The sequence below is a fragment of the Halichoerus grypus genome, chromosome 3 (assembly GCF_964656455.1).
Source record: "Halichoerus grypus chromosome 3, mHalGry1.hap1.1, whole genome shotgun sequence".
Classification (NCBI taxonomy): domain Eukaryota; kingdom Metazoa; phylum Chordata; class Mammalia; order Carnivora; family Phocidae; genus Halichoerus; species Halichoerus grypus.
The window spans coordinates 31,642,274-31,786,452 of record NC_135714.1 but is presented as its reverse complement, the minus strand read 5'-3'; the positions used below and the strand labels follow the sequence as shown (position 1 = coordinate 31,786,452).

The 144,179-nt window shown below is 42.3% G+C and overlaps 1 protein-coding gene, 1 long non-coding RNA gene and 1 pseudogene across 3 annotated transcripts; 2 read left to right on the top strand and 1 right to left on the bottom strand.

Annotated features, from left to right (window-relative positions):
- Nucleotides 1–23,147: 23,147 nt before the first annotated feature.
- Nucleotides 23,148–67,057, bottom strand: KLF3 (KLF transcription factor 3). Of its 2 annotated transcripts, none has more exons than XM_078068505.1 (6): nt 66,905–67,057; nt 42,738–42,833; nt 34,829–35,315; nt 34,393–34,543; nt 29,335–29,495; nt 23,148–27,191 (listed from the first exon to the last, which is right to left on the bottom strand). In XM_078068505.1, the coding sequence occupies exons 2-6, from the start codon at nt 42,792–42,794 to the stop codon at nt 27,010–27,012; spliced, it is 1,038 nt and encodes a 345-aa protein (XP_077924631.1). In that variant the 5' UTR covers nt 42,795–42,833; nt 66,905–67,057; the 3' UTR covers nt 23,148–27,009. The 2 variants fall into 2 exon arrangements, with proteins under 2 accessions (XP_077924631.1, XP_035968456.1); XM_036112563.2 differs by lacking the exon at nt 66,905–67,057 and adding an exon at nt 58,085–58,535.
- On the top strand, nt 58,269–142,159 carry LOC118548646 (uncharacterized). Its single transcript, XR_013446312.1, has 3 exons — nt 58,269–58,382; nt 131,263–131,418; nt 141,757–142,159. It is a non-coding gene; the product is annotated as an uncharacterized LOC118548646 (long non-coding RNA).
- On the top strand, nt 75,642–76,084 carry LOC118548642 (cytochrome c oxidase subunit 8A, mitochondrial pseudogene; annotated as a pseudogene).
- Nucleotides 142,160–144,179: the final 2,020 nt, after the last annotated feature.

Below are 144,179 nucleotides of genomic sequence, written 5' to 3'. Positions count from 1 at the left end.
CAGAGGGAGAGAATTTTCAAGCAGACTCCCCGCTGAGTGTGGAGCTGACATGGGACTCGATCTCATGACCCTGAAATCATGACCTGAACCAGAACCAAGAGTCAGATGCTCAACCACCTGAGCCACCCAGGCACCCCTAGTATATATATATTTTTTAACTGCCACAGGGTGACTTCATCCCAAATGACTTCCCACCTAGTTCTGGCTGCGTTAGGTACTATCTTGTCAGTAAGGAGATTCCTCAGTCTCAGAAAAAAGCCTTCTGACTTAGAAAACTAAATTATGTCCTTGGGCTATGGTAAACTGCTGTTGCCACTAATCCTCTTCCTACCAGGAGGCAGACTCCAGCACATATTAAATCCCAGGCTCTTGTCCTACGTCTCTGAAATGTGTCAGATAGGAATACTTCTCAGTTCCAGGCTCGCAGGCCTCGGCTTCTCTTATTCATTCATTCATTCATTCATTTGTCCACTCATACATGTGTCCATCTGTCTGCTCCAGGCTCACAGCCCTCGGCTTCTCTTATTCATTCATTCATTCATTCATTTGTCCACTCATACATGTGTCCATCTGTCTGCTTATTCATTCAAACCCGCAACAAATATTTATTGCATGCCAACTCTGTGCTGGAGATCCAGAAGTGAAAAGGAAAGGCATATCTTCACCCCCATGAAGCTCCCATTCGAATGAGAAGTCAGAGAAGAGAGTGGTAAGTGCCTCGGCTGGAATAGGGTGCTGTAGAGGCCCGGAGGAGGCCCATGGTCCAGGCGCTGGGGTCAGGGAAGTCAGGAAAATCCACAAGCAGCGATGCCTAGCACAAGCTTTTCCAAGCAAAAGGATGGCAAAGCTCTTTCTACTACAATTACTAGCTACCCCTGAAATCAAGCTACTGGGGGATCTTCCACTTGTCAGCTGTATCATTTAGATATACCATTGCCATCACTCACCACCACCGCCCTTTCCAAGCCCTGCCCTGCCCAACTTCCAAACTTTTTAAGAATACAGTGCCCTGGGGACGCCTGGGTGGCTCAGTTGGTTGAACATCCGACTCTTGGTTTTGGCTCAGGTCATGATCTCAGGGTCCTAAGACTGAGCGCCGCATCAGCTCCGCTGTCAGCACAGAGTCTGCTTGGGATTCTCTCTCCCTCTCCCTCTACCCCTCCCGCTCATGCTCTCTCTCTAAAATAAATAAATTAATCTTAAGAAAAAAAAAAGAATACAGTGCCCTGTGTAGTCCTATAGCTATCAAAAATTCTTTTATGCCTCATTCCCTCCCCATAACCACCAACATTCCACTCAAAGGGGCATAAACATCTTTAAGGCATTCTGTTTATATTGTATGTATGTATATGTACATATGTACAGTCTTCAAAATGTTGGTTACATATGCAAAAGCTTTAAAATGTAAAATATAAGTATACATGTTTGCATACATATACGTACACACAATGCATATATACGTGTCTCTATGCACCAATATACATATGTATAATCTCCAAATTTCTAAGAACACTAATTGTTCAGTTGGGGTTACTGTTGCTACTTCAGACACCAAACTTTATTAAACAAATTTAATAAAGTTGCTTTAATAAAGCAATAATAGGTGGCCTACAGCTTATTTTTCTAGCAATAAAAGCCAACAAACCCAACAAACTTGGCTGGCTGGCTGGAAGTGCTTGGCTGATACAAATTATTTTACCTTTCTCCTTTGAGAAAGCTTTATTGTTGGAATGGTGTTAATGATTTCTTCCCTTCCTTTGGTGTCTAGAATAATGCGTGCTATGATGCATGCCAGGGTCTGGATGACTACCAGCTGCCGGGAATTGCATGTTTACTGAGGGGTGGGACTGGAGATGTATTTTTTATATATATCATTATTATCTCTGCCATATTCCCTCTCTGAGCTGTCTCCCCATTATGGGACTCCCAGATTGTTGGAATTTTTGGTGGCCATGACAGTGACCCTTAGGGTGCAGAGAGGGAAGAAGCTTTCTATTAGGTTTTATTAATAATACTAATGAGAATAATGATGATGGCATTTATAATAGCAATAATCAATACATATATAATTAAAAATTATGCTCATTTACACATATTACCTCATTTATGTCTCAATTTCAACACATATGACTCCATTCATGTCTCATAACTGCTCTGTGAGGTGAGTTGTAGTATTAGAATCCTGATTATACAGATGAGGAAGGTAAGGCACAGAGAGGTTTAGTGATCTGCCCAAAGTCACACAGCGTGGCAGAGATAGGATTGGAACCCAGGCAGTCTAGCTCTAGGGTCCACCCTCCTTACCCCTAAGCCATGTGGCCTTTTCACTACTTGTATGCAATTTAGTCCTGGAAGGACAAGAAGGAGAAGAGCCAGGTATCCGAGGGGAGCAGGAGGTACTTCAAATACCTCATAAGACCGCTGGCTCTGAACTCAGGGCCCCGAACTTCTGGGTTGCCCCCCGTCCAGCAGGGGGCGCCCACAGTCCACATTTTCTGGGGTGCCCCTTAAGGACAGAAGCCTCAGCTGTTGAGAACCAGAACTCCTGACCCTTATCAGGAAGAGCCCCCATTTTAAAACGTTGTCTATCATTCTTGAAGTATTTGTAGTCTACTAATCAAAGGAATGCTCCAGTGTGTGGAAAGAATCAAGGAAATAATACCCTACATTTCTCGGAGGACCTGCAATGGGCATGGATAACCACAAGCCCAATAAACCTGCATAATCTCCAAGCTTACAGCAGCACTTCCTGGCTCCAGATAAACCACAGAGACATGAGAGGCAGGGATTTTTCTTGCCACACTCAGAAAGCATGTGATTCACACGAACCCCTGCTCTCGGGGTGGCAACGGACATAATAGTCCTCCCACCTGCTCTGTAAGGTCGGGGAGCCCACGCTGGACGCGCTGCGCTGCCCTTTGGAACTTATGTTGAGGTGTCCTCTCTAGCGACCTTTGTTATATGCTTTGTAGAAACTAGATCAGAGGAGCAGCGGAGAAGGCCCGACTTAACCTGGTCATGAGAGACAGGACGTGGACACAATTTGTAGTTTTCATAGTGGTGGGAGGAGGGTGGCTCGGGGAGGTGTCTGTACCCTTCTCAGTCTCCGCCCCCACCCTGGTAATACTCTGCAATGAAGAGTGGGTGGAGGGGGGCTAACTTTTAAGGGGGCCTCTCCGACTAGGAACAGGAACCGAATGGATTGCCCTGAGGATCCCTAGCAGCCTGCAGGGCACCCTCCCCAGACCCTCCCAGTGACCCTTTCTCTGAATATCTTCCGGTGTAAGAAATCTGATTCAAATTAAATGAGGAAAAACAGAGAGAGAAATAAACTGATGCCGGCCTCCAGGGAGGGGCTAGAGATCTCCGGGGTTCAGATTCCGGTCCGGCCTCCTGTGGGCTGGGCAGCCCCCCGAAAGTTGATTTACCCTTTCCGCACCACGGCTTTGTCCCTTGAACAAGGAAGATGACAAAATGCATCTCATAGGAGCATGTCCAGCGAATTAAGGCAGGTTAAGAGGAAGCCCTGTGTTTGGCCTGTAGGAAGCGCCCGGTCAATCTTAGCTGTTGTGAGCAAACCTACTTGTGCAGGCCAGCACTCCCCAGAGAAGGAATCTTGCTTTCTGCCACCACCGCGATCCACCAGGGTAGGTCTCTCTGTTCCGGGCCCCACTAACACACTTCCTTTCTCCCCCCGCCCAGGAACATACCGCCCTCCTCACCACCTCTGATCTGCGACCTCACTCCTTCAAGGTCGTTGACTAGATGCCATGCCGGAAGTTTTCTCTCCTGGAATCAGGTCCCGGGCATTTACCCTCCTGACTAACTGGCCCGGGGATGGGGTCAGTTGAAGTTCAAGAGGGCCAACATTCTGACTTTTACTGTTATTGATTTGTGTCGTTTCTAAGCCAAAGTGCATGGCCTCCAGGGCCAAGACTGCCGGCCCAACAATGCGTCCCTTCTCCCGTGGCCCTGTTTACCTTCTGGGAGCGGGCAGGGTGTGGCCAGAACTCTGGGTGGGGCTGCCCAGGACAGGCCTTGGAGAAGGGAGCCCAGCCACCAGCCACAGGGGCCTGGGTCTAAAGGCTGAGGAGCCTCGGGCTCTCTGCTCCTCACACAACAACAACAACAGCAACACGAATAGCATTGCCTTTCCTGAGTCCTTATGAACCATGTGTGGCGCTCCAAGCGCTCCCTTCATCGTTAGGACCAGGGGCTACGTGTGGGTCCCGGAACCACCACTCATGAGCTGCATGACTTTGGGGACTTGTCTTAGCCTCTCAATTCCTCGACATCCTCCTCTGTAAGAAGTGGGGTGGTTAAAGCACCTTGGCGGACGGCAGGGCTGGAGGCGCCCACCGGACCCCACGGCCACCATGCTGGAGCCCAGGAAGGGAAAGGCAGAATTAGACCAGGGGATGTCGGGGTGGGGGAATTTATCTTGGTGACTTTTGGATGCCGGGTGCATGTAGGTGTAAGTAGGCAAAGCTAAGAATCCAGGAAAGAATTGCTGGAGAAGGAATTAACAATCAGATTTTATATGAAAATGCCCACCTTGATCCTGAGAGAAAATAGACCACCTGGCAAGAGCAGCAACTGAGTGGAGTCTTGAGCACAGAAAACCAAAACAGAACTCACTGAAGTCTGCGTGAACAAAGCTGAGGTCAATTACTTAAAACATTTTATGTACCATAAGAAGGCTTTCAATCAAGGAAATAAAGTGTGTGTAAGTTGTAAAAGAAGAAGAAGAAGGGGAAGAGGAAGAAGAAAAAGCACTTTCTTCCTTGGGCTGTCGGAGGATGAAGTGAGAAAGTCCCAGGATAGTTTCTGGCCCAAGGCCCAACGTTGGGTAAGTATTAGCAGTTGCTAATGTAAATTTCACCTGCATGACTTCATGCCCGCCTCACAACAATCCTGAAACAAGTCCTCTACAGAGCAGAAGCTTAGGGCACACTGAAAGAAGCAAGCAAAGCTGGGAATTGCTCCCAGGATTATCTGATTCTGCATCTCAAACTCTGGAACCAGAATCACGGTGTCTTACTGCCTTTCATTGACCAACCTCACCCCAAGAACCCTTGATTGAGTGCCTTGCTATGAGCCAAGCTATTGTGACTTTAATCAGTTGAAACATTCCAATGTGCTCAGTTTTCATAGACACTTACAGAGCTCTTCTCATCGGGCACTGAGCTGGGTCCTGGATCCACCTCCACGAGGGAGATGTTGGTCTTGCCCACAAGGAGCCCACTGGCCAATCTGCGAACAGAAAAACCCCTGTGTTGTGATCAAACAGCTTGACAGGTCTAAAGATTGTCTCCCCTTGCAATTCCATTTGGACAGCTACTTGAACTTCCTTACCTCTTTTGAGGGCCTTAACTAAAAACACCTATCCTTGGGTGCCTGGGTGGCTCAGTTGGTTAAACGACTGCCTTCGGCTCAGGTCATGATCCTGGAGTCCCTGGATCAAGTCCCGCATCGGGCTCCCTGCTCGGCAGGGAGTCTGCTTCTCCCTCTGACCCTCCTCCCTCTCATGCTCTCTGTCTCTCATTCTCTCTCTCTCAAATAAATAAATAAAATCTTTAAAAAAATAAAAATAAAAAAAAAATAAAACACCTATCCTGTTTTGCTTGAAATTCCCACTTCTAGATGGAGGTTTAAAGTAGACTGTTACATGGGGCACCTGGGTGGCTCAGTTGGTTTTAAGCGTCCAACTCTTGATTTCAGCTCTGGGCATGATCTCAGGGTCATGGGATCAAGCCCCACGTTGGGTTCTGTGCTGGGCATGGAGCCTGCTTAAGATTCTCCCTCTCCCTCTGCACCCCGCCCCCCTCCCCCGCACCCCCGTGCTTTCTCTCTCTCAAATAAATGAATAAATCTTTCAATGAAAAAAACTTTCTCTAAAAAAAAAAGTACACTGTTACATAAGATGAAAGAAAGGAATAAACTGGGGGAGACATTGACCATCCATTTATCAGTTATTGATTAATCCTTGAAAGGCTAGAAAGATTTGGTAAGGGTTGGAGGAAAGGAAAGACACCCCCTCTGGTCACAGGCCTCTTCTAAGTAGAGGCTTTGGAAAATTGCAACCAGATTCTGGAAGAGAGGTTGGGTAAACATTACCACTGAGAAACTAGGGAGAAAGTAGTAGATGAGATTTGCTATCTGCAGGTGTAATTCACCCTCAAGGTGTGTTGTAGATGGCTGCCTAGAGAGACTCGAAAACACCAAAATGAAATCCATGCATTTATGAAACAGACATGGGCGGAATACTCTAGGACACTATGCAAAACCGTGGGGATTTCACATGAAACTCAGCCCAGTCCCTGCCGCCAGGTGCCTTAGAGTATAATCTGCGACTAAATGTCAACAAAGAAAAGTAATCCAATCAATCGAATTAATCTGAGTGTTTACAGCCTTAAGTGTGTGGCCAGCATTGAGTGCTAGAAAGGGGGCCTTGGAGCCCACTCTTTTCGTGTTTATCCAGCCGCCGGGAGGGCCCAAGTTACCATCAGGAGAGGTGTGAGCTAGTTCCGAGGCCGGAGAAAGCCTTCTCGGGCCCTCCATCGTGGGTAAATTTGTCACGTTAGTACTTATGGAGGCTTCCTCTGGGCCCAGGGCTGTTCCAAGCACTTGACACCTGATGGTCCATTTAATCCTCACAATAAACCTATGGGGTACATGTACTGCGCCCCTCCAAAATGTGAGGCCTGGATCCAGAGGTGGAGTGATTTACTCCAGGTGTCTCATGCAGCTAGGTAGAGAGCCGGGAACGACAATGGGGCGCCGGGGCAGGAATTCTAGCAGTTCCTCTACAGGTACCAAATAGCCTCATCAGGTGGGGCTTGGGGTCCTTGGTCACTTGATTGCGCGTGGCTAGGACACAATACAGACATGCCTCTCATGGCAATTTCATTATAGGGCATCCGGCTTGTACCCCAGTCTCTTCTGTAAATGTGCGCCCCGTGCCTTAGTTTCCCTGAGCCTGACTGCTTCAGGGTGCTCAGAAGAAAATCAGCCCCCCCACTAGGAATGTGAAAGGATCGAACCCCAAAGCGAATTTATCAGACCTCCACCAGAACACAGTAGGTACAAGATCTAACAGCAGGAGCATCGGGACCAGAAGCCCGGGTTTGTTGGTTTTTTTTTTTTTTCTTTTTTTTTTTTGCTTCCGTCATGGTACTTTGTACTTGGAAAGAGAAAGGAAGGATTGAATACAGGAATGAAGTTCTGAGGACGTGGAGCCACACTTACAAACACACATGTAAGAAGTTACCCCACAGTTGAGGAGCTCAATGGGTACCATGGAGTGTGCTTTCTATCAACCGTCTTCACTCATAGAGCAGGGGCTCCCTCAAGGTGGGAACTTGGGGGAACCCCTGGAGGAGGTGAGAATAAGGGAGGTGGGGCCCAGAACTGGAGAGGGGGCAAGCCCAGTTTCAGAATCTCGAGGTAAGCGTTTGAGAGCAGGTAGACTTGAGGAACCCACAGGGTTTGGCAGAGGTTGTGAAATGCGCTGAGTTAAACCGAAACTGGAGGCTCGCGAGGCTCTGAGAGTGGAAGTTCTGAAACTTGTTCTGTTAGAGCCTCAGGACTTTCGGTGGTTAGGAGAAGGCGGGCCCAGGGGTGTGGCTTGGGTGTGGCCTGGGAGGATGGTGGGGGGATGGTAAGGCTCCCAACCCCACCCACTTCCAAGCCCTAGACGCATCAGAGCAGGACCCAGGGGATGCGGCGCTGGTCAGAGAGGGCTTGGGTTTGACCCCACTGACAAAGTTTGCTCAGAGGAGGGCCTCCAGTGGAAATAGGTGCCTCTGGAACCCAGGAAATCCGCACTTGATCTTAGCCGAGAGGTCGAGAAGTGATGGAACTCAGGAAATCCAAAAGAGCCATAAAACTGGGGCGCCTGGGTGGCTTCTGCCTCCGGCTCAGATCATGATCCCAGGGTCCTGGGATCGAGCCCCACATCAGGCTCCCTGCCCAGCGGGAAGCCTGCTTCTCTGCTTGTGTTCCCTCTCTCGCTGTCTCTGTCAAATAAATAAATAAAGGAGCCGTAAAACTTTTACTGTTTCGGTTCAGTCCAACTCAACTGAATTCAACGAATTCAGCTAACTATTTACCGTGTAGTGGCTGGAAGCTAGGAATACAGCAGTGAACAAGATAGACAAACTCTTCCACCTGCAAGAAGTTTAGAGTCTAAAGGTTGACACAGATCAAAGCACAATGAAATCAACACTGAATTACAAATTGCAGTGCGAGCCACCAGACCTAGCCGCCCAGCTGCTTTAGATAGAGGGTCCTCCAAGGAAGCGACTTTTCCTTCGCAGCTAGCAGGGTGAGGAGCCCCCCAGGGGAAGAGTGGCTGCCAGTCAGCAGCTTGCCTGCCTCCCCCCACTTCTCCCTCCTCCAGAATCAGCACTGCCTAATCCCCATGGCTTCAGCCAGCCCTCTGATGCTTTTGAAAGATTTTCTTCCTGCTGCATCTAGATTTTCCAGTTTTTTCTGGCAGAAGCTTTGGTGTGCTGTAGGCTACTTTATCCCACATAGAAGTGGAATTCACAGCACTTACTTTCACACATTTCTTTCTTTTTTAACTACACACGTGGTACACAAATGCAATATCCTTATACACATTAATTTAAAATAACGGACAATACGACAGTAAATCATTGACGGTCCTCTTTGCCCCTCTCCGAGGCTTTCTGCCCATAGGTAATGGAGAAGGATGAACACTTCTTACCCTCCTTGGTGTCTCCCCTCTGTGTGAAGTTGTGACACTCCTGTCCACTCTTCCTCTCGCTTTCTGGCATGCCTAGGGGAGGAAGAAGGTGGCGGCACTTAGTTGGTGAGTTTGGGAACCGTACCGGAGGGGCTTAGCTCCGGTTTTGCCTCTCTTCCTCCTATTAGTGAGCTGTCTGTAAGAAAGGCAAATTCTCCTCTGTCCTGAGGGTTACTGGTCATCACCGCCACGTCCCCTCCCCTGGGGCGGGAAGACCACCAGCCCAGTCCTACACAGGCAGGTACGTTGGCCCTGTCCTAGGCTTTGATTAACAGACCATCTGGATCTCACATAAGGCATGCCCTCCAGCTTAGCCGTTTTCTGTAAAAAAAAAAAAAGGGAGTATTTTGAACCACATCTGACATGCCTTTGGTGGGACCTAATTTTCATCCCCAATCTCAGCTGCAAGGCAGTTCAGGAAATGGCATGTTTAGTTTTCCAGGCTCTGCAGTCCCAGAAGGCGTGTTAGGAAAAGGTTGCATGAATGCAGAGGGCCAATTCACCCCATCCGTCCTGAGTGTGAGCGGTGTGCGTCACAGTGTATCTGCACTAGGGTGGCTAGTTAGTCCTGGAAAGCGCCCTAATCCGACGCCCGAGGGTCAGGTATGTGGTTCAGTATTAAGGTTGTATCATCTGCCTCTACTCACTGGAGTCAACTGATTTTACCAAGAGCACCTGACAGATGTTCCCTAGTCAAATTAGTATAGATTAGTTTGCAATGCATTCCTAGAAAATACTAAATTTTGATAAACACTATCAAGTTACTTTCTAAAGAAATCTCTAATCAATCCTCCCGTTACCAGCGGTTAAGAATGTCCTTTTCCTGTCATCTTAGAAGCTCTGGGGTCTCTTTCCCCTTTTTCTTGGCATGGCCTCCTTATTCATTCTGAGAGCACTAAATAGTAATGTAGTCAGGACAATAACTATGGTTTATGGAGCAAAACTCTACATTGCATGAAGTAAGGACTTTACAAACACAGTTTCATTCCATTCTGACAACCCCATTATATCGATATGAGCTGCCCCTGTGTTACAGACCACGCAAGTGAAGTCCTGAGAGGTTAAAGAGATTGCTGGGCCTTCAGAATGACCAGGGACACCACAGACACGTGAACAAGGGTGATTCCCTCTGAAGCCTGTGTGCTTAGGAGCAGAAGCATCAAAAAAAAAAAAAAAAGAAAAAGAGAGAGAGAGAGAGAGAGACAGACTTAATGGCAAGGGTTCTTACCGTTTTCATAATAGTATTTGGTTGGTATTTGATTATTCAAATGCTCTCTCAAGGTCAGAGTTGTGTCTACCTCCAGCAGTGCAGAAATAAAATCTTTTTTTGAAGAAGGAAGATCATCCTTAGGATGTAAGCAGCTTTCTATGAACTCTGGGGGGGATCGTGTTGATTCCATTGCTCACCTGGGCTGTCTGTGCGGGAGATGAGCACAGGTACGATGGCCTCCATTTTAGAACACAGAAAGGAGACCAAAGCTTTCCGGTTTGCAAGTGGCCAGTCCAGGATTCCAATCGATAGATTCAGCCCCTGACTTCATGTTTGCCCTGTGTGTGTGTGCGTGCATGCCTTATTTAAAAAGGGTCAGAATGGAAGTGCACGGGGAGAAGGAGGATGTGTGTGTTTGTGGTGGAAGGGCAGTGCTAGCAATTTGGAGAAGCTGACCTTGGCCATCATCCCTTGGAATACCCGGAGACTTAAAAAGCTGACGCGTAGGTCATAGGTTGGCAGGATGAGCCCTGGAGATAAAGATTTCTTCATTTATTTAAGATAAGATAAGAAGGTCTCCATAGGTCCCCTCTGTCCTCTACACCGTCCCACCTCCACACCCACCTTGCCCCACCCCACTCAGCTCCAAAGCACCGATTTACTGAGTCCGAGTCTCCAGAGGGGGAGACCTTAGAGTGTGCCTTCTCTGACAGGGTCGGCAGATGAGTTTATCTGCTGGGTTTGCAGCCCGATAGTGTCAGACGTGGATTGACTCTGAAGCTAATAAAGCTTCAAGGGATTCACGTGCATAAGTCCTTCTAAATTCTGGGATGGCACCAGTGTCATGCTCTCTTGCCATTTGTTTTTATGAAATTTGCAAGAGTACAATATTTTAACTGCATCTGGCCAAGATTCCTGTCTGACTTCTGTTCATGTCAATGGGACTGAAGCAGCTCCAGGAAAAGGATATTATCTAAGGAATTTCATTTTGTTTGGGGTTCTTAGAAGGTATGCATGTGTTCACATTACTTCCATGCTGAGTTACTGTCAGCTCATTCCAGGGTGGGAATAATATCCAGGAATACTTTTATCACTCACGGGGCTAGCATGGACACCTGAAGCCACAGGGTTCGAGGTCATATCGAAATAGGAATGTGTCCTGTGGCATCCGGCCCAGATGTGCCAGTGGAAGAATAGGGTCAGAAGCGAATCCATAGAAAATTCTTCCAGTCATCAAGGTGTGTAAAATCAAAAGCAGGGGACTCATTCTCATCAATACCTGCTCCAAACAGAAGTTCTTTCCTATCAAGAATCTACTCTCTTTTTCTTTGTTTATTCATTCGTTTTGTTTCTTAAATTCCACATATAAGGGGCCCCTGGGTGGCTGTCAGTTAAGCGTCTGCCTTAGGCTCAGGTCATGATCCCAGGGTCCTGGGATCGAGTCCTGTGTCGGGCTCCTGGCTCAGCATGGAGTCTGTTCCTCCCTCCCCTCTCTGTTGCTCCCCCTGTTCATGCTCGCTGTCTCTCTCTCTCTCTCTCTCAAAGATACATAAAATATTTTTAAAATTTTCACATATAAGAGAAATCATATGGTATAGACAAACAAAACCAGACTGTTTAATACAGAGAACTAGGGGTTGCCAGAGGGGAGGTGGGTGGGTGGGAATGGATGAAACAGGTGAAGGGGATCAAGAGCACACTTATGATGAGCACTGAGTCATGTATAGAATTGTTGGATCATTATATTGTACCTGAAACTAATAGAGTACTGTATGTTAATTATACTTCAATTAAAAAAAGGCATCTACTCAATAATGCTGCGAATTATAAATGAAGCATATATATATGTCTTTCCCTTTTGAAGGAATCACATGAAATAGATTTTTTTTTCAGAATTTCTATATTTATAGGACACAAGCCTATAGCAATTCTACAAAGGTGAGTCCATTGGTATGCGAAATCACATGTTTTATGCATCCAGTTATTAAAAGACAAATTTTAATCACAGGAGAGGAAAGATTGGCTTGTCTTTTTATTCTCTCAATAAAAAAAAATTATGAAATTGTTGCCATAGAAAGAAGCTATTAAAGACTATGCATCTAAAAAGTGCAGAAAACAAGTATTGTAAAGATGGTCAGGCAGTTTGCTAAGAGATACTATGATATTTTTATAGATTTTATAATGTTTAACATATCTACGGCTTTTAAATTTTATAGTTTATTTGGATTTCTTTTCTCATTTGAAATAAATATTCACATATTCACATAATCATAGTTGATTTTGTATTTGTATTTGTTATATTCTTTTTTTAAGAGTCCTTCCCCTTCCCAAATAGGTAAGCTTTGGGTCTCATAAAACCTGGCTTTACTCTTGACTGAATTGTACTGCAATTTTTTTTTTTTTTTTATATATATAGAGAGAGAGAGAGGGAGCACCAGCAGGTGCCTGGGGGGAGGGGGGATTGGGCAGAGGGAGTAGGGAGAGAGAGAATCTTGAGCAGGTTTCATACCCAGCGTGGAGCCCACCGCAGGGTTCGATCTCACAACCCTGAGATCATGACCAGAGCCGAAATCAAGAGTCAAAGGCTTAACCAACGGAGCCACCCAAGAGCCCCTACACTGCATTTCTGAGACTCACGTCCCACATGGCTGCCTGCCCATCCCTGCTAGCCCATCCTTCTTGTCCTGCCTCCCCTTCCAATAAGATTGTATTTCTCCTTGATTTCTTTTGTCATTCTCACTTACCAAGATAATCTCCGATTTAATTGCAGCCAACTTGCCAGCCCATGTATTAAATTCTTGTAAAATCAGCAGCAGAGATTTTTGCAATGTCTGGCAGGCAAAATACTTGTAGGCATATTAAATTTGGTCTAATTAAAAGCTCAAATGAAACCAACTGTTTCACTCCATTCTTTATGAGGGAAGAGAGGCCTTTAAATGAAATTAGCCAGATGACTCTTTTCATTTCAAACATTCAGGTCAGCCATTTTCTCACATTCTACTTTTAGTAAAAAGAATGTTCTGATTAGTAAGGTTGAAAGCTTCTGCTTATTAAAAAAAAAAATAAGGTTGGGTTGCACCGTCTTACATGAGTTTTTAAGGTAGTCGTGGACTGACAAGTATACAGCTAGTATACAAGGGACTAGACTAGTCTTCTTGGTTTCTGCATACAATCGAGTTACTCATGTATAGACTCCTGATGCCCTTAGGCTCTGAGCTGACAGCTTTCTTTCTTCCTCTCTTTCTTTGCCCTTCTTCCTTAGTTCCTTCCTTATTTTCCTACCTCCATTGAAACACACATTAAGTTGTGACTTTAAATATGCAGGTATTCTTTTAAAAAAAAAAAGATTTTATTTATTTATATGTTTAGAGAGGGGAGGGGCATAGGGAGAGGGAGAGAGAATCTCAAGCAGACTCCACGCTGAGTGCAGAGCCCCAGGTGGGCTCGATCTCAGACCCTGAGATCCTGACCTGAGCCGAAATCAAGAGCGGATGCTTAACTGACTGAGCCACCCAGGCACCCCAAACGTGCATGTACTCTTGTAAAACATGTAGTTTATTTTGTATGTATATGTGTACCTACTTTATATGAATGGGTGTATGATATTGTTTCCTACTTTTCTCACTCCACACTATTTTTTTTTTTTGAAAGATTTTATTTATTTATTTGACAGAGAGAGACACAGCGAGAGAGGGAGAAGCAGGCTTCCTGCCGAGCAGAGAGCCCGATGCGGGGCTCGATTCCAGGGCCCCGGGATCATGACCCGAGCCGAAGGCAGACACTCAATGACTGAGCCACCCAGGCGCCCCACTCCACACTATTTTTGAGAGATAGCAATATTGATTTACATGTGTTCTTTGTATGGTCCTTGTAAAGATATTGAAAGTATCTTCTTCCATTCTGTCAACTACTGCTAACTTCACTGAAAAAAAATTTTTTTTGGTACAATCCAATCCATCAAAACCTTGCCAGGGAGTTTTCAGTCTTGTTGAAGAAATCTCTCCCTACCGGGAGCTTACAGTGATGGTCTCCTGCATTTCCTTCAGTTAGCTTTTAGTTTTTTTCTTTACACCAGGTATCTGTCTTTGTATATGATATAACGTAGTGATTCAGTTCTTCTCAAGCCATTTCCTAAGTGACTTTTCATCCATTAATGTGTGGTACCACTGTTCTTACATGACACAAGCCCATATGTGCCAGGATGCGTTTCCGGCTTGTCTCTTCAGTTTTATTGGTCTGTTTTCTCCTTCCTTCTCAGGCGTATTGCTAAAACGAAATCACAGATACCTAGAAACTGAATAAAACACTACTACATAACTTTTCAGTTAAAACAAATAACAATGATATGAATTTCCAGGGCATGCAGGTGTGTGGGCCCAATGGCAAACTTTCACAGGAACCCAAAACAGCCTTCATTACAAGAGGACTCCAGGAATCCTTCAGTAGTATTCGCTCTGTCTTCTCTTTAAAGGAGACTTTCCACCATGGAAAACATAAGCCCGTGCCAAGAATGGTAAGCGCAGATCTCCCGATTCTTTGTGTTTACACCTACTAGTCCCCAATTGACCTTCCAGATTTTCTACAGGTTTCAAAGGAAGATATAATCATCAGTAACACTTCTTCCACTTTTGAAAATTAAAATTACTTGAGTGGCAGAATGTAGCAAAAAAGGTAGGACTTTGGAACACGTGTGGATTTATTTATATATATAAAACAAAGATTGAGTTTTTAGGGACTTATAATCCTATATGTTTAGTTCTTCCTTAGTTCATTCATATGATATTCATTGAGCCCTTCCCAAAAAGATCACTAGTGAATTTCAACTAATTCTCTTGGAAGCATTTTTGGGATCCTCCACTTTTTCCATAAAAAATTGTAAATCCTTGCCTTTTTCAACTCTTCCCCATAAATAATTTATTAATAAATGAAAAAGTGACATTTGGAAAAAAAAAAGAAGACAAATAGCAAAACACTTGGGGATGAGCAAGCAACAGCCCCATCTCAGGATTCCCACCACCCTATGTGGCATCTCTGTTTGAATCAGAAAGAGGCATGTGTTTTGGGTGATTCCAACCCTGAGGGGGCTATGAGAAGTGAGCTAAAGGTCCCTTTGGGCAAAGAAACAACATTCCTTCCTTTCTGCAGGGCCTCCACTCACCCCTCCCAGGCCTGATGGTGCACTGAGTAGAAGACATTACATACACTATGGGGCAACTCCGCCTGGATGCCAAAATTCAGGGGACCCAATTAAAGCAGAACTTAGAAAGAAATTTGTAACTTTAAACACAAGCAAACAAGGGAGATTGAAAAGAAATGAGTTAGGCAATTTTCTCAAGCAGTTAAAAAATAGCAACAATGCAAACCCAGCACCAAGGGAGGAAATAATAAAGATAAAAGAATTAACGGAATCAGATACTAACAAAACTAACACAATGCACTCCAGAAGATTAATTAGCAAAACATACTTAGCAGTTTGAAAAAATTGGGATGATAGACTTCTGGCAAGACTGATCAAGAAAAGGAAAGAGAAGACAGAAATATGTAAAAGGTAGAATAAAAAGGAAAATAGCTCTTAGACACAGAGATTAAAAGAATTTTGAAATGCCATTATGACTAACAGTTTTCAAATATTGACTTAGAAAAACCAAATACATTTCTGGAAAAATGTGGAAGGTAAAAACTGGTGGAAGAAAGAATAGAAAATTTAAATAGAGTAATGATTATTTTAAAACCTGATTATTTAATAGTTATTAAAAACAAAGACCTCCACTGTCCAAGAGTTGGCCCAAGCTGTTATTCAGAGGAATTTTACCAAACTTTCAAGAATTTCTATCTTTTATAAGTTATTCCAGAAAATTGAAAAAGAAGGAAAGGGTGTTCAACTCCACTGAGAGACTGAATATACAAACAGATAATGGCCAGATCATTGGTAAAAATAGTACTCTGGCCCATAATACGCAATGAGCTGCCCAGGAAACTAATCCATTATTTATTGTAACCAGCTCATGAAGCCCAGGTGCTAGCTGCAAGTCAGATTTGTAGGAAGTCAGACCACTATCTCTAGTAAACAGTCAGGAAGCCAAACAATAATTCCTATAATGATTGGCCCCAAATAGCCAGGATTTGATTAATAATTGACAGCTTCCCCGATTTTTGCCCCCATGTTCAACTTAGGGCCAACCAGAAAAAGCCAACTGGGTAGCCCTAACCAATCACACAGATACCCTGCTTATACTTGGCCCTCCTATAGCTTCCCTGTGTCAACAATCTCCAATCAAGGCATACTTGAAGCCATTTTTCTTTTTTAATCCACCATAAAGCTTTCCCACTTTTCTGCCTGCTTTTGAGTCTGCCAAAACCCAAGTGATGTGGCTGACTCTCTTGCTATATCAAGCTCTAAATAGTAGCCTTTGCTTGTTCTCATCTAGTTGGTCTTCCTTTGTTTCCACATGGTTTAGGAAGCTAGTGAAACTATGATCAGGCAACTGTAAATTTGTTTCACTTATTGTCGTAGATACAAAATCCTAAATAAAACATGAGCTACACAAGTTTTAAATTTTATTAAAATATGCATATTTATATATACAAGCAGGCTTTATATAAGAAATGCAAGATTGGTTTCACAATCTATCACTATAACTTACCATATTAATGATCTAAGGAGAAAAACCACAGAGTATAAATAGATGAAGAACACTTGTTAAACTTTGTGCCCAGATAAAAAATCCTATAACAGAAATCATGCTTATTGGAGACATTTTTGGTTGCATTTCCATAAAGATTACAATAAGACAAGGATACTACTAATGCTTAACACAATGTTGCAGAAATAATCCAACACCATAAGACAGGAGGTATGAGGATTGAAGGGGAAAAGTAAATAGTTACTATTGCAGGTATTTTAATTATCCTCATAAAAAAAATGACTCAATAGCATCAGCAGGCTAAGTAATAGAGCTAATAAGATAGTTCAGCCTGTTTGCCAGATACAAGATCATCTTCTAAAACCAGTAGTGTTCCTTTATAACAAAACCAATAGTGTTCCTTTATAACAGAAACTAGAAAATATAACAGAAATAAAGAGGGATGAGCAGGCTCACTCCAAACATTTGTGGTCCCTGCGGCAGGAATACAAATGAAGACCACAACATGTATCTAATATAAAAAATTTAAAATCAAAGCTATTTAAATTAAGCTATAATATGGGAGTACATTTAACAATATCTATCAGCAAACTCACCGTTTGCTTATCTCACCACACTACCATGTGAAAGAGGAGACAGAAGGCCAATATTTCTTTCTGCCACTAGGCCAGTTGGCACATGGCCAGGCCAGAATCCCTGGAAATACACTCCCAGACAGAGATTTGCATGCAGGTGGTTTAATGAGGAACGACGCCTATGATATAGAGTGTGCCCTGCATGAGACTGAGGGAAACAGGATGAGGCAGAAGAAGCTGAGAAATTTTATTTTATTTTTGGAAAAGTTCATGAAATATTATAAATGTCTTTATAAAAATAAGACCATTATAATTATTTCATTATTTCAGTATTTCATATCCATCTAGTTGCCACTGTGAAAATTCAATATCAGGCTTCATGCATGTTACGTCTACCGCTACACTGTTTTGCTTTGTCTTTCATTTTCAGCAGTTTGATTATGATGGGCCTGAGGGGGATTTCTTTGTGTTTATCCCAAGATGTTGTTTTGGAATTGAGTCAGCTACTTGAATCTGATGGGTTTTTGCTGTGGTGGTTATTGTTTGTTTGTTTGTTTTGTCTTTCAAAAAACTGGGGGGGGGGGTTCAGACATTATTTTTTCAAATATTTCTTCAGCCCCGCACTTTCTTCTCTCCAGTGGCACTCCAGGGATATGAATGTTAAATCTTTTGTAATTCTTGCGGGTCCCCAAGGTTTTGCTCTTTTTTTTTTTCAATTTATTTTCTCTATGTTGTTCAGATAACTAGTATTGATAGATCTTGAAGTCTACTGACTCTCTCTTCTGTGTTCTCTGCTATTGAGCTCATCTAATGAAAAATAATTTTTTTTAAGTAAGCTCCATGCACAGCATGGAGCCCAACGCGGGAGTCGAACTCACAACCCCAAGATCAACACCAGGGCTGAGATTAAGAGTCAGACGTTTAACTGACTTAGCCACCCAGGTACCACGCCCAGTGAATATTTTTATTTTGGATGTTGTATTTTTCATTTTTAAATTTTCATTTGATTCTCTTTTTTAAATATCTTCTGTTTCTTTGCTGAGATTTTCTAGTGTTCCATTTGTTTCAAGAGTACTCATAATTGCTTTTGGAGAATTTTTATGATCGTTCGTTTAAAATCTTTGTGAGATAATCCCAACACTCTTTGGGCTTAAGTATCTGTTGATTTTTTTTTTTTCTCATGAAAGATGAGATTTTTCCTGATTCTTGCTATGCCAAGTAATTTTGGATTGTATCTTAGAAATTCTGTGTGTTATGTTTTGAGACTCTGATTCCTCTTTAAGTCCTCTATTTTAGCAGGCAGTCAACACATTTAGATTTAGGACACACATCCTGGCCCACTTTTGTGGGCTGTGGTTTAAATGTGAATTTGCCTTTTGAACCTTTGCAATGCTATTCTGGTCTGCCCCACTGTGTACTGCCGAGAGGCCAGTCTGCAGGCTCGGGGGTATTCCACGTGGTAGTTAATTCTCAAAGCTTTTGCTGCGTTGATTATGGTCAGTGTAAGGCTAGGCTCACTCAGAGATGAGTCTCTTTTTTCTGCTCCCTTCTCTCCATAATCGTCTCCCAACTCTCTGGTTGGAAAGGGGCGGGGATGCTGCCTGTTCGCTGCTTAGTGCTGGGTGAGCACTGTGGACAGGGCTCCTCCCCACTGTCTCCGCTGCCACTACACCAGTACCTGGGGAAAGGGGAGCCACTCGGTGCAGAGTAAAGGGTGGTGATTGGGCTCCATCCCATAGACTCTGCAGCATGGGGGCAGCGGGGCAGTGTTGTGTCTTTTATGGTATTTACCTGCACTGGGACAGTTATGGTCATAAAGGCTCCATCCTGTAGAGCCATCCTCTTTCTGGTTCTTTGTTGAAACAGAGTAGGTTTTCCTTGGATCTTTCTTTTTTCTTTTTTTTTCCTGTCTCTACCTGGTAGTGGTTCCAGGTTGTGGGTGTTCTAGCTCCCAGACCAGTCTCTATGGCAGGAGAACAAACAGAAAACTACCTCGAGGAATTTGCTGCTGGGTTGTCCCTCAAGTCCTAAGTTCTCTAGCTAGTCTACCATCTTCTCTTCATCCTTCAGAGTCTACCAAGAGTTGCTTTATAATAGTCTTGTTTTAGAGTCTTTTGTTGTAATTAGCAGGAGGAATAGAGTGGAATGCACTTAATCATCCCTTAACTGGAACCAGAGATTCTTTTCTTAGGGCTTTGATTAATTCTATTATGTCTTTAAATGTACTTATTTTATAGTTTGTTTCTGACAATTCTACCACATGGACCTCTTGTGTTGTCCCATTTGTAGGGACAGCTGCCTCCTGCATCTGGTATATGTTTCCTCGTGTGTTTCGTTAGTTTGGTTTTTGAATCAAAGTAAGGCTTTCTCTGTGTCATGGGTTAAGAGTATGTGCTTCCAAAAGTGTTTGGTATTTGCTCATATCCAGGGATTTATATAGGAAGTCTCAGTTTCAGCTACTGTAATCAAAATCATGTGGTTTTGGTGAAAGGATGGACACATAGAATAGTGAAACACCAAGTCCAGAAACTGACCTATATGTATATGGTTAGATGATTTTTTGACAAAACTACAAAGTCAATTTGAAGAAAGAGTAATCTTTTCAAAAGTGGTGCTGGATGGGGCACCTGGGTAAGCTCAGTCTGTTAAATGTCTGACTCTTGATTTAGGCTCAGGTCATGATCTTGGGATCTTGAGATCAAGCCCTGAGATGGGCTCCTTGCTCAATGGGGAGTCTGCTTAAGATTCTTTCTCTTTCCCTCTCCCTCTACCCCTCCCCCTGCTCATGCATCCACACTCTCTCTCTCTCTCAAACAAATAAATAAATCTTTAAAAATAAAGTGGTGCTGGAGGGGCGCCTGGGTGGCTCAGTCGGTTAAGCCTCTGACTCTTGATTTTGGCTCAGGTTGTGATCTCAGGGTTGTGAGATTGAGCCCTAAGTTGGGCTCTGCGCTCAGTGGGGAGTCTGCTTCTCTCCCTCTCTCTCTCCTTCTGCCCCTCCCGCTGCTTGTGCTCTCTCTCTAAAAGAAATAAATCTTTTTTTTTTTAAAGAGCTAAACATTAGCTACCACCCAATTTAGCAATCCCACTCTTAAGCATTTGCCCAAGAGAAGTGAAAACTTATGTTAACACAAAAATCTTTACGTGAATATTTGTAGCAGTTTTATTTATAATTGCCTCAAACTGGAAATAATCCAAATATCCTTCAACTGGAGAATGTATAAGCATATTGTGGTACATCCATATTAAATAATGAAAAGGAGCAAACTACTGATACATGTAACAACACGGACGAATCTCAGATACATACTGCCAAGCAATAGAAGTCAAACTCAAAAGGCTGCAATCTATTATGAAAAAGGCAAAAGTACAGGAAAGCAAAATAGGCCTGGAGGTAAGGATTGACTTCAAAAGGGTATGGGAGACTATCAGGGAGGATGGAATTGTTATTATTATTATTATTTAAATTAATTTAAGGGGTTCCTGGGTGGCTCAGTCTGTTGAGTGTCCAGCTCTTGATCTCAGCTCAGGTCTAGATCCCAGGGTTGTGGGATCAAGCCCTGTGTTGGGTTCCATGCTGGGCGTGGAGCCTTCTTAAAAAAATTAATTTCAGTATAGTTGGCCTGCAATGTTACATAAGTTTCATGAAGGAGAGGCTCGAGGATGATGTGGGAGAAGCTGGTTTGAATGTGTGGTGGGACTTTAGTTTGTTGAGGGATTGCATGAGCACAGCTGTAGAGGCATGTAACTGACAGGGAAGCAGCTGGACTTTGCTGCAGGTGATGCGATCTGGAGTAGATGGGCAAGCCTCAAAGGCCTTCTCTTTGAGTTTTTAGAGGCTGAGTTCTGAGCCTGATGGATTTCCTGAGAGTAATGGTTCCTTGTATGTCAACTTGACTGGGCTGCAGAGTGCCCAGACTAAACATGATTTCTGGGTGTGTCTGGGAGGGTGTTTCTGGATGAGATTAACATTTTTGAACCTATGGACTCAGTCAAGTAGACTGACTCCCCCATGTGGGTGGGCATCATCCAATCCATTGAGGGCCTGAATAGAACAAAAAGGTGGAGGAAGAATTTGCTCCTTTTGCTTTCTGCCTGTGTGCTTAAGCTGGGACACTGATCTTCTGCCCTTGGACTGGGGTTTATACCATTGGCTCCCCTGGTTTTCAAGCCTTTGGATTAGAATTACACCACTGGTTTTTCCACATCTCTGGCTTGCAAATGGCAGATTATGGGACTTCCCAGCCTCCATAGTCATGTGAGCCATTTCCTCATAATAAATCTCTTCCTGTGTATATAATATTCTACTGGTTCTCTTTCTCTCTGGGGAACCCTGACTGATACACTGGGTCAAGAAGTGTGAGAGATATGGTCTAGGAACCTAAAGATCCAGCTTCTGTCTTCTATCCTTAACCCAGACCACTCAGGATGCCCATAGGGAATGCAAAACGAGGGACATAATGAGAAAAGCACTCAAAGCAATAAACATGTCTAGATTTAGTGAGAATTGCCACCTGCCAAAGTCATACATTGAATAAGAATTCTAATTTGTAGCATGTATCACTCTAATTTAGGGGTCACTATGTATACAGAACCATTACCAACCACCATGATTATGATTGGGTCAAATAGGAAAAGGTAACAGGTTCAGTTTGCACATCTTAAAATGAATGTACCCTTGAAGAACAATTCCTTGTTTTGTGCACACACAGGTCACTCTGGTCTCTAACAGTTTAACTTCTACATCTCTATGTATGTGTTTTTACTACCATCTCAACTTGTCCTTCCCTGAACAGAGCCACTTCTTTCCTTTTAGGCACACTGGAATTGGTAACTTGCCCCCAGTAAGGCTCCTAATCTCTTCTTCACCCTGACAGCACTTAAAATATTGGACAATGATTATGGATTTGTGCATGCATGCATGTGTGTGCTGAAGATCCTTCCTTCCCATTCCTCTAAGAATTTGGTTTCTCATAAAATTTGCATTTGTCACCATTCTGATCACCCAGGCAGAATCCAGCTCTCATATACAAAATATAGCTGGAAGATTATAGCCAATCACCTAGACTAATCCAAGCCAGCATCCCACTGGGATGTAACAGTCATCTGTATCTTTTGAGTTTACAGTCAACTACCTCAGTGTAAAAGCAGGGAAGTTTCTTGGAGAAACCTGGAGAGTGCTTCAGAATTTGAGTTCAGCCTTCTCCCCAACCTCCTTCCCCTCTCCAAGCTGTGGAGGTATCATGTAGTAAGGGCCAGCCAGCATTTCATGTTATGCTAAGATGAAATCCAGGTTCAAGGTAGCTGCTGTGAGATCTAACAAGTTAGTATCTTAGTTTCAATTACATTTAGGGGGAGGGTAGAGAGATGTTACATTTTGCTTTAAACAAGAACTCTTAAGTCCCCATCAGAAACTATTTGTGGTTCCTAGGATACTGAGGACATAGCAATGTCCATGGACATGGTTTACTGCAGGCTTCAAAGTTTATCCAGAATTATTTAATGCAGTTGCTGTCCTGTTTCTGATTCCCCACTCCCCAAGCTATGAATCCTAATCTCTTATTTAAAAACTTAAAAATATATATATATTAGACATTGTATCTTTTAATACAAGGCACTGGAAATCCTTTTTGGACAGAAGGTCTGTGTCCTAAAAAATATCCCAAGAACTCACTTAGGTTAAGTGTGTGGATTCAGGATGGGTTGTCTACAAGTCTATGGTTTGTGGCTTAGAAGACTTCTGGCTGCTGTTATCCAAAACCCAGGGACATAACTTCAAGGCTAAGTTAACTCATTTCGTGCATCTGCCAGTTTATTTTTCTTTCCCTCCATCAACAATTGCCTATCAGTGATTCACTTTGCAATTTCTAAGTACTGTCTCTTACATGTTACATTGCTAAGTTTTGCTCCTAGTGATCACTGCATATATAGTAATCACATGATCACACTTAATATTCTGATGGTTTTATTAACAAGTATATAATACATATATTGCATACTGTATATAGTATATGAGGACTGTACAGTACAAATTTATGTTCACAGTTTGACATGACAAAATGTCATTACTGAATTCCCATTGGACTACAGAGTAGAAACAGAGAAGGTACATTAAACATTCACATCTTTAGTAAGAAAGATTACCAAAATGTTTCAGTATTTGCAAGTATACTAATGCATGCTAAAAACCTTTACCCATTCAGTCTTATTAGCTTATAAAATATATTACACTTTATTAAAAATTTCTGCATAGTTTATACAAGTATTAAAGTACTGTAAATGTAATAATCCTGCTATACTTGCAGGTATGGTTTAAGAGATGCTAAGCAGAAAGATTATTTTGACCCTCTAACACTAAGTACATAACAGCAAAAAAAAAAAAAAAAAAAAAAGTGCTAGTATTTGTAAAACGTAATATTGTTGTAGCCCTCGTTTAATGCATGTAAAATGGCTTTGTAAATGTATTAAGTGAATTTGCGATCATTTAGAAATTGTTAACTTCGACCGAGAAGAGAATAAAGACAACTCTGAGCAACTTCATGTATAACAGCAATTCCTTCAAGATGACTGTATATTTTCAAACCAAATTATTTTCAAACCTTAGATCTTTGAGATTGTCTTTAAAACAATCTAATCAGGAATGACGTGCAGATAGATATACAGTATCAGCAATAAAGTCTTTCAAATTCCACATTAGTGCAACACTGATAGTGCAGATGGGTGTTTAATAAAATATACATCTATAGTTCCCCTAGAAATCTGTTCCAAGGCTCTTCAAACTTCCGTGTAGTTAGCATTTCCTTGGTTGAACATAGCTATGCTGCTAACACATTCTCCATACCAGATGATTTAGAATGTTAATGCCCATTTATGATGTAAATTCACATTTTAGAACTCTAAAATATGATGCATTCAGCCTTAATTTTTCTGACTTCCCCAAGATGACACTTGGACAATAATCAGAAGAAACTCTGTAACAGAATTTATACAACACTAACTTCATGTTTACAAATCATTCTCATCAATGTAAAATATGGCAATTTAAAGCCACCATTGATAGTAACATGGCACATCATTAAAACCACATGTTCAAGGGCATCTATCTTGTATTTGAGGTCTTCCACAATAACAGCTAAAAATGCCTAAGAGACTAAATTTCTCAACTATCATAGTAAAATACAAATATATATAAAAAAGGAAAATTTGGTCAAGAGCCAATCAGTCAACTAAAGTATATAGGCCAGCAATGGGAACAGAGAAAGGCCTCTCTGGGTTGCCTTTCTTTCTGAGTTAAAATGGATCTTTGTTAATGAATGGTTAACATAACCTAGGCAAGCTGAATAGTAATGGAATACTCTTTGCAGGGTCTTGCTTGCTCTTTTGAACAAAATTTAAATATGCCGTGACAAACACCTCAAATTTCATGAGAACCTACCAAGCTTTCTATCAACTGGACTCACACTCAAAGCTAATTATTCAAAGATGATCAGTCTACCCTTTCTTGCCTTTTTCCCCTACCTTCTCTATGGGTTGGAACACACACATACTGGTCATCTCCATTAAAACAAAAAAGTTCTTTGCATCCCAACTTGATTCTTCAGTGTGTTGCAAAAGAACCACTTCTAGAAATAAACACTTTGGCATGAATGTGACTAAGCATTTACAGTACAGACAATACCTACTTTCCCAAGAGCCATTTTTATCCCTCAATTCATGTCATAGTTGCAAAAACACAGACAAAAAAAGCCCAATTAGGAGGTTTTAATATTCTAAACAAATTTTGCAGTGCTTACACAAAAAAAAAAAAAAGAAAGAAAATCAAAACCAAGTGCCAAGAAGGTAACAAATGACTTTGCATTTCTCAACTACATTTCCTTTCAGCTGGTTCAGAGGGCTGATGAGTGGGATCTCTTAGGTGCACAGTCCCTACAACTAACTTTTATTAACATAGCGCCATCAAAGTAAGCTCCCCACACGATTTGCAGGCCTCCACAATCACTCATTCACTGATGTTTTAAAAACAATTGAACAATGTATTCCTCCCAGTTAAGGTTGTGTTGGATCCTGAGTTGCGGCTGGGATGAATCTTCAGGATTCCATTCTTCTCTCTTCTCTTCCATCCTTTATCGAGGGATGAAGGCGCATTTCGTTATATGCACCCACATTTGACCACTGTCACCCACTTTCTTCAAATTTAGAACCAATGACATTTCTATGCATGAATTATTTTTATTGGCATTTAGACTATGGTGCTCAAAAGCCAGCTTTTGAAAAACAAAAACTAAACACAAAATTTCCCCCGAATAATGGCGCTATTTATCTTTAACATAAACACGAGTCATTTTCAGCTTCTTCTGAGGGGATACTTGATAGTGATCGATTTCCAGCTCTTTAAAACAGTAAATGTTGGGTAATTCTGGAACTCTAAAGATATGAATCCCTGAACTGTGGTTTTCTGTTTTTTTGTTTTTGTTTTGTTTTGTTTTTTTCAGAAATCTGTCCCCCGAATGAAGGTATCTGCTTCACAACTAGTTATATTTACAAATCTTGTCACTCAGGTCTGACATTGAATGCATCCACTAAAGCATTAGCAGATACTTACGGTATGCATCACAAACACAAATGACAGCCCACTTGGCACCCTATGGTTCACACAGAAGAATTTCTGTATAAAAGCTGTATGAGTAATTTGATATGGGAATACAATTACCCCTCAACATTTCTCTGTTTGCAAAGAAAAAAAGCTGTTAAGTAGGTTGGGTAAAAGGCCACCCATATTCTTACCCAAAAGATTTTTTTTTTTTTTTACCATTACTGGGCAAAATATTGTTGTGATGTCCCGACAATCAATGCTCGATGACCCACATTAAGGACATCGGAGGAATGGTGACAGGGGCAGGGATAACTCCATCCATTTTCGGCTTTGCTGTATGCTTCTGCACAGTTGAGCATAGAGACTGAAGCTCTGGGGATGCCTTGCGCAGCAAACCCTATGATGAAACCTCACCGGAGAGCCCTCGCCTAGGAGGAAGGGCCGGCTTCTTCCCTCCCCCCCCCACACTTCTCCCCTGCGCCATGCCCCTTTGTTCTGACTCCGTGCTGGGCAAGGAGAGCATTCAGCCCTTCACTGACAGACATCACCCGCCTAAATCAGCAGCTCTGGCTCAGCTCCAGGGGTGGCAAAGACCTCCTTGTTAGCTGCAGGCCCAAAGGAGTATCGAGGACTTAATTTAGAGGACGTGATAAATCCAAGTTGACAAGCAGGATTTGTGAAGGGCAATGGAAGGGAAGAAGAGTGGATGGACGGTCCTACCTGAAATCTCGCTCCATGTCTCTACCTAGCCTGGGAGAGGGTCCACCCTTCTTGCTGGCGAGCACAAAATACGATCCCAGGGCACAGAGGTATGAACGTCCCTGGCAAGGACTTGCAGGCTGGATACTGTATTTCTAATACATTTACTTTGACATTCTTTTGAGAAATACATGGAGAAACCGACAATTGGTTATTTTAAGTTTACATGTTCCCTTGTTCTCATTACATTAAATGTATCTGTAAGAAGGGTTTGCTTAGCATCCCCGGAAAAAAAAAAAGTGTTCACATTCTTTAGGTCTGACCCGTGGTAAGGAGAGGAGGATTAGAGAACATCTACTACTGACCATATGGAAGTTTGAATGATATAAATTCAGAGATTCAGACCAGCTGAATCCAAATTAAAATGTACATGTAAAAAATGAGTTAGATCATGGGAAGGAGGACAGAGAGAGAGCCGGGAGAGTGGGGAACCACGCTGAGGCGGGGGATGGAGCCATTCAAACTAGCATGTGGCGTTTCCTATGGAGGGCAAGGTGGTCAGAGCGGGAGAAGCTGCGGTCACAGTCTGGACACTGGAAAGGTTTGATTCCAGTATGTTTTCGGAAATGTCTTGTCAGTTCATCAGACCGAGCAAACTTCCATGTGCATCCTTCCCATGTACATTTGTAGGGTTTTTCTCCTGCAAAAAGGAAAAACAGAAGAGCTTATATTTTTCCTGAGGGCGAAAGGCTATTCATTAGTAAAAATTTTGCAGTTAAGATTTTTGAGCTACAGCTCTGGGCAAATATTATTTCTAAGGTATGTCCGTTCGTTTGTTCCCCCCAAAAACCAAGAGTGCCATAGAAACCACAGAAGGACAAAAAAGAAAACAAGTGGCTTAATTCTCTTAATATTTAACTGGAACTCTGCTGCTCCGGCCGCTCCGGCCACTCCGGCCGCCCCCCCCACCCCCCCACCCCCCCGCCAAAAGAAGATTTTAAGAGTTCTTAAAGCATAAAGCCACTAAAATCCATCCTGAGGAGCTAGCAAATAATTTTGGTTTCACCCTCAATAGTAGGGATGAATCACTTAAGAAACAACTTGTGATCTGTATTTATCTCCAAGTCTTCAAGCTACTGAGGTGAGTTATACGCAGTGCTTTCCACTTAAAGAGGAGTCCAAATTGAAAGTTTGCGGGATTTCCTTATTATTTTAACAGTTTCCTAAAAATAAGAAGTGTGACAGACACTGGCAGGGATTTCAGCATCTTATCTTTTCTTTTAGTCAACAGCAATTATGCCTAAGTATAATGCTCTAATTGAGACATACTAAAAATACAGTAATTCCTCCCCAGCCTGTCAGAAGCCAGGTCTCTCCAACCCCCTGCTGTGGGATAATGGTAGCTGGCAGGTGAGGAACAGGAGACCCTTGGGGGGAAATCATAGGGAGGAGCCAGCATGAAGGCCCTTACAAATAAAAAGGCTGTTAGTGGTAATCTTACATGTTTTTATGAGTCATCGTGGGCAAATGGGTCTCACAAATCAATTCCCACTTACTATCCCTTGTTCTCTAGAAATTTTAAGGATTGACATTTCGAGGAGCTCTTCAGAACTGTCTTATCTGCTCTGCTTCAGAGAATATAAATGCTGAGGTATTTTTCCTACATCCAAATTGTTATTCAAATAGTCAATGTCCTTGTAATCTTGGGCTGGAAGTTGGTAACATCCACCTCTCAGGTCGCACTAATGCCCTGGGGATGCTTTTACTGGTTTCCTTGGCATCTCAGACTGGACATTCCTCTAAACACAAGGCCCCCCTCCTCAGTTCCCTCTGTAAGAACACTGTGACCAAGCCCAAGAACTCAGTTGTCCGCAAGCTGACTTTTCCTCTCCCCGAGTCACTGAGAAACTTGACACTCCACACCACCACTTTCCTTCCCTTTTCTCTTCCAAATCCCAGATTTTCCTTGTTGTAAACATTCCTAATACGAATGACTCATAAGGCTCAAAAACAAACAAACAAACAAATGACATTCTGCCTGAAGGAAGATGGGCCCAGGGAACAACTGCTGTTGTACTAGAATTTCACATCGAAGGGTTTGAGGTTAGGTCAGATCAGGCCTGCTCTCAATCACCCATACTGGCTGATGAATCAGGCTGTGGACGACATTTCTGTACGGGTTCCCGAAGCTATCTTGCTCATGAAATGTTCAAGGGCAAATGGAACAGTTTTATGTTTTCTTCACCTGTATCATCATTTTTGGAAGATCTGGCTGCATGCTCTGTATTCAGTCCTGGGCAGAATAAATAATACCCCAGAACAAACCGGACAGGCAAGAGCACAGAAGTTCCCTCCGTTTTAGAAGACACGAATCACCCAAATATCTTTACTTTTCCGTATTTGTTCTGCGTAAAGAACTGTGGGGTTTTTTCTTTTTTTTTGCCACTGTGAATTTGATAATGTACCACATTTACTAAATGATGGTCCACACGAAGGCCGCCTCCTTGATGAAGTGGGCCCATGGCTAAGAGCACTTTTCCTCCATTCCAGCAGCCTTTCCAACCCTCCCTCTCTCCTCCCGCAACACAGAGGACAGAACTCCACATGACTGGATGGGGGGGGGGGGGGCCTTGAATCCATTCTAACTCATTACAAAAATAAATCTTGACCCAAAAAAGTGCGTTTTTCACGACCGGCAGACAGATCTGTAGACAGCTCTGCTCCCTTTCAAGGTGCCTGGACCGTGTCCTCATAATCACCTTTGAAAGTTCGACTGTTTGTCCCTAACATTCCATCTCCCTGTTTCTTATGAGAAGAGTGCGCGCGCCTTGTAGTTCTGATACCTGTGTGTGTTCTTCTGTGCGCTTTCAAGTGAGAGCTCTTAGTGTACACCTTGTTGCATCCGTCATAGTCGCATCTGTGGATCCTGCGCTTCCTTTGGGTGTCCGGAGATTCCACAGGTAAAGGTCTCTTTCCTGGTTGCACTATGACCGACGGGTGATTCCTAGGAAAACCAACGCGAAATGTAAAATATCGGGGGAGAGGCTCTTTCCTTTCCTTCAGTCTACCAAAGGCATTAACAACACTAGGCAAAACCAAACAAAACCAAAAAACCCAACAAAATAAACAAAAAGAAATTAGCTGATCAACCCAAGAAGCACTGCTATATTCATTCAACAAACATGGAGCGAGCACCTACCATGAGCCAGGCACTGTGCTTGGCACCGGGACACAAAGATGAATAAAAACAGGGTTCCTGCCCTCGAGGAGCTCACACTCTAGGGGGAGACAGACATGTAGATAAGTAATGACAGTAAGAAGGATTAGGTGCTATGCTAGAGGGAGATGCAGGTGCTAGGAGAGGCTCTTGCCCTCGGTTAAAATTTGCCTATGTATAGAATCTCGTGGTACGAGAGCAATGCTCAGTACGGTTCCAATGTCTTCCCACAGCTTGCCCTGATGGTCATTTATTGCTCTGTAGGGAAGAATGCAAAAGGTCAAATTCCTAAAGCTCAGGCAACCCCACTCGTTATCTACATTTTATCCTTTACATAATTGGCAATGAGCTTCTCTTAAAGATCACCAATTCACATTTGAGCTTCAAATTCTGGCTCTTCCAAAGTAAATACATAAATAAACAAATAATGGCACTGCTGTTTTCAAACCTCAAACCTTTACGGTTGCTGTTATTCCTGCGTGAGGGAGAACTCTGGCGCAGTGCCGGCTCTCGGGGGCACCTGGCGTCTCCCTGCCTTCCTGCCCGCTCACCCAGACCCGTTCCTGCGTCGGCACACCTTTCCAGGGTGGCTTTGAAATCCAATCATGTCAAACACCGTTGCTCTAAACTTTCTCTTTTTCAGAAGGAGAGAAGAGGCAGATGGGGGAAGAGCTGGGGAAAGTCTGTAAAGCTTTCTCGGGCTTCCTCCGCTGATTAATGTCAGTAATTAAAAAATTCTAATCTGTTCATTTGCTTTCCTAACGACTAATTACATGATACATCACAAGCTTATGGAACTGGCCTCTGACGGTAATGAAAGACTTCTTTGTCTTTTAAATTGGAATCTAAAGTTCTTACAATGTTCCAAATAATATACGAATTTTTCTGTACAAGTATGGATGAGGAGAAAGGGAATCTGATGAAGGCAAACACTCAAGCTTAGGAGATAAAAAAGGATAGTAAAATTTCACCATAAAAATCAAAAGGGGGCCCCTGAAATGAAACTTGTTTTGATCTTGGTAAAAATCTCAATACATGTCCCCCATCAGGAACTCTTCCAGGCACGCTAACTAACTAGGAAAAGAATAAAAGGTGCATTGATTTTAAGTGACTGTACTTATTTCTCACTTCTATTAGCAGCAAAGGAAAATGGCAGTTCTGAGTCTCACTTTACCTTCCTACCTTAATGTTGAGTGGGGCAATACAGAAGAATAAAGTAGCCAAGTTTAGATGGAAAAGTGAACATGGAAGGGTGGGAACAAGAACTTCACTTATATGTATGTACAAACAGAGAGAAAATAGAAAAGTGACAATCTGTGGACACATACAGTTTTTAGAGAGCTGAATTATTAATCTAAAAATCCTTCCACAGAAAGAAAAGAGTTCTCAGTTTATTTTTAACTTTCAACCTTAATGCCATTGATTGAAATGTTTCATCTTTATTAAGAGAACTTCAGGAAATAAAATGCTGAGGGGAAAAAAACTGAATGGTTAAATACATCTCCTCTGCCTCTGGGATACTGGGGGAGTATCCCAGGTGATTTTAGAAATTTCTCCCAGTTATTAGACTTCATGGGTTGGGAATCTAATAGTTTCCGTGCGGTAGTTATGATTGCTTTTCCCAGCTCCTTTTGCATATAAAGGTACGTTAAAAGGCTGTGTGCTCCAACGTCAAATCCCAGCTCTGTCACTCGCAGTCCGTGGGACCCTGGGCAAGGGATTTATCCTCTCTGCGCCTCCATTTCCTCTGTACAATGGGGATGGTGGTAATAGTATGACCTCAGGAGGTTGTGAGTAATGTACACAGAGCACTGCAGTAAAACATCTGTTCCAGATGTCAATCTACTAAATGGTAGCTGTCAATATTTTGAGGTTCAGAAGCCCATTTGCAAACTTCGCCCCTACAGCTGTTTAATTTCATGAGGAGCTTTTTGGGGGATGTCCCAACACCAGGAAAGGAAATCACTATTCAAGCCAATGTCTACCTTGACAGGTAGCATCATTCTGAGAGTGGTTGGCGGTCCCATCTCTAAAGAGCCAGATGCTGGCACAGGCAGCAGCTGGATGGCGGGGTCCCAAGATCTCCCCCTTTCTGGACTCTCCACTGCTCATTTTCAGAGAGGCTGTTTGGGATCATTACAACCAAGAAGTTAGAACAGCTATTAAATATCAGATACCTGGTCATTGTTTTGAGTTAAGCCGGCCCCTCATTAAGTTTACTATAATTCACAGACACAATTAAATGGGGAGAGCTGATCCTCAAGCTCTTTGTTCTAAATACATTTCACATGTGTAAATATAAAAACAAAAAAGGAGGAGGAATCTGATAGACATTTGAGTGCCTTCAAAAATAATCCTAAAGCTGTAACTCTTATGTTCAAGCAAATGGATTTCAAAGCTGTATTTTAAAGTCCGCCTTTGGAAAGGAAGGGTTTCCGGAAGGCGAATGATTATCAGGACTGCCTCACCGCAATGGTACTAGGTGCTTGGTTTCAATCGATTCTCTCCTGGCTAGCTGGTTTCCTATGTGGGCTGCTACTGGGCACATTCCAAGACATTACTTAATCACATCTGGGAGAGAATTACTTAAAAGAGTACATGTTCCAGTTGTGGCTAATCTGTTGCATTTTTTGAGGAGCAAAATGCATTCTTAGGTCAGCATTAAAATAAGCCTATTACTCATTAATCATTAAAAGCCACTGAGCTTGAGATCACCAAAAGAACATCACTTAAGGTAAGCAAAAAGCATTTTCTTTTCAGCAGCATTTAGGACACAGAATATTGCTTTCAAATATTCTTCTATCGTGGTTTACATTGTAATTCATAATAACCTCGACTTTGGAATAACCCTTTTTTGGTCCAGGGATCATCCCTCTCTCTGCGGGCACTTTGCTTTATTTAGCTGCACAGCATCTCATCCATCAGCTGAGCAGGAACAATGACAAGTGCAAGTCATGTTGCCAGTCACCTTGCCAGAGACACCCGGCATCATAAAAGAGGGAACTCAGCCTACAAGGTGTGTCTATTTTGGCTGGTCTTTCTGCGTCTCCTTTCACTCGAGAGAGGAGTGGGAAGCACTTGTCAGACAGGGACGTGGCAGGAAGAGCCCTCATCGGGTGGCAGGGGATCAAGCCCGGGCCCCACTGCTAGGCGAGTTATCTAATGTCTTGGCTCACCCGTCTCCATTTGCTCCGACTCCCACATGCTTGTTGTGGGGGAATGAAATAAATCCTTTGAAAACATCTGAGAAAGTCTCATTGGGGGTTAGAGGGGGGGCACATTATGCAACCGTGAAAGGTAATAATGTATGAGTTCATCCGACACTCTCTCCCTGCTGATGTGGCTGCTCGTAGGATTCTTTCTCTTCTTCATCTCTCAGGGAGTGAAGACAACCCCTCCCCCCAAACACCTGACTAGGACTTGGTGCAATGGGCACTTAACATGACCTACTATGAAGGCACCCACTTGGGTTGAATGTGGATAGAACTAGAATGTATTTTAAGTTCCAGAAAATAGTGGTTCGAAAGCCAGAGAATGCACACTCCGTTGCAGAATGACTTCGGTAAGGGAGGAGGGAAAAGATGAAGCAGAAAGGTGGGCAGAACTCTGTTTCAAGTTGGAACAAAGTGCTATGGGAGAAAGATGATGGAAGAGACCTGGAGGGGACGGTAACTATTACCTTATACCAGGAAGTTGGCCATTGCAGCCAACCTTGAAAGTGCCACAACACAAGACCATTACAAGAAAAATAATGACAACCAATAATGAAAATAAAGAGGACACAGAGGCAGCAAGATTGACTAGGCCAAGGTCATACTTAGGGTGGAGGGCAGAGCTGGGATCCAAGATGTCCGACCCAAAGGTCACCTTCTGAGCTCCTCCAAACACAGTCTCCAGTAGAAAGCAAGGCTTTCTATTGTAGCAAATCCCATCAGTGATGCTATTTAACTTGTATATGACACCTGTCACATTATGGCAAGTCAGACCTAAAACAAACCACTGTCCGGTGTTTGGATGTAGGTCAATACAGAAACCTTCCTCCTGGTTGGCAGTTCTAAAGCGAACTGAATATTCTAAGGGCAGATGTGAGGAAAGAGACCAGAGAATAATGGGTTATTCCAACACTGAACTTCTCTGAGCTACATGGACTACTTTCTGTTGCCACCACTATTTACAGGTCTTTCTTGGACTGACTTCCTTGGGCTCATGGTTGGCCTGAAAATTCTGATTCAAGACATTCCCCATCACAGAAACAGTATTAGAGGTGACAACTGGAAGGATGAGGTGTGTCTTATGAAGTTTTAAATGATCCAACCTTACGCAGAATATCTACAATACCAAATTCAATCCATATTGGGATTAAGATTATGGGAAAACTATGTATACTCTGGGAGGATAAAACAAAAACACCCCAAAAACACTGAGATAAAAATGATTTATGTGACAAGTGGCAAATCCTGAGTGATCAATTTGCTGCCAACTTGACATAGATGTCATAATGCAGTTGATATAGCAGAACACATTGCCCTTGGAGAGATTTCCCCATCTTTCCCAGGGGCTGCCACCTACTGCAAGGTGTTCCTGGCAATCCACACCACACCATGAGTTGGAAGTGTGTGCTTCCAATCCAGGTCCCAAGATCCGCGCTGCTACGCAAATGTCCGATAGATCTGAACATACTTACTCTTGCAACAGTGCTTGCGGGGGGGACACTGAGTTCATTAAAGGGGGTGACATTTCTTCAGGATAATAATCTGTCCTCTGTGGTTCAATCCCAGGTTCTATTTTAATTTTTTTCTGTAATATAGGCTTCTCATATGATTCAATTACAGGTACTAAAAAATAAAAATAGAAAAGTCACTCCATGTACAATTTACCAACTTCAGCTTTTAAAAAGTTTATTGTACAGCTTCTATCTACAACACTGATGTGTGGAGTATCTGTTTGCTTTGGCAAAATTATAGCAGAAAGGAAATCGGGTGGGGGGGCGCTCTCGTTTCCCCCTACCACTACTCTGCCAGCAAGCAGCATGCATATGAAGCTGGCCCCGAGCGCCGCGCGCCACGCGCTGGTGCAGACCGCGAGCGCCGCCGCGCCACAACAGCGGCCTTGGCATTTACCTTGCATGCTGCTATTTGAGTTCTCCATCTCCTCCGACAAGGAGACCATGAGTGGCTGCTGGAGGTGGCTGGTGTACATGAAGGGGACCGGCTGCACCACGACGGGCTGGATAACGGGCAGTATCCCGGGGCTGCGGATGCCGTGGCGGGACAGGGCGGCGGCCATCACCGGGGGCATGGACAGCGGCACGCCGAAGGGCTGCACGCCCGGGGGAGGCGGCGAGTACTTCTTCATGGGCGGGCTGGAAGAGGGCATGCTCAGGCCGGGCGAGGCTCTCCGGTGCGAGGGCTGGAACTTCAGCGAGGAAGGAGAATTGCCCGCAGAGGGCGGGGAACTGCGCTTGTTCACGGTCAGGTCCACCGGCTCCATCTGCATCCCGTGCGACAGGCCCTCCGGGGTCTGGAAGAACTTATCCGGTAACGGTGTGGAGTAGATGACGCCGTACTTGTTGGGCTTCATCGACTCCATGTAATTGGATGGGTAGGACTATCGGGAAGGAAAAACAGAAACGTCCAAGCCGTGACACAGGTGCATTCCCTTGGGAAACGTGAATGAAAATGAAAATGTACTACAAGGCCCTCTCAATTAGGTGGGCTCAATAAGCGGCTTACATTTAGATGTCTAGTGACCCTAAAAGAAATGCTACGAGGGGGCTGGTCTAATAAACGTTAAGGTTAATGGGATAACTGTGTCCCACGAAAAATCTCAAATTGAATTCTAAGATGATTCCCACGTCAAACGTTAAGGTTGAGGTTGATACTGGGCAAAAATTCTAAATAAAACAGGTCATAAACAGAAGACTTATTATGGGCCTTGACTGGTAGGAGTCAGTGTCGGGGTTCACCAACAGCCAGCCAAGCCAACGTACCCCGATGCTTTGCTGATGGGGCTTCTCAGTCGGCAGGAAATCTTTCCCCTCAGCAGCAGGACGTGTGCAGTTCTCACCATACGCTTGTGTAGAATATGGAGAAATGGAGCTGTGCAGCAGTACATTTGGGGGGAGGGGGGGCTTCAGCTGCTGACCAATCCATGCCTAGGGTGACCTGACCACCAGCCCTGGTTTGCCCCAGACGGTCTGGTTTTAGCACTAAAAGCCTTACATCCCAGGACGCCTCAGTCTTAGACAACCAGGACGGTCAGTCATCCTGCTCACCTATACGCTGAAGGCCACCCACTATAGCACAATTATGTCCCTGACCCCAGCTTGTTCAATGGTCCTGGTCACAGTCTGAATGAAACTGTAGAAGGTGACTTGATGTCCAAATTTGCACATGACACAGAACTGTAAGAGACAGCTAAGAGGACTCAAATAAGGACACACGGTGCTTGAAGCGACTTGCACACAAACTGGGGCCCGGTGTTTCCTCCAAACCTAAGATCTGACAATTGACCTAATTTCTTTAAATACGTTCCTCTTTTGTAGTATCAACATAATGGACTGCTACCAGCTTTAAATACAAAAGTCATAATCACTGCACACTATGGGTGCAGTCCTTGGCCATGGAATTCACTAGAATGACTTCTATCCTTAACTAAAATTGGAAAGAAAAACTTTGTTGTAGGATGCTTTTCAAAAAAATAAACCCAACATAAGCTATTTTCTTTACTCGTAGGTATTTTAGGGAAACTGAAACTTTTAGTGGTAACATGTCAAGTCCATCTGCAGAATACTACTTGTATTTGAATACTTTATACTGAAAGTGATAAGCAACATACTGTGCCTCTCTTCCAGCACTCAAATCCGATGCAGTTCTCATTCTGAGGCAATACTAGCTCATGATACAACCAAGAAAACCCACCAATGGGGCCTTATCATTAAAGAGCTTAAATACATGATAAATTTCTGAGCCGCCCCAGTCCCCCAAGTGGCCACTATTGTGAGTTATAAATGACTGTGGGACAACAGTGGTTTTTACTGGGGCCTTATCATTAAAGAGCTTAAATACATGATAAATTTCTGAGCCGCCCCAGTCCCCCAAGTGGCCACTATTGTGAGTTATAAATGACTGTGGGACAACAGTGGTTTTTACTGGGATTACTACGGAGATCATACCCTTCCTTCTCTGGGCCTCCACTAGGTGAAATCTCCACCTGGCTATGCATCTCCTGTGTTGTTTTTGAAAACTCCCTTCTCTGGGCATACCAGGCATAAGTAAGTATCAGGGAATATGGGGGGTATGGGACCAGGCAGTATCTTTCTTTATCTGCTTTTGAAGTCAGTTTCTCATCGTTAAGATTGTGTGTTTTGTTCTTTTCTCCTTTCTTTATCCCTGTCAACGCAATCTCTATGATCTCCTAGCATAGTGACTCCTGCAGTAGGGGGCTCCAAAGATACTTCTAGATAGTACACAAAGAACACACAGTGCTTTAAAATAGTTATGTGTTTATTTAAATGCATAAGAAACACTTTTTTTTTTTAAACAGTAGTGATACAAATATCCTTTTCAAAATAAATTTATTATGTTAATAAAAGCAATTCTACAAAAGAGGGCAGGAAAAATTATTCACTAAATATTAGAAGTGCAGGTGCCATGAAGATAGGGCAAAATTTGTCAAGGTGATATTGAAAACCCACATTCTAGGAGGCCGTGAAGTTAAAATTAAAATTGAATTCAATGAGATAAGCTATGTATTGAGCTTAACATACACTGTGGTGCTAGAAGTCCCTTCTTTTTCTAGACAAGTAGCAGCACTGTAATGGGTTTGATCCAATCAGGGCTTCTCAAACTTCACTGTGCATGAATGCACCTGACCCATCTTGCCAAAATGCAGATTCTGAGTTTCTGGGGAGCGGCCCTATGTGCACAGACCCCTTTTGAACAGCATGGCTCTAAATGACAAAGAGATATAGAATAGAATAAAAATACTAATTTTTAGTATTAAAATTTGGTAAACCATTCAAAAACAATTTAAAGGTGGGGAAGAATTTTTCACTAATAATACTGCTTAAAAAACAAGGACGTGAAGGATATAAAATCAGGAAATGCAAAATTATATAAATTATGGTTTATAAAAGATTTAATTTATTTAAAGAGAGAGAGCCCAAGTGTGCACATGAGCGGGGCTGGGGTGGGAGAAGGGGAGGGAGAAAGAGACAATTCCTAGGAAAATCCATGCTGAGCGTGGAGCCTGACGTGGGGCTCCATCCCATGACCCTGAGATCATGACCTGGGCCAAAACCAAGAGTCGGATGCTTAACCGACTAAGCCACTCAGGCGGCCCTATAAATTGTTTCTGAAAACAGCTTTGAGTTTTGCATCAAGAATCAAAGGAGGAAAAGACTAATACTACCTTTCTTTGGAACCAGGAACATATAAGTATACCACAGGGTGAGAGGCCCAAAACATACAGCCATATTAGTATTAAATATATTTACATTTAAAAATTAAAATAGGTAATGTTAAGAGGCAGCGATTTGCTAACCAAAAAAAAAAAAAAAAAAAAATTCTAATATATACAACAAAGGTTTAAAGAAGTCATTAAATACAGGGGAGAAAGATTTCTCCTAGTTCTAAAGGTTAACTCACTTTATACGATTCTCAAAAGGGCAAAAGTTCTGGTACTAGAAACAAAAAGTTAGGAAATGGGAGGCAGCACTAATTGTTTCTACTCATCAAAATGTAGCTTCTCCCTTATTTTCAGCCCTATTCTTCAAAGACCTCCCTATGACCTAGATTTTAATGCCAAGTTATTGGCAGCTAAATAGAAAGCAAAACGAGGACACAATTTTATTGCTTTCATTGCTGGATTTTTCTAACTGTGGGGTGAGTTTAAGGAAAGCAGGAATTTAGAACCTGGGAGATTTGCAAGTTTAATAATATTCTTAGGTTTCTCAAGCCATCAAGGAAGAGAAAGCCACACATCAGGCCAAGTTTTATAAACATTATGCACGCTCCTGCTGACTCTGCTCCCCAGTGGATGCCCCCCATCCCCCCTGCACTGATATGCAGTGTTTGCAAGGCTACGGGGCTAAAAGTCGGGAGACGCATTTGGATACACAACAGAGTACACAATTAACTATTTCCAGTCTGACCGCCTTGTGTAAAAACGGTGAAGAAATGTGGTTCCTCACACCATCTCACTAGACAATTCCATAGCAATGTTTACCAGAACCTTCTGTAAGATGTGTTTGCTTTCATTATTTGGGTGGAGCACCCAAGCTACCACAATCAGCTTCCAACAATCCGGTTCTCCACAGCCTAAGGACAGATACGGGATTCCTCTGGGTGTGTGCCTTAGCTGAGCACACCCTGGCAAGAGCTGCCTGCTCCCTGTTCCAGACCTTTCCTATCTTCTAGCAAAGCAGTGCAAAAAAGCGCTGTAGTAGCCCCAAATCCAAATCAGAGGCAAGTATTGAGGAGGCAGCCAAAGGTCCTCTAGCCACGGAGAGCTATCCACTCCCTCTATGCACATCGCTTACCCAGGGAGGCCTTATATCCTGGAACAGAGCAGCCTGAAGACAGGACTCCAGCAAGGGTCTCTCCGATCTTCCGGCCCTCAGTAGGGATGGTAAAGGGCTCTAACTTTTCAAGAAGTTCTCTCCTGTTGTGCCACACATTCATGTGTTCACCCTGTGTAATTTATTTGCTGACTGCCTCCTCTTACTAGAATGGGAGATGTGGGTCTGGCATTCATCGACAAACACGTGATGAATGAATGAAGTGAATCAAGGTACACTCTGTGCAGGTTTTTACTACTGTCAAGACGAAGGATAGTACCCATTCTTTTGATTCTCGAAAACAAGGATTTCAGTTGTGACAGGGAAGAAGGAACGGGGGTTTGGTTGATTTTCCAAAGCTACCACTTTGTACTTAAGTGAGCATTTCAATCATTTCTTGTTTTATTGGGAATAGTTTGGGTGAGTTTTCCATCACAGGACAGTTGAAGCGGACGGAGTGACTGCACGAAACATGGGTAGTAGAGTCTCTGTCTCACTGCTCTTGAATATGAAAACACAGTGAACATCCATGACAGGGCAAAGGCAAGTCAAAGGGATCTTCATACCAAGGGTGGGGTTCCCAGCGCAGGAAGGCGTGGTGCGTTTATAAACACACACTCTGGAAACAGCAAATGTCATACCCTTCTGTGCAAACAAAAGTAGAAAGCTCTCCTTCTACCAGGCTCAGAAAAGTCATGAAAGTTTCTGTGAGAACAGAAGTACTACTGATTTTAAGTACTTTTCAACCTGTTAAGGAGTCTGTTAGAAGATAATTTTCATTACAAGAAAGGAAGGGGGAAAAACACACTTTTTTCAAAAGTAATCTTCCTCTAGGAATAAAATAAGAAAGAATACTTTTCAAAACTTTGTTTTCTTTCTCACTTCCTGAATTAAATTCTTTAATTTCCAACCGTCTTTGACAATATATTAGTAAAAGCAACTCTGTTACTTGTGCATTTTGTATTCACATGCTGCCTCACATTGTACATATTGTCTCTAATTTTACAGAAAGAAAAAAGAGGCTCAGGGAGCCACTGGGGGTTTGCCAGCATCACGCTGATAGGAAGTAGGAGAGACCTACAGTGCGGGGAGGGGGTGGTCTCTGCTCCACATTCTTGCAAATGTTCATAGGACAATCCAAAGCCTTCCTGTTTGCCTCAAAGCACAAGGTTTAGCAGAGGACGGTACTGAGGCTTACATTTCACTAAGAAAGAAATGACAATTCCTTATTTTCTCTAAACTATAGCAAAATACCAAATAGGTAATCAACCTTCAGGTCAAGGGTGGAATTAAAAAAAAAAAAAAAAAAGTTGGAATAAAGGAATAATAAATTAGACTTAGCACACTCCACCTACAGAGGCAGGAAAGAAAATCTGAAGGTTCAAGAGTGGAAACAAAACTTTTTGAGTTTTGTTAAGTAAAATAATCACAACACCCCACACTCCCCAAATGTTTCAGTTAACTGAGGTTTTGCTGAATTAAGAAAAAGAAATTTCATTGTAAGGACTGATACTAACTTTTGGTGAAATGATCTAATTAAATTCTCTAAGTGTTAGCTGGAAGTTGAAAACTAGAGTGGGAAGGAGAAAAAGACCATTAATTGCAAAAATACTTCTATGTATTTTAACTTCATGCATTTATATAAGTTACAGCATTATAAGTATGTTACTTCGAATTCCTTTTACTTCCTTTTTTTTTTCAGTCAAGTGCATTTGCTTGCACTTAATTATATCATACCAACTTAGCAATGAGGATCTTCATTTGAGCTTTAAATTGGCTCTTCAGCCATATTTTCATGCTTGATTAAAAGCATTGGAAGTATACTGAATATTAAAATGCATCAAAGATGGTTCTGCATCATTTATAAAATTAATCATATTCCCCAGTACTAAAAACCTATTCATATTTCAAGGATATAATTAATAGGGAAATTTTATACCTCAATTTTCCTCAGTGATCATGCAATAGTTTGGGGTAAGGGGCTGATGAATACGGTGACAGCACCGAATAACATTAGAAGTCGATTTAGTTTTTTGATTAATGAAGTTCTTATTGCTCAGTTATTACCGTATTCAGACACTTGGTTATCCAGTTATCACGCTGGAATGTAAATGTTATTTCCTTAAAGCCACCTGGACCTCACTTTTCATTGTACACAGCGGTCAACACGTCACTGGCTCAGTCATACCCATGGCCGCTCAGCTCCAAGGGCCTCCGAGTGACCCCTGTGTCTTGTATAAACATTTTTGGCAGGAGCCTCAGTGGCCGATGCATAAGGATGATCTAATTTTGCAAGCATGTCATTACCAACCTTCAGATACACAACTCCCGGCCAAGTTTTTCCCCTTGTGACTATTTTCCAAGCCCGTGGAAGAAAAGAGCAAGACAGAGTGGGAGCCTTGCCTTGTTATTTCCTATTGGCCCAACCAGATGGCCATGAGTCCAAACCACTCCCTGCCTGGAAGTCCCTGGACACTTTCTGTTACCACCCCATCCCATTTCCACAGCACCAGTGCTGGACCTCGAGAAGCCCCTGGACTCACTCCTAGCCGCCTGGGGCCCAGAAGCATCCCAAGGGGCCGGGCTCACAGAGGGGCTGACTTCGCACGAAGGTTTTGAAGAAGACAAGGTTCCCTTCCAGCCACAGACTCCTCCAAGTGGAAAGGAATCCCAACCTCACGGCCACGTTCTCTGTCGCTAGCTTCTCCTCAACCATCTCACCCAGGCATAGCTCAATGTAGCTGCTGTCAGCGGGTTTTAAGCAAATCATTTTATTCTGAATACGTTTTTAGATGCAGGACTGAGGGTTTTTTTTTTTTTTTAATCAGCTCCATGAAGGACATGCTGAACACTACAGGAGACAAAACGAGATATTTTTTCTTCCAGTATTAAAAAGAAAAAGACATTCACAAACATTTTTAAGGAACTCTTCTATATGATCGTGGTGGTGATCTTGAGTAAAAAAACACATCACAGGATCACATTCCTGATGCAGATTTCTTGTAAAAGTACATCTGAAAATTGCTTCCTAACCATGATAAACATTGAGTACAGGACTTTTTTTTTTTTTTAAATGTCCCCAGATGCACACATTAATTTTTAAGTCAGTCTGGCCAGACTTTTTTTTGGCCAAAACCAATAATCCTGAGAGCCCAAACTAAAATGCTGGTCACTGAGGAGTTTTTGCAAAGCCTCCTTTCTGTCATGACTAGATTCACCTGTGACCCAAGTTCTGTGCTGATCACATCTTGGAGGGCATGGGGCATGGGGCTTGAGGAAACGTGGACCCCATTTATTAAAGGATGCAGTTGCTAGAAGGGTGTTTACCCCACTTACTGACCGAGGCTTTGAGAAAAGTCTGTTTGCCAAATGCCTGTCAAGTGATGAGTAACTTTAAGGAGCAACACAACACACAGTCATGTTACTGGCACTGGGAATAAAGAAGAGGTGCTCCATTTTGGAAAACTTACCACTGACACGGGGTCCATGGCCTCTTGCTTGACAGGGACTGGGTCAAACATGAGCATTCTTTTAGTTCGGCTTTCTAGGGTGCTCTGGTGTTTGGCCTAGAAAACAAAACAAGGGGTCCAAATGAATCCCAAGGTTACTTTAAATATAAACTAGTAAAAAATAAAACATAATATTCCTCAAATCCCTCCTCTGCTCCTTCTTCTCCCCTGGCCCCAGAATGGCTGGAATTTATTTTCCTTACCTATGAAACATGCCATTTGATAGAATTAAAACCAGATGCCATGGTCCTAAGTCGATGAGAGCCAACTGGCATTTCTAACTCAAATACATAAACCCTGACATTTCTGGAACAATATGTATGGCCCCTTCTGAGCAGCCAAGCTTGCTTAAGAGTGCTGTGCAATTCACCAGAAGTTCACATGATATATGAGTGTTAAACATTTTTCCTTATGTTCATTACAGAAAAAAATCAAGAAAAAACAAGACAGGCAAAAAGAAAAACTAGAACCAACCACCATTCATACCTTTGTTTTTATCCTTCCAAACTCTGTTTTAAAATGGATTATAGCACACATACTATTTAGTACCCATAATTTCACTTGACAATTGATTGTGAAAATGTTTCTTTTTCAGCAAGTATGGTTCCATACCATCGAATTCAGTGTGCCACTGTGCGGAACGGATCAGTTTATTTATTTATTTATTATTATTATTTTTTAAAGATTTTATTTATTTGAGAGAGAGAGAATGAGAGAGAAAGAACACATGAGAGGGGATAGGGTCAGAGGGCGAAGCAGACTCCCTGCCAAGCAGGGAGCCCGATGCGGGACTCGATCCAGGGACTCCAGGATCATGACCTGAGCCGAAGGCAGTCGCTTAACAAACTGAGCCACCCAGGCGCCCCCGGATCAGTTTATTTAAAGTACCCCTTTTTACTGGGCACTGAGGTTGCTTCTAAATTTTCACCATTATGGATGGCAGTGAGCATCTTTGGACTTAGGTCCTCCTGCACATCCTTAATTCATTTTTAGGGTCCATCTTACGTAGGGGAATCCTTGGGTGAGAAGCATGCACGTTTTCCAAAGCAGCTGATACATCATCCAGCAAAAATGCTCTATTTTTAGAGCATTCTATTATTTCCGTGAATAAAATAAGAACCCATTTCTCAACACATCCACCTGCAACGTGTATTACCACTTAAAAAAAAAAAACTGTTTGCTAGTTTCAAAATGGCAAACTATTTTTATTCTAAATTGATTTAATTATTAAAGTCAATTTTTTCCCATCTTTATTTACCATTTGCATGTCTCCTCTAGAGAAATGCCTATATTAGGGCCTTGCACCCCTCCCCAGAGGCTGCCCATTGTTTTCTAAGCACTTTTTATATATGAAGACTATTAGTTTGTATTCACTCCAAGTCTTCATTAGGAAATAAGCGAATCTTCAGCCTAATGTAAAGGAAATGTCCATCTTAATCCTGTTTGGCCTCTCTCTTCTCCTGTTGCTACGCTAGTGTTATCCTTCCCTTTCCTTCAGTGTTCTGGACTAGTTCACTTCCGGCATTTATCTACATCAAGCCAACTGCTTCCCCACAAGACAAAATATTCAGTCTGCTCAACATTCAGCTGCATTTCATAGGCTTTGGAATCACTGCTCAGCTAGTACCCAGATCTTCAACAACCTGCTTCAGGCACCTACTACCCAAATTCGTCTTAAGGGTTCACAGAGCTTTGGTTCGAGGCAAGGTCTTTCCTGGACCACTCTGTTTTCGGTGGGAAAGTGAACAAGTTCCAGACTGCATTCTACCCGAAAAAGCTGCAGAAGTCTCTGGTTCCAGGTTCCCTCCTGTATTTCAGTGTGACAACTCCCCAGCCCCAGCCCCACCTCCACGACCGCAGTCCTGCAGTTTGCTGTATCCATGCTCTGTGGGCTATACTAGGAAAGCTTCCCGTACAATTATAAAAACAATACTGTGTCATTCTCGTGCTCCCTTGCTCCGTTGAAGGAAGACTGTTCTGGGTCTCATGACAACACGTGAGTATCGTCATTAACTCAACATAAGGCTCTGACTTCGAATTTTATTTTCCTACATCACAGTATGTATTATAATCTGTGAACACAATTTAATACCAGGCTGCTCAAATCAATGGTGCTAATACCCTCTTATGCATGCCAGCAAAAACAAACCCCAACAGCCAGTGAAAAATGGATGATTTCATAATGAAGGATGAAAACCCCTTTTGTGTCTTAGGATCTATTATTAACCAGTTCCCAGCCTAGCAGCTGCAGAGATGGATATGGTTCTAAGAACTGCTGCCCGGTGCCTCCTAGCAGACTGTAAACAAGATGTGAGGCCTCCGGCTTACATCAATGAGGTCAGGTAATTCAGTAGCCCTCACCCTTGGCTGGCCACCCCTCCCCCAAGCCTTTTAAATTGAATTTAATGGCCACCCCTCCCCCAAGCCTTTTAAATTGAATTTACTCTTACAGATTCATTCACTCTACTGGAGTGTATCTTGATGCAAATCCTTCTAAATGAAAGCAGTCCTATGATCAGGTGCATAATGAAAGGGTCCAGGTCTGGAGACTCAAGCAGGAGATCTGCATCCTCGCTATGAAATTGAAAGCAAAGCAAAACTCTTTGCCACAAATACGTATACAATTTTTAGACATACATACTGTATTCACGTAAATTTGTCAGGTCCAACTTCTGGAGCAACGTCAAGTATCTGCCTCTTTGCTAACATACCTAGCCTTAGAGGTCAGCCCCCTCTGCTGTTTTAAAAAACTCAGACCTGGGGCGTCTGGGTGGCTCAGCCGGTTAAGCGTCTGCCTTCTGCCTTCGGCTCAGGTCATGATCCCAGAGTCCTGGGATCGAGCTCCCGCATCGGGCTCCCTGCTCAGCAGGAAGCTTGCTTCTCCCTCTGCCTGCTGCTCCCCCTGCTTGTGCTCTCTCTCTCTGACAAATAAATAAAATCTAAAAAAAAAACAACAACAACAACAAAACCCTCAGACCGAATTGTTTAGAAGTGACTAGCAGCCTACATCCTGCCTGAGACCTCACCTAGAGCCTCGTCACTTCCCAACTGCACCAGGGCACTAGCTTCCCAGCATGTGTATGCCTCACGGTAGGTACCTCACCCCCCTCACCACCAGTAAGAGTGCACAGTGGAATTAGCATGGGCTCTGGTTCAAACTCTAACTCCACCATTTAGCTCATAAAGCCTTTAATGACTTTTCCTAATACCCACAGCAGTGACTACTAAATGCATTTAGAAATGAATGACACGTTAACCTACTACATCTCTTCTCATTTTAAGACATTATTTAAATCCCTTGCATTCTTTCATGTTTATGTTTTATCTAAATTTAAGGAACTTCATGCTTCACAAGACTTGAAATAAGAGAAAAAAGTAAAGTCTAATATGGAGCGTCTGCCCTAATAAAACTTGATTTATTTGTATTAAAAAATTAATTGTAAAGGTATGTTTATGTGTTCAGAATGGTACCTCAAGAGTAACCCAATCACTGGTGAAGGGGTATTTCTCATCATAGAAGGATTTCAGCTAGTGAGTGAAAAAGGAGTGGTAGAATTAGACTATCTCATTTCAAAACTCCTAAACAAGGCATCACCGGACAATCAAAGACTGTGCAAAAGTCGAATATCACTATGAACAGAACCAAACTCACTCACTGTCCATTCGCATGTCGAACAGTACTCTGTTCCCAATTTGGTCGCTTCTAAAATGACTGATCATACTTTGTGTCGTCACGGGATATGGAACAAGAGAAGGTGAAGGACATGCAAAGAAAACTGTACACTCTCAGCTGTTAATAAGACGAGGTGGGACAGCTTTACACACATCTGTGTGCCAATTTTTAAATGTATTAACTATATTTTAACGTTCAATGACAAGGGAGAGAAGCTAAGCTAGAAAGAAACCAAATTTAGGAAGAGAATAGAACACATTAACACAAATCGGGCATTTGTTTGTTTATTTGCAGAAAAAATCTATACTCTGTAACTACTGTGCCTATCTCTGAAGAGACCACTTTCGCTACTGGTATTGACCTTGGCTTTGGGTTTTGGTCTAGAGTCGGAAGAGTGACTGCAATGTCTCCCAGGTGCCTTCCATAAAACTCATGTACTGAAAGAATGAGAACTTAGTGGCTTTTGTTACACATGGGCCACTCATGCTCTGGGGATACTGCCATCCTTTGAAAAGAATGCTCAATAAAATACAAAGGCTGAGGAAATCTAGTATACAACACTGACCGCAGTCTTAAGTAGAACCAGTAGGTGGCGCACTAGAACAGGTATTAGAGGCTAGGGACACAGGCAGTAAATTGAGTTTGCCAACCTCAGGGTCTTTAAACCTAGTGGGTTTTAAGCAGGCCCAGGAATTCTGTTAACCATTTTGTGTGGGTATCACAGAGATGAGGAGACCCCAAATGTGGTTGTTTTTCCAAACAACTATTTTCCAATCATTAATACATTTACATCTTAGTTGTACTGAACTTGCCAGAATTATTTTCCATAACCGGAACAAATGTCATCTTCTCTGTGTTATTTTGCTGGGAAGGGTGAGACGACTGAATTTTTCCTCCAAAAGAAGAAACACATTTCCCTTCACTCTCTCTACTTACACTTCTGACTTTTCAGAAGTCAAAATACAGGTCAGATTTTTTTTTTTTTTTTGCCAAAATGCAAAAAAACGTGACTTATGTATTTAAAGCTTTGGTGAATCATTTACATAGTTTCAGAAGCAATATAGTTCCATCTCACAATCATATCCAGTCCACCCTGAGGCCTACTCAACAGTCACTTTATGAGGGTACAAATGAGCCGCAGAGCTCAGAAATAAACACAGCCCTTAATGTAAGAGGCTATGATGTCACCAAACCTCCTTTGAAAGTAGCTTGACTTGAAGTGAGAGCAAGTTTTATTATAGAAACAATCTTATAAATGATTGTCCCTTCCTTAGAAGCGTGACAGACACACACACACACAGAATGTGTGTGTCTGAAGCGAAGTTTCTTGTGATACGGCAGGATTTGCTTCTGAGGTTCTCCCTTCTTGGGCACTTTCCATCTCTTTCTCTCCTCAGATCCTCAAAGGGTCCCTGCGTTATCCTCCCCCAACCCAGCCTGAGCCTGAGCCTCCAAATTACCTGCCGCCCTCCGAGCGGTCTTTGTCTCCCAGCTGACCTCTGCAAGGTGTAAGGAGAAAAACAGTATGACCAAAGCAAGACACCATCTGCGAGTGCCCTTCATTTTCCCAAGGGTTTGGATGTTAAAAGAGGAAGTGCACTGCCTTCCCCCACCCTTTACTCCCCAAAGGAACTGCAGGGGAAAAAGAAAAAAAGAAAAAAAATTTTTTTTAATTGTGTGTGTGTGTTATGTGTGTTAATTCTTGTGTCAGGAGAAGGACCAGGGCAGGCAAGCAGGCCACATCCCTGCAGCTAAACTTTCTTTCAAAAGAAACACTTCTTCACGTCTGTACCCAAACTCTTTAAGAGCTCCCGAGTCGTCAAATATTTCATGGCAGCTGGCCCGGCCAGAAATACAGGGGTGCCAGGCAACAGATGTGGGAAAAGGCATGTTTAGGTTGGGGGCTCCTTTCAGAACAGCCAGATGCTGGCCCCTACCTGGAAATGTGCCCCAGTTTTCCCATCACAGGATGATTTTCACCTACCTTTGTCTCCTAGTGTTGGTTTGAGAGGAAAAAATTCCACGGAGTAGTTCTAAATCTTTGTCCCTCACAAATTAGATTAGCCATTTTGCATCAAAATGTTTTGTAAATGGGAAAGAAGTTAATTATTTAGTTTTAGATTAAATATAATGATCCGACGAGCAAACAATCCGCCCTCTCTCCTCTCTCTGCTAACAAGCCACCCAATTTTACTTTCTGCCTCCACCCATCTGCTCCACCCTGTGGAGAGTTGCCAAGGCGAGTCCAACTTGTCCAAACAGGACATGGCTTCAGATAAGATTCTGCCCACACCCTGTACTTCGGAAAAGACCAAGTGAAGCAATTGATTTTGCATGTAAATAGGGACAGGTGCAAAGGTAACAACCAAGCAAAATCCCTACACAGTTGCAGACTGAGAGGGGCCCCGCTCAGCAGGGGGGTGGGGGTGGGGAAACCCGAACCCATATCCTTCAGGTAAACTCTCAAGTTCAATGCCACCTGGCTAGTAGCATTCCACACCTCTCTTAAAGAAATTTTTCGCAAATGCAAATCATTTCGCCTCCTAAGGTTACACACTTGTTTTCCTTCTTTATGCTCTCTGACAATTTGTGGTGTTTTAGTTTTAAGGGCCAGCAACCCAAGATCAACTGAAAAAAACAAAAAACAAACAAACAAACCCCACCGCCCATACTGTGTAATAATCCTGCTGTGTACATGTCCTACAAGGCCGGTCACAGACCTCACGCTTCTCTTCTGCGAAGCGTTATATAATCCAATCCAGCAGGGCTGTGTGAGGCCGCAGTGCCGTGCCTCGCCTCTGCCTCGGTGCTGGGGCCCTATCACTGGAGACCCACCCCGCTCTACCCCAAGGGGCCTCCACCCATGGGGCCCCACCCTGGAGGGAGTGGGAGGCAGGGAGGGACCGACCAACTGGCTCCGGTCAGCAGCCAGTTCCTGGAAATTCCGGCCTGAGCAGGGATGGCTGGAACCTTAAAAATAACCAGAAAGAGGGGCGCCTGGGTGGCTCAGATGGTTAAGCGTCTGCCTTGGGCTCAGGTCATGATCCCAGGGTCCTGGGATCGGGGACCCACATAGGGCTCCTGGCTCAGCGGGGAGTCTGCTTCTCCCTCTCCCTCTGTCTCTCCCCCTGCTCATGCTCTCTCTGTATCTCTGTCTCAAATGAATAAATAAAAATCTTAAAAAAAAAAAAAAAAAAAACCAGAAAGAATCGTTAGGGTGGTAGTAATGCCCTTGGCTCCCGAGGGTTCTCCATGAAAAGTTTACCTCACAGAGCCACTGGACCTCTGGATATGAAACCGTGAGCTAATACTGCCCCCTCCCTTCAAAAGTACACAAAAGGGAAAGACAAGAGCATTTTGAGCCCCTGCTATGTGAGAGAATTAATTCAACATGTCCCCAACCCAACTCCTCCTTCTCCTTGCTCCTGCCTCAAAAAGCCTGCCTGCCTGCCGGCCCCCACCTCCCCATTTGCCTTATGATCTGGTCATTCACCATGGAAACCTAGAGGTCATCTTGCAAGTCTTCCTCAGCGACTTTTCTCTCCATTCCCGCTCTGTGACTGGGTATCTCCCTCCGCTCGTCTCCCACCATGTCCCTTGGTCCCTCCAATTCATCCTGACCCCCTGGCCACCGACATTTCTCAAAGCCCTCTCCTCCTTAGTCTTGCCCAAGCTCACAAGCCTTCCTCCGAAGGGATCCCCAGGGCTTGCAGAGTGGGTTCAAGCGCCCACGCTCCGCACCCCATTTCTAACCGGCTGCCCCCTGCTCCAAGCGCCCTTCACGCTGGCTGCCCTGTTCCCTCCACCCCCATGCCTTTGTTCATTTTTGGCCCTGATGCTGGGCAACCAGCGTGGAATGCCCCATCCCCTTCCGGCTTATCTAAATCCTCCTAATTCTTCAAAGACCAGCTCAAGGCCCTCTCCACCCTGTGCAGCCAGCTGATTGCGCCCCAGTTGATCTGAGGCCACCCCTTCTTACCTAGATGGGCGGGGCCTTTTAGATGGTTGTCTCAGACCACCACCTGGGTTGGGAGCACCTGAAGGACAGGGGCGCCTTATATTTCCTTAGGGGAGCAGAGAGGGCCCCCTCCCAACTCCCCAAAGGAGGTCAGCCTTGCTCACTAGATGCCGTTTTCCAGCAGGCAGAAGGAGGGGCTCGAAGAGCACTCAGCCCATCCTAGGACTTCCACAGCCTCTCCTTTTCCTTTGGCCTTGAAGACACTTGAAATCTCCCCTAAATAAGTAATAGGGGTGAGGGGCCTAACCTTAAAGGAAACTTTTTAAACCAAACTTCCTTAAAAAAAGTTATTGCTCCTAACCTTAACCTTGCCTGTTATGGGTCCTCCAGAGACCTTATTAGTATCATCCTCCAAGAATTTCTTTTAGCTACCCAGAGAGATCTTCTAAACATATCTAGTGTTAAAGCAGTACCCTCTGCTTTAAAACCTACAATAGAAGGGGGGAAAAAAGGAGGAAAAAAAAGCAAAAGAAGAGGCAATTTTGCATGAGGAGAGACAGAAATGAGTGTGTGTGTATGTGTGTGTGTGTGTGTGTGTGCAGGTATTCTTTTTTAAAGGATACTTTTATGGACCAAGGAAAGCAAGGGGCTAGGTGATGTCACAGGTTTCCTGCTAATCACGACACCTTCACGACCAAGGTGCTGTTCTTCACATGGAGTGCGTCACTGAATCGGGTGGGTGGGTACTACTTTCCTATTACTTTGACAACGATGGCACAGAGAGGTAAAGCAATCTGCCCAAGATCACACAGCTGCTAAGTTGTAAAGCCAGGTTTTTGAACCCAAAGTAGTTGGACTTCAAAACTGGTGGACCTGGCACCCTCCTCTGCTCCCTTCCCAGGCAGAGAACAACATGACACCACCAACCGAGACAGGGGGCTAGCGCTTCTGCAGATGCAATCTGTCCACAGGGGATGTGGAAGGCAGGCACAGAGTATTTACAATTTCACCTCCTCCCAACTGGCCCCTGCCGCCTGCCCCGTCTCAGAGTGTGCATGCTGGACGCAGGATCAGAAAGACACACTCTGAAGGCCCCAAATTAGGCTATTATTCTTCCTAGCCAATGCACCTGCAATTGGTCCATAAAACTACTCAGAAAAAAAAACAAAAAAAACAAAAAAAAAACCTGGCAGCTTTACCCGAGTAAATACGGAAATCCTCATAATACTGTACAAAGGTGGAAGGGTCAGGTCCTCATCCCCATTTTAGAAGTGAGGAAATGGAGGACCAGAGGTGAAATGACTTGCCCAAATTCACAGAGCAGGCTGGAGCTGCAGTCAAGAACAGAAGTAAGTCTGCCGGCAGACCCAGGGCTCTTTCTGTTCTGCTTCGGAGTCCGTGCCGTGGCCAAGTCCTCTCAAACTGGGACCACTCCCCGGGTACAGAGGGGATGGGACGTGCTCGGTGCCGGCCAGCCCGTGTGAGGCAGTGCCCTGGGGAGGTTCCAGAGGGTAATTAAGATTTCAGATGATATCACTCGGGACCTACTCCATCCTGTGGCATAACTAATAATAAGGACTGCACATAATTTGAGATTAGCTCTAATGAGTAGGTGCTCAATAAGTACTTGGGAGATGAATAAATGAATGGATGTCAAACTACCCTTCTTACACATGAGGATACAAAGAAGGGCAAGGGCCTCACAATGATTGTGTGGCAGGTGTCACTCAAGGAAACCTTGCCCAGGGGCCAGTGAAGCTAGCCTGAAAATCATCTAAGTCTCAAACCCAAAGTAAACGCAAACACTTTGGGAGGCTTGGGAGAGAAAAACTCCTTTGTTTGGAGAATAGAGCGGCACAGGAACTTGAACTTGCTAAGGAAAGTAGTTTTGGGGTGCAAAGCTTTGGAAGGTATCAGAGTATAAAAGCACAAGATAGAGGAGTGGATTTCAGTGATTAGACTCAAGCACAGTAGTTAGTAGACAGAAGGTGTACATGCCAGAGGAGAAAAAACCCCACAGTTCATTCACAGGTCGCTCTCCAGGGTAGAATGCGCTGACCTCAATGTCCACTTGGTCTCTTATGTCTAGATTTGGCGAAACTCCACTGATCCGGATTGAGACTAGCCCCAGGTCATCCCTGGAGATCCCCAGGCCTGCCAGAGATTGGTAACCACCTTAAGCAGGTCCCAGGCTAAGCTGGGCTCTCTTCAGTGTCCTCTGGTCAGGGGGTTGCCTCAGGAAGCACCCCCTTCCTAAAAGTCAGGGTAGGGGCTAGACCCAGGTTTGTTCAGAATGCACGGGATGAAGGGCCACTTAACGTGCTACATTTTGTCTCCAGCTCCCCTTAATAATTGGATGGAGGAAATGATAATGTATTCAGCCTGCCAACACAATAGAGTGAGTTTCAAAAAGCTCCAGGAACCTGTTTTGCTAGAAAATGAACTTGACTACTAAAAACCCTGACAAGGGATACAAAATATACTGATTTTAATTTTTTTTAAAAATGTTTCATTGAACTATGGTGACATTCCATAAAAAGCACAGATCCAATTAAAAGGATATTTTTGCTTTGGGAGGAAACAGTCCTAGTTCTGGTGCAGAACTGTGTCTACAGCACTGTGTCTCTTTTTCATTACGACCAAATTTCAAGGAAGGAGAGTTGAGGGGGAGAAAAAGCAGGGCTACCTCCTTTAGACAATGCTCTCCCTTATCGAGGCAGACTGCTGTCTGGTTTCCTGTCTCAAGCTCTGGCATTACTGCTTCAGATGAGAACCGGGGTCTAAGAAAGGGACAGATCAGGCTTGAAAATGAGAATACTAAAAACCACCACAATCCTCTTGCAACTCACTCCAAGATGAATTTTGACTAGAACATTACACATTAGCAAACCAGGTATCAATTGCTTTATGAATCTAGAGATTTTTTTTTTTTAAAGCTAGAACCAATGAATATGAAGCATTTCAGAAAGAAACCCAATTTCCAGAATAATGTAATTCCTAGTCTTTAAAGGATGAGGTTACTTGTATTTTTTTTTTTTCTTAAAACACAACTGGTGTGAAAAAACAGAGTAAGAAATACCACCTAAGAAAGCTGTTCATTATAGCAAGAATGTCGACTTGGAAATATTAAGACAAGTATGTAAAGGGGGGGGTAGAAATAAAATGGGATTAAATTAGGAATAATGACTTGCATGGTCAAGAGATGAAACTATTATTCCCATTTTTTTCCCTTTTGTAATTTAGTAACTATCAGACTGGTGTAATTTTCCCAAATTGTTCAGCTTAGCTTTTAAAGGTTTGAAAAGCTTTTTTCTTCTGATAAAATATATCAGACCCTAATCATGTCTGTTAGCCAACCACGTCCCTCTCCCCCAAAATGGGGAAGAAAGAATAACTTGGAGTAAGCTAAACAAAGATTTTATCTACAAAATCTAGTTGGATTGTTAACAGCTTTGGACTAAAATTGAAAAAGTTGCTTGATTTGGGTTACTTACGAATTTTAGTTTAAAGGTCCCTTGCGCTCTAAATCAGTTTAATATTTCAAGTTTTCTTCTCCCAAAGTTTTCTTATTGAAAGCTTCCAAAGCATCCATCTTTTTTCAAGGAAGGTTATCAGTAACCTTCTATTTGATTCTAGTAGTTTTCTTAATATCATACCATATATTTCCCTTTATCCATAAAGAATGAATGTGGTAGAATGTGAAGTTAAAAACCAAAGTACGAGTATCATCAATTTTGAGGAGGATAGGATCTGATTTGCTGCCTCGGCAACTCTGAATTAATTCCATTAGAGAACACTGTAGATAATTCCTTCGGATTTTAAGGAAAATCCAAAAGTAAGTTTAAAAAGAAACTTGCCAGGAGTTTTCTTATCCCACTTATTTCTTTAAAACTTAGTTTCTGAAGAACCAAGAGAAAAAGTTAGTAGGTTTTAAATAGTTAACCTAGAAATGTGTTAGCCCACAACTGACAGAATATACCAAAAAAAAAAAAAAAGGGGGGGGATTATGAAAAAGTTGGTGTTGTAAGACAATAAAAACAAGAGAAGTCTCCTTCTGTTTTCAAAATATAAGATTAAAATTTTCCAGACTGTCAGGAATATGAATTTCTCATTTCCAGTTCTCCTTTTCTCGGAGCTTTTTATTCTTAAAACAGGTCGGAAATCAGATGTAGAATACATCTTGGTCCTTGGGAAAATTATCCTAGCACTTACAGCTTTGTCTTTTTTAAAAGAGATGACCCTGGGATTGATTTCCTCAATGTATCTTATGTTTTGGCTTCAATACTTTTCCTAAAGATTTCATCCTTAAAACCTAAGTGAGATTCTTCCCATCAGCCCAGTCCGCCAGGGGGGCCTCCTGCCTGGAGGGCCAGCGCCACCCGGGAACAAGGGTGGGCCACAGCCTGCAGCTAATGCCAGGTCTTCTAAACTGCAAGGTGGCAATCCCCCTCCAACACTGACAGCTTCAGGGCCAAAGGCCTATCTCTAAGCAAACACCCTGCCCGCCTCAAAACAAGCCTGGAGAACAGACGAATGCAACTCCTTTAGACGTCTAGCCAACCTGCACACACGTTTCTCAGAGTCACCCTTTGGCAATGGTGAATTTAAAAAGACACAGTATTTATTCCCTCACAGAAAACACACCGGAGCAAAGGGTATATGTAAAAAAGGTTAACCGACTCCTCATTATGACCTAACACTGGCCTCTTAGGCAATCGCCAAGTGTGTAGAGACATGATAACTCCCTGGGTGGGGATCGGGAGTTTAGGGGCAGGGACCGCGGCCTGGTCTGGGCTACTGATCTACCAGAAAACAGCCCGAAACAGGAAAGAGCACACATATGCCACTTGGAATGTATGACGCAAACCCCAGCCTTGAAACAAAGAACAGGAAACAGCTCTGCTGGCCGTGGAGAGCGAGCTCAGAGAAACATTTAGCCGGCCCTCCCTGACCCTATATTCATGAGCAGCTGGAGTTTTTTCAGACAACAACAGGGGGGTGGAGGTGTTTGTTCTATGGGTGTGAATAATAACACCGGCTTTATACAGGGGACCTGCCCTATTTACAAATAGGAGCTTCCACATACAGTAAACATCGTAAGGGAATATGTGATTTTATCATATGCGGGCAGCAGAGACCTTCCTAATTAACACCAGCCTCCTTTCCAATTTCTTTTGTCTCTTTCTCCCCCATCCCAGTGGCTGGTCTCTAGCCATAATCAAATTCGGGGTTAGGGCAATGATTATTGTTCAGCCTCAGCATCATGAGGAAAATGCAAAGAAAGCACTGGTAAGAATTCAGAGGACAACTGGGTTATCCCACATGAACTGACAACTGGACCAGTTCTAAGGGCCCCTCAGCTATGCAGAACTACATTCCTAGACACTGAGTGCGGGCTACCTAGAGTCACCCCCTCCCCAAATTTCACCGTCTTTCTCAACTGCATAGTCAGAAACCTATCCGCACGCAGCTGCACATCTGTTCTCCATGTACACACATCTAAAGAAATTCACCTTTTGAGAATGTGATTCTGTTCCTGACATTTCATTTAACCCAAAAGTGTTATACAGTCTAGAGACCAGAGTATCAATTTTTATAAGATATCTGAAAATGTCTATTTTCCCTTAGGTATATTTAAGGTAGTAAAACCCATTCATAGTCTTTCCCCCCGTTATGTCTCTTTATTTTGTTAGCCAGGACTGTTCAACTCAGGTTTCCATGATCAGAGATTGAATAATCTGTGTGTAGACAAAACTACAGGTAAAAAAAAAAAAAAGGCATCACTGTGCCCATAGCAACCAGAAGATTGGGTTTTAATTTAGAAACTTTGCAGTGAAAAAACAATAGCATGTTTTATATCTGACAAGATTTTGTGGTCTTAGCAGCTACTTTTCTTTGTTATTCTCACACTAAGATTTTTAGACTTGCATTCTCCTTCATGAAAGCCAAATGTTCCTTAAAGTGTATCTTTACTGCACTTACAATAGTACATTAGGCTTTTTTCTTCTAATACTTCTGCTGCAAACCCCACTGACTGTGGAACTGGGGACAGTTTCTCTAGAGTTGAAATTCATCAAACATCTCATCTCAGGTTTCTGGTAACGCGCTAAGGTCAACATACTCCATGCTTTGAGCTGCAAGAAACTCATTTGTCCATTCTTTGTTAAAAAAAAAAAAACAACACTAACTCGTGAAATTTTGGAGATGTTAATGTTATCAGGTTGCCTTTTCCCTAAAACCAAGTCTTTCCTCCAGTTAGGCAGATTATCATCCAGATGGATTTCTTATAAAAATGCTGCTCAAATTCATACAGAAAGCACTTAAAAAAAAAAAAGTACAAAACTGCTCAGTGGACAAATCTATAATGAACAACTGCCCTAGTCTCCTACTCGATTTTGCTAATAATTATATCCTAAATGTAAATGAAGTCAGAATACCACTACATACTTCTCCCCAAATACCAGACTCTTGTGAGAATACAACCAAAATATTTAAAGTATCTTGGGTGATATTAGCGGAAAAATACATTCTGAGCTAGTAAAAAATTCAGTGCAAAATGTTTATTTTAGTGCAATACAAGAAGGTGAGCAATTTCCAGTTTCCGTTTAACCTGACTTATTAAAAATAAGTCCAGTTCACACAGGTTCTCCATCTATTATTATTGTATATTGCTGTAAAATGTAAAGCAGAAGATTCTCCCTGATATCTGCCAAAGAAGTGGATATGAAAATTCCAAGTATTATCTGCCATCTCCAAGAAAGGCACTCTGAAATGTTAGGTAAGTCCCAAGGGTCCAGGTCCAGGGGATCAGTCCCTCAGTCCCCACACGGCTCGAGTCCCTAACGCTGCAGGCAGTTGCCTAAGGCGCTCTCCGCCTCCAGCCTCGCTGCAATCCTTGCTCCAGGCACTGCGGCAGGTTCTCTGTGCCCCCGAGGAGGACTCTCCAAACCCGGCCAGCTCTTTTCTCCTGCCCCCGAGGATCCAGACGCCCTGGCAGCTCCTGGGCTCCAGGACCGAGAATGGGATGCTGCCTTCAGTCCCAACGGCCCCAAGTTTCTTCCCAGAGGGCCCGGGAGGTTGCTCCAAGTTTGCTCCGGCGGGCGAGCGGTGGCGCGCCCGGTCCGAAGAGGGGGGCGGCGGGGGGCGGGGAGGGCGCGGGAGCGGGGGGTGGGGGACCCGGAGGGGGAGGAGCAGGAGCAGGAGTGCGCGGCCTCCTCACTACCTTTCTCCAAACAACGTTGCCACACGCGGAGAGCACTGAGATTTCTGGGGCTTTGGAGGGAATCGCGAGCGAGGGAGCGGGCGAGCGGGCGGGCGGGCGGCAGCCGGGGGACCACACAGGTGAGCCCCCGCCCGCGCCCTCGCCGGGACCGCGGCGGGCGCCGCCGGTCTCGGTCCCCCACATCGCGGGATCCGCACGGTGGCTCCCCCGAATCCCACACTTTCAACCGATGAACCCGGGGTTCCCCCCTCCCCCTCGCCTCCCCTTCCGCCCCCACCCCCGGCTTCCAGGAGCTGTTGCACTTTCCCAAGCCCACAGGCGCCCCCACCCCCGCGTTGCACCCCCCCAGCCCATTCACTGCGCGCCCCCCAAGGGAAAAAAAAATGAGACCGGACGAGCCAGAAAGGGCGACAGCAGGAGTCGGGCCGAGGGAAGGTGAGGGAGAGGGGACTTACTTTTCGAGGCGCGGTGCTGAGCGCTGCAGACGAGAAATAAAGGCCCTGATCCGAGCCGCCTTGAACCCCGCGAATGCAGTAATGTCAGCGCGCCAGCCGGGGTGGCGGTGGCGGCCGCAGGGCACGGGGACAGGAACGGGGACGGGCGCGCGTGCGGCGGGCGCTCGCGCTGCGCTCCGGCTCGGGCCCCGGCTCCGCGCGGCTCCGCTCCTGGCTCCCCTCTGGCTCCTGGCACCAACTCCGGGCAGTCACATGACGCCGGCGCCGCTCGCTCTGCGAGCCTCCCGGGGCTGGCGGGGTAAGTAGAGGCTGGGACCCGGGGTGGGAGGGTCAGGGAGGGGAGAGGGAGCCGCCGCGGCCGCCCGGGCTGGGCGGGTCCCCACCCACTTGGGTGGAGGCAGCCGCCGGAGGGGTCGGCCGAGTCACTCGCGCAAACACGCACCCCGCCCTGCGCCCTTCCCCCGCCACCCCCGCCTCCCGCGCCGCCTCCGCCCCGCCCCGCCCAGTCACCCGGGGACGGCCTGACAGACACTCATTATTCCCCGGAGCCGGGCGCCGCCCCGCCGGCCCAACCTGTCCGGCGAGGCGCGGCGCGGCCGAGGGGCTGGGCGTGCGCGGCGCGGCCCCCGCCCTTGAGCCTCCGCCCTCCCCCCTCCCCCCACCCCCCCTGCCCGGCCCGGCCCGGCCCGGCCGGCGCGGCCCCGTGCCCCTGCCCGCGCCCCTGCCCCCGCCCCGGAGTCCCCGCCCGCGCCCCCTCCCTGCGCCCTCCGCCTCCCGGCCCCCGCCCGCTCGGGACCCGCCGCCGCGCCGCCGCCCCAGCCCGGGGGGAAGGAAGGGCGGCGCTGCCCGCTCCGGGCGTCACAGGGCTGCAGCCCGCTGCGCCGCTTCCAAAACACACAGCCGGGCGCGCGGGCCAGCCGAGGCGGGGGACCCGGGCGGCCGGGCCATCAATCAGCCGGCTCCGGCGGGAAGGGCGGCCCCGGGCGCGGCGGGAAGGGCTGGGCCCCGCGGCCAGCGCGGCTCCTCCTGGGCCGAGTGCGTGCAACTCTCTTAAAGAAAAAGCAGAAAAAGGCAGGGGAGCTGAAGGAGCGGAGGAGCGGGGCGGATTCGGGGGCAGAGGAGCGGCGGGAAAGGGGAGGGCAGTGGGGATTGACTTAAACCCTTAAATGGTCCCGAGTTTCCAAGGTCATTCGACACACTGTTAGAGCGCTCTTTCTTTGTGCCCGGGGCGCCGGGTCCCCTCGTCGCCCGCCCCGCAGAGGGGCGGCCCGGGGCTGGGGGTTGGGGGCGCGTTCCCGCCCCCCCCAGGGCTTCTTTGAAGGTCCGGGGACCCCCGGAGGCAAACTTCCCACGGGCCGGGCCTGCCACTGGAGCGAAAAGGCAACCGGTAGCAGCGGCATTTGCTCAGCCGGGCCTGCCCGAAAACTTGGCAAACTTCGGTCGGGTTCCTCCTGCCCGGAGGGAGAACTCCGGGCCAGCAGAGGGCTCGGCCCGGGACCTTTCATTTTTTTGTCGCTTCCCTGGGACCGAGCGCGAGCGTGCTCGGTGCGGGGCGGCGGAAACGCGCTTGCTGTCCCAGCCAGGCCCCCCGGGAGGACTTGGTATAGCTTAGCCCCCGAGTTTAATGCTTTTTGAATTTCTTTTAAACAGTATTAATGTAATAAAGAATGCAATAAAAAGAACAAAGGACAAATTGGTTCAATTGTTTTAGTCCTGTGTAATGTTTAAAAAAAAAAACGCGCTGCTTCAGTGTATTGCTTCAAGATGTTTTAAAGGCCCTTTAAGTTCACCATTCTCACTTTGATGCTTCATCCAGGCATGGTACTGCTTAAAACGTAGAGATAACAGTATATGCCGAGCCCCATCATGTAGCTACGCAGTACTATAAAATTAGTACCAGGTAACCTCAAGTAGTGAAATTGCACGTTATAAAAAAATGCACATAACATAAAAGACCACATGGAGAACACCCAGATCTGACACTGGTTCCTGTCCCATAAGATTAATGTTTAAAAGGGATGAGGAGTTTCTTTTAACGAGTAAAGGACAGATGCAGGAAAATAAGTTGGATTCGTGTCAATTACTAATTGCGGTTCATTGATCACTGACATCAAACGTCTGATTGGATGGCTTAGATTTGTATTAGCTGGAAGACCCTATTAGTGATGACTGACGAAATCGTTTTGCACTTCCGTGTCTGGCTCCGTAGTAGGGGCCCCAAAACTATAGGCTTTGCTCAGAGGACACCAGAGGTGAAAACCTAAAGCACATAAACCGTGTTCTTTACATTGTTCATGTGGGTGTGGACCCACATGTGAAAGAGGTCTGAGAAAAGTGTGATCCAAGATAAGTAGGGAGTGGCTTCGATATGGAAGGTGGGGGAAGGAGGAGAAAAGTCATAAAAAAGTTTAATTAATGAACACACTGTGTTCAGTGCCCTGTGGGAGATAGCTGAAACACAACTTGTACAATGATGAAGGATCCATTGAAGGAGACCACCATCTGTCCAGGTACCCAAACCAGAAATGTCTGAAGTCATCCTTGACTCCTCCCTTCCCCTAGCTGGTCAGAGCCCTGTCATTCACTGAATCTTGGACCTCCTCAATCCTACCCATTCCTTGACCACTCTCCTGGTCCCGCCCATTGCCACAGTGTCTTGGTCAGCCTGTTTGTTGCGGGGCTGAAGTGTGGGAAAGGGATTGGAGCAAAGGAATAATAAGAATACTTTTTCTAAAATGGAAACCTAAACGTGTCAAAGTCTTCATTACATTCCCATCGGATAAAGTCCAAGAGTTTACTACCTGTGCTGACCTGGCCTCCATCTATCTTTATAGACTCATCTCTTCCTATTATCCCCCACCCTATCCTTCCCTCCAGCAATACTCAACTTTTTTCCCTCCAACTCACTCTCCCCACCTCTGGCCCTTTGCACATGCTAATTTTTCTAGGTGGACTAGCCTCCTTGCCTTCTCCCCCAACTCCTGACCTCCACTCTCATTTCTGTACATTCCATCCATCCTATAATTATTGACTTAAATGACATTTTCAACAAAATGCATCTTGTCTTACCACCATCCCTCATCCCACCTTTGGATGAGCGGAGGTGCTCCTTCTTGGTGCTCTGATAGCACTCATGCTTCACCTCTTCTAACTCTTTCTTATAATTGGTTATTTAACGCTCTTTCCGTGGCACTGAAATAAGAAACTCTGTGAGGGCACGGACATTGTCTTTTTAGCAAAATTGTATCCTCATGGCCCAGATGTTCAATGAATATTTGTAAAATGAATAAATGTCAGCTATGAATTGGGAAGAAGTCATTCAGAGTTAAAGAGATGAGAGAATAATTGGCGAGCTTCAAGGTGGCAGTGGCCATGAACTGTATATACCTTTGAGATAGTGAAAAGTAGGGAGGAGGGGGTTCTCTCTCCCTGACTGTCTTTGAGCAGTAAAGTGAGATGGTCAAAGTGGTGCCTAGGTCTTCTTTTTATCCTTAACATTAGCACAGTGCCCACACGTGCTCAGTTGTTCAAGACATCCCGTATAAACGAAATATCTCAAGCTTGGTCCTTGTGGTAGCTGCTTTACTCTTGTTCTTTGAGGACAGTAGGCCAGTCTGGTTTAGGTTTGGGGCAGCACATACTGGGGGAAGGATACTCCTCCCTGGCCCCAGCCTTGTTGCTCCCAATCAGTCATGGCAGCCCTGGTCTCTTTTGCCAGTGACTGGCTGGAGAGTAGATATATGACCGAGTTCTGGCCAGTAGGATATGAAGGGAAGTGTGCTGGGGCTTGTTTTTCATCCTGAGTAAAGGATGTTCTGGCCAGTTCTGGCCAGTAGGACATGAAGGGAAGTGTGCTGGGGCTTGTTTTTCATCCTCAGTAAAGGAAACTCTTGCAAGGATTAACCCCCAGACCTGCTTTGAAGTTACGTGAGGATGTGATTCTTGACGCTGTGGCAGCCATCTTGTAATCATGAGAAGAAAGCAAGGTTTCAGATTTCCATAAGGATAAATAGCTCTTTTTTCATCATTAGTCATCAGCTCAAATATGACATCTTCAGAGATGACTTCTTTGACCACATAATCTAAGATATCCCTTCCCCAGTCTCTGTCTAGTTGTTCTTGTTCATTTTTTAGATACCTTTTTCCCCACTGGAACCTGGGCTCTGTGAGAGCAGGGACATTCTATTCTTCACTCCTATTTCCCAAGCTCCTACAACAGGATCTGGTAAATAGAAGGTGTTCCAGAAGTAATTGTTGATTAATGGCTGACAACTAAATAGTAACAGTGTGTTGAAACTGATTCAGGGATGCGCGGACACAAGCCACCGCACACCTCCATTTTCTCTTCCATGGCTTGTATCATAGTTCCATTTCAGGAGGTCTCTTTCTGCTATACAAAGACATATTCTTGAGATTCCTTCTTCTTCTCCCACTCTCTTTCAGAGCTTTTCCATTCCTTCCCATAGGAAAGTTTCTCCTTTTCATTTGACGATGCACAACGTTATGAAGGTAGAAAAGTGTCATGTGCTTAAGAAATTATGAGCAACACAGATAACATCTACCTTAAACGATAACAAAGCCATATGGTTTTTTCTTTTTTTTTTTCCTGCTAGCTTTATTGAGATATTATTGGCCTATAACATATGTAAGTTTAAGGTGTACGACATGATGGTTAGAGACACCTATATATTGCAAATGATTGCCATAATAAGGTTAGTTAACATTTCCATGCCCTCACATAATTAGTATTTTTTGTGTATGTATGTATGTGTGCGTGGGGATGACATATAAAACTAACCTGTTAACAACTTTCAAGTATATAATACAATATTGTTAATTATATTCACCATGCTGTACATTAGATCCTAGACCTTATTCATTTTGTAGCTGGAAGTTTGTGCCCTTTGACTGACATCTCCCCATTTCCCCCCTAGGCACTGGAAACCACCATTCTACCACCTGTTTCATGAGTTTTGGCTTTTTTAGATTCCACATATAAGTGAGATCATACAGTATTTGTCTTTCTCTGTCTGACTTATTTCACTTAGCATGATGTCCTCAAGGTCCATCTATGTTGTTGGAAAAGGTAGGATTTCCTTCTTTTTTAATGTGTGTGTGTGTATGTGTGTGTGTGTGTATGGCAAGAGAGAGTGAGAATGAGAGAGAAAGATATTTTTCTTATCCATTCATCCATCAGTACTTGTTGTTTCAATATATTGGCTATTGTAAATTATGCTGCAATGAACATGGGAATGCAGAGATCTCTTTGAGATAGTGTTTCATTTCCTTCGGATATATACCTAGAAGTGGAATTGCTGGATCATATGTATCCTATATATATATATATGGTAGTCCTACCGTAAACTTTTTGAGGAACTGCCATACTGTTTTCCATAGTGGTTATACCAATTTACATTCCCATCAACAATGCAGAAGTGTTCCCTTTTCTTCACACCCTCACCAATACTTGTCTCTCATCTTTTTTATAATAGCCATTCTAACAGGTGTGGGTGATAACTTGTTGTGGTTTTTATTTGCATTTCCCTGATGATGAGTGCTGTTGAGCACCTTTTCACATACCTCTTGACCATTTGGATGTCTTCTTTGGAAAAATGTTTATTCAAGTCAAGTCTTTTGTTCATTTTTTAATCAGATGGTTTGTTTGCTTGTTTTGTTATTGAGTTATATGAGTTCCTAATACATTTTGGATATCAAGCTCTCATTAGTAGGTAGTTTGCAACTATTTTCTCCCATTGTGTAGATTGCCCTTTCATTTTGCTGATTGTTTCTTTTGCTGTGAAGAAGCTTTCTAGTTTGCTGTAGTCCCATTTGTTGACTTTTGCTTTAGTTGCTTGTGCTTTTGGTGTCATATCCAAAAAACTGTTGCCAAGACCAAGGTCAAGGAGCTTTTCTCCCATGTTTTCTTCTAGTCATTTAATAGTTTCTGGTCTTACATTTAAGTTTTTAATCCATTTTTGAGTTAATTTTTGTGAGTGGTGTTAAGATATGGGGTCCAATTTCATTCTTTTGCATGTGAATATCCAGTTTTCCTAATATTGTTTTTATTAAAGAGACTATCCTTTCCCCACTGGGTATTCTTGGCTCTTTTGTCAAATATTAGTTGACTGTATGTGTGTGGGTTTATTTCTGGGCTTTCAATTCTGTTCTATTGCTCTATGTGTCTGTTTTTATGCCAGAAACATACTATTTTGATTGCTATAACTTTGTAATATAGTTTGAAATCAGGAATTCTGATGCCTCCAACTTTGTTCTTTCTCAGAATTGCAAAACCATATGTTTTGAAATAAAATTAGAAATGCTAAACTAAGGGTCATCTATCTCAAAAGCATTACAAAGGGCCCAGAGATTCTCTTTGGTTTCTCTGCAAATTCCACCAATATTATCCATCGATCCATCAATCCATCCATTCATTCAATTTCGGTTTGCCAGGAAGTATTGAGGTAGAGTAAGGTGACCAAGAGTTATAATAAATATGAAACTGGATGTATGATCTCCCCGCTTCCCTCACCCCCGACCCCTCCAGGAGCTCTCAACATTTCTAGTACAGATGGAACTCAACATTTCTAGTACAATTGGAATTGTCCTGGATTATGTTTGGCAAGACAATGCAATTGAAGGACAGTGGTACAAAACAGTTGAAATGTTGGATCTTGGAATCTAAGTTGAAGAGCTAAAACAGAAGGGGACTCCAGAGAGATAGCCAAAGGATCAATGAACTGGACATTTCAAATACACTGAAGAGAGGGCATATTGGGAATAATGGAGTGAAGGGTTAGGAGGTGAGCAGTTGGAGAGTGGGGACATGTGGCCTTAACATTTAAAGGTGGCACAGTACCAGAGATGACAAGGCTCAGGGTGTACCTGTGGGTGTGGGAGACTAGAAGAGGTGGTGAGACCAAGGGAAAGAATGACTGGGGTACTGAGCAGGTTCACGGAGCCTAAAATTACTCAGAATTGTGGCCGGACTTAGGGTCAAGAGCAAGACCTAGGCTCTCAGGCCACATCTTCCATTCATGAGAAAAAGACTTCAAGGAACTGGTGAACAACAGCAACCAGGAGAGAACAGTCAGACACAGCCTTCTTCTTCTATGGTTAAATGTGCTTTCCGGACGTCATGATTATTTGAGTCAAAAATAATCATTCATATGGGGTAATAACCAATAAAGGTTATTTTACTAATAAAATATGTCAATAGTTTTATTTTCTACTTTTTATTGCAAATGTACTATTTCTGCTTCATTGAGAGTTCGAATCCCCCTTTGGAGGGGAGGGGGACTTGTCAGGGATCTTAAATATTATTTATTATATCATTTCAAAGGGAATATATTATTATATTATTTGAAAGGGAAATGAACTGTAACTTCCAAATCAATAACCTACGCATGTAAAGATGTAGAGTGTAACTTATTTCTAATTTGGGGACTACCTAGATTTCTCCTGTGCTGGGAGACAGAGTGTGTAAAGAATGGGGGACCCACAAAATAAGATAAACTACTTGTCATTTTTCAGCTGGTTTTGGCATGGGCCTGACTATGTTTCCAACCCTCCCCTCTCCTGAGAAATTATCGGCACTGAAGTCCCGGATTTAAGTTACTTGAGCAAGTACTGGTTGAACATTTACCGTAGGTCTGCGCTGGGTGCAGGAGTAACTAAGCTAGCAAAGAGAGGGTGTGTGAATTATGTTCTAGGAAGTGGCCTTGCCACCTTCCTTTTTCTGCTCATTCCAAGTGTGCTGCAGGCCTAAACCCCAAACCCCGCAGACCGAAGCTCTTCCCTCCGTGTCAAAACCTGGTTACACAGGTTTCACTGGTACTGGCCCGGGAAGAAGACTTCAGCCTTTCGTTCCTTAGTCTCTCAAGCCAGCCAGCCAGTGAGGCCACACTTCACATGCTTTAGAAGTTTTGCTGATACGTTCTGGGAAACAGTCAGCAGATGGTAAGATCATATGAACGGGAGAGAGTTCTTTATCACCCTTGTCATTCAGAAAGATTTGCTACTTGAAGACAATATTAAAATCATAATAATGGTCGTATTAAAGTGATAGGAGTAGGGTGATATTTTTTTCTTTGCCTTTGAATACTTTTCTGTTTTTTTTTTTCTTTAATGAGCAAATACTACTTTTGTGATTAAAAAAAAAAAAAAAAAAGAAGTGTGCTTTTACAAAATAGCCGAGAAAAAATGTGCACGTCGTGTATGATTAAATGTGGGCCCTCTCGCCTGGGTGGCTCAGTTGGTTAAGCGACTGCCTTCGGCTCAGGTCATGATCCTGGAGTCCCGGGATCGAGTCCCGCATCGGGCTCCCTGCTCAGCAGGGAGTCTGCTTCTCCCTCTGACCCTCCTCCCTCTCATGCTCTCTGTCTCTCATTCTCTCTCAAATAAATAAATAAATAAATCTTTAAAAAAAAAAAAAAAAATGTGGGCCCTCAAAGCACAATTTTGCGGGAGGGGTCCTTGAAAGCGCCCGGGGCCCAAAGGTGTGGTTGTGTGCTTGTGATTCTGAAGCAGGGTGGGGTGAGGAGGGAAGGGCTCTCGGAGGGGAGGGCTACGGGAGAGGGTGAACATCTCCTTTTATTGACTCTTAACTTGTTAACGGCTGCTTGAATAGCCGGACCTGGGCAGGTTCTTGGAACCGGAATTCTTCCTCAAAATAATACGTATTTACTTTAAAAACCACTCCAAAGAGTAAACGTTGAAAACAAAAACAAAAATAGAAAGCCCAGCACACTGAAGTGAATAGAGCCCAAGTTCCTATTTCTCAAAAGATAGAAACATACTTCCTGGAGCACAAGGTCCACTCACCCTCTCCCCATGCGCTCTGGCCAGGATCTGTTGATTCAGCGGGAAACAGAAGAGTCAGCAGTTGCGCTGGATGTGAATTGGTGCGCGGCTACCTTCGGCTTCCCAAAGCACCATTAATTCAGGGGGGATGGCATCGCCTGAGCTATTGGGGTTCTAGCTTCTCTCGGATTTCTTTCTAAGCTACATTTGTTTGTCTGTTATTGTTCTTAAAGTTTTCTGGGTAACTATAAGCAACAGACCTTGTTAGTTCCTCTTGAGATTGCCCACTACTCCCCACCCTTATTTCTCACCTCCCAGCATCCTGTTTGTCTCCCTGACTCTGTCCCCCGCCCCATCCCCGCCCTCGCTCAGCTTTTAGCCATGTTTTTCTTCCCTCAGTTAGTTAATTTTAAATTTCTATTTTTATCAGTGTTCTCAATACCAAAGGAGGCCTACCATAGATTCGTTTTTTGTTCATTGATTTATGATTTCTTCTCCTGTGAATACCTTTAAAATGTGTGTCATGTACGTTCCAATGTGTGTCTCCCCCTACCTTGTCTTGAAGACACTGTATTTCCAGAAAATTTGGAAGAGTAGAGAGCATAAAAGAAAATATGGGGGAAACTTTGAATTTATGTACAGGACCTTTTTTCGTGAGTTTTGCCTATTTAAAATTACTCTGTTATGATAGGAACAAAAAATCTACAGTGTATACTGTATTTCTACTCACATCGGTATAATCTTTAGCTTATTAAAATTTAAAGAACATTTTGGCCTGTCCATAATTTTATATGAACTATTTAGACTTATATTTCAATTTTGCTCAGTATTGCTGTAGATGTCTCTATTAGCTATTAAATGCTATAGAATCCAGCATCTCTTAAATCTTGCAGGTTTAGAGAAACACTAAAAAAATTTTTTTTAGAATACCACCATGAAAAAGTCATCAGTACCACTGAATGTATGGTTCTGCCTATTAGTAGTATCTTCACAGGAGAGAAAATTAATTTTCTAAAAAGAGGAGGAAAACACTTTCAAACTCATTGAATACAACTTTTGCTACACAGTAATTTATCTAATCAGTTTCCTTTTCTGTACTGAAGATAAGAAAAATAGAGACTCAAAAGAAGCAGAAATTGACCATGATGTATTCCTAAACTCCTTTCTCTGAATACTACGGAGATGTCGGAAAAATTAAGATTCACCCCAGATTCACACAAATTTCTCTCCTTTCCATGATTGCTTGTTTGGCAAATTTCTCAAATACAATTCGCTTTCTTTCACTTAGTGCTGAGAAGACAAGGGCATCTTAAAGAAGATCCCAAGAAGATTCAGGAGGAGACAGGAAAGGTCTCCATGAGGATTTATTACCATGTCCCAGGAGAGATGATTTTGGTAGAATCTTAGTTTGCTTCCCCTGCGCCCCCCAAAATATCTCAAGGTGTTCCCTGTTCTGTTGTCTTTGAAAGTACTTTGCCAAAAGTCCAGTCCTCAGGACTTGGCGGTTTTGATTAGATAGATGGTGGTGCTAGCAAATGAGCGGTGCCATTTGGATGACAACATTTGTCACATTTCCTCATGTAGTTCCCTTTACTTTCTTCTCTACTTCAAGCAAAAGTACACTTAGAGCCTTAAAAAAAAAAAAAAAAAGCCCAGCTAATTTAATCTAGACCATTTGGTACAGATGACCTGATGAAGATGCATTGTCTAATTCAGACACAGTGATTGCTATGTCTGATGCCCTCCCTAATAACACTGTTGATCATGTTATTTCAGGTCTAGATAAGTCTTTCTATTCCATAGTCTTTAAAAACTAGGAAAGGAAAGCAAAGCTTGTTTAGCTTATTTTAAAGAAAATGTTTCTTGTATTATTGCTTTTTTTTAATAAGTATAATCCAGATTTTCCTTTTGAATCTAAGAAAGAAATATTCCAAAAAAAGTTTAAAAAATTGTTTTTATACTCTAGAATTACCCCCCTTCAGCTTCTCTGTGTAATTTATGTTTCTAGTTAGCGTGACCTCCAGTAAGCTGTTTGTAAGCTAATTAGGGTACGGGCTTTATCTTTTTACAGCTCCTGTTACAAGTCTTTATATTTAACAGACAGTTCTATATTATCCCAACAACTGATTGCCTTAACAATATAAATAACGTGTTTTCTCATTACAACTTATTTATCTATATAAGAATACCTATACTCTGATTTATATAGTATCAATTTGCATTTTTATGTTTTATACCTTATTACATATTACTTGCTTTAGTATCTCTGAGTTATATTCCTGAAAATATAAGCTTTATTCAAGATAGTGTTTGTTATTAGAGCCTAACTTTTCAGGGAAAATATTATAATTAAATATTATATTTAAAATACTGTACTTAAAAGGTCCACTCAGAATGTCCTCTTTATATCACATAAACATGGAGAGAAAATTAGACTGGGGATTAAACAAGGAATGGTCACGAAAATAATCAAAGAAGGTGACATCCATGCTTATGTGTGAGGTTAGGGCCCTCCTTCTCCAATTATCTTTATTTATCATTATTGCTTGGATCCAATTAAATGAAAAGAAACATAACAGGATTTTTAAAGGTCATATGAAAATGAGACCAAGTGGTCAGAAAGCATCCTGAGGAATATCACACTCATTTTTCCTAAAGGTTTTGCCTTAAATCAAGAGAAAAGACTTCCTTATATTGGCTCACGTTTCCTATCAAGGGAATCAGAAAAAATCACTGACTGTGAAAAACAACAACACAAAAAGTAATTAATTCTGTACAGTATTTCTTTTACCTGTGATCGCACAAACCACACCCTAGCTGTTTGCCAAAGCCCACAGAGGCAGAGATCGAATGAATTTCCGCATCCTGCTGCTGATTTGGTTATCTGAGGTAAGTGGCTATTCGATCCAAAAAACACCCAGAGGAACAAAGAGTAAGAATCCTTGGAAAGTAAACTCCCAATGTAAATTAAATAGGCATTATTCAAACATAAGGCATGGTGGATGTTTATTAGACTGATGGGCAATGGTCATGCTATACTCTTTGGGGGCTGTAGCCCCATATCAAGGACGTCATTACTATTCTCTATTTCCCACTTGTGGGAGGATTTGTGCCCAAGTTGTTAAAAGAGATTGGGATTTGCCGGTGCGTTCTCTGGCTCTTCACACCTGTCAGGGCCATGGCTGGGTACGAAGGCTGGTATGTTTTTTCCAGTGATTTAATTCAAAATCTATTTATAATATTTGCTGGACCCCTATTTAGATAGGGGTAGAATTAAGTATTTTTCAAGGTTCCTGTCCTCAGAGACCTTAGTCCGAAATGGAAACCAGACACATATCTTCACACAGAGATAACTAATGGTATGAGGAGGTAAGTGATATATTTTTTGAATGGTAGTCCAAAATGAGCGTGGTATCACTTTGGCTTCAGAGGGTCAGGAAAAGCTTCCTGGGAGAGCAGCTGAGCCTAGAAGGATGATGTAGCCAGAAGATGCACAGGCCACTGTGATTCTAGCGAGGGGATCCTGTGGACTTGGGGAACAAGTTTGAAAGACCAGTGAGAGTTAGATGGGACAGTGCTTAAATTTAGGCCGAGGAGTAGAGACGTCAAACAATTGATTTACTCTGTCAAAGCTGGATTTTCCAAGACCAGCTTGAATACCATGACGTTTTGCCCTTTTCAATTAAGGTATCTGCTAAGGGCGATTCAATATTTAATGTTTTACAACGCTTACGTAAATACATTTACATAACTTTGTTTTTCTCAGATTATATCCTGATTTAGTATTTGGAAAATAAAATAATTTATTCAGTCTTAAAATATTTGCTGACTATCTTGTGCCAAGTACAGGACTGAACATTTATGTGATAGTTCAACAATTACTTATTAGGGGCACTCGGGGTACAACATAGAACAAAAAGAAAAATCTCTGTCCTCATGTCCTCATGGAGCTTGTATTCTAGCGGTGTATTAGTTTGCTGAGTCTGCCACAACCTGTCTTAAATAACAGAAGTTTATTTTCTCACAGATATGGAGACTAGATATCTGAGGTCACAGGGTCAGCCAAACCGGTTCCTTGTTAGGACCGTGAGGGAAGGACCCGTGCTAGGCCCTCTCCTTGTCTTGTGGATGGCCAACTCTCCTTGTGTCTTCACATTGTCTTCTCTCTATACTTGTATCCAAATTTCCTCTTCTTATAATGACACCAGTCACACTGGATTAGGGCCCACCCTCATTTTAACCTACTTACTTTGTAAAGACCCTATCAGCAAATATGGTTACATTCTGAGGTACCAGGGATTAGGACTTGAACATATGCATTTTGGGAAGGACACAGTTCAGCCCATAACAAGTGGGCAGTGATGACAGAGCAGTGAATAAATTCTAGAACGTGGGTGGTCCTGGTCGCTGTGTGCCAGGCACGGTACCAGGCAGGCTCATGTGCATCATTGCATTTAATGCTGTAACCAACCCTGGAAGTAAGTATTGTTACCCAAACTTTACAATGAGGAAACTGAGGGCGGACCACCCTCATAGTTCATAGGGGTGTTTGCTTTAGGGGCCCTGTGCTTAATGTTTTCAGTGGTCAAAGCTTTGGAAATGAAAACTGAGCCGTGGCTGAATGTGTAGGGTATATATTCGTGGCTGATTCAGATTCAGAAGCAATTTCTAATGTTAATGTAGAGAGGGAAGTCTTTTTTTTTTTTTACATTAGGTTCTAAGAAAAAAAAAGATAAAAGTAATATTTGATAAGTATATTTTTTCCTCTATAAATAATCCAATATATTATTTTATGAGTGCACACTATTATATATAATAACACATTATTACAAATAACCATAGTTATTTATAGTATATATACAACTATCTATTAAATAAATCCTACACTTTTTTATAGCAATAATCACTTCCTTTGGATTAGCTAGATTTAAATAAAGTTGCAGGTCACTTCTGACCTGTACCTCTTGATTCATCTCCGGACTAGGAAGCTTGCCACGGCACTACTCCTATGGAAGGAATCCTCACAGTACCTGTTTTGCCTGTTTTAATTATGATGCTCCTCTGGTGGACAGATTCAGATTCAGCAAACATTTATGGAGGACATACTGTCACATGGCAGGCAATTTCACAGAAATCCATGTGTTTCATAAATATGGAAAACCAAAGGATAATATGCGTTTTTTATGAACATCAATTTTACTCAATTATTTTACAGGGAAAAAAGGACTTAACTTTTTTTTTTTTTTAGTTAAGGTAACCAGTGGATAATTTAAAATGTAATTTAAATATTGAAACCATATTAGGTATACATTATAGTGTGAAATGCAACATTTTCATGAACTTTCAAGATGAAACTCATTTCAAAGGAGTTGCTTTTGTTTTGAGTTGTGCCTTTAGTTCTATAGAGATGGGAACCTGCCCTTCTCCTTCCGAGGGCTGGGGTTGGGCTGGGGGGCGTCTCGGAAGACAGCCTTTGAAAAGTTCTGAAATTTTCTTCGTCTTCATAACAACCACGTGCGGTATATTATCCTCATTTAAGAGATCAGAAAACACAAGTTTGGGTAAATTATCTTGCCCTAGTTAGCACAGTGAGTAAATAGCAGAGGCAGGGGTTAAAATTCAGACTTTCTGACTCCCATTCCGGGGCATTTTATATTGCACTACATTCACTCCTTGGATGAACGAGGCTTCAGCCCTCCCAAGGCTGTGTAGACCTCACAGTTCTGCATGTCCACATGGTCGAACCTCATTGACTCATGGATTCATGCACTTATTTGTGCATTTAATCAATAAATAAATCAATAAATATTGAGGGCTTACTATGTGCCAGGTTTCATGCTGGGTCTGGAGGACACAGTGGTTCGCGACAAAAGCAGAACATGGTTCTCTCCCTTATGGAGCCTGCAGTCTAGTGGAAGAACAGATGTTAAACAAATACCACAGAACACTTGTTTATAAACGATCGGTATTATGAAGCAAAAGCATAGGGTGCCATGAGAGGAAACAACAGGTGAGTTAATTTAGATTAGTGATCAGAGAAGACCTCGTTAAGGAAGTGACTTTGATCTGAGGTTTTGAGCATGAGTTAACTAGAAGAAAACTCATTTGCCCTTGAAGTAGTTACAAATTGCCATCCTACAAAACCCATCACTACAATTCCCTCTATCTTCATTAGATTCCTTCTTTCTCCATGGCGAGATCAAATTCCTACCCTCAGCCATCACATTTATTCTTTTCTATTGTATCTATCCATCCATCGGTTCATTTACCTATCCATTCATCATCGAGCATCAGCTACAAGCCTGGCACTATTGTGTCCTGAATCCTTTTCTTTTTCATCTTCACTCTCTTCTTTGATTCTCCCTTGACTGCTTTAACCTTCTGATTCTTTTTTTAAAGCTTTATTTATTTATTTGAGTGGGGGAGGGGTAGAGAGAGAGGGAGACAGAATCTCAAGCAGACTCCCTGCTGAGTGCCAGCCCGACTAGGGGCTTGATCTCATAACCCTGAGATCATGACCTGAGCCTAAATCAAGAGTCCGATGCTTAACTGACTGAACCACCCAGGCGCCCCTAACCTTCTGATTCTTGAATTTATTTTTGACTCACATATTCAGTCTTATGCCTTTCCGAGACCAGTCACTTCCCTCTCCTTGGGCTAAACTATCATTTCTCATCCTGTTTTCAACAAATGCATTCTTTCCTCACATTTTTCTGAAATTTTTATAATCAGGTGCAAGAAAATTAATGAAGTTTTGTTTGTTTGTTTTGTCAACTACTTGGTATTTCCATCCCTTAAACCAGAAATACCACTAATATAAAAAACAAACATTTTTGGAATCTCTTTCTTTCTCACTCTACCTACTTATATCTATCACCTGTTTATATTTGGGATCATTTCTTTCTTTTAACTATAAACTCCTGGAGATGGACAGATCTATCTGTGTAAGTTAATATAGCATCTGGTGCTAATAGTAATCACTTCTTAAACTTTTCATATGCTTTTAAAAGAGGCAAGGCACATCCTTTATAGGCCTGCTAATATGTTTGATGTACCTCTGATATAAAAGCACAAATGAATTCAGAAATGCACAGGCCAAGATTAGCCTGCTTTCACTTTCTCCTATAAAGTCATTTCTGTCCTTTCTGTCATAACCTGGACATAAAAAACCCAAGTCAGCAATAATATAGTGTATCATCAACTATTTAGGCAAACATACACTTACTTACTTCTCTATCTCCACACAAGTCAGTCAAATCCAACAAACGTCCTTTGGAAAGTCTGAAGACTCAGAGTGCACTATCTAGAAAGTTCCACCTATCAAAAAGTAAGTCGAGGGGATTTCTCTTTGTAGGCATGATGGAGTAACAAGGACCAGACTTAAATGCCCACCGTAAATAATTAAAAAGCTGGATAAAATATGAAACGATGGCTTTCAGACATTGGACAATAGTCTGCATGGGATTATGATTACTGAAAGAAGAGAAACAAACAAGTGAACTCAGTAACTCCGTGGCTTTCTGCCTGGAAGCAATTTCTAGACTGTTGACTCAGGAACGGGGACCCAAACAGATTCTGGTAGCTTTGCTGAGTTGATAAGATGGAGGCCAGAGTTTGAGGAGGCTGAGATGGCTAGAGGTAGTGGGGCAGAGTTCTGGGAAGGAGGGGGCTATGCAGAAAAATTGCTCCAGAAATATGTATAGGAATCTTTTGAGTCTTTGCTGAGTACCAGGACACAAGTATATAGAATGACACTCCACAAGATTGGACAGAAAAGACTGGTGAGTTGTAAGCTGAATAAATCTCAGGGCGCACATCAACTGGGAGAAAGTTTGGTTAGCCAAAGTGGAGAGTCCTTGTTCATCCTTGGAACATTCAGTGGATACCCTCAAGTAATCATATGTTAGTAATAGGTCTGAACTATCCTTTGAGTGAAATATTCTAGACCAGGGGTTGGAAACTTTTCTTAAATTTACAGATCACAATCATTTTTGGGTTGTGGGTCATATGGTCTTCATCACAACTACTCAAATCTGCCATTGTAGTGTGAAAGCAGCCATAGAAAATACATAAGTGAATGGGTGTGGCTGTGTTAACAAACTTCATTAACGTTATTAACAAAAAACAAGTGGCCAACCTGTGAGCTGTAGTTTGCTGACCTCTGCTCTAGAACAGCACTGTCCAACAGAAATATAATGCAAGCCACATATATAATTTTAAATGTCTGGTAACCACTGTACAAAGGAAAGAAAAGTAGATAAAATTAATAATATATTTTACTTAACCCTATACATCCAAACTATTATCAATTCGACATGTAATCAATATAAAAATTATTAATGAGGAAGTTTGTGTTCTTTTTGTCATACTAAGTTTTCAAAATCTGCAGTGTAGTTTATACCTATAGCACATCTTAATTCAGATTAGTCACATTTTAATAGCCACATACAGCTAGTGACTACCATAATGGATAGCACAGCTCTCATCTCTCTCCAGTAAAGCTTAAAGACAGGTGTCAAAGGAATCAAACTGATGGAACAATTAATGTCACTGCCTGCCAAAACAAAGCCCAATGCTCTTTAAAGGAAGACAACACAATACAGACACTTAATAATGTAACAATAACAATATCAGCATCAAATAAAAAATCACTGGACATGCTTAAAAGCAAGAAAAAAAATACAACAAGAAGAAGAATCAGTTAAGAGAAACAGACCTAGAGGCCATTTTGACTTCCCGACCTTGGGCAGTAGCTGGCAATTGTCGTCATTCTGCGCGGTCATGTCTTTGTCGACGGCGCAGCTGCTGAGGGGCCTGACAGGTCTCACCCGGAGGCTCCCGGTGCAGCGTGCCCAGATCCATTCCAAGCCTCCGTGGGAGGAGCTCGGGACCGTGGATGTTGCCGTTGGGCTCACCTCCTGCTTCCTGTGTTTCCTCCTGCCATCGGGCTGGGTCCTGTTGCATCTGGAGAGCTGCAAGAAGCGGGAGTGAAGGGGGCTGTCCTGTCCCTCACCCTGTGACCTGACCACCCCTGGCCTCTCCTGATCATGTCTGCTGCATCCCTGGCCGGTCTTCCCGGGATCATGTCCCTCAATTACAATGACCTCTTCTGCAGTCACGACCTCTCCATTTCTCCATGGTGACATCGTGGGACCACATATATTGGTTTATAAGGCCCTACTCGGTAAGGCTTTCCTTGTAACAATAAAGTCTATTTAAACCTTGGGGAAAAAAAAGAGAAACAGACCTAGAAATGACAAAATAATGGAATTAGCACACATGCTGTTAAGACAGATTTTATTATTACGTATAAGTATTTAAAGGAAAACAAAAAAAATAATCAGAAGAAAAATGAAGGATATAAAAAACCAACTGTGACTTCTAGAGATTAAAAAAAAACGCAATTATTTGGACTGAAGATTTTAGTGGATAAGATTAACATCAGATTAGGCACTGCAGAAGAAATGATTAGTCAATGTATAAACATAGCAATTAAATTGATCCAAGATGAACCACAGAGAGAAAAAAGACTGAAAAAAAAATAGATGAGGGCGCCTGGGTGGCTCAGTTGGTTAAGTCACTGCCTTCAGCTCAGGTCATGATCCTGGAGTCCCGGGATCGAGTCCCGCATCCGGCTCCCTGCTCAGCAGGGAGTCTGCTTCTCCTTCTGACCCTCCCCCTTCTCATGCTCTCTCTCTCTATCTCATTCTCTCTCTCAAATAAATAAATAAAATCTTTTTAAAAAAATAGATGAAAGGAGGCTTAGTGATTGGTGAGAATAATATCAAACGATCTACCATAATTGGGAAAGGAAAAAAGAGAGGACAGAAAAATATTTGAAGAAATAATGGCCAAAACACTTCAAAATTCACTGAAAACTGTACTTCATAAATCTGAGAAACTTAAAAACTCATGAAAAAAACCAAGCTACATAACAATCAAATATCTGAAAACGAGTGTTGAAGAGAAAAAATCTTAAAGGCAGTCAGAGAAAAACACACATTAAGTACAGAGAAATAGACATAAAAATGATTACAAACTTCACCTCAGAAATTTAGCAAGCCAGAAGACAATTAAATAACACCTTTAGAGTGCTGAAAGAGCAAAGTCAACTTGGAATCCAATATCTGATGGAAATAGCCTTCAAAAACAAAAGTGAAATAAGGGTGCCTGCATGGCTCATTGGTTGAGTGTCTGAAGCTTGGTTTCAGCTCAGGTCATGACCTCAGGGTCATGAGATCAAGCCGCACGTCCAGCTCTGCACTCAGCAGGGAGTCTGCTTGAGATTCTCTCTCTCTCTCTCCCTCGGCCCTTCCCCCTGTTCATACACACACATACACGCTCTCTCTCAAATAAATAAATAAATCTTAAAGACAAAAAAGCAAAAAAACAAAAACCAAAGGTGAAATAAAAACATTATCAGACAAACAAAACTTGAGGAACTTTGTTGCCAGCATATATATACTAAAAGACATGTTAAAATTATTCAGGCAAAAGCAAAATGACAACAGATGGAAACTTGGAATACCAGAAATGGTAAATATGTGGACAAATAGAAAAGATTTGTTTCCTCATTTTTAAATTTCTTTAAAAGTTAATCAACTATATAAAGCAAAAATAAAAACAATGTATTTTTGAGATTTATCAAATGCGTAAAAGCAATATGTATGACAATAGCTTGAAGGACAGAACGAGAGCAGAGGAAGTCTAGAGTGCTAAAGATTTTATGTTATACATGAAGTGGCATAATACTATTTGAAAGTAAATTATGAGTTAAGATGCATATTGTAAAGTGTAGAGCAATCACTAAAATAAAATAATAAAATATATCTCACCAACAGTGGAGATAAAATGGAATATTAAGCAGTACCAATTAACTTAAAAGAAGCAGGAAAAGAAGATAAAAGTAACAAGAAAAGATGAGACAAAATGAAAACTAATAGTAAATGGTAGACTCAACCATATTGATAATTATATTACATGTAAATGGTCTAAAGACTCCAGTTAAAAGTCAGAGATTGCCAGACTAGATAAAAAATTAAGATTCTATTATATGCTGTGTAGGAACAAACCACTTCAAATATATAGACAGGATAGGTTAAAACTAAAAGGAGGGAAAAAGATATACTATGCAAACATAAATTATAAGAAAGCTGGAGTGGCTATATTAGTATCAGATAAAGCATGCAATATAAAAAGGAATATACTAGGAATAATGATAAAATATTCAATTTATTGGGGAGATATGACAATCCTAAATGTAATAGAGCTTCAAAATACATGAAGCAAAACCTGACGAAATGAGTCAGGGTTCTGGGAATCACTTAAATTCTCTGAAGTGAATCAGTTGTGTGGCATTGGGAAAATCATTTAATCTGTGAGTGAAAGTTTACTCCCTTGTACAATAAAAATAATCACACATATTTCATGGGTATTTTGTGAGGATTAGATAAAAGTATATGTGAAATTAAAAAAAAACCAAAACAACAAAAACCCAACCTGAATTGAAAGGAAATTTAAAAATCCGCAGTGACAGTTGGAGTATTCAACACTTTTCACTTATAATCAATAAAGAAAGAAGGCAAAACCAGCAAGAATATTGAAGACTTGAATGATACCATGAATCAACTGTACCTAATTGGTATTCATAGAATACTCTACCCAACAACAGCAAAATTACACATTTTTTAAAAGTTCACCTGGAACATTAATCAAGAGAGACCATATGTTAGTCATAAAACAAGTTCTAACAAATTTAAAAGTATTGAAATCATAGGGTTTGTCCTCTGACCATAGTGAAATTAAATTAGAAATCAGTAACAGCTATTTGGGAAAACTCCAAGTATTTAGGAGTCAATAGCACACTTCTAAACAACACATGGGCCAGAGAAGAAATCATAAGGGAACTTAAAAAATATTTTGAACTGAATGAAAATGAAAACATATCAAAATTTATGAGGTGCAGTTAAAACAGTGTCTCAAAGGAAATGTATAGCATTAAATGTTAATATTAGAAAATAAGAAAGGTCTAAAATCAGTAATTTAAGATTCTATCCTAAAAAGCAAGAAAAGAATATATGTTGGCTAATTGAATTTAAATTTAAAAAAATTGTTTTAAAAAAGGCAAGAAAAGAAGAACAAATTAAACCTAAAAAAATAGAAGGGAGAAAATAACAAAGATAAAAGCAGAAATCAATGACATATAAAACAAAAATAATGGAGAAAATCATTGAAACCAAAAGCTAGTTGGAGAATTTCAACAAAATGTATAAACCCCTAGCTAGATGCATTAAGGAAAAAAGGGAGAAGACACAAATGATCAATATCAGTTACACACCACTGATGCTACCAACATTACAAGGATAATAAATGAATATTATGAGTATTTTGTTGTCAATAAATGCAACAACTTAGATGAATGGGCAAATTCCTTAGAAGATACAATTTGCCAAATATGACTGAAGAAGTAGAAAACCTGAATAAGCCCTGTATCCTCTAAAGAAATTAAATAGGTAAATTTAAAAATTTCCCACAAAGAAAACTTGAGGCCCAGAAGATTTCACTTTGAATTCTATCAAATGTTTAAGAAACATACCAACATTTCACAAACTCTTTCAGAAAATGGGAGGATGGAATACTTTCCAACTCATTTCATGAGGCCAGCATCACCTTAATACGAAAATCTGAGAGTGAGCTACAAGAGAGAAAAAAAGAAACAGCATGAGACCAATATGACCCATGAACATAGACATAGAAATCCTTAGCAGAATACTAGCAAATCGAGTCCAGTAATCTCTAAAAGAAACAATACATCATGGGGGGAGATTATTTCAGAAATGTCAGAAAATCTAGAGGAAGACCTTTGAAGGTGGGGGTGCATGCCAATGGAAAGTAAAAAGTAAAAAGCGAGTATCATTAGCTTCAATAGTCTTGATTTTCATCCTTTTAACAGCTGACATTTCTGAACATTTACCACAACCCAGGAAGCAAGTTCAGAGCTATATGTGATTTCTCTTGTTTAATCTTTACAAGAACCCTATGAGGTAGGTACTATTGTTGTAGGCATTTTATAAATAAGTAAACTAAAGCAGAGAGAAACTTAAAAACCTGTCCACAGTCCCATAGCTATTAGGATTTGGACCTATATTGTCTGTCTCTAGATCCTGCACTCTTGCTAATAATGCACCACTCTACAAAGAACTGCTCATTTTCTGTGCTTTTGCCTATCAAGGCTTATTTCGTTACTCCTGAACATTTATCCACTTTTTCAGTCCATAATTAAGAACTTCCATCTGAGTAAAAATATTAAGTAGTTCCAAATGCAAAATACTTCTAAAATAAAAGTATGTGTATTAAATTATAAAACTTATAATACTAGCATGGAAGATGTACTCCATTATCACCTCCTAAATTTTTATGTGGCTACAACTTTCAAAATTTTAAATGCCTAGATCCTTCAACCTAGTAATTCCATCCTAAGAAATTATCCTTTAGGAAAACACACGTACATATGCACATAGTCAAGGATGTTCACTGCAGCAATGACTAGAAAATTGGGAACTACCTAAAAGATCACCAGCAGGGAAATGGTTAAATACATCTGGGACATAACCAGGCCATACAGTGGAATACTATATAGTCCAAAAGAATGCGCTTGATCTGTACTGACAATATATTAAGCGAGAAAGGCATATCGCAGACCAATATATGTAGCCCGATGCATTCTCTATTAGAGAGCTCACAAAAATATCTGTTACATATAAATGCTTTTGTATATATTTAGAAAATAAATACATGGATGCACATGAAACTCAAAATAGTGATTAACCCTAGGGAGGAGGATTTGGTTGAAAGGATGAGGGAGGGAAGTCTTGAAATTTTCCTCTTTTGTTTTGTGCACTTCTATACTGTTTGAATTTGTTTTAACAAGCCCATACTACCTGATCTTCATTCTTAAAAAAAATAAAGGTAGCATGAGAATTCTTCCCCTTGAGGTTCTTTTCAACTGTACAGCTCTAACTTCAAAATTTGAGATGGGAAAAGAAGCAGTTAAGGCGTTCCCTAGTGTCCTCCTTCGATTAAAATATTTTAGTGATGTCCCATGTGTTGGGGATCAAGTCTAAACTCCTTGGGGCGCCTGGGTGGCTCAGTCAGTTAAGCGTCTGACTTCAGCTCAGGTCTTGATCTCAGGGTCCTGGGATGGAGCCCCGTGTTGGGCTCTGTGCTCAGCGGGGAGTCAGCTTGTCCCTCTCCCTCTGCCCCTTTCCTGCTTATGCTTGCATTCTCTCTCTCAAATAAGTGAATAAAAAATCTTAAAAAAAAAACCTCAACTCCTGAGTGTAGCACTGCAGGTTCTCCTAAATTTGGCCATCTGCCTCCCTGTCCCGTGTCTTCAGCAGTCCTCCAACTTACAGACTCTGCCCTCATCGGAATGTGCTAGGACGTGGATTCCGAGGATTCTCCGTGATTATTGCTACATGTTAGCTGCACCCAGGTTGCTCACTTGCCTCTAAAGACATCCTCAGCTACCTAACATTTGTTCTGTTCTTTGAGACTCAGTTTAAATGTCACCTCCTCCAGAAGATCCAGCCCACTAGCCAGCTGCACTCGGTCTGGGCGTTGCTCCTAAATGCTCCATGTTCCCAGGCGTACCCTCTGTATTATATTACTACCCTACTGCTCCTTGTTTTCGTATCCCGTTTCCCTCTAGGTGAGAACCTACTGAAGGCAGAAGCTGCGTTTTGTGTCTCTATACGAGCCTTGCCCATCCCAATGCCTGGCTATTGGAGGCCCTTAGCAAGTGGCTGTTGGATCGTACAATGCTCACATCCCCTTTCTGGAATCCACTCATTGGCAGCCTCAAAGAAATATGGGAGACCAGATTTTAAAATTCCTCACTATTACTTCTTTCCATAGAGACTAACTTAAAATTTAGATCCACAAAACCATAGCACTTTAGAACTGGAAAGGACTTAAGAGTTATCTAGAGGAGTTGTTTTCAATCAAGAGTCTGTGAACTACGGGCACCTGGGTGGCACAGTCGGTTAAGCCTCTGACTTTTGGTTTTGGCTCAGGTCCTGAGATCCAGCCCCGCGAGGTGCTCTGCGCTTAGTGCAGAGTCTGCTTGAGATTCTCTCCCCCCTCCCTGCCCCTCCCATTTGTGCTCTCTCTGTCTCTCTAAAAAAAAAAAAAAAAGTCTGTGAACTAGTGCAAGTCTTCATACTCCAAAAGGCAAAATGAGAAAAATATGAGCAATAGAGCAGATTAAAAAAAAAAAATCGGGTTAGATGCATTTGGTTTAAATGATGCTTTCTTATTCAGAGATTATGTCTCCCTCTTGTTTTAAGGTTATTTATGAATTATGTGCTTGTAGGGTTCTTTTTTTTTAGTTTAATTGGTCTATTAAATAAAAAAATCTGGAAACCCTGGCTCTTGTGTCTTTCACCTCAGAACTAAGACCCAGAGAGATTATCACTTTGCCCATAGTCAACAAAGAAAAAACTGTTTCAGTCCAGGATCCTTCTGCTGTGATGTGTAATGCAATTGCGTATGTATACAAATATTATATATGTTTGGTGTGATTGGTTTTCTGTTCAGTATTTTAAATCCAGAAATGCAACAGTCAGTTAACATATTTGTTGTATTACAATGGAAAACAGGCTTGCTGTTTGACAAGTGTCTATAACCATATGGTACTGCTGTCTGTTAGTATTTGGTGAGGTTTTAAGAAATGTCAGTCTTGAAATTGTATATATGCAATATTATTATTGACTTTGATATGGAAATAAAGACTGTTTACTATCAAATTTTGGATGCTTTCTAAGTTTGAAAGTGCCGTAAGCATCTTAAAAAAAGAATTTAAAGTGACTTTGAGTTTGGCTATTGCTTCAATTCTGATCTTAAACATCTGAATGCTGTCCAACTAAGAAATTCCACTTCTGAGAGTTTATCATGAGAAAAGAATGAGAGATGTGTGCACAGATATACAGATAATGGTGTTCATTAAAGCATTTGTGTTAAAGATGAGGGAAAAAACACAAATGCCCAGTAACAGAGAATTGGTTAAATACATTTTGATGTAGTCCTATATGGCTGTATTTTTACCTTCCTTTGTATACTTGTTTGTGTTTTCTAATTTTTATCTACCACACATTGTACTTATATAAGTAAAAAGTTTAAAAATCTGCCTTAACTTAACATTTTGTCCAAAATAATGTTTCTTACCTGTTTTTCTTATGCTTTTTTTCCAATTTGACATTATTGATTAATATAATTTGATAGCCCATCAAAGTTCAGTATATATTGACTCTAAATTTTATTTTTTCAAATTTAGCTTTTACATCTTCTGTTTTTATGCAGTTTAGTTTGGCTTCGTATCTGACACTGAGCTGCTATGGGTCAGCCCACAATCCAATGGAAAGTTGGCGTTCTCATTTTGAACACTATACTCTCTGGCAAGTTCGTGTTCTAGGCTTGTACATTCTAATTAGCTATCAGTGAGGGCAAGCACAACCATAAACTCAAAGATCTAAGGACATTTGAAGGTGTAATTGGTCTAAGTATTTATTTTTCCTCTAGATCTGGCTGCATCTTAGCTCAGAGTAGGAAGGTTGGCCGTGGGATTTACTAGGGTTGCAGCCTGTTGGCCTAAAAACCAGAAGGAATAGCATCTGAGCATTTCCAGCCCCCAAGAAAGCCTCTTTGAGAGAGGAAGACAAGAGATGCTTTATCACATCCTACATATGTATGCCTGTGTGTGCGTACCTGTGTGTGCACCAGTGTGTGTGTGTGTGGGTGGGTGGGTGGGTGGGTGGCTGAGAGATGAGGGGGAGGGGGGTGGGAGGGAGAGGGGAGAGGGAGGGAGGGAGAGAGAGAAAGGTGAGCGGGATTGTGTAAAAGTGTTTCTGGAATCTCTGGCACGAGGTTAGTTCTTATTCGCTGTTAACAGCTTCCAATAGTTCTTCCTAGTAGTTTTTCTACTTTTAATTAATTAATTAGCTGTTCAATGTCGGACTCTTTCTAGAATGTAAGACACCTGAAGACTAGAACCATGTCCCCGCCCCCCCAAATCCCAGTACCTAGCACAGTGCTTTTTATATATGTAGTGAGAATTTAATAAATATTGGTTAAATAAATGCCTGTATGGGTTTCAAAAACCCTCATTTACTTCTGTTGGTACCTTGTCTAACAACTTCTACGGCTGCTGTAGCTTTTCTTCTTTCTAGAAGAGGACCATTTCATCAAACTGAAGGAGGGGCTTGTTGACTATTTCTGCAGCAGGAAGGGAGGCCCACCCCTCATCCATTGTAAACTTTAGAAAGTGGGACCCAGGCCTCAGCCCTGTTCTTGTCAGGCTCCTCCCTTTCCTAGCTGCTCCTACTCTCCAGATAGTTTTGTTTCAAGGTTCTCGGTAACACAGGGCAGCAGCCTTTTGAGGACAACTGATGTGGATTACCGTGTGCCTGTGGGAACTCCAGCCACCTCCTGAACACTGTGGGCCTCCATCTTTAATTTGCGCAACATACTGCTTGCCTCCAGAGAGCAGGGTGAAGGCACTGATTTTTGCCCGATTTGTTCGGTGCTCTGTCTCCAACTCTAAGGATGTGCATAAGTGCCTGCTCCGTGGGCACTCAGTAACTATTTGCCGAATGAGTGAACAAGTGATGGAATGTCCTCGTGGCCTTTGAATAGCATCTTGTGTTTGATGCATTCTCTTGGCTATAGTTTGCCCAGTTAAAAACTTGAAATGTGTGCTGTTGATGAAGAGGGCCACCCTTTACGGACGCTCTTCCCCAAATTACAGTTCCAGTCCTCTGCTACATAATCCTTCTAAACTGGATTCCACTTCTTTCATTTCCCCTTACAGAACATGCCAGACTATTAATATTGGCAATCACATGCTAGTCTGTAGGTTATAAATTTCCAAATTTTCTGATCAACCACAGATTTTATAAATATAACACATCCGCCTTTTTTTTTTGGTAAAATGCTGTACTTTCAAATCAGTTTTTCCATAAGAATACCAATTTTTGCTATGTGATTCGGAAATTAGACAAGTGGGGATAATATACACTAAACTTAAAATTAGTCTGCCTTCTTTTATAAACAACAAAAACCTTGTCACTCCCAATTTGTCTTGTCTTACAGGAAGCTCAGAGCGAAGATTTGTGCCCCCTTGTGCTATCTATTTTTACCCTCAACTTCCTTAAAACAGTGATTTCACCTATTTCCCTTCATTACCTTGTTCTTTTAATCTTTTTAAAAAATATGGCATCGTGCTTTGTTGAAAGCGGCCTCAAATTCTTTTTCAGTAGATGGGAATTTATAATTAATGAGAAGAAAAATATTTCCCTAACCAACCATTGACAGGTGCTTTTCAAAGCCCACATTCCAAGATGCTATCAATGTCTCCTTCTAACTCACTGGCTATCAGCCTTCTTACTGAGCCTGATTTCTCCAGCATTACAAGTGTGGGAAAACATGGGTGTTATGCTAGAACATCAGAGTGCGGCAGAAAGAGCCCCGGGTTTGTAGACAGCAGAACTGGGCTCTTGTTACAATTCCACTTATTAGTGGAGTAATCTTAGATAAGTCATTTAGCCTCTCCGTGCCTCAATTTCTCTTCTATACATTGGGTATAAGAATCACGTGCTGTACCTACTGCACTGGGTTTTTGTGATGTAAATGATATAACACATGTCTAGATGTTTTGTAAACATTACGGTTGTCTGCATTTCTGTGTTCCCCCACAAATCTGTATGTTCTTCAAGATCAGGCACTACACCTGGTTCATATTTGTATTTCCAGGGCCTGGTTTGTGACCCAAAGATGCACTTTAAGAGAGGGCACTAGATGTGGGTGACATGAAGTTACCCATACTTTTATTTCAGGAATGCTCTGCTGGTGTCTTGTTATTAACAAACCTTCATTGATCAGCTGGACTTAACTGAATACCTTTTGCATGCTTTCTATTGCCTCTAGGATACTGAATTGAGGAAGACGTATAGAAAATAAACAGAAAAATGGAAGGGCATGAACACACATACACTCACACACCATTATAGATTCATAAATGTCAGGGGTCACAAAATGGTGACTTGAGGGCTAAATCTGCCTCCAGACAGGCTTTCTTTTTTTTTTTTTTACATTTATTTTATTTTATTTTATTATGTTATATTAGTCACCATACAATACATCATTGGTTTTTGATGTGGTGATCCACGATCCATTGTTTGCGTATAACACCCAGTGCTCCATGCAGTACGTGCCCTCCTTAATACCCATCACCAGGCTAACCCATCCCCCTCCCCCCTCTCCTCTAAAACCCTGTTTGTTTCTCAGAGTCCATAGTCTCTCATGGTTCATCTCTCCCTCCAATTCAGACAGGCTTTCTTTGGCTCAAACATTAAGTTTTAAAGTATACCCTGATAAGGGGCACCTGGCTGGCTCAGTCAGTGGAGGACGCGACTCTCGATCTCGGTCAGAGTTGTGAATTTGAGCCCCACGTTGCGTGTAGAGATTACTTAAAAATAAAAATCTTAAAAAAAATGTCCCCCAATAATTTGAAATCCAAAAATGTGGATTTTCCCTTCCCCTGAAATTGTGAACAGCCGGTCACACGAGGCCAGGTCCCTCCAAGGGGGACCGAGGCAGCTGTGACCATTTCAGGCACGTCCTTGACAGTTCAGGGAGGCAGCCCCGTCACTTCCTGTTGTGTCGTGAACACCGAGGCAGAAAGGAGCTGTGGCCCGTTATCACATTTATTGTGCTTAAAGAGCATTTACTGCACACCGGGCACTATTGTAAGCTCTTTGGTTCCCCATCTATCTACCTGTCACAGGTTAAGAAACTGAGGCATAGTCAGTGCGCGACGGATTCAGAATTCCAACCCTGGTCATCTGACTTCCAAGTTCTCACCATTAATCACTCAGCTGTGTCACGTCTCGGCAGGGAGAGGAGGATATGAAAAATCATACCTAACTACAGCGCAAAGTTGTGCCAGAGCACTGTATTCTGTCTAATTAGAGAAGGACTCACAAAGGCAGTGTGCAGAGTTGTAGAGTTTTAACGATAAAAAGAATCATTAGTCCAGGCATGTTAAATGTACTGTGCATAGGCTTGTTCCAGACCTGAGAGCCGGGCATACAGAGGGCAAGCCGGGCTAATGCAGCTGAGTGAGGTGGGGACAGAAGACAGACCCGGGGGTGAGGTGTGGCAGCCGAGCCCTACGACCTGGAGCTGAGATCTGATACCAGAGGAGAGTAGTCTGACCTGGGCGGGTGAGGGAGGCGATAAGGCCGAAGTCCTGTTTGACCAACGTGATGTGGGATGAATCGGCATTCTTAAGGAGTCCTGCTGAACTTCATTCATTGCTTTCACAATATCAGAAAGTCGGTTTTGTAATGCAGGTGTCCCTATAATACTGGCCTGACTGTTTACTTCTGCTTCAGTCCCTGAGCTTATGAGCAAATACTTTAGGCACTATAACGAGCAGAAACTTGAGACAGAGCTTATCTTGTAATGCCGGGTTTTGCATCATATCCAGGGTGTGGTGTTACTTTAGAAGGCAAGTTCAATAATTACGTGTTTACAGATTGAGCAAACAGTGCATGTGCCCTGAGATGGCTCAGAATTTATACTTTGAGAGCCCAGGGAACTGACTGACTTAGCTGGACAGCAGCCTCAGTACCCAGATGTGTCAAGTGGTCACAGTATATTCAATATATATATATGTACATATACATGTATGTAATATATATATATGCATGCACATATTCAATATATGTGTGTGTGTATATACATATAGATTTATACACGTACGTACTTTCATTTTTGAACATTTATGTAGCACCTTGTCTTTAATCATACTTATTTACAAAACAGCCCAGAAAGCTTGAAGATGTTAAGTGAATCAATTAAAGCTAATTCAGGCAAGCCCAAGTCATTGACCTACCCAGTGTCCCTCTCTTTTTTATGTATGATCTATTAACTGTAGTACTCTGTGTTTTGGTGTTCCCTAATAACATAATGAAGTGACCAAAATTAAGGTTAAAAGCATTAGGGTCATTTAAACTGCCTCTTTTAGGAAATAAAAATGCTGATTAACCAGTTATATTCCTTTTCTCTTGCTCTATTATTATTTCTCTCTTCCAGAGACAGATTGGAACCATGTTGACTTCGCTGCTCTTAATAGTGCTTGTCAAGTAGTGTCATACAGTAAGTGTTTATACGCATCTGTACTGATGATTTGTGGCTCACACCTCCACCTAGTCTCAGTTTCCCTGGCTTATTTCCTTGAGATAATTTCTTCCTTTTCTATTTTTGCATTTTCAAGAACAAGGCAAGGCATAATAGTTATCCGATCCAGGGCTTTCTGAACACATTTGAAAAATGGCAATCCCTTCCTATTCTAGCTTGATAATAAACCTAAAGGCAAGCTTTCAAGCACTGACTTGTCCTTTCCCTCCTCATTCCAGCTACTACTCACTTAAAGTGCAGGGCTTTGAAATTCTCTGCTTAATTGGGCTACATGTCACTGCTGTCTGTGGAAGTGGCTTTAGGAGGCAGGTGTGGGTTTTTTGGGCCTCCTTTGCTGTGATTTTACATGTCGTGTTTGCATTGCTACACTAGCTCCCAGGACCAGGCAACATCCTTAGCTTCCCCTGGGGCGGGTAGGAAGGGGCACACCCTAGATTGTTCTACTCCCTTTGAAGTAGATGACATCGGAGTTTGGCCCTTACTTGCTCTGGTTATTCAGACGTTCTGGACTTAAGTTTCTGTTCCTTTTGGAATGGTCATCAGATGTCCACATGGAGACTTTTGGTCTACTTAGAGCTATGCTAGGAGAAGCATGAAATTACTTCCCGAAGGGTGTGGTCCTACCCCCTCAGAACCGGAAAAGGGGCGGCCATGTTTGGAACAGTAATCCATCCTGTGGAGTGTCAGTTTCCTTATCTGTAAAGTGTAAGCATCAGACAAAATTGCCTCTAACATCTTCTTCTTCTTTTTTTTTTTTTTAAGTTTTATTTGTTTAAGTCATCTCTATACCCAATGTGGGGCTCAAGCTCATGACCCTGAGATCAAGCGTCGCATGCTCTTCCGACTGAGCCAGCCGGGGGCCCCCAAGATTGCCTTTTCTAATCAAATATTCTATGAGCCACAGAAGGCTAAGAATACATATAAACTGAGAATTCTGAAATTTTAACAATCATTTGAAAAAAATGAGACTCTGGCACCAACCAACAGGACTGAGAGCTTGCAGACAAAGAGAATTAAGGTTGAACCCAGTCTGCCCATTCCTTGCTCTGTGACCCTTATATATTTCTTCTCTCTAGGCCTTAGGTGTCTCCCCCTTAAAATGGAAATGCTGGTATCTACATAGTGGAGTTGTTATAAGGATTTAATAAATGTACATAGTATATTTTAAGTACTACATGCTTGGCTGGCCCATTGCAGCCACTCTGTAAATGGTGACAGTCATCTTCTGACTGTATGGTTTTGGGAACAGCGGAGGGTTTGGAATAGATTCAATCTAAGGAAGACGGCTTATAAAGTCTTTGGAGTTGAGGAAGGACTAAGATTGACGTTGAGGATAGAGTAGCTACTGAAGGAAATGATACAAAGGATGTGATAAGAAACTGAGGTGAAGGGTACTGATGGATGAGACCTTCTATTCACTTACTTCTAGCCCTTGTTACAGGTGTAGATATTTCTGATGAGAAAATCTCCTTGTTATCAGTATAGTCTTGTGTCTTGTCCAGCATTTTCCAGACACAGACTCAATCTTTGTATTCAAAGACTATGGTATACTGATGACACATTGTTCCTCTTGTTATCCATTATGGATAAGGCGGTGTCTGAAAAAGACCCATTCCGGATCAGCATTTCTTTCTCCAATATCCCGCTATGGAGATTGGCTGAATTTTGCTACTATCAATACTTAGTGTGCCCATCACCTTCAGTGTTTCCACATACAGTTGGATCCTTCACAATCTTGCCTTGCAGATCTTAACCTGGGCTCCTGTAGGTCTCAGGGAATGTTTGAAGTCCTTGAAATTCTTTGCAGAATTGCATGTATATGAGCATATGTGCATATGGGGGGGGGAGGGGAGGGCACATGGGACCCTGGCAAGAGCTAAAGGATCAGATCTAAAGAAGCCAGACACTGTTGCTGAAGGTGTCTTATAATAGGAAAGAATGTGGAGAGCCTGGGTGGCTCAGTTGGTTAAGTGACCGACTCTGGGTTTTGGCTCAAGTCATGATCTCATGGGTTGTGGGATGGAGCCTGGTGTCAGGCTCCATGCTCAGGGGAGAGTCTGCTTGAGATTCTATCTCTCCCTCTCCCTCTGCCCCTCCCCCCTCTCGCACGTGTGTTCTCAATCTCTCTCAAATAAATAAATAGATCTTTAAAAAAATAGGAAAGACTGAAAGTGACTTCACGAGATGAAAAAATGGTAAAACACAGACAAGGAAAGGTCCCCCCATACCTATTTGCTTTAATACCCCCACTCCTATTCCTTTCCTCTCACAAACAACATAACGATGGCATCTCTTCGGCAAGATGCGTCACGGTTTTAGGCCAGCTCTCCACGACATAATTCAGGGTCTCACTGAATAGTCTGGAGGATCTCTGGTGAGTGGATATGGAGACTTTGCACTTTCTTCATTATCCCTAGAAAGGGCTTAATTTTTTTTTTTCTTTTTTAAGGGAAACTAAAGTGTCTGAGAAAGTTCCCAGGGAAAGAAATGAAAACTGATTTTGACACCAGCAACCTAAAAGTGTAAAGTAAAAGGGACAGGATGAGATTTTTAAAAGATAAGAAGGAAAAGTGCTTGTTTTCCAGATTTCATTGCAAAGACAATCAGTCCTTTGTGCTGGCTTTGCCTCCAGGCCAGCCACGGCCACGGGGCCACACCCCAAGGCAGCTTTGGCTCCTTTCCTTCTCTTCCTCTTCCTCCCCTTCCTCCTCCTCCCCTTCTTCCTCCTCCTCCTCCCCTACCTCCTCCTCTTCTTCCTCCCCTCCCCTCCTCCTTCCCCTTTTTCTTTCTCTGTCTCTGGGTCTCTCTATCTCTCTGTGTCTTTCAGTCCCTGTTTCCCTCTCTGTTCTCTCCCTTACACACACACACACACACACACACACACACACTCATCTTTAAAAGGTACAATCTTCATTGTATCACCAGTGTCAGGATTTGGAACATCTTAAGGAGATGCTGACTACTATAAGCCTCCCTTGGGAAAGGAACTGAATTTTTGTTGAATCTGATTTGAAAATACAAAACTTCTCTTTTAGGAAAGGGGAGGAAATCAATTAATAGATAGAATTTGTTGAGCCTTTGTGAGTCCAACGCTTCTGTTAAGCTTTCTGAGGGAGTCAAAAGCCCACAGCTCATCATTCACCAAATATGACAGAATGCATATTATACCTGGATGTAGAGCTTGCTCTCTAGGAGTTTATCTATAATGTGAGAGACAGGTCTCACGTCCCTGAGTCAACCAAGGAAAATAAAATATACTCAGACTTCCGAGAAGGGAAAGATTAGGTGGACTGAAAGAACACATCAGATCATCAAGAGACAAATACTGAATGACCTTCAGTAGGGGAATGGGGTTAAATAAAAGTGATGGTTCCAAATGATGGAGTACTATTTAGCAGCCAAAAGTATGGAAATAAATCTAAATGTAGCTGCATGGGTAAGCCTCAAAATAGTATCGAATGAATGAAGCAATTTTGGGGCTATGAATAGCATTATACCAAATATGCAAAAAAAAAAAAAAAAAACCCACATAAAATAACATCATTTATTCTGTGTGTGTGTGTGTGTATCTTTTTAAACATCTGGAAGGAGACATATCAAACTCAGAATCAAGGTTACTTTTTGAGGATGGCGCAATCAGGATAAGGGTACCAGTCAAAGATATCTTTAGTTTCATCTGTTTTGTGCTGGTTGTATTTGGTGACTTGCTTTGGTGACTGGGAGTCTCGAGGCCCAGCTCTCTTCTGCAGAAAGCAGTCAAAGGTTTTGTAAATACTTGGTCTTCTCCAGATGTCCCACGTGACTTCCTGAGAGCCAGGGCCTTTCCGAGGTCCCACGAGCGGGGTCTCTTCCATTTTCTTTTGTGTCTCCAGCACAGTACTACATGAAGACCTGCCAAAAGAAGGTTACAACCAGCACGGTGCATTTAAATGTTTGTGTTTAGCCATTCAAGTTGAGCGATGAATTCTTTCTCTGCAGTCCCCTCGATGTAGCTCTGTGAGACCATCAGATGTCTGCATTTGAAGTCTCGAGCCAACGGTCGTTCTCCTGCGGCACTCCTCCAAGTGGCCCCAGGGAACCGGAAAAAGGCCCGGCGTGAAACAGGATGATGCACAGATGATGGGAGGGCCCGCGAAGGCCAGGTCTAGTGCCTTCCGCCCCTCCCCAGGCCTGGCGTATGGATCCAGAGCTTCTGTCCTACAAAGGGGTTCGGTTTCAGCACTCTGCAGTTGTCCTAGAACATCAGATAGAGAAAATTTTACCTTTCCAACCATCCTCCCTTCTCCCCATTCAGGGCATTTAACGCCAAACAGGTTTTCAGGAAACACCCTGTACCAGCCCAACCCAAACCTGCCTCTCCCCCATCCCCAGGCTCAGGAGACAACGGGCTAAATGCATCACAAGGGCTTCACAGACTTGCAAAAGGGCCAGCCATTTTATTTTTTAAGTGGGAAACGTTCACCCTAGGAAAAAGTTGCAAAGGGGCATACAATATTAAAATGTGCTTCTCTTTCACTTTATAAAAGGGAAATGGATTTCGTTTTAAAGTCTTTACTTTTGCCTTTGGTGAACTACTTGCATAAATATCTGGAGAAGTTAATAGCCTTAGCCAATTATGAACACACTCTTAAAATGGTTTGAAGAGCTTTGTTCCTCCAGCCTCCCTCCTTTTAATATTATATTGAGAGTTTATGTATAATCTAAAGTGTTCTCATTATGACAGCACCACTAGTCATTTGAAGAATATATTCATCTAAATAAACACACTCCAAAGTGAACCAAATGCTAATGCACATTTTATTGGATGCAAAGACAAACAATATAATTATCCTTGAATTTCAGAAAATCAAAGGTAGTAAAACAAGTTTATACCAGAGGCCAGGGCAGGGTTTATAAGTTAGCCATTTACAGGTTGTCTCCAAGCCACACAAGCTCAGAAAGTTTGCTAAAATGAGCTGAGGGTTACTTGGGCAGACTAACAAAAAGGAAAATGTCTATCAGTTTTTCTTTTGTTCTTTCCAGATCCTGTTCAAGTGTACATGAGCCAGCAGGTTCACCAGAAAGCTATTGAGCATTGGCTGGAACACATTATGCAGGGTGAATTTCTTCTGGAATGTTGCCAAGGGTTTTTTATGCTTCTGTGGTAGGCATTTCTTGAACATTGTCATTTAGCCAAGCAAAGAGCATTTGCTTAAAGGATAGAAAATGTTTAAAAATTCTTGTTTGTTTAAAAGCAGGTTAAATGGCAGTATGATTTTAGGGTAAGGTAGAGAAAAGCACTTATTTCTCTAAGTGATCTGATCATAAAAGTTTTTTGCTTTAACCAGATTCTAGTTTTTCCTAAAATAGTTATACATATATTAATACTGTCTTCTAGAAAGTATCTTCCGGTGCCTGCTTTTTCTTTAATGTGATTAGCTGTTTTTCAAAACTAAGTTTTCACTTCAGAGAGTTCACACATGTTTGTGTATGTAGGAGTTACTAGTAATAGCTAAGGGAATTTGGAAGTGCAGAGAACATGCTAAAATAGAATTTCTTTTTTCACTTTCAATTCTAGAACTATGCCATAAAAAATAAAAAAGGAAAGCATGAAAATGTCTTTAAATTAGAGCAGATAATATTTTAAAAGTACTGCAAATTGGACTATAAATTCCAAGTTCAGGTTTTTGACACGTAAAAAATACAATGCATAAGCATCTCCCCAGAAATTATTCTCTAATGAATAGTGAAATCTGATCCCCAACCACCTCACTTTAACAAAGCTTTAATTTGTGCCAAAGTTCTCATCGTATTCCCCGTGATATCCAGTAATATACAAGGGCTCTCTCTAAATTTGTCACGGAGAAATCCTAAATATACGAATTTGAATACCATGTCTACCATTCACTAGCTGTATGACCTTGGTTAAGTAACTTGGCTTCTGTGAGCTTCAGTGTCCTCATCTGTGCACTAGGAATGATAATATCTATCATGGAGCTGCCGTGAAGACTGAGATGGCTATTAAGGAGTCTCAAGTGTTTTATAAAGGCTTAAAAAACTATTAGTTTCTTTCCTGTCTTCCCTGATCCATTCCACAACTACAAATCAATCTGGAGAGATTTAAATAGGCAAAACTATGATCTAAGTTGGGATTGTGTTGTTTTCGTGTTAGGATATTTCTAGCTGCTGCATTTTGTACTTGCATGTGAAATATACAAGTTTCTGTAAACATTCTTTAGCCAAATTAATCTGTTTTTGTTTTGATGAAGATAGGACTGCTTCTGATATGGGAGAGCTAAAATGATCATGCAAAAGAACTCCGTTTCTAAAGAGCTGACTCCATCATGAAAATGCACTCAGTGAAAAGTAAATATGATACCACCTCTTCCTACTCAGTATTTAAATGAACGCATAAGGAAAAACATGGCAATTCTCCTTTTATACCTAAATCCTATGGAATTTGCTGCCTCCTGTATTCAAGTTGGGGCTATGATCCTAAACTTGGCTCCCTTCAATTGAGGTTTGTTACGTACTTGGCATGTTCCCACAACCAAACCTCCCATCTGTGACCTGCACCTGCAGCTCGCAGTATTCAGCCCAGATAGCTCTGTACTTCCGGGCCACTCAGGTCCCTGGAAGCGCTGGCCGTAGCCTTTCATACCCCGTTTCTCAGCTAGTTTAGATGCTTACAAACATTTGGGTGTTCTAGTTTCTGTAACTTTGTTTTTGTTCTTTAAAAACAGCTCTTCCCCCACCCCTGGCACATCACCATTTTTCCAAGGCACTCATTGTGAGATGCGAAGGCTGGTGCCTGTCGTTTGCATTCCAGATTGAAACGAACAGAATCTAGACTTTTTTCTTTCTTCCCTCTCTCCTTCTCCCCCCACTCCTCCCCCCCGCCCCCCCCCCCCGTATTATGACAAACAAAAGAGGATATGAGATGTATTTATTCTTTTGTAAAATGCAGAAGTATCAATTCCAGGAGATGTTGAGTTTTCCTCATTTACTTTGGAGTTGTTTACGTTAACTGTAAGTCCTACTTTCAATAGATATGAAGGTAGGAATTTGGGGGAGATGGTGATGTGGAAAAGCGACTTCTTTCTCATTTGCCCAGAGACGTTTAATTTCTGGAAAGAGCATATATAATGGCAAGTGAAATGTCCTGGTCTCTGGGGCCAAGAATGTGTGCTGTGTGTGCTTGTTGCGTGTCTTGCAGCCTCTAGGTACAGGCTGGCACTTACACCACTCCCCGCTGCGCTCCCCCTCGTGTCGGCTTCGTGGCTGTTTCCCCTGCACAGGGTGCTCTCCCAAGGCAAAGGGGCTTGCTGATGGCCCGGGGTCTTTGGGTAGAGAAGAATAAACCTGATCAATAAATTCATAGTGGTCGATTTAATTGCTTTAAGAAACCATTCAAAAAGAGAATGTCAGGAAAGGGTGTGAGCAAACTAGCACCCTCCCTCAGATTCCGGCTTGGGGGTGCAGTTGGAGACAGAACTGATGTGAAATAATGTAAATGGGGTTTCTTAAATATTTAAAAATATTTCTTGAGAGGATGGTACTGGGAATCTGTGGGTCATTATAATGCTTTTAAATATACGTTTTTTTAAAGGTTTTATTTCATTTCATTTATTTATTTTTTAAAGATTTGTTTATTTGTTTGAGAGAGAGAGAGACAGAGAGAGAGTGGGGGCGAGGGGCAGAGGGAAAGGATCTCAAGCAGACTCCCCACTGAGCATGGAGCCCCAGGTGGGGCTTGAGCCCACCACCCTGAGACATTGACCTGAGCCAAAACCCAGAGTTGGGACGCTTAACTGCCTGAGCCACCCAGGCACCCCAAGGATTTCTTTTTTAAGCAATTTCTGCCACTGTAAGTTTGGGTTAAGGTTAAGCATGAAGGTTGGGAGAGTTTACAGCTCAGACATCAGCATTTCTTCCCCCTTTCCCTCTTCTCCCCACTGCCTTTTTCCTCTCCTCCCCTCTTCTCTTTTGCAATGGGCAGGAGACTTGTCTTCTTCAAGATGGTCGTGATATAGTAAAGAAGGCCTCCAGGCAAACGAATGCAGATAGCCCAGCCTGGAAAGAGTGTGTACTCTCATAAAGGGAATTCAGAAGCAATCAGTCCCGAAAGGCTTCATGGGGAGGTGTCTTGCAGATGACAAGACAGGAAGTGAGAAGGGAGCGGTGGTGATGAGATCCTGTGAAACTGGTTCGGGCAAAGGAAAAAGCATATGAACACTGCTCCGACTAAGAGAGCCCAGTAGTTGTTGAGAGCTTACTACGTGCAGCCACCTGCTAACTATTTTACATGGATTGTCTCATTTAATTGTCACATGAAACCTTTGGGGCAGATTTTCTCCCTATTTTAATCAAGGGAAAAATTGAGGCAGAGTCAAGATATGCTACCTGCCTACCTTGCACAGCTAGTGAGTGGTAGGCCAGGATTGGGATTCCAGAGTCCGGCCTCTTAACCTCTTTGTAGAAAGGATCTGGTTTTTGTGTGGGAAGAGGGAAGGGTGGGATTTCAGTGTTTTTGTTTATTAAAGATTTTATTTATTTGAGAGAGAGAGAGAGAGAGAGCGCTAGAGACAGAGCACGAGAGAGGAGGGGGAGGGGTAAAGGGAGAGTGAGAAGCTGATTCCCCGCTGAGCAGGAAGCTCGATGCAGGGGCTCGATCCCAGGACCCTGGGATCATGACCCAAGCCGAAGGCAGACACTTAACTGACTGAGCCACCCAGGTGCCCCAGTGTTTTTGTTTTTTAAAAAAATTCCTTTTCTCCCATATTGGTGTGGAAGGAAAATTTTTCTTCTAGGTGTGTGTGTGTGTGTGTGTGTGTGTGTGTGTGTGTATGAAAGGTAATTTGTAGATGGTTGGACAACTGAGAGGAATATGCTCAGAGGTAGAAGAACAGTTAAGAGACATACTGCCATCCCAGGTAAGAGATACTGATGAAGATGATAGTTATTATTTTACTGAGCACTCACTATGAGCCACCGTATCTTTACTTCATCCTCACAATGGCCCCATGAGATAGTTATCCTTCAATTTACAAATGAAAAGACCGAGGCTCTCAGAGGCTAAGTAACTTGTTCAAGGTCACACTGCTGGTAAGAGGCAGAGCCAGGATAGGGGTACGGGTGTGTCTGATTGCAGGCTCTTAACCCATAAGCTTGGACAGCATGAGGAATAATAAGTGACATAGACATACTCGGGGGGTGTGAGGCTCCCGAGGTGTCCTCCAAGTGTGGAGATGTCTAGGAAAAAATAGAAATATGTATCTTTGGAAACTTAGAAGTTGACAGATGAATGAAACCAAGGGAAGAAATGTGTGGAAGAAAAAGCTAGCTGGGAATGGTGTCCTGGGGACCATTCCACAGAGAGAGACAAGGCTGAGAATGAAAAACCCTTAGAAGGTGCGGAATGAAGACCCTGCCCCTCCGCTCTGTAGCGTGTCTACTGGGTAGTGGTAGACAAGCCCCTTACCTGGCGTTTCATCCTCTGCCTCTGTAGAAGTGAAGAAAGGAAACTACATTCCTTTTTTTTTCTTAAGATTTTTTACTTTTTTAAGTAATCTATACGTGGGGCTCGAACCCACAACCCCAAGATCAAGAGTCACATGCTCTACTGACTGAGCCAGCCGGGCGCCCCAGAACCCACATTCCTCAATAACTTCACAAGACTTTTTGTGATCATCACTGAAGTGCTGGACATAGCCATGCTTTAAGAACTCCAAAGTTCTTTACAATCCAATGTGTATGGAGACAAGAAGGGAGCAGTGGAGGGGTCTGAACCCAATAAGTGGGCAGAGGAAGCTGGGGGACAGAGCTGTGAGTTTTGAAATGTAACAAGAAGGAGGTTACCTAGATATGCTTGTGGGCTGGGTCCAGGTGGAACCCCCAGAAGAAATACCACTCTAAGAAAGACTTAGAAGTAGGCTAAAAGAGAGAGAGGAACAGGAAGAGAAACACTTAGGAACGTGAGTGAAGAGGCTGGTGCCACAGGAAAAGCCCCAGCGTGGGTCTGTATGTCAGGGACTCCTGCCTCACCTTTGACCCTACCAGGTTCCTTGACTGTGAGTACATGGCTTTCTGGGCCTGGGGGTTCATCTCTGTGAACATGATAAGAGTTGGCATGGATGAGGGCATGGATGATGAACCCAACAGCCCAAACTGGGAATGACAAGTATTCCTTCACCTCCTGCCAGGTCCACGGCTGTGTGGAACATTGTGTTGAGGAGGGTAGTGAGGCCAGGGAAACAGATATCAAGGTCAATGAGTGAAATCTGCAGGTGGTGTGTGGTGTGGGAAGAGCTTCATTCAGGCCTGCCCTACGGTCCCCTCCAGCCTTGGCCCCCCAAAACAGGAGACTCCCAGTCCAGGAAACTGAAGGGTCAGAGGAAAGTCCTTTCTGGAATTCTGGAGACAAGGTAATCGCTCATGAGATGTCAGCCTTGTGGCCTTACCTCTGGGGGCCGACCTGGGCCCTTGGGAAAAGTCTCTGCTTTGTGAGGAGGCAAAGAAAAGAGAGCACACTGGGAGTGGCCAGATTCTTCTGATAGGTGACTCCTGGGGTCTGGGCCAAGAAAGGGTTTTGGACCGGAAGGGGATTCACAACAGGGCATGCTTGAGAGGAATTGTTTAAGTCTTTAAACCCTTGCCAAGGCAGAGAACATGAGACTGGACCTGTAAGTTACTTTAGCTATATATAGTATGTAACCTGAAAATGCCTCCCTGGGCAGCATTTGTGTTTTTGACTCCCGGTGTGTGCCTCAAGTGGAGGCTGGAGTGGGGGAAGGGATTCTGCTGGGGACAGACAAAAGTGGGGAGGCACTGGCTTTGAAGACCACATTTCCTCCCTTTTTATGCCTGGGTGTAACCAGAGACCAGAGTCAACAAGGAATCTGGCTCAGGACTGCTTTTGTTTGCAGCTCTCCATGGGGTGTGACTTGCTTTTTTCAGAGGTCAGTGAATTGTAAATTGTGTAATTTTGGGTTCTGCTGAACCACCATAGGGGAGACCTTTGAGGGGGTTGGTAAGAGAGGGGTAGATGGTGTCACTCAGGCATCTAGGAAACTCTTGCTCTCTCTAAGACCAGACCCGGCCACATGGAATTCTCCCATTCATAGGCAAGCAGAAAATACATATGGACTTGGGTATTAACATCTGAATTTGCTTTAGCAAATGGATCTATGTCAAATATCCTAAATAAGGTAATATCCTAAGTTCAGAAGGAGCAGGAACAGTAAACCCAATTATTTTCTATGATTGATTACACTTTTCTGGTTACAAATATTTGTTGTGGTCTATGAAGATATATACATAAACCCTGTGCTATGGAGAAGGGTACCATGCTGGGAACTGCTAAAGGTCTCAATTTATTTTTGATCTACATTTTCCTCCCCCCTCCTTCACGTGCTTAGCACAGGACCTGATATTTATTCATGCACTCAACAAAAATCTGTTGAGCATTTATCTTATTCCAGCCACTGTTCTAAGGGCTGGATACAGAAATCAAGCAAGCTCTTGCTCTCTTAGGACTTAAAATCAATTGGTCTGGGGGAGACAATAAAATCAATATATTGTATACTATATCACGTAGCAAGACATGCTATGAGGAAACATAAAGAGAGGTACAGAAGATAGAGAGGGGCAGTATCTCTGGGGAAATGGAGTTGGAGAAGAGTGAGGAGGTGAGCCCCAAGGCTGACTGAAGGTAGCATGTCCAAGATAGAGGGGGGTGTTCCAGGGAGGGTGCAGGGGAAGTGGTGGGAGGTGAGGTCAGAGGGGAATCAGAGCAAAGGCAGACCTTGTGGGGCACTGCAAGAACTTTGAATTTTATGCTGAAGGAGATGGGAAACTTATGGAGGATTTTCAGCAGAAGCCAGACAAGATCATTCTGGCTACAAATTTTAAAATAAATCGAAGAGGGCAAAGATGGAAGCGAGGGAACAGGATACAATAATCTAAGCAAGAGATGATAGTGGCTTGGACTGAGGATTTTCCAGATTCTAAATATTTTGAAGGAATAGTTGGCAAGATCTTGTGATGAGTGGAATGTGAACTTAGAAGGAGAGAAGTAACGATGAGCCCAAGACTTGGGTCTGAGCAGCTGGAGGAATAGAGCTGTTGCTTACTAAAATAGGGAAGGCTGGTAGAGGAAAAGGTCTGGAAATAAGGGATCCAGAGTTTGGTTTTAGAATTGTTAAGTTTAAGATAAACAACCAATAGAGAGGTCCAACAAGCTGTTGGATTCATGAGTCTGGAGTTCATGGGACAGGATGGGGCTATAGGTATAAATTTGGGAGTGGAAAGCACATGAAAAATTAAAGCTATAGGTGGGAGGAGGCCACCTAAGAGGAGGGGATATAGGCAGAGAGGAAGAGCAATCTAGGGGTGAACCTGAGGGATTCCACCATTAGTGGTTAGGGATATGAGAAGAACCAGCCAAGGTGATGAGGAAGAACCAGTGAGACAGGAAGAGAGAGTGACGTCCCAGGAAGCAAGGCGAGAAGCTGTTTCAAGATGGGAGTGTCCAACTGGGTCAGATGCTACTGACAGATGAAGTATGAAGAGGACTAAAATTAGTCATTGGATTTGGAATATGGAAGTCATTGGTAAGTTTCACAAAGGCACTTTTAGTGGAACCATGGGGATGAAAGCCTGATTTGGAGTAGTTTCAAAACAGTATGGGAAAAGAATAAGTGGAGATAGTGAATATGTAGACAATTCTTTCAAGAAATTTTATTGTAATGAGAAGCCAACAAGAACAACAACAACAACAATAATTGAGGCAGTTGCCAGAGGGAGAAATGTCAGTCTCTAATATGGCTCAATAGCATGCCAGGGACTGCTTTTAAAACAGTGGGTTGTTCTTTTCTGAAGAAGGCAGTCCCAGAAGAACCCTAGAAATGCATCTTGTGACTCTCCTATTGGGCCTTGCTAAGGACTCTACACAGCGCCCCTATCTGTTACAGGGAGCTCTAGCATCATTGGATCTGCCAGATCATAGGAGCCAAGGACACCTTGCACAGCAGCCTGGATCTGCTGCGGAGCCGTCTCTTGCTCTGGGCCCCACTCCAAACTACAAACATCTTGGATCACCCAATACATATGTTGGAGCAGTTGATTCCCTGTTATAGGTTATGTTTCTCTAAAACCCAACGGGGCTCACCAAGCATTAGATTCTCTAGCAGTAGTAAGACCAAGGTGTAATAACTTGTTCTTTACCTTTCAGGAGATGTCCTGACATGCCCTAGATCATCGAAGTCTTAAAAACTTTGCTAGAATGGGAAGCATTGCAGGATCCTTTCTCAAGGGGACCCAGGCTTTGGGTCTGAAAACTGGCTCAGCTCTGGAAATTGTGGGCCCATCAGCCTTCTCCTTAATAGCTCTTGATTTTTATTTTTTGGCCAGTTCTACAAGGCATGCAACACTCTATTGGCTGCTCATCTATCTCGCTCCTAAGAACACCATGGTCTATTAACCATCATCAAAACCTCTGTGGGTGGAGGCCCACTGGTCGCCCCTCTGGCCCTGCTGCCTGTTACGGTTTATGTCCGTTTTGGCTCTGATAGTTAAGCACTGGCATCTGGCCTTTGTTATTCTGGGATCTCATCATTCCCCTTGACACGAGGAACCCCACCTAGAAGGTTGAGTCACCTATTCTCAGTCTGGCCCACAGCAGAAGTGCATCAGTAGGCCTCTCAGAGATGAGGCCGCTCACCGAGATATTCTTTATTGCCTAGTGAAGATAATGTTCTACGAACCCTTTCAAGAAGCATAAGTCTCACACGATAGACTTGTTCTAACATTCCTGTCTCCCTGAGCATTGTGAGCCCTTCTTCAGTTTCCTGCCATGGCACTCCAGACTCTGTCTATAATTTACTGTTAGGCATCATCATGTCCAAGCCTCAAGGAGCCATTCAGGAACACACTACTACAAACTGCAAGGGGGTTTGAAGTCAAGAACCTCTCCCTTGCTTTCATATTCCGCTCCCCTCCTTGTTCTCCTGTTTATCATCCTCAAAATCACTGCCCCACATGTCCCCCTAGTTCACACTGATGCATCTCTGCCAAGTCCTGCAGCTCTTTCTGAGGGTAAGACGTTTTCTGCTGGATTTGGCACTCTGTTTCTCCACTCGGGCTGCCTCAAGACTAGTGATTGGGCCAGGAGCAGTGAACGGAGGTAGAGGCAGATCTTCAGGAGAACAACACAATTTTGTGAGAGTCACTGTCAAGCATCTAGTCTCACCCAGATCTGGAGAAGAAAACAGAAGCAACATTCAGGTTAATATCAGTCAACTGATGGGATATTTTGGATGGACTAAGAGAAGCCAAGGAATGTCCCCTCAGGTTCCAGGCTTCTCCCTGAATGATTGGGAGGAAGCTGGTGGTGGCGAAATATATGTGAGGCCAGAGAGCACTGTGGGAAGTGGGGTCAGTGCACTGTGCTTGGTGAGCTGTCATAGGTTGCTGTATCGTTCCAGAACTCTCATTCCAGCAAGCAGAACTACATCAATCATTCATTCATTCGTCTATTCATTAACTTAACATTTATTGAAAACCTCTTCTGCTAGGTATTTGGGTTCAAAGATGAATAAAACCCCGTCTTTATTTTCCAGAAATTCAGAGTGTAGTGGGAAGTGGACAGAAATGCCCTTTACTATTTACTATTACATGTGATAGAATAAATTGATGTACAGGGTGCTGTGGGAGGGGAGACGGAATAAGAAAAACACTTGCCTGGTGTGTATGCACACAAAGGAGGAGTTATATAACGCACACTTCCATTCCTCATTTCTAGAGCCACTTGACCACAATCACTGGTCACAGATAACGTAAAGAATCTCAATTTGGTAGCTGAGAGGAGTGTAAAGTCAACCTTCCTTTTTGTTCTCCACATCTATGCCTAGTTTCTTTTTTTTTTTTTTAAAAGATTTTATTTATTTATTTGAGAGAGAGAGAGAGAATGAGAGAGAGCACATGAGAGGGGGGAGGGTCAGAGGGAGAAGCAGACCCCCTGCCGAGCAGGGAGCCCGGTGCGGGACTCGATCCAGGGACTCCAGGATCATGACCTGAGCTGAAGGCAGTCGCTTAACCAACTGAGCCACCCAGGCGCCCGACTATGCCTAATTTCTTAATCTGTTTTTGCTACCCATCTCCTCTTGTCCCCCAGTTTCATTGTCCTAAATCTCTTTTCTACTTTTTCACCTGATGTACTTTCACAGATCTCTTGAATCCCTCTTGCCAAAAGCCCAGACTTTTGGGCAAATCCTTACTCCCTTTCCTCTGTACCTGTCTTGGGAGAAGGGAAAATGTCTTAACATGTGCACCAGGTAGGCATGTTGATTATCTAATTTCAGCCTTCCATTGTTCCCATTCTATAAATGAGACCCAGGGAAGTTAAGGAATTCGCACAAATTCACACAGCTAGATAAGAAAAAAGCAGGATTTTCAATGTAGATCCAATATTCAGAATACTGACCCGTACCTTAAGCTCTCCCAGATGACTGAGTACCTGGAAAACATTCCATCCCAAACCTTTTCTGTTTGAAGTCTCCCAGGAGAAGAGAAGAAGAACTAAAAGACTGCTTTGTAATTTTATAATCTCTTCATATTTCCTATCAAAGATTCGGTCCCCTCCTTGTACCCCCAGACTCATAAGGCACTTACATCTCTCCTCTAGGATGTATAAGAATATGAATTTCTCATGACTATAAATGTACAATTGGAATTCCTGGACATTTATATATACTTATTGAGTGAATATCACTGAATAGTTTTTCCAAAGTGATTGTACCAACTTACATTTCCACCAACAGTATATGTGCTAATTGTTCTCATCAGCATTTGGTATTGTCAGTCATTTGAATTTTAGCCATTCTGGTGAGTTTGTAGTAGAATCTCATTGAAGTATTAATTGCATGTACCTGATTATTGATGAGGTTGAGCACATGATTTAATAAGTATAATATTTGAAATAGATTTTTTTGAAGATACTTTCTTCCAGATTAAGAAAGTCCAAAGCTATACAGTTTCCTTTTAGCACAGCTTGAGCTGTATCAAAAAAATTTGATTTGTCATATTTTCATAATTACTCTGTTCAGAATATTTTCTAGCTTCCATTGTGATTTCTTCTTTGAACCTGTAGGTTTATTTAGAAGTGTATTTTAAAATTTCCAAACATGATTTTCTCAATATTGTTTTGTTATTGGTTTCTAGCTCAAGTCTGTGGTAAGGTAACATACTCTGCATGATTTCAGTCCTCTGACATTAGTTGGGGCTTGCTTTAAGGCCCAGAATTTTGTAATTTTGGTGCATAAAATAAATGAGTATTCTTCAGATGTTGGGTGTGGTGTTCTTACAGGCCCATTAAGTCAGTTTTATAAATGTGTATACACTTCTGTGAATATGAACTAACTTCTGTCTGACCTATCAGATCTCGGAGAGGTTAATAAAATTTGAGGCTATGCATTTTAGTTACATAAAAATTAAAACTCTTATATCTTCTTGATGAGCTTAATTGTTATCACTATGAAGTCACTCTCTCTATCTTTAGTAATGCTTTTAGCCTTAATATATATAGTTTGTCTAATATTGATATCATTATATCCTTGAGAAATCTTATGCTTTAGACTTGTCTTTTGTAAATAGCATGTGCAATTCAATGTAATTCTGTAAGACAGTCTTTGGCTGTTAAACAGGAAATTTAAACATTTACATGTAATCTAATTTCTGATTTTTAAAATTTAAATTTACCATCTTGCTCAGCTCCTCAATTTCTACTACTTGTTCTCTATTCCATTTCTTTCAGTTCTTGATTTCATTGCATTGATTGAGGACTTTAAAATGTTATTCCAATCCTATAAAATTTTGTAGTGATTGCACTAGCTATTGCAATATGCACACTTAACTTTTACAAATTCACTATTAAATGGTTCTTTTCCCTCTTCTTGGACAATGCATGGACCTTAACACACCATCACCCTATTATTTCACTCCTGACTTAATTCTCTTGCAATGTATTATAATTCTCTATATAATTCTCCACAAGATATTATTTTTTATTGTTTTATATTTATCATTCTTTTTTGCATTTCTGACCTTTTATTTGGAATTATTTCCTTTTGCCTGAAGGCTATATATATATTAGTTCAGATCTTTGGGGATGAATTCTCCCAGTTTTGGTTTGTTAGAATAGTTCTCTTTTCAATATATATATATATATATCTAAATATATCTATATCTATATCTATATCTATATCTATACCTATCTATCTATATATATATTCTGGGAATAGAATTTAGAGTTGGCAGTTATTTTCTTTTGTTATTCTTATTATCTTATTATTTTGAAGCTATTATCCCATTGTCTTTTGGCTTCTAGTGTTGCTGTTGAGAAATTAGCTGTCAGTCTAATTACCTTTAATGACAATCTGTCTTTTTACTCTGGCTGCTCTTAAAATATTTTCTTTGTTTATGATCTTTAGCAGTTTTACTATAAAGTACCAAGGTTTTCCTTTGTTTAACCCATTTGGGGTTTCTTGGATCTGTTAATTGATGTATTTAATTAGGTTTGGAAAATTCTCAGCAATTAACTCTTCAAGTTTATTTCTGTGCCATAATCTCTGTCCTCACCCTCCAGGACTTCAGCTAAATATACATTAAGACTTTTCATGGATCTTTTATGTCAGTGCCATAGTCTGAGAAAAGGTAAGTACAGAATTGAAAGTAACCATTTTAATGCTTTTATAACAACTGGCAGACTGATTTTATGCCATGAATCTAATAAAAATTTGGGCTTATATTTATTACGTCTTTTTCTACTGATTTACTTCAACTGCATTTTACAGAACTATCAGTTTGTGACATTTTGGCTATTAAAAAATTCATTTAGGAAGTGCTTTTCTAGGTCTCTTACACTCTCTTCTAATTTTTCCTTTATTTTTTCTCTCTATGCTTCATTCTGGATATTTTCTTCCATATTACAAATTCTCTCTTTATCTGTGTGTAATTGACTATCAAATCTATTCATATGTAGATTTATATTCCATATGTATCTTAATTGTTTATTGCTATTTAGTTCTAGCATTTTCAGTGGCTCTTTTAAAAAATAGTTTTCAGTTCTCTGCTAAAAATTTCAAGGTTGAATTTCCTCTCTTTCAACAAATTAAGTATAGTTTTTTTTTTTAAGTATATAAAAATTCTAATATCTGAGTCTCTGTACTCTATGGCTGTATTTTCTTGTTTTTCATTCATGTGGTTTTGTCTCCTTGCTTTTCTGTTTTTGTTTTGCTTTGTTTTTTGTTTTTTTGTTTGTTTTGTTTTGTTTTGTTTTGCTGTGTGTGTATGTGTGTTCAGGTATTTTCAGTGTGAAGGAAAGGGGTTTTCACTCTTCCCTGCTCCTTGTGGGATATCTACATCCTTGGTTGCCTCATAAGAAGAAAATGTGTAAGGTAATAAATACTTGCTGTTCGTTTGTTTGTTTGTTTTAAATGCTTGCTATTTAAGCTGCTTAGTTTGGAGACATTTGTTGCTCAGTAATAGATAGCTAACAATATACTTGGGTTTGAATACCAACATTACGCTTTACTAGCCTTGTATCCTTGGACACAGGACTTCACTTTTTGAAGACTGTTTACTTTTTCTCTTTTTAAAAAATGGTAATAATATCTACTTACAGTGCTATTGAAGCCCAGTCTGTTATATAGTAAATTCTTAATAAATAACTATTTTTATTTTTATTACCTTTATTATTAAGTAAAGTGAATGCTTAAGAACAAAGAGAGCTATAGAACCACTATAAAAAGCAAGCACAAAATCTGCAAAGAATAGCCACCTTGGGCCAGTAAGTGTAGTGCAAAGAAGCTTTATCTGCTTTCCTAGATCCTAAGAACATAATTGTGTCAGAGTCCACATAATGAGGATCATGAATTGCCCATAAAAGGTCAGAACAGAATCTATGTTCTGTCATTTCCTCTTTTTTTTTTTTTTTAAAGACAGGAAACACACTAAGATATATAATATACATTTACTTGTCTTCTTTAACAATGTGTTTGTACTTAAGGAAGTTACAGCAATCTAGAAAGTTCTTTTCTCTGGAGCAGTGGTTCTCAAACTATCATGCATCAGAATCATCTAGAGGGCTTACTGAACATAAAATGCTGGACTCCCCTCCCAGAGATTTTGACTCAGCAGGTTTGTATTGGGGCCTAAGACTCTGAATTTATAACAGATTCCTGAGGTGATGCCAATATTGTTGGTTTGTGGCCACATTTTGTGGACCTCTGCTTTGGAACATCTTTGTCTCTGATAAATGAAGCCTTATAAATGTGTTAAAGAACACGCAGTAATATTTAGGCAAAATGTGGAGTAAAAGAAAATCCAATTGCTTTACAAGAAAGGATATACAAGGCCCTGTATGATATAACCCATCTATTTTACCTATTTTATCTTGTGTTGTGTTTCTTATTTCCACATGGCTTTCGTTCTGTTCTTCGAAGACACCAAGGCCATTTCTGTCTCAAGGCTGCATTTGCTGTTCCTTCTGCCTGAGGCTCTTCTCTCCCAGATTATGGCCTCTCTCTGTGTCATCACTGAAGGCCCAGCCCCAAATGTCACCTTTCCAGAGAGGCATTCTCTACCTAAAGGAACCATTCTCTATCACACTTCCCATTCTACTAATTTATTCCTTTCGTGCCACCTATTGTGATCTGAAATCGCATTTTGTTTGCTTATTGGAAAATTCCAATATAGCGGATACCTTGTCTCTTAAGTTCTTTACTGCCTCCAGCCTGGAATGGGCCCTGGTATGTTGCAGGTGCCCACAAGATATCTGTTGGTTGGAAGCATCAGTGTTTGACATGGGTCTCTTACTTTACAACCTAGTTTCTGAGAGAAGTGAAGAACACTGGTAACCTGGGGAATATGGAATATGCTCCCTCCCTACCCTGCTTTCTTACATGCTACAGTTGCCAGGATTCTCCCCAGTTTGTAATGTGAAGGAAAGGGGTTTGTACTTTTCCCTCCCCTGTGCTGTCTTCTACACTCTTGGTTGCCTCATAAGAAGACAAGATGGTGACTTGGGCGACACTTGTCACAGTCAGGGACTCCAGAGAGCTGCTAAATTGGTCACTTTTTCATCCATCCAGAACACTCCTAACTTGTATAAGTGATTCTCTTCAGGATGGCTGGCATCTGCCAAGTTGTCCCCAGTTATAATGAGGGAAGGAGAACTGCTTCCCTACTCTTGTTGGGTGCCACGTGGGCTCAGCCTACAGTTGCTCCCCTCAGGTAGCTCCAACTGTTTGGGTCCCAAGTTAGGAATGGACCTGATCCATCCCATTGGCAAGGACATGGGCCACTAAGATGAACAAAGAAGCAATCCTGCTTACTCAGATATTTTTAAGTTGTATTTATTTTCCTCCCAATGGTTTACTCATTAAAAACTGAGTGCTTGTGCCAATTCTGGCTGTAGACGAGGCCTGGACATTTTCTCTACAGACAATTGTTGGTTGAGCTGACTCACTCCCATACCCTCTCCTCCCCATGTCTCTGACCCTGGCACCTGGTCTTGCAGTAATCTCAGGCTGCTGCCATGAGCCAGGGGAAAAACAACAGAGCTTTCTCTAGGGAATTAAGGAGAGAATCTCATGATCTAGGCACTGACTTTTACTGTTATTTTCATGAGGTTTGGGGGAGGGTTTTTCCCAAATAAAAAGAATTGAGAGCTCTCTTGGTTGGGGATGCTTCAGATCCCCAGAGTACTAGAGTTAGAAATGTTTATACAGATACATTTCATATTTTATCTCTCCTTTAGATAGGCATATAGAACATTCCAATTATATGAACTTCTTTCACTTCTGTCCTTTATCCATGCTAAGGTCAGTTAGAGACACTGATTAGTGTCACTTTATTAATGACTTTGGCATTTCTTGCACACCTTATTGTGCCAAGAATGAACTGAAGATGGATTTGACAAGAAGCAAAGGCTGTGGGTGGGAGGCTTTGGCAGCTCCTATGTGAGCTGCCTTGAGGGTTTTGTTAGGCCAACTCATCCTCCTCTAGAGCTTTCCTGTGTTTGTGTGGGAGTTCAGTGCAACAACAACTTGTTAGGTGCCTACTCTATACCGAGCACTCTTCCCAAGTAGATGTTGGGGATACCAAGACTAATAGAATTCTCTCTCTGCCTTCATGGAGCTCAGAATCTTATTGGGAGAGGGACTTATGGTGGTGATTTCAAGATGGCTATAAAGTCTTTTTATTCCTTGCCCTGAATTTGAGCTTGTCCTGTCACTAGCTTTGACCTGTAGAATGTGGTGGAGGCAATATTGTTTAACTTCCGAAGTCGGGCCTTAAAAGATCTACAGCTTCACTTTTTCCACTCTTAGAATGCCTCTTCTTTGAAGCTGGCCACCATGTAAGGCGTTTGTCTACCTAAGATGACCACACTGTGAGGAAGCCCAAACTGGTCACATGGAGCAAGAGTGTGAGAGGAGCACTAAGGACTACCCATGTGACTAAAACCTTCATGGGCTTTCTGTTTAGCTCAGCAGCTAGCTGATTCCAGCCAAGTGAATGACCTCAGCGAATGCCACGTGGAGCAGAAGAACCATCCAACCAAGCTTTGCCTAAATTCTTGACCCATAGAATTGTTAGCAAATGAAATGGCTATTATTTTAATCCATATAGTTTTAGAGTAGGTTGTTACTCAGCTATAGATACACACAAATATTCTTAATGATGGAAGGATGCATAGGATGTTATAGGAGCACAGAAGAAAGTACCTGAGCCAGCTTGAGGTGATGAGACAAGGGTCCTGGAATGCTTTCCAATGGAAAGCATTTGCTTGAGTAGAATCTTCTCTAGTGACCTAGATGTGAGCCAGGTTTGCGGGAGGGTAAAATCTGTCTAGATACAGGAGAATAGAACAAAATAACATGGAGGTAATTAAAAGCTTGGTACGTATGTACCAAGGGATCTTCAAGCAAGTGTAAGGCAGAGAGTATTGATTGGGTAAGGTTGCAGAGGTGTTCATAATAATAATAAGAGTAGTAATAGATCATCTTTATTGAACACTTACTATGTGCCAGATACTGACCTAAGGTTTTGTACGTATTAACTCATTTAATTTTCACAACAACCTTATATTATTGTTCCCCTTTTACATTAGAAGAAAATGAGGCACAAAGAAATAAGTAAGTTGCTCAAAAGCACAAGTTGGCAAAGTGCAGCCTAGGGATTTGAACCTAAGCAGGGTCTTGGAGGATTTTTGTGTGCCTCTTTAAAGAGCTTGGGATATGTTCTGTAGGTGATGTGAAGTGATTCAAAGGTTTTAAGGAAGGGAGTAACATGGCCATATCAAAAGAATCTGTCATCTTTATAATTTGTTCTACATTGGTCATTTTCTTTGCCTGTTGTCTGTTTCTCTATAGTGACTAGCAGTGAACTCTTTATAACAAGCAGGGCCTGTGGGCTTATCTTTGAAGGATATAAGGAAAGAGGAAGGTATGGGGGACATGTGTTACTCCACAGCTGGTCATGGGGGTGGAGGGGAGGACGGAATGCCCAGGGAGAGAACGTGTGTGGCAGCCACCAAGAGAGGAAAGTGGGCTGCATCATTTACCCCACGGAAAGATGAGAAGTGCAGCATATGGGAACCAGGCTGGTCTGAGAAGATCTTTTAGGCTGAGGCACACATAGCCTCATGGGCTTTGCAGACAATCTGCCTCTCTCTCTTTCCTCCTCCCCATGGCCTTTCAGGTGATATTAAAAATAGCTGTTGGGTTTCCAACAGCAATTTACAAAGAAGAGAGCATTTCACATAAATTCGGAAATGCTCATGTGGCTGTGGGCATTGCTTTCTGAAGGTGTCCTTATGGGTAAGCCATCAAATAGCTTCTCCTGCATGCACCACACCCACTTCCTCTCTGTCCCCTGCACTGTCAACCAAGGGCAGTAGAGCAGACTTAGTAGAGTCTTAATCTGTGTGCAGAGTTGTCATATCTTTACTTTGACAGATTTTGTGCAAGGAAGGAAGAGACAAAAATATGAGTGTACAAGAAGTGTATAAGAAGAAAGAGGTCTGGCTTAGGTTCTAGTAGAAGCCAGGAAATCTGTCCCTCAGACTTAGGTTAACCAACTCTTCCTTTGTATGATATGGACAAATGTCTGAAATTCCTCCTCTGTAATATGAGGGTGAAAATTGATTTCACCACAAATAATAAGAATAACCATTGTCAATGTTTCTGAGCATGTACTAAAAGCCTGACCCAGTACTAAGCATTTTGTACACCTTATTTAGTTAATCCTCACAATAACCAGAGCTCAGTGGAGTTCACTGAAGCCATTCTTCACCATTCTATCTAAAGCTCCTATACTCGTTATCTGTTGCTGTGTAACAACTTACTTCAACTTGTAGTCACTTCAAACCACAATAAAAATTTAGTCTCAGAGTTTTTGTGGGTCAGAATTCCAGAGCAGCTCGACTGACTGATTATGACTTGGTGTCTTTTATGAGTTTGCTGGGTCTGCAGTCATCACTTTCAACATAGCAGGTAAGCACTGGCCAATGGCACCTCCTTGCAAAGGGACCGTCCATGAAACTATTTGAATGTTCTCACAACATGGCAGCTGGCTTCCCCCAGGGTGAATGATCCAAGAGAGAGCAATGTGGAAGCTGCAGTGTCTTTTATGACCAACTCTTGGAAGGCACATACCATCATTTCCATAACATCCTATTGGTTACGTTGGTCAACTCTATTTATTGTGGCAAGGACTACACAGGGCAGGAATACCAGGAAGTGAGGATCATCAGTAACCATATTTGAGGCAGGCTATCACCTCCCTTTTAAATTTCTATCACATTACTGTGTTTTACCTTTAATAGCACTTACCTGACATTATCTTATTTGTTTGCTTGCCATCCATTTCCTCCCCACTAGAATGTAAGCCTCCTGAGAGCAGGGATTTCATCTTTTTTATTGCTGTATCCTCAGCACTGGAACAATGTCAGGTGCAAAGTTGATGGTCAATATTGAGCATGAGCTAGGTACTATTATACCATTTCAGATGCAGAAACAGAGGCTCAGAGAAGTCAACTAATTTGACAGAAGTCACATAGATAGTAAGTGTTGGAGCTGGGATACCAACTTATGCATAGAGACTGATACCAACAGTCTACATGGATAGTGTTCGATGCTTCCAGGGGTGCCATTATACAAATGGAATCACATGTGGAAGTGGAGAACAGGACAGCATGTGGGAGAAGGACTGGGAGAATTCAATGGGTAAATGGGAAATACTAGGAGGAAGTGTGTAAGTAAGTGTCTTATCAATGGAGGGGTGTGGGTATGGTTGAGATGACTGGGAGGGAGATTGAGAGAGAGACAAGGAGACAGAGGGAGAATGTGTGGATATGGTAGCTGGGTCATTACAGGGGAAATAATGTACTCTGAACAGCTGTAATGACATAGACCTAGAGATAATACTTTGATAAGGTCTTATTTGCCTCAAAATTCTTCAAAAAGTTGGTCTCCAAGAAACATCCTTATTAAAATGACTAAGTAAATTTTCCTTTAAAAATCCCATAAGCAATTTAAATCATTATTTGATTAGCAAGCATATTGCCAAATTACACATGAATTGCTAACTTAATTATGTTTGTGGGAATTATCCATTTTCTGGACTATTTGCCAGAAAAAGAAAAGTACTGTCTGTTTGGCCACCCACTCTCCATTTTCCTTCCCAGCCTCCTGAGGGAGGGGCCCTGGTATTCATCAAACATACAATGGGGTCCTCTTAGAACAATGCCTCCCCCACCCTCTCTCTTGGCCTGGGAGATGGAAACTTCAGGGAGGAGTGGAGGGAAATGATAATGAAAGGCCCTCACTTATTCTCCCTCCTCTGAAGCATTCTGGGTGCTGAGTTAAGGGACTAGGGGTCTTGTCTTATCTGTGTGGAGGAGCCTTTGGTCTTTAAGTGAGACCAGGGTGAGATCCAGGGGAAAGGCTACAGAAGTTGGCTGTTGAGGTGCCCCAAATCTAGCCTTGAAGCAAAGATGGTGGTGGTTCCTGAGTTTCTTCAGGGCCCAGCCTTGTTCACCAGAGTAGGAAAACAGAGAGAGATTCTGTGTAGGAGGCCTACTCAGGAAAAATGAAAGAGTTTACATTTAGCTTGAAAGTATCCTCAGGAACCTGTGGGTAGTTATGGTTAATTGGACCAAAACCAGACCTGGCTGAAAGATTAAAATAACTTCCCCCTCAAATTAGTGAGTTTGTCCTCACTAACAGCATCTAGACAGAGATGGAATAGCCACGTGTCAAGGAGAATGGCATTCTCCCTGTGTTTACCACTCAGGCTTATCTCTTAGTTTATTCAAGGCAGACTCTAGGAGGGCCCCATCTTGCCTTTTCCATGACGCCCTTATGAGGGGGCCATAGCACAGTGGTTAGAGCAAAGGCCTTAGAGTTTGCTTCATTTTGTGCCCTTGACTCTGGCACTTACTATGTGACCAAAGGCAAGTTACGTAGCTTCTTTGTGCCTCCATTCTATCAAATGTAAAATGGGAATAATTGTTCTTATTTTATAGAGTAGTTGTGAGGACGAAATTAGGATAATACATGTAGAGCTCTTAGAATAGTACGTTGCATTCAATAATTCATTTAACAAACGTATATGCAATACATGTTGCTATGTGCCAGGTATTGGAGAAGGATGAAGGAGATCTGGCTCTGGCCCCAATGAAACTCACATTCTAGTGTGTTTGTGGGGGGTGGTAGGCAGAATTATGCCCCCCTAAGATGTTCATGTTCTAATCCCTGGAACCGGTGAATATATTAGGTTACATGGCAGCGGGAATTAAGGTTGCAGATAAAAATTAAGGTTGCCAGTAAACTGGCTTTTAAATAGCAAGATTATTCTGGATTATCCAGGTGGGCCTACTATAATCACAAGGGGCCTTAAAACATGGAAGAGGAGGCCAAAGAGTGAACATCAGAGTGATGCGTGTGAGAAAGACTTGACCTGCTGTTCCTGGCTTTGAAGACGGAAAGGGGACAAATGCCAAGGAGAGCAGGTGGCCCCTACAGGATGAAAAAACGCAAGGAAATGAGTTCTCCGAAAGGAATACAGCCTTATGATACCTTGATTTTAGCCCAGTGAGACCCATTTCAGACTTCTGACCTCTGGAACTCTAAGATAATACATTCGTGTTATTCAAACCACCAAGTTCGTGGTAATTTATTACAACAGTGATTGGAAACTGATACTAATACAGACAAGAAATAAGTCAACACATGAATATATCCTATAATTTCAGGCATAAGTATAAGAATAAAATGAAGCAGGTTAAAGTGATAGAGAATTAGTGGAGGTGGAGTCTCCTTTTTAGGTAGTCAGAGAAGGCATCTCTGGTGACATGACATTTGAGGAGAGGCTTGAATGAAATGAGAGGACCAACAATGGATCTGCATTCCAGGCAGAGGGAACAGAGCTGACAAAGCCCTTACGGAGGGAAAGATTTTCAGTAGTGGAAGAAGGGTCTGTGTAGCTGAGGCATGGTAAGCAAGTGGGAAAGTGGCAGGAGATGAGATCAGAGGTCAGATTCTACAAGCCTTTGGAGTTTGGTTTTTATGGCAAGAAGTTTGGATTTTATTCCCAGTGTGATAGGAAATCACTGGAGGGGAACCACTGAGAAGGTGGTATGAATGGATTTACTTTTTACAAAGCTCACTTAGGCTGCTGTGCAGGGAATCAACTGGAAGGAGTTGAAGAGTGGAGGAAACAAGCCAAATTAGGAGAATACAATGCAAAAAGATGGACCAGACTTAGCTGGTGGTGATAGAGGTGGTGAGAAAGTCAGATTCTGGACATATCTTGGTGGTTGGAGCTGACTGGATTTGATTCTGGTTTGGATATGGGGTGTGAGGGAAGGAAATAAATCAAGGACACCTCCTAGGTTTGGGCTGGAGCAGCTGGGTGAACTGACATGCCATTTAATTAAAAGTTGGTCATCCCCACCACTCAGGAAGTTTCTAAGTTGTTTAGTTCTGCACTTGATTAGGGAATGCATGGACAATGCAATCTACTTTCAATCCCAGGCCAAGGAACATTTTAATTAGGAAGGAAATATTAGGATTGTAGATGCATACAAATATGGTTTTCTGATGCCAAAAAATAAATGGTTTCAGATTGTATGTGGTTTTATACTACCCATCCTTTCTTTCTACTCACTCTCATCTCCAATTAATAGGGACAACCTCATAACAGGTCAAAAACAGGAAATGATGGTAGAATGCCAGTATTGTCCTTAATTATTCCATTTCCACAACTGCAAAAATCTCATTTGTACTATTTAATGACCTAATTTTGGCAGCACTTATGTGTATCCATTTCCAATGCCAAGACTGATATACAGTTGACCTTTGACCAACAAGGGTTTGAGTTGCACAGGTTCACTTATATATGGACTTATTTTTTTCGATAAATACAGTCCAGTACTGCAGGTATTTTCTCTTACTTGTGATTTTCTTAATAACATTTTCTTTTCTCTAGCTTACTTTATTGTAAGAATACAGTATATAATGCATATAACATACAAAATTGGTGTTAATCAACTGTTTATGTTATCAGTAAGACTTGTGGTCAGCAGTAGGCTATTAATAGTTAATTTGGGGGGGAGTTAAAAGTTATACATAGATTCTCGACTGCATGGGGAGTCAGCACCTCTCACTCTTCATGGTGTTCAAGGGTCAACTGTATATTTAAAGATTACTTATTGAAACATGTAGTTAAGAGAAGTTGTTCTTAGTAACAATCTATATTTTAACTTTTAATCCATATATCAGTTAGCTTTGGCTATGTGACAAATGATCCCACACATAGGGTCTTATTAAAATAATAACTAGTCATTTAATTCTTAATTCTGTAGTTTGGCAATTTTGGCTGGGAAGCTGGGAGGGTCTGGTATGGGCAGGATTGGCTGATCTTGGTTGAGCTCATTTATGTATCTGTGATCAACTGGTGGGTTAGTTGGGGCTGGATGGTTTGATGGCTCAGTAGAGGTGGCTGGGAATAATGAGTCATTCCCTATAGGGTTTCTCCTCTTCCATAGGCTAGCCTGGGATTCTTTATATATGATGGCAGCAGGATTCCACAATTGGGGAAAAAACATGCAAAGCCCCTTGAAGCCCAGGGTCTGAACTTTTCAACATTGCTTCTGCCACAGTCTATTGCCCACAGCAAGTCACAAGTCCAGTTCAGATTTAAAGGGTAAAGAAATTGCCTCCTTCCATCAGGATTGCATTATATAGTCTGTAGATATGGGGAGGGGTTGAAGAATTATGGCCATTTTTGTAACCTGTCACAATCATTGAGAGTGCTTTTGGTTTAAATAACAGAAAATCCAGCTCTAAGTTACTTAAGTAATAAAGACACATTTATTTCACAAAATATGAAGTTTGGAGGAAAAGTGATTACAGGGTTATTTTAATGGCTTAGCAATGCCATCATGGTCCTAGATTTTCTTTTACCCAAATTTCCACTCTGTCATTCCCAGCGTCTTTGTTTCTGTCCACATTTTAACAAGATGTCTATAACAGTTTCAGTCTTTACTTATAAATGATAAATGTCTAGAAGAGAAAAATGGAATATCTCTGTCTTGTGTTTCCTTTTAGAAATGAGGAAAATCTACCCAGAAGCCCTTTGCAGTCTTCCTATTGGGTCCCATTATATCATATGACTGTAACTTAGGATAAATAGATTGAGAAGCTCTGCTTGTCAACTTCCTATTGGTAGCTTTTGAGGTAGGAAGATGGGAATTAAAGGTGGTGAGCTATGCATACATTTCCCTCAAGAAATATAGCAGCTTAAGAATGGTGAATGTAGGGCAAGTATTCCATGCAGAAAGTAGCTTTGGGTTTATCCTTTTGGATATCCCTACCATTTGCAATGAATTCTTTAATAGTAATGATAACAACAACAACAATAGATGGTAAAATGAATTCAACTGATAGGAGGTGATGTCTTGGGCTCAAGGGATTTCAAGTAAGTTAGGACAAGTAATTTAAAAAGTCTCATTACATGATTCTTATTTTGACTGCTTATATCTGCTTCTTGAGCCATGTGAGAAAGTATATTTCTTTAAATCTTCCAGTCCACTAATGAGGTCTGAGTTTCACAGTCTTGAACAGAGAAATAAAGAGTGAAGGGATGACAACATAGCCACCAGCTAGGAAACTTTAAAACTTTTGTTTATGGACTACATTTGTCCTTAATTTAATTAAGCCTCACAACATCTATTAGTTCTCCTGTCTTTAAAATTTGACCTGGAGTGACATATATGGCAAATGCAAGTATCATTTTCTAGGAAGTGTCAAGTAAAATGTGCCTCTCCTTTAGTCTCCATAAATAAAATGTTTTGTAAAAAGACCATCACCTTAGCAACTGTCAACTGAATCAGCCTTATGAAGGTAAAGTAAAACTGCAAGTTAACCTGCAGAGAGGGCTTGGGTAATTTTTTTACGATTAAAGAAAGTGAAATTAAAAAAAGAAAGTGACTTCTGACCAGGCTTTGAGAAGGATTAAACTATGTAAATTTAAAGTAAACACAGTTTCATTTTAAGAAGTTACCCTGAGAGGCAAAATTGAAAATCACAATGTTCTACAGTTTCCTTCCATTTATGATTTGTTTGAATATCTATTTTTTCTCTTCATTAAACTGCTTACCCTTCAAAAAGCTTTTCCTCTTTCTATAAGTATCACCGTTAAAGTAAAAGCAGCCAGTGCATTTAGTGAATTCCACACTGTGGGGTTTTGGGGTTTTTTTTGGTAGTATTTTGATCCTTTGATAGGATTTTGTCATTAGCATGCTCGTGGGTATGGGGGGGTTGGGATGGCCAACCCTCTTACCTACAACAACTTAAATATTTATGATAGGACTTTCAGAGGCAAACCACAATGATTTTAGAAAAGAATTAACAAGGTGGGTCATTGGTCAATGATCAGATGTTGGTAATAAAAACATAAGCCTAACATATGATTGACTTTAAATATACCATTTTTTTGAATCACATATTACAGGGGTGATAGAGTTCAGATATCAGGGTATGACGCTGGTTAGCAGAAAATATGGAGTAAATTTCACTTTTGAATATTGGATATTTTCTAAGAACAAAAAACTGCAGTGAGAAACATAAAGTCATTTTTTGCACCCACCCTCAAGATATGTACACATGGAAGAAAATGTGAAGGAACTGCTTCCAAACTGTGTTAACTGTGATCATCTCTGAGTTCCAATTTGGGGGCAATTCTCCATTGTGTTTAGCTTTGGTAGAGTCCCTTGCCCTAGTTGCCTGTGGAAGCTGCAAGGGGAGCCCCTTTCTTGCTCACTGCATAGCAACCAAGGAGTGGTCATACGAACTAGGCTTGGACACTGAAGGCTTCCAGGCTTCCACCTGGAACTTCAAAACTTGGATGTGTGATGCAGAACCTGGAACAAGGTAAGCGAGTGAGGCATCTAGGGCGCTAGGGTGTAAAATTTAAGGAGGCACTCATTCTCAGCGGCCAATCTGCATTTGTATGACCCTGAGAGTAGGTACCCACTTAAATTTTGTGCTCCAGCCTCCTGACTTGCCTTCTTGAGTCCCAGCTATGGTCTGATACTTGGACAGTCAGAAAGCAGATCATTACAGTGGGGACGGAGGTGAAGACAGTGGAAGGATGATAGTGGTGGCAGAAAATGTGACGCTGGTGGCAGTGGCTATGGTGCTGTTGATGCCAATGGTGACATCATATAGATCGGGATGAGCCTGGCTCCAGATCCCCTGGGAAAGACTCCTGGTTCTCCTGACTTTGGCTTTGTCAGCCCCTTAACAATCCCTCCAATACATTCTTTTTCTACTTAAGTGAACCAGAGTTGGTTTCTATTGCTTGCAACCAAGAACCCTGAGCAATACAGTGAAATTGTGAGCAATTTATTCTTTGTTCTTTTTTCTCCTTTTCTCTGTTTTCAGTTTTCACATATTTATAACCAGATTACATTTTCACAGAGGGCCAAATATTTTTATAAACTTGTTCTGTCATCAAGTAGACCAACGTGTATAGGGTGGGTTCCAGACTCAGTTAATTCAGCAATTCAGTGATGGATTCTTTCCATCTCTCCACTGTTCCATGGTTAATGTTGGCTTTATCCTCAGGTTAGTGCAATTCCAAGAATTATATGCAGAAATGACAACGTCTAGAGGAAGAAGAGAAAGGATTTCTTCCTATGATGCTTTTTTAAGAATGAGGAACAAGGGCGCCTGGGTGGCTCAGTCGTTAAGCGTCTGCCTTCGGCTCAGGTCATGATCCCGGGGTCCCGGGATCGAGTCCCACATCGGGCTCCCTGCTCGGCAGGAAGCCTGCTTCTCCCTCTCCCACTCCCCCTGCTTGTGTTCCTGCTCTCGCTATCTCTCTCTCTGTCAAATAAATAAAATCTTAAAAAAAAAAAAAAAAAAAAAGAATGAGGAACAATTCTTCAGGAGCCCCACTCCTGATTTCATTCTCATTTTATTGGCCAAAATCGAGTCACCTGCCTAAGCACAGCCTAAGTCCTGACAAGGGCGATATTTTTCTTAGACCAATCAGACCAATTCCTAGAACTGGGGTTGGTTTTCTCGGAGGCACGTGCCACTGTAGGGAAAAAGAGAGTGACTGAATAAAATTGAACTTCTCTTTGGAAAGATTGAAAGGTTGAATGGAGGCTGCATAGTCCACCTGCAGTGCCCACAACTTATTTTGGTTACTTGTTGAGTGCTTTGCGCACTTTGGCGTGTGTGGTTACAGGCTCAATATTAATGTATATGCATTTTCTTAAGCAACAGTTCATCCTATCTTCTGCTTCCAGTTTTTAAATGCTGACTAGAGTATAGTAAAACTGTGCAGCCACTTTGGACAATAATATGGTGGTTTCTCAAAAAAATAAATAGAATTATCATATGATCAAGTAATTCCTCCTCCAGGTATTCAAAAGAATTGAATGCAGGATCTCAGAAAGATATTTGCACACTCATGTTCATAGCATCGTTATTCACAATCCTCAAGAGGTAGAAGCAACGCAGGTGGCCATTGACAGACGAATGGAGGAAAAAAATGTGGTTTATACATACAGTGGAATGTTATTCAGCCTTAATGAAGAAGGACATTCTGATACAAGCTAAAACATGGGTGAAACTTGAAGGCACCTAAGTGAAATGAGCTAATGACAAAAGGGAAAATTCTGTATGATTCCACTCCTATGCGGTACTTAGAGTAGTCAAATTCATAGAGACACAGAATAGAATGGAGGTTGCCAATGGCTGGAGAGAAGAGAAAATGGGGAATTACTGTTTAATGGGTCCAGAGTTTCAGTTTGGCAAGATGAAAAGAGTTCTGCACAACAATGTGATTGTACTTAACGCACTGAACTGGTACACTTAAAAATGGTTAAATTGGGAAATTTTATGTCATGTATATTTTACCACAGCTAAAAAATACCACATAAATTAAAACAAAATAAAATCCCATTTTGAGGGTTAATTTTATGTATCAGTTTGGCAAAGTTATGTGTGGTACCTGCTGTCTGGTCAAACACAAATCTAGATGTTGCTGTGAAGGTATTTTTAAATCTGATTAACATTTAAATCAGTAACTTTTGGTTTTGTTTCTCTGGGGAACCCTGACTAATATAGCTATGTTTTTTTTCATAAACATTACATAATATTTACAGAAATTTTATAATTAAGCACCTTCCTATCTTTATGACTAGAGGACATGAGAAACCCGAAGACCCAAAGTTGTAAATCACAGTAGCCCTGGACCAAATGTCCGTGGGATGGATGGAAGTTGTGCAGGAATAGATGAGGAAGTGTGTGGGTCGGGAAAACCCCACAGAGCTTCCCCCTTGGCCTGGAATTCCCTTTCCTTACATAGTCCTCTATTGTATTCTTTCTGAAACCACTCAAAACAATAGCTGGTATGAGTAGCACTCAAAAAACGTTAAAGGCGTTTATTATTATTTTAGGGGAAGATAGGTCTTCCCCATTCATAATATTTCCTTTTATGTGGAGGCAACTCTACTAGGGGAATCATCTGGACTCTCCCTCCTCTTTCTACTCCAGATGGCTGAGTTTAGAAGAAGAAACACAGTGTATTAGTCTCTTGGGCTACAGTAACAAATCGGCACAAATCGAATGGCTTAAAACAATAGAAATGTATTCTTTTGCAGTTCTGCAGTCAATTGCTCTACCACTGAGCTATACCCCCACTCTTTTGCAGTTCTGAAGGCCAGAAGTCTAAAATCAAGGTGTGGACAGGATTGGTTCCTTTCTGAGGCTTTGAGGAAATGTCTGTCCCATGCCTCTTTCCCAGCTTCTGGTGGTTGCCTGTAATCTTTGGTCTTCCTTGGCTTGTAGATGCATCACTCCCAGCTCTGCCTCCACCTTCACATGGCCTTCTCTCTGTCTTCTGTCCTTCTCTTCTAAGGACACCTGCCTTTGATTTAGGTCCCATCCAAACCCAGGATGATCTCATCCCAAGATCCTTAACTTAGTTACATACACAAAGAAGCTTTTTTTCACAAATGATGTCACAGTCACAGATTCTGGGTGGGCATATCTTCTAGGGGGCCATCATTCAACCCACTACATCAAACCCATGTATTCCAGCCTCTTCCTCCCTTTTTCTTCTTGGGGTGGGCCTGACTGCTGAAGATACAGGTTCTGCACTGATTCTCCTGTTGTAAGTTTTAGAGGAGTCTTGTCCTCCGTCAGGAAGTCTGTCTCTGCCATGCAATACTGTGACTGCATGGATAAATCTGTGTAATTCTGGGTTCAGAATTGGAAACCCACTTCCCTGCAGCCATAAAGCCTTATTCTTCAATATCAACTATATCAAATAAAAGTGATAGTTTGGTTTCCCATCTGCCTAATCCCTCTGTATTATTTCTCAATTAATTTAGAATTCAGGAAGGGACGAAAGGTGCCTTCTTCCTGGATCCCTTGAAAATTCAATTACTATTTCTTAAGGCTCAGCTCAAATGTCACTCACTTTCTAAATTCTTCCCTCACTCTCACAGGCAGAATTAGCCATCTCTTCTGGGCCTCCATGCTCCCTCGTATTATCTTTTTTTTTAGGATTTTATTTATTTATTTGAGAGAGAATGAGAGAGAGAGAGAGAGAGCATGAGAAGGGGAAGGTCAGAGGGAGAAGCAGACTCCCTGCTGAATGGGGAGCCCGATGTGGGACTCGATCCTGCGACCCTAGGATCATGACCTGAGCCCAAGGCAGTTGCTTAACCAACTGAGCCACCGAGGCACTCTCCCTCATATTATCTTATTAGTACTTTTTTCCATTGGATTTCAGTTGTTCACAGGCTGTCTCCCATTTTGCACCTTCTGAACCCCATTCCATTGCTATTCATGATCAGGCAGGATGAGCAAGGACTATATTTTGACAATCCATACATCCCTCTAAGAATACAAAACACAAGGCACATGATTAGCCATCATGCATCCTGCTTTTCTGTTGTACTTTTGATTTCATTGTCATCTTTGTTTCTGTGCTGTTAGGCATTCATGAACAAGAAAGAAAACCTCACTTTCTTTACTGAAAGTGGGATCCAAAGTACCTTGTATTTTTTGTCAAACCAATTTATGGGTTTTGCCTCCTAAGAAAGAGTGGTCATTTATACTGCTTTATATATCTTAAAATGGAGAATTTTACTTTTACCTTTGAAAGGTTGAGAAATTTAAAAAAAAATGCATAAAAAAAACCCCATAAGACTTACACAGCATTTCATCATCCCAAGTCCCCGTCACCTTGTCTTTCCAGTTTATTCTCTCTCAACTCCATAGGTGAGTGTGTAATTAGCTCATTAATAACATTATATAACTTGTATGTACTGATTTTTATTTACCATTATATCAATAAGTATTTTCTCTTGTCATAATATATCTTCCAAATTATGATTCTTTTGGAAGGCTATTTAATTTTCCTTCTCATAATTTATTCAGCTATTTTCTTCTTATGGGATATTTAATTGTTTTTAATTTTTAGCTATTTAAAATAACTTTAAAAAGTCTATTTCAGGGGCACCTGGATGGCTCAGTCTGTTGAGCCTCTGACTCTTGGTTTCCACTCAGGTCATAGTATCAGGATCTGAGGTGGAGCCCCAAGTTGGCTCCCTGCTGCTTAAGATTCTCTCTCTCTCTCTCTGGGTGCCTGGGTGGCTCAGTCCTTAAGTGTCTGCCTTCGGCTCAGGTCATGGTCCCAGGGTCCTGGGACGGAGCCCTGCATCGGGCTCCCTGTTTCCTCTGGAAGCCTTCTTCTCCCACTCCCCCTGCTTGTGTTCCCTCTCTCGCCATGCCTCTGTCAAACAAATAAATAAAAGATAAAAATCTTTAAAAAAAAAAAATTCTCTCTCTCCTTCAGCCCCTCCCCACCCCACTCGTCTTCTCTCTCTCTCAAATAAATGAATCTTTAAAAAAAAAAAAGTCTAGGGCGCCTGGGTGGCTCGGTTGGTTAAGCGACTGCCTTCGGCTCAGGTCATGATCCTGGAGTCCCGGGATCGAGTCCCACATCGGGCTCCCTGCTCGGCGGGGAGTCTGCTTCTCCCTCTGACCCTCCTCCCTCTCGTGCTCTCTGTCTCTCATTCTCTCTCTTGCAAATAAAATCTTAAAAAAAAATAAGAAAAAAAAAAAAAAGTCTATTTCAAAAATCGATTATAACTCTGACATTATATGTAGCAAAGCCCAACAGTGGGCAGAAACCGGAGATGGCAAACAATACAGTGGTACACTGTACTGAAGAAAAGTCAATTGCTAAGATTGCCAGCCCCAACTACAACCCTCCTGTGACGCAAGCAACCCTGAGCCCTGCTTTCCTGGCTACAGCAGATTGAACCGAGACCTGAGGCTGTGTGTCCAGCAGCCGATGAAATGGGCTGATGCAAGAGCTCCGCCCCATGTGGTCCCTGTTCCCTAGATGATGACTGGCCAATCACGCAAAGCCTCTTCAAATTCCACTTGAATTTGAAACCTATTGAGTGTGGGGGAGGAGGAGAGCTAAACCAAAAGGTTGGGTAGAAATGGGCGGACGCCCTGAGCGCAGTCAGAAAGCCCTGTCCCCATGGCGGTGGGGGCCATGACAAAACGGGAGCAATGGCGTGGAGGAAAAGAAGTGCCGAGGGGATTTGGCAGCACGAGCAGAGAAAAGCAGAGGCAGAGTGTAGCTGAGTCACCACACTGGCAGAGCATTAGAGAAGGAGCAACGCATGCCTACTGCTGAAGCCATGTCAAGAAAAACAGGTGGCTGGAGGTATGCTATGACCTGAATGACATTCCCAGTTCCGCCAGGCAGCTGCTAGAGCTGCCTCCTGCTCTTCCCCACTTCCTCCGGTATCCTCACAACAAACCACATTAACCCGAGGCACCAGAGCACGCCTGTCTTCCTGGCAACCTGAAAAAGGCTGATCGACGCCATGTAATATTCATATCTCTATTATGGCACGAATCAGGTGGCTTATGATGATTTGTTATGCTTCTCCCTGACTACGCTCCTTAAGGTCAAGGACTATGTTCAATGCCTTCTTAAAACATCCTCAGCAACCAGGACAGTACACGAACACATGAATGATGAATGAATGAGTGATGAATGAATGACTGGTGAAAAGTGTGAGCGTGTGTGTGGCCAAAAGAGCCCTCGAAACACAGAGCTCAGTCAGAGAGCATTTCTCTGAAGGAGGTAAGTTTTTGGGTTTTGATTTTGGCTGCCCTTAATTTGGAGTACAAAACTGTTTCGTCTCAGGAATTTTATTTGACACAATGGCTAGACAAAACCTCCCCTTCAACTTTGTTGTAAATAAGCCACATTAATTATTTTTATGCATTTATTTACCAAGCATTTATTGAGTCCTGCCTCCTATCAGACGTCACGCTAAGCTCTTAGGATACATTATACTGTCCTGTATGAGGAGGAAGCATGTGATGAATGAGTCCCAGCCTCACGGAGCTTTTCAGTCTAGGAAAGAAAGCATGCCATTCACACCAAGAAAAATAAAATAATGTAGAATGGTACAGTGGTGCAGAGTAGTGGGGAACGTTGTTGCTGAAATGTGATTTTAGAAAAGACACTGGAAAGTTTCATAGAAAGGCTTGCTGTTAAGGAGGTAGCAGCGTCTTTTAAAACCGTGGTTAATAATACTCTCTATATTGTCAGTTTAATAAGACATGATCATCAAACCAGGATTTTCAAAGTTATTTGGAATGTACAAGGTTGTGAGCTCTTGAATTTACTTTTTTCTGGTAATATTTATCTACTGTGTCAAAAGAAGGTGTTCTTATTACTATTTCATTTGAGATGAGAAATCACTATTTTCTCCGAAAAGGAAACTTTGCAAAATAGGACTCTGATATAAGAGTTACATCACTGGCTGATGTTTTTTAATACGATTTGGCAGTGTGGGGTTATAATGTCACCATGCTTACTTGCTGGTAACATGTCAGCACTTCAGTTGAAACTTCAAATTGTGACTTTAATAGCAAAACAACGTTTATTTCACTGTATTTGGACTCGGGACCATAGTCACTGCGATATCGGAGTTTTAAAAAAAATGATATTGTTGAATTTATCATCATCTATTACAGACATATTTGAGAAGCATCTTCCGGGTGAACACTGTAATCAACAAAGGAGCCTCATCGTGGTTTCTGTAATTAAACTCTGACATAGAATTTCCTGTTACTCAACTTTTGGTCTCCTTTCAAACTTAGGCACACATTTAATGGAAGAACATCCTGGGGGGTCCACGTATGCTGTTTAAAAAACAGTTACTGTTGGGGGCACCTGGGTGGCTCAGTTGGTTGAGGGTTCGACTCTTGATTTTGGCTCAGGTCATGATCTCAGGGTCGCGAGGTCGAGCCCCGCAATGGGCTCCATGCTCAGCGGGGAGTCTGCTTGAGATTCTCTCTCTCCCTCTGCCCCTCCCCCCCCCGCTCACATATGCACACTCTCTATAAATACATACATACATACATAAAATATTTTTAAAAAAATAAAAAAAGGTTACTATTTGTAACCACTCCCTATGTTAATTGGGATTTTCTCAATACTGTGCAACTAAAATAAAATACAGAAGCAGACTGGGTGTTGAGACTGATAAAAGCCTATTAATTGTCATTCCTTATCCCTAATTTAAAATGTTCACGTTATATTTGTACAACTGTTGTTTTTACCTGCCCAGCATCCTTTCTTCTTCTGGTAGAAGCACCTCAGTTTCCCTCTGAGACACCACCTGCCTCCACACTCAGTCCATGGAGACTCTGGGTGGTCACTCAGTAGGCAACATAGTCAGGCCAGTGACAGGGTTAGGGATAGGCCTGTGAGCCAGGCCCGGCCGCTGAGGCTTCGTTCTGGGACTGTGTTGGGCTCTCTTGGGAAGGAGATGACAACTGACAAAGCTGGTTACAGGGCTCCGAGCCTGGGGCCACCACTGCGAGGAAGCCCTTCTAGAGAGCGGAGCAGCCGGCAGAGGGATGCGGAGCTGCGTTACAATGGGCAAAAAGCTTTGATTGTACTCCTTTAGCTTCTCCTGAATCCCAGAACCACTTCTGGATTTACAGAAGTAAATAAATCCTTCTTTGTCCCCCACTTTTTGTTTCTTCCCTGAGTTAGTTTAGATTGGGTTTTCTGTCACTCGCGCTCGGAAAAAAATCTTGACTAACGTGGGAACGATTACAACTTTTCCCATTGGTTAATTTAAGAAGACGCAAATGTAATAAAGCTGAGATAATAAAAGTCAGTTTGTATTGATAAAGCGTCACTTCTCTTGGTTATATATACATTCAAGTTTCATGTAGGAATCACTTGACAAAAGTTCTGTTGAAATATAAAAATTTAAAAACCAATATAAAGTACAAAAATGCAAAATGCCTACAACCCCTGACCTACAAAAATAAGGTCAAGTGCAGGCACAGCAAGTCATTCCAGGCCATCTGCAGCCTGTCCTGACCTACCTTTCCAGCCTCAGGCTTTGCACTCCGTCCTTGTCAGAATTCTAACACTCTCTCTAGCTGCCTTTGCCCCTCAGCTCTTCAAAGTCTTGCTTAGCTTGTGTCTGTTCAGAATACCACCCTTTTCTAGCTGTTAGTTTCTTTTCACTCCTTCTTTATGGTTCGACTAAATAGCACCTTCTTTGTAAAGTCTTCCAGAATCTGCCCACGTAGAATGAATTGCTCTTCCTTGTGCTTGGCCACCATCATGGTCTGAGCTGCGTTATTGCTGGGGAGACATAAATGCCTTTGTTCTAGTCAGGAGTCTCATGGGCAGGGCCTACTTCTTATTCATCTCTGTATACTTCCTGTTTATACTCTGGCACCTAGTAGATGCTCAGTGCATATTGGTCAAATGAAATTTCTATGCTGGGGCTTGGAGAAGCTTCTACTCTGCTTTGCTGTGCTGGGTGCTACGGGCCCTGCTCACGTAGGGTGCAGAGGGACCTGCATATACAGAGCAGCAGTGCCGTCAGCGTCCGCACTCACCAAACGCCGCACGTAGCCTGTGTTCCCCCCCATTCACACAGTCCCAGTGCAAGGATGACTTTTATTAGCTCTATTTATTGGCCCAAACATAAATGGCTTGGTTTTAATGGGGCCTTGAGCCAAATATAGTAATGCACAGATCAAAGAGCCTCCAAGGCTATTCTGTATTGCAGATGCCACCATTCTGCATCAATTTGTCTTCTGGCTTAGTACTGGTACTTTTTCCTTGGGAGTCTCTATTTATCATAAGAATGGGAGCTACTTATCCAAGGAGTTTACGAGTATTTCACAACACATTCAGCTATCAGGAGGCTTGCTTCAGACCCAGCCGGGCTGGGTGTGGCACCGTCTTTGGGCAGCACTCATGCCCCGTCTCACCTTCATTGGGCTGCTTAATTGACTTGTGTGCTTCGGGTCATCTGAGCTGATGGTGACTTCCCATGCTGCTCTCCCAAATAACTAGTGATAGGCATTATACCTGCAAGTATTAACCACTCCCCACTTAAGTTGGACTTGTTGGACAACATTACATGTTCTGAAATGGTCCTTCTCCTTTTTCTCTTGGACTTTCTTGGGGATGAAGCACCCCGCCCCACCACCTGTTGAGGAAGAACATGATGGTGGACGCTTTACCCTGTATCATGGTCAAGACATCCTCACACTTGGAAGGGAATGTTTGTCTAGCAGAACTCATTCTTTTAAGCGGTGAGTTTAGCTGTGATGACCCAGTTCCTACTGCATGATTAAGAATGTCCTCTTTGTGAAAACAGCCACGCTGAGAGAAGTGACAATAGAAATGCTAGGGTTGTTGGGATGGCCCAGGGCCAGTCCAGACATATCAAGATGAAACTCCTACCTTTGGGGCTGAATACTGCCAGATTGCCAGTGGGAGCAGGGAGGAGGCAAGGGAGGTGACAAGGTCCTATTCCCTTGGGCATTCCTACTTAGTTGGACAGTGGAAGCGAATAGCAGGCTGGAGAACACTATTTGGGACATGTGCTGACATGTTAAAAAGAGATGGCTACCCTGATTTTCCAGCAGTCAATCCATCTCAAACCATTTTATTTTCAAATTGATCTTTTCTGTTGATTTGGCTATCGGTTGATAACCCTCTCTGGGTTTACCCAATTACCCCTTCCTAGCAGTGGGGGCCAGGGAAACATTACAGGAGTTACAAAACCAAAGAGGGGAAGGAGTGCTTAGAGTGGATGTGTTGCTTTTTGTAACTAAAACCAAAAAAATTCAGAAAGAAATTTTCCCTCCCATTTTCTTTAGATCTTTTGATGTTGTTTTCCTGAAAATGCACAATTACACATATTTTAGAACATGGAATGAAATAATTAAGAAAATATGATCATAAATGGCTACTTTGTGATCTTGGGAATCCATTCAGGTCAGTCTGTTGTTAAGAAAATGGCAGGAGTTGGGGGCACCTGGCTGGCTCAGTCCACAGAGTGTGCAACTCTTGATCTTGGGGTTGTGAGTTCAAGCTCCACATTGGGTGTAGAGCTTACTTTAAAAAAAAAAGAAAAGAAAAAAGAAAGGGGTGCCTGGCTGGCTCAGTCGGTTAAGCGTCTGACTCTTGATTTCAGCTCAGGTCATGATCTCAGGGTTGTAGGATCCAGCCCTGTGTTGTGAGATTGAGCCAAGCGTCCGGCTCCAGGCTGAGATTCTCCAGCCTTGAGATTCTCTCTCCCTCTCCCTCTGTCCCTCCCCCCTGCTCCCGCTCTCTCTTTTGAAAGGAAGAAAGAAAGAAAGATGGAAGGCAGGAAAGAAAGAAAGAAAAGGGCCGGAGTGTTGGTGTCTGCAGGACATAGGTTCAAATCCTATCACAGTGAAGTTCAGAGAGAGAACATGTATCAAAGTACTCAGTTCCTAATAGTGTTGTTTATTGTACTATAAGAACATTTTAAAAAGTGAAACTAAGTAGAGAATATTATTCTTGAACCCTTGCTAAGTGTATGCACTATGCAAGAGTAAACCGCTTGCTCTCCCCAGAGATTCTACCATTTTTGTAAGAGAAGGCAGTGGTGGGCAGCCCCTCCTTTCTTTGCACACTTCCCCTTGTTGCATTTTGATCTTGAGATTGGTGGATGTCTTCCTGTATCCTCAAAGGACTTATGGTTTAGTGGACACTGAGAGTAGCATCCACTTGTTCCTGCAGAGATTTGAAACAAGGGGCTTATTGGCCATCTCATTCAAAAGGCCCTAGACAGAGAGAAGGAGAAGGAGGAAGTCAAGAGATTTGGGAGTTGGAAGGAGATGAGTACTCTCTGTATTGGCCTGGCAGAGGAAAAGCTCCTAAGTGCAGAAAACATAATGACTGCCTTTGTTTGCTGGAAGGTTGCTGGTGTCTTTGGTTTTCAAGTTTTTGCCTGCTCCGTAGAAGCAGGCAGAAAGCAAGAGATGCTGGATTCCCTGGAGTCCAGCAATTTGTAATGCCATCATATTAAAAAATTATTTTCATTTGTTGGAATGTAAATTCAAGAGGAAAATGTGGGATTGTTGCGTAAATGTGTGATATTTTAAAGCCTAATAAGTCAAAAGCATCGTAACTTTGTAAGAAAGCCACATGATGTGAAACATTTTCATGCTGTTAACCTAGCAAAGTCATCTGAATCATGTGATGTACACTTAAAATATTGCAGACATTTCTCTACCCCCTCCCCTTGCCATTATAAGTGGGGGAGGGTAAAGAAAAGTTTTTTCCTCCTCTTTTGTGTTAAAACATTTTAGTAGCTACCTTTGTGTAATCGATTATCATATGGGGGTAAATGCATGGATTCTGCTTTGGTTGGGATAAAAAGCTCCACTTTTTATTAGTGAGCCCCTCCCCTGTGCAGGGATGGGGTTTCTTATAAAATGGGGTTCTCGTGAAGATTGAGGGAGTAGATATGCTCAGTGCTTGGTGATGGGAGCGTTCCGTGGCTGTAACCCCTTCTTCTTACGTGCCATCAGTTTACCCTCTCCAGCACTTTATGAGAAAGATAGAGCAGGAGTCATTAATGTCCTTGCAGGGAATAGAAAGCTCACAATGACAGAGTCCCTGTCCTGGAATCACTTAAGTGGGATTCAAATTTAAGTGTCCTGGCTTTCCACCGCATCTCCTGTGATATCAGGAAATTTTACACTTTTTTTTTTTTTAATCTTCTCCTTAATGCTCGGGGAGTGAATTAAGGTCACCTGTTGACTGAATAGGCCTCCTTCAAATATGTATTCATTGATTGGCTAGAACAACTAAGAAGCAGGTATTACCCATAGTAGTATTTGGCCAACATTCCCTGATAGGATATCACAAACATTCAGGCATTTTATAAGAACATTTTTCCCTTTGAGAGTAACCAAGTGTTTCATTATGTTTTTTTAAGGTTGGAGTAAACAAAGGCAATTGGTGTTTGAACCACTATTATTGCCAAATTCACCAACTAAGTGCAAATAGGCTCACATGCCCGATGATAGCATACAAAGCCACATTACAAATGATGCAGTCATTGAAAATGGAGCATTTGCACAATCCGAAAGTATGATTAATCTTACAAGAGATCGATTTCCATACTTTTGTCCATAACATGGCTGTCCTTACTTTTCATCAAGACACTGAAGCCTGAATCACCCTCCCGGGACCTGAAAGACAGCATCCACGACAGGAAACAAAATCGAGAAAGACATCTCTTCATTTTGTGGAAGTGTCTGCTTGGAAGCCCCAGAGCTGAGAGGAGGAGGAGGTGATGGTGAGTCTGGAGGAGAGAGGTGAGTGGAGCTGGCTGCAGCCTGGAAAGGCGAAGCTGAGAGGCAAGAGCTGCTTTGGGCAAAGTGCTTGTCAGGAATTGATGAAGTTGCTGTAAGGACAGTTTGTTCTATTTCTTTTAAGTTTGTTTGTTTGTTTATTAGTAGCCTCCATGCCCAACGTGGAGCCCAATGCAGGGCCTAAAATCATGCCCCTGAGATCAAGAGCTGAGCTGAGTTCAAGAGTTAGACGCTTAACCCACTAGAGTCACCCAAACGTCCCTTTTTCTTTTAAGTTTTAAGAAAATATTTCTAAGTTGATTTCACAGAATTTTATCACTGGGAGAAAGCTTAGAACTTACTTGCCATTTTTTTCCCCACCTTTTTTGGTGGATGGAGACCCAGAAGGATCCACAGGTCCCCCAGTGTCACAGTGCTAGTTCTACATAACCAAGTCAAGACTCGTCTTTTGACTCCCTTTTTGACTCAGCATTAGCTTACTGCTGAATCCTGCACCTGATACATTGTTGATATTCCACAAATATTGGAAGGAGGAAGGAAGGAAGGAAGGAAGGAAGGAAAGAAGGAGAGAGGGAGGGAAGGAAGGAAGGAAGGAAGGAAGAAAGGAAGGAAGAAAGGAAGAAAGGCTCTACCTCCCATACTTTTCGTTAATGGACCCCATTTTTGTACTCCACAATAAGAAAAAAAAGGTGAAAGAGATGGTGGTGGGCTTTGTAGCTGGGCCCAAAGATTTAGAAAGCCAAGATTCTCCTTATGGTACAGATTGAGAAACATCAGAAAAATGACTCCGCTTCTTTTTTATATTTCCATTTCCCAAGGGGCAATCATTCAGCATTGATGTGTCTGATCGGAGGGTCAGGTTCTGAAGCCAGCCACAAGATGAAGGCCACAGACAATCAAAACTGCCCTTGTATCTCTCTTAAGAAGGTGCCATGCCAGGGACTGGTGGACTGTTTCTCAGCCAGTACCCACCCCATGCCACCCCACTCTGACTTTTTCACATAATCAAACTTACAAAAGTTAAATGCATGTAAATTTAAAAAAATTTTTTTATTGTTATGTTAATCACCATACATTACATCATTGGTTTTTGATATAGTGTTCCATGATTCATTGTTTGTGCATAACACCCAGTGCTCCATGCAGAACATGCCCTCTTTAATACCCATCACCAGGCTAACCCATCCCCCCACCCCCCCTCCCCTCTAGAATCCTCAGTTTGTTTCTCATAGTCCATAGTCTCTCATGGTTCGTCTCCCCCTCCGATTTCCCCCCCTTCATTCTTCCCCTCCTGCTATCTTCTTTTTTTTTTTTCTTAACATATATTGCATTATTTGTTTCAGAGGTACAGATCTGTGATTCAACAGTCTTGCACAATTCACAGCACTCACCATAGCACATACCCTCCCCAGTGTCTATCACCCAGCCACCCCATCCCTCCCACCCCACCCCCCACTCCCAGCAACCCTCAGTTTGTCTCCTGAGATTAAGAATTCTTCATATCAGTGAGGTCATATGATACATGTCTTTCTCTGACTGACTTATTTCGCTCAGCATAACACCCTCCAGCTCCAACCACGTCGTTGCAAAAGGCAAGATCTCATTCCTTTTGATGGCTGCATAATATTCCATGTATATATACCACATCTTCTTTATCCATTCATCTGTCGATGGACATCTTGGCTCTTTCCACAGTTTGGCTATTGTGGATATTGCTGCTATAAACATCAGGGTGCACGTACCCTTTCGGATCCCTACATTTGTATCTTTGGGGTAAATACCCAGTAGTGCAATTGCTGGATTGTATGGTAGCTCTATTTTCAACTTTTTGAGGAACCTCCATACTGTTTTCTAGAGTGGCTGCACCAGCTTGCATTCCCACCAACAGTGTAGGAGGGTTCCCCTTTCTCTGCATCCCTGCCAACATCTGTCATTTCCTGACTTGTTAATTTTAGCCATTCTGACTGGTGTGAGGTGGTATCTCATTGAGGTTTTGATTTGTATTTCCCTGATGCCGAGTGATGTTGAGCACTTTTTCATGTGTCTGCTGGCCATTTGGATGTCTTCTTTGGAAAAATGTCTGTTCATGTCTTCAAATGCATGTAAAATTTGACTCCACTGTTCTACCTAGTCCACAGGGAAGACTGAATGAAGTACTAATAAAATATTCTAGAATCAAGGTCTACATGAAGGGTATTTCTTTAATTTGGTGGAGTTTCTTAGTTAAAGAAGAGATGGCTAAACTCTAGAATCAGATTTTTTTTTTTTTTTTTTTTTTTTGCTGTGGAGGCTTCAAAAAAGGGAAGCTTTTGTATGAATATCCCTGGGAAAAGGAGAATGAATTTTATGATTACTGAATTTAGAGAAATTTAAATGCAAAAGGAAATCTGTCTCTGCTGCCCTCGCCTTCCTCTTCCCATCCCTTAAAAAACAAAAACAAAATTCCTGGTTTTCTCGTATTTCCTCTTGAAGACTTGATTCAGGCATCAAAGCCTTCGATGGTGACCAGTTTCCTCAACATGTTGCTCTTTCTGCCTCCCTCTCCCTCTTCCTTCCTTTTCCTCCTACCACCTCTACCCCCAAATCTCCATCCACTCTTGTTTATGGTGCAACCTCACAGTGGACACAGACCATGGTCTTATGGAGGTCTTGGTGAAAGTTTATTAAAAATGAATCAACTCTATAGATGTTACGGAGGCCTTTGGACAGAGACCTAGCTGATTTCCTGGAGCAATACCTGGGGAATAATTTTTTTGGCTCCAAAAGGATGATATTTTAAGTCGTTATATATTTGCTGATCTTGGGGAGATTGTTGGAACCATCCAGCATGCACAGGAAGCTTGGGCTCTTGGCCCAGTCAGCTCAGAGTCTAAATATTTGGAGGATGAATACTTGGAAGTGCATTTAAACATTTAAAGCATTTTATTTGTTTTTCCAGTAAGTCTCATTGTTAGTGTGATATAATTTTGCAGTAAGACTCTACCTGCTGAAGGCATAGGCCTCCTGGACAAGTCCAGGCTCAGACTCCACCTCAAGTCTTGGCTCAAAGCCAGAGGTGTATGTCTAATGACTAACATCCACACCCCTGAAGTGGGTTATTATTACCATCATTCACCATCAATGCCCATGTTCTAAAGTCATGCTAAGGGTCTGACCCAACTCTGCACCGAAACCAACAATGGAACTTGCACACAATGCGCATGTGTGCTTGCTTGCGTGTGTGTGTGTGTGCGTGTGTGCGTGCACGCACACGTACACACACATACACACACACCCACACACCATTTTCCAAACCAAATGCTGCAGTGATTCCTTCTTTTTGTCAGTACTGGATCTTTCCTGTTATTGCCAACTTTCAGCTCTACCCTGATGATCACCTGTGGTCAGTTTTCCTCGCCAGCTTACCAGGCAACATACCTTTGGGCTGGTATATGCTTAGAGAATACAAATTAATATGAACACATTAGATTATGTAAAACATAATTAGGGAAGCAAATTTGCTATAAAAGCAGCCTATGTGTTTATAGAACTCTGAAGCAATTATAAGCTATTGGAAGATTTTCCCTGTCTTTTAGACCCGCAGATATACTCTAGAACCTAAATTATATGAATTGTTTGCCTATCCCAATCAAATGATCTAGATAATCGCTAAATATCTACTTTGCCATGCCGTCGAGTCACAGGTTGTTGTTGTCTCAATGGAATGGGAGTGAGCATAGAGTTCATTTCTGAAATTCAAAGTAGAAAGGGGTGGGGTGGGGTGAGTATGGGTGTGCACCTGGCCTGATAATTACCATTGTAAGGTGTCTTAGACAACATGATAATAACCTTCTTGATAGAATTGGGGATGTGATAGCAACAGTAAAAATTATATTAAACTGGGCCTGATGCCAGACTGTCAGCCTCAAATAAACAAAGGACAAGAGAAACATTCTAAAGAGACTAACTTGTGAATCAAGGAAGCAAAACAGGCCAGAGAGGTGCTTGCTTGGAGGGACAATGCTTTCACCTCTTTGCAAAAGCTTTGCCTGACCTAATTAAAATGCCCAGTGTAATTAAACATCTAACCCTAATCCCTCTGGAAGCCCCTAGCTCCACCCCTTTCCATTGTGAAGATGCTCAGTAGGGCCCCCACAGCTGAACACTTATTGAACCAGAGTCTATTGAGCACACACATATAATTCCTAGCCTACTGAGTTGGAGCAAAGATGCTAGTGATTTGTCCAGTGGATGGTGGTGTCTCACTCAGCAATGATGTATGACATGGATTTGTACGGAGTGGCCATCTGCTGTTGGGGAGGGCGGTAGACAGGATCTGTTCCACTGTGGCAAATGATTCCCCTGTGCTGGCTTAAAGTGGACAAAGTTGGACAGGGCAAAGTGATGCCCCAGCAACCCTCTGGGGAAATAATTCAAGGGCCTCTCCCTTATGAGTCTGTATTTCTTTCTGTCTTCTTGACTCATACACATACACCGTAGAGCTGACATGAAACAACATAGTTTGGAACATGGAGAAGAGAAAAAAAGCACATGTCCACCAGAAGGGCTAAAATGTGCTAGTCTTAGTATGAGAGGCAACTTTGAGTTTCCTGGTAGTCTGGGCAAAAAGAGGAGAACTGATAAGTCATATAGCTCGTGTTATTTGGGAAAAGGAGCAAATCGGTTTCTTGGAAGAAATAAAGCTTCTTACTACAGTTGTCAAATCTATTTTTTCACATTTGACTTGATAGAGAAGAGAAACTGAATTTTTTAGGGTATATATAACAAAATGTCAAACTGCTAGAATGCTTGGCCTTTCGACAGGGAAAGGACCAGAACACTGACCCCCACAGTGACTGACTAATGAGCAGGAGGCAGCCCTCAGCAGGTCTCTGAGACTGGCAGATTTAACTTTGCCTCTTAACACTATGTCAAAGAAATATCTGCACCCCCATGTTCATTGCAGCCTAACTTTTGAAAATGTTTATTTCAAAACAAATTTAACACAGATATGAAAACCCATTCTTGAATGTCTTCATATTCAAAACACAGGGCGGTTACTTTTCTCTGCATTGTTAGGCAAAAACATAAAAAATATAGACATTTGTTTCTACTCAGGAAGGAGGACAATCAATAGAAATATTTTCTTTTTTTAAATAGGAATATTTTCTAGTTTATTCTTCACTGAAAACATGCATATACTCACTTGCAAAACTCACGTTCAACAAAAATATTCAGCCATGAGAAAGAAGGAAATCCTATTTGTGACAACATGGATAGACCTTGAGGGCATCACGCTAAGTGAGATAAGTCAGACAGAGAAAGACAAATACTGTATGATCTCACTTATATGTGGAATCAAAAGGAAAGGAAAAGAAAGGAAAAGAAAGGAAAGAAAGGAGGGAGGGAGAGAAGGAAGGAAGGAAAGAAAGAAAGGGAGGGAGGGAGGGAGGGAGGGAGGAAGGGAGGGACAGAGGGAGGGAGGGAGATAAAAGAGAAAGAAAAAAACCCAACTCATAGAAAAAGAGATCAGACTTGTGGTTACCAGCTGGGTAGGGAAATTGGAGGAAGGTGGTCATAAGATACAAACTTCCAGTTATAAGATAAGTAAGTACTAGGGACATGATGTAGTACATGATGACTATAGCTAACATTGCTCTATAGTAGATAGGAAAGTTGTTAATAGAACAAATCCTAAGAGTTGTCATCTCAAGTTAAAAAAAAATTTTTTTTTTTTTGTATCTGTATGAGATGATCAATGTTAACTAAACTTATTGTGGTTATCACTTCACAATATAGGTCAGTCAATCATTATGACCTTGACCTTATACAGTGCTGTACGTCTAATTACATACCAATAAAACTGAAAAAACTAATAAAATCATGATTTTTTACCTTTTTCTCTTTGTATATCTGTGTTACCTAGAATTTTCCCACAACGAGCATGGGTGGTATTGTAGTGCAAGTGTGCTGGTTCTGGGTGGCTGAGATCCTTTCCTCACCCTGTCTCCGCTGGCTCTGTATTCAGAGCACCTGACCCTCCAGGCTCAGGTTCTCAGGCCCCTTGTCATCAGCTCCTCACTGGGTCTGGCCCATGGGAGGCTCCGGTGGGCGTGTGGAGAGCCGGAGGAAGGGGAAGTCAGTGTATTTCTCCCTTTCCCTCTGGACTGGGGTGGCATCTCTGGCAGCTGCGGCCTCCCTCCCTTGGCTTCAGCTCTCCCCGGAAGCCTGCCATGATTCCAGCTTCCTTTGGGCCATCCCAGGCCCTGGGCTTGGGTAGCCTCACCTCCTCCCTTTGTCCCTCCACCCTAGGAGTGTCAGCAACTTCCTGCTGTGGCTAGTCTCTGGATTGCCTCACAATCCCTGGTTTGGCTTCTAAATTTCTTTCATCTCATTGCATTAAATTTCCTCTCTTTTAAATATTCAAAGTGGTTTCTGTCTTCCTAGCTGGGCCCTGACACAAAGAAACAAAAATGTGCTTGAAACACAAATGAATGGGGCCAAAGAATGTAGAAGAATGTGAGTTGGAGAAGTAAACCAGGAAACCACAGACTCCACGGATTGTGGCCACACACACACAGAGAAGGGTCCCATCTTGGTGCGTACCAGTTGGGGAGGACTTCTGGTCACCTAAGGACCTCCTTAGGCCCATTTACATGCACAAAAATAACAGTTTTACACAGAGTTGTCTGTTCCAGGAATAAAGGCTGACAATATGTAAGATCCAGAAAAACACCCCCAAGCCCAAAACCAAACAAACCCAAAGGATTCAGAATTCTAAGTCATGCATTCAAGTCTGACATGTGGTGGATAGCAGCCGTGGGGTTTGAAGGAGACTCAACCAGTCCCCAGCTGCTGGGTGGTGGCCTCGATTGACATGGTCTTTGGCTGATGCATGGATATGTATCCCAGTCCTGAGCCAGTCAGGACCTGGCATTCCCTTGGCCCCTGGTGTGATAAAAATGAAGCCTGATTGGTTTGGTGATAGGAGAAGGAAGTCCTTTCTCCTTCTTAGATAGTGTGGTAGGTCCTGAAACTGCTTCAGCATTTGCTACAAAATGAAAAAAGAACCTGAGAATAAAGCTGACACAAACAAAAAGGATAAATCCAAGATAGTCAAAATAAGACAGGGCTGGATTTCTGATCAAACTGTGCCTGAAGCCCACTGCCCCACTAGACTTTTTCTGTTATAGGAGTTCCTACATTTCTTTAGTAGTTCCTACTGTTTAGTACACTTTAATTTGGGTTTTCTGTTACTTGCAGCCAAAAGCATGCTAGTTGATATAGAGAAATGTCTTATTGGCTGTACGTCCTTGGGCCAGTCACTTAATCTTTCTGGTCTTCAGTTTTCTCATTTATAAAATGGAACTATAAAGACGATTTACCTTAAGGAATTTTTGTGAGGCTCAAATGAGGTAATAAACGAGAAAGTGCTTTGTAAATTGTAAGCAGTTATTTGAATCTTTTCATTATCACACATATAATTTATTTCAGTTGTTAATGCAGTTTTATATCTCTCCTACAGAGACAGAACTTATTTTATCGAGCCTATAGTTCTATAATACCCACTTTATTACTGTATCATGAGTGTTCATCAGGATTAATCAGCAATAACCATTACTTCACTCTGGACAGCTCTAAATCATTTATTTTTGAAGTCCCAGGTGACCTATGTAAGCTTGAAAGGGTTTACCTCCAAATTCTCAGCCGAGTGGAAATGAATTGAGTAACCCTTTGTGTGACCACTCATAACTCACTTGTAAAATGCATGTTCTTTTTTTTCATTGCCATCTGGAGCAACCTGTGAAGGTGGGCGTGTGACATTCTTCTCACTGCAGGAAAGTTTGGGTGCATCCAGAAAGGAGCAGCTGGTCAGTTCTGCCCTTGCGTTTTCTTGGAGTTGCTGCCCTGAGGTTGTTTGGGAACCTGAAGGAGTAGTTTAGGCATGAACCTTTAAAAGAGCTCTGAAGCTAAGAACCAACAGGAAAGCAGCACCATAGTATTTAGGTTTTTGTAAGAACAAAATATGAAGGACAATTAATTTATCAGGATAAGGTCTCTAACAATTAGGGCAATGAAAATAAAGGTACAAAAGAAGTATGCTTTATGTGTGTTTTTCCTCCAATAACTGGCATACTTTAGGACAGGGTATGGCAGGTGAGGGCGGGCAGGAAGCAACTGGGACTGAGAACTTGACCATCCCATGGGGCTGGGGCGAGCACAGGGGACAGGAGCTGCAAGTCCAGCCTTGACTCTTGTCACCTAGTGAGGTTGGTGCATCTCCCAAACAGACCTCCAGCTCCCCCTTCTCTGTCTGCTCTGCCACTGGGCTAGCTCCAGTCCCCACCATGTTTCACTAGTCTCTCCACCCCCTGGGCTCACCCCCTCACCGCCCCCAACTCACCTCTATTCATCCTCCATCCTCCTATAATGTTAAAAGTCATTTTTTAAAATTACACTATGCCGGGCGCCTGGGTGGCTCAGTCGGTTAAGCGTCTGCCTTGGGCTCAGGTCATGATCCTGGGGTCCTGGGATCAAGCCCCACATCGGGCTCCCTGCTCAGCGGGGAGCCTGCTTCTCCCTCTGCCTCTGCCTCTCTCTCTCTATGTCTCTCTGTCTCTCATGAATAAATAAATAATATCTTTGAAAAAAAAATTACACTATGCTGCTCCCACCCCTCCCCTCCCTTGAAACTTTCGTTGGCTCCCTATAGCTCCTCCTTTAAGGGCCAGACTCCTTAGCACAGCAACGTTGTGGGGTGTGACTCCTCCTTAAACACCCACCCGGCTGCTCACGAACCACCCTTTCTCACACTCCCCAGCTTCCTTCCAAACCAAATCAGAGACCTTGGACATAGCTCTTTAAGGCCAGCGGTCATCACAATTTTATGGTCATACAAATTATTTGAACTTGTTTAAAATACCGTTTCCTGGGCCACGTCCTCATAGGATTATGATCCAGAGGACCAGTTCCGAGAATCTGAAATTGTGTAAGAACTTTGGCCAAGTCAAGGTCAGGTGGCTCCAACTGTCTTTGGAGCCACACTGTATGATACCCCGGATCACACGGTAGTCCACTTCTTCCCTCTGGTATCTGCCCCCGACTAGAAGTCCCTGGAAGGAGCAAGCTTCAGGTCTTTTTCAGCTGTGTTTCCCCAGGACCCGGCACAGTGCTCAGCATGCACTAAGCTCTTGCGTGGTAGGTGAATAAATGAATCCCAACAGAGCCAGTATCTTGAAAATGAGGCAAAGGATAGGAGTCAGGGACTGGGGCCCTCAGGACAGGGGTCCGGAGAGCACTAGTTCAGGGCCAAGAAATGTTGGAGATGCGAGGGCCATTGGAAGAGTTGCCGATAAAACGCTGGGCACTGGGCACAAGGTGGAAGGAGGATCTTGCTCTGTGGGGGTGACAGGGAGGGGGGTTAACAGCGGCACACCAAGGCAGAGATGCTTGCCCAGGGAAGGAGAATGGGACTCTTAGCTTAAAAGGCGTCTGGGAGAACTGGGCTAGACAATGGGTCTCAGGCTGGGTAAGGGTGGCTCGGTTCAGAGTTGCAGATTATTGCTCTAGAAAGCAGCTGTTGCCAACGTTGTCTGCAAATTAGGTTCACCTGGAGCAGTGGTTTTGGAAGCACAAGAACAAAAGTCAGATTTTCACGTTCCAACCCAGAGTCACTGAGTGAGACTCTGGAGATGCATGGAGGGGACAGAAAAGTCTTTATAGCAGGAGTCCTGAAACGATCATCATGTGTCCGTGTACAAGGTACCCCCCGCCCCCTATAATTGCACTGCTTGTTACTCACTGGGCCGTTCTATTTAAAGAATCACATTTGTTTTTTGTTTTAGCTCAAGGAAACATTTTCTATTATTATTCCTTTGCTTATCTCTTCTGCTCTGTCTCTCTGTTCTCTTTGTAACTTCTATTAGATGGATGGTGGAATTTCTGGGTGTAACTTCGATAGTCTCCTAACTTTTAGTATTTCCATTTCTTTTTTCTTTAGTATAGTGTTCTGGAACAATTTCTCAGCCTACTCTGCTAGCGAAGGGCTGTTATTCAGCATGTCTACAGAGATTTATGTTTCGATGACTGTATTACTCATTTCCAAGATCTCTAAATACTTATCATCACAACACTTTGCTTGCTTAAGGAACACAGTACCATCTCTTCATTCTTGAGAATATTCCACGTACAGTACTTCTTTCAAGATTTTCTTCTGTTTATTTTATTTATACTGTTTCTTCAGATACTGGTTTTTAGATTTGTTTAGTTTGGTTTTCCTTTCATAATTTGGGTCTCCCTTAACTATTTGGTGAATCTGGACTGTGGACTGATTTTTGTATTCGATAACGTTTTTTCTTCTAGATCAGGGCCGGCAAACTGTGACCCATGGGCCAAATCAGGCTGCTGCTTGTTTTGAAAATGAAGTTTTTTTGGAACACAGACATGCTCATTCATTTCTATATCATCTATGACTGCTTTCGTGCCAGGATGGCGGCGCTGAGTAGCCCGCAAAGCCTAGAATATTATCAGGCCCCTTATCAAAAAAGTTTGCCAACGCTGCTGGAGCCATCACTTTATAGGAAATACAGCTCAAAAGAGGAACATGGCGATCAATGTCCATACATCAACCAAAGCAGGCTACAAGTTATTTTATAAGACAAAAGACTCAGTTTCTTCACAAATAAATTGCATAAAAATGAAAAAGAAAAAAAGAAGAGGAAATTAACGTGGATTAAACAATATTTAATAGAAAAGAAGCCAGACACAAAAGTCCACATTATGGTATGATCTCATTTGTATGAAATTGTCCAGAATAGTCAAATCTATATATAGAGAAAATAGATTAGTGGCTGCCTAAGGCTGGGGGTTTGGGGGAGAGTGGGAGTGACTCTTAATGAGTTTGGGTTTCTTTTTAGGATGATGAAAATGTTGTAGAGTCAATTGAGGTAATGGTGTCACAACTTTGTGAATATACTAAAAATCACTAAACTGTATACTTTGAATTATATAGGATATGAATTACATCTCAAGTTGCTATAAAATGATTAAATTATAATTTTTTTTTCCTTGTGGAAAAATATTCTTTTTGAAATACAGAGTAAACCCTTGTTTAACATTCTAGGACTATACACATATCTTGGTATGGAACGGATTCTGCCCTTGAAATATGCAGCTATTATGTGTGGGGTATATGGAAGTCGAGAAAACATCTATGCTATTTGAAAAGGATCAATATTGATTAAGGCCTAGTCCTACCTGTCAAAAATAATATATGGAGATCAATATTAATAAGTAAAGAAAAAAAAAGAAATATCAGTCAAAAGCAATGTGTGACCCTTGCTTAGATCCTAATTGAAATAAGTGAACCATAAAGCAAATTTTGAAACAGGTGGTGGGGGGGAGTGGGAAACTGAACATGAACTAGTGTTTCTGATTTTTACTGATATGAAACAACTGACCTTACCACTTAGTGGTATAAAACAACAACCATGTCATGTTCACAGGTTCCGTGGATCAGAAATTTGGAAAAGGGGTGCCTGGGTGGCTCAGTTGGTTAAGCAGCTGTCTTCGACTCAGGTCATGATCTCAGGGTGCTGGGATCGAGCCCTGGTCAGGCTCCGTGGAGTCTGCTTGGGATTCTCTCGCTCCGGCTCTCTCTGCCCCTCCCCGCACGCCTCCCGCACTCTCTCTAAAATAAATAAATAAATCTTTAAAAATAAATAAATAGTCCTTTATGTGTTAGAGTCACACTTTGTATTTGTGAGTGAAATGATATGGTCCTTGGGATTTGCTTTAAAATGCCCCAGAAAAAAATTAAAGGTGTACATAAAACAGGAATGACGGAATGGGGGTGGTTGTGGGAGCCTGGCAGTGAGTACGGGTCCTCTGTAATATCCTCTTAATCCGTATGTGTTTGAAATTTTCCTATGTGAAAAAAGGGAAGAGAATCTGGTTTTGCCTGTTTCTGGACGTTCTTTCTTTCTACCTGTAGCAGATGCGCGTCAGAGCCCCAGTCCTGAGCAGGGAACACCGGTCACTCATCCCCCAGGTCTAGGGGCTCCCTGTACTTTCTGGGTGTCACCGCCGCCCTGAGGCATTTTCCTGCCTCTTCCTTCTAAGCGCTTACACTCACTGTTCTAGCCTGAGGCAAACAACCCAACAGGCCTACTTCTTGGCGTAATTTTGTGGTGGGAGGGACCTACCAGCCTGGTGACCTGGATTGGGTTATTAGAATCTTCCCATGGCTGCCCCAAGGTTCCCTCCTGTTCATTGTATCTGTTTCCATCGTGTTCGGAGCGCAGGACCAGTGGATCCCACAGGTGCATCTGTCTCCCCTGAACGTGGTTTCACATGTAATTTGCTTTGTCAACGTAGTCTTCTCTGCTTCCCCTATTTCAAGGGTTCCTTAAAATTTCTGATTTGATGGTAGCATGCTTTTTATAGCATTATTAACGTTTGAACTGACCTCCCAAACCTCCCCACTGCCCCAAAAACCCCACTTGTCTGTCATGTTTTAGAGATGTTGGTTGTTGGAATGGAAAAATATTCATGAGCACTGGGTTGGCCATTTTGATTCAATATTCCTAAGCTTTTTCAGTGCATTATAACCAAACAATATGTATACCATTCTGCATCTTGCGAGTTTTAAAATCTTCCGTTAGAATGAAATATTTTCCGTTTTATTGAAAACTACTTGCAATAATAATTATTCATAATTGTGTCATATCATATCTTATATGTATCCTGTAATTTATAATTTCTGAACATTTACATTCAGAGCCTTT

What these genes read in the sequence shown, in the direction of transcription:
- KLF3 (XM_078068505.1), bottom strand. Translation starts at nt 42,794, where the DNA reads ATGCTCATGTTTGACCCAGTCCCTGTCAAGCAAGAGGCCATGGACCCC. An exon ending in CTCAAATAGCAGCATGCAAG is followed by an intron (nt 34,544 to 34,828) that starts GTAAATGCCAAG and finishes TTTATTTTTTAG; the next exon opens with TACCTGTAATTGAATCATAT. An exon ending in CCGCAAGCACTGTTGCAAGA is followed by an intron (nt 29,496 to 34,392) that starts GTAAGTATGTTC and finishes TGGTTTTCCTAG; the next exon opens with GAATCACCCGTCGGTCATAG.